The 144,179-nt window shown below is 34.6% G+C and overlaps 7 protein-coding genes and 1 pseudogene across 7 annotated transcripts in view; 6 read left to right on the top strand and 2 right to left on the bottom strand.

Annotated features, from left to right (window-relative positions):
• LOC131852355 (uncharacterized) overlaps nt 1-24,896 on the top strand; it is a 49,199-nt gene extending 24,303 nt beyond the window's left edge. The window contains exons 20-41 of the mRNA XM_059203023.1: nt 1-30; nt 433-568; nt 1,231-1,388; nt 1,959-2,141; nt 2,912-3,069; nt 3,772-3,898; nt 4,836-4,966; nt 5,833-5,979; nt 7,433-7,574; nt 9,108-9,243; nt 10,131-10,330; nt 10,958-11,123; nt 11,930-12,255; nt 12,675-12,801; nt 13,191-13,371; nt 13,964-14,073; nt 17,989-18,120; nt 19,341-19,514; nt 20,932-21,010; nt 22,151-22,278; nt 22,730-24,083; nt 24,892-24,896. The exon at nt 1-30 is cut by the window's left edge and continues 65 nt beyond it. Of these exons, the coding sequence (XP_059059006.1) occupies nt 1-30; nt 433-568; nt 1,231-1,388; nt 1,959-2,141; nt 2,912-3,069; nt 3,772-3,898; nt 4,836-4,966; nt 5,833-5,979; nt 7,433-7,574; nt 9,108-9,243; nt 10,131-10,330; nt 10,958-11,123; nt 11,930-12,255; nt 12,675-12,801; nt 13,191-13,371; nt 13,964-14,073; nt 17,989-18,120; nt 19,341-19,514; nt 20,932-21,010; nt 22,151-22,278; nt 22,730-24,083; nt 24,892-24,896 (4,330 nt within the window). The remainder of the gene's footprint in view (nt 31-432; nt 569-1,230; nt 1,389-1,958; nt 2,142-2,911; nt 3,070-3,771; nt 3,899-4,835; nt 4,967-5,832; nt 5,980-7,432; nt 7,575-9,107; nt 9,244-10,130; nt 10,331-10,957; nt 11,124-11,929; nt 12,256-12,674; nt 12,802-13,190; nt 13,372-13,963; nt 14,074-17,988; nt 18,121-19,340; nt 19,515-20,931; nt 21,011-22,150; nt 22,279-22,729; nt 24,084-24,891) is intronic.
• A 20,752-nt stretch (nt 24,897-45,648) lies between these two features.
• On the top strand, nt 45,649-49,958 carry LOC131852336 (succinate--hydroxymethylglutarate CoA-transferase). The gene is made up of 3 exons (XM_059203002.1): nt 45,649-46,014; nt 47,797-47,974; nt 49,155-49,958. Exons 1-3 carry the CDS (start codon nt 45,702-45,704, stop codon nt 49,933-49,935), a joined length of 1,272 nt encoding a protein of 423 aa, XP_059058985.1. The 5' UTR covers nt 45,649-45,701; the 3' UTR covers nt 49,936-49,958.
• Nucleotides 49,959-56,399: 6,441 nt separating this feature from the next.
• On the bottom strand, nt 56,400-68,176 carry LOC131852354 (uncharacterized). Its single transcript, XM_059203022.1, has 13 exons — nt 67,916-68,176; nt 66,700-66,997; nt 65,703-65,768; nt 65,034-65,144; nt 64,567-64,630; nt 63,595-63,657; nt 62,746-62,812; nt 61,868-61,981; nt 60,269-60,456; nt 59,748-59,939; nt 59,420-59,580; nt 58,626-59,001; nt 56,400-57,763 (listed from the first exon to the last, which is right to left on the bottom strand). Exons 1-13 carry the CDS (start codon nt 68,066-68,068, stop codon nt 57,748-57,750), a joined length of 1,869 nt encoding a protein of 622 aa, XP_059059005.1. The 5' UTR covers nt 68,069-68,176; the 3' UTR covers nt 56,400-57,747.
• A 471-nt stretch (nt 68,177-68,647) lies between these two features.
• LOC131852341 (probable H/ACA ribonucleoprotein complex subunit 1) lies at nt 68,648-69,906 on the top strand. The gene has a single exon (XM_059203006.1). It carries the CDS (start codon nt 68,724-68,726, stop codon nt 69,384-69,386), a length of 663 nt encoding a protein of 220 aa, XP_059058989.1. The 5' UTR covers nt 68,648-68,723; the 3' UTR covers nt 69,387-69,906.
• A 163-nt stretch (nt 69,907-70,069) lies between these two features.
• Nucleotides 70,070-71,533, bottom strand: LOC131852344 (ER membrane protein complex subunit 5-like). Its single transcript, XM_059203011.1, has 3 exons — nt 71,272-71,533; nt 70,934-70,986; nt 70,070-70,425 (listed from the first exon to the last, which is right to left on the bottom strand). The coding sequence occupies exons 1-3, from the start codon at nt 71,348-71,350 to the stop codon at nt 70,204-70,206; spliced, it is 354 nt and encodes a 117-aa protein (XP_059058994.1). The 5' UTR covers nt 71,351-71,533; the 3' UTR covers nt 70,070-70,203.
• Nucleotides 71,534-72,146: 613 nt separating this feature from the next.
• LOC131852333 (sodium/potassium-transporting ATPase subunit beta-2-like) lies at nt 72,147-78,663 on the top strand (annotated as a pseudogene).
• Nucleotides 78,664-84,962: 6,299 nt separating this feature from the next.
• On the top strand, nt 84,963-113,785 carry LOC131852329 (sodium/potassium-transporting ATPase subunit beta-1-like). The gene is made up of 7 exons (XM_059202994.1): nt 84,963-85,174; nt 97,190-97,318; nt 101,897-102,013; nt 106,490-106,590; nt 111,094-111,189; nt 112,291-112,447; nt 113,306-113,785. Exons 1-7 carry the CDS (start codon nt 85,042-85,044, stop codon nt 113,455-113,457), a joined length of 885 nt encoding a protein of 294 aa, XP_059058977.1. The 5' UTR covers nt 84,963-85,041; the 3' UTR covers nt 113,458-113,785.
• Nucleotides 113,786-116,980: 3,195 nt separating this feature from the next.
• On the top strand, nt 116,981-143,460 carry LOC131852327 (sodium/potassium-transporting ATPase subunit beta-2-like). Its single transcript, XM_059202993.1, has 7 exons — nt 116,981-117,138; nt 138,173-138,301; nt 138,705-138,827; nt 140,415-140,593; nt 140,788-140,892; nt 142,060-142,228; nt 143,340-143,460. The coding sequence occupies exons 1-7, from the start codon at nt 117,003-117,005 to the stop codon at nt 143,447-143,449; spliced, it is 951 nt and encodes a 316-aa protein (XP_059058976.1). The 5' UTR covers nt 116,981-117,002; the 3' UTR covers nt 143,450-143,460.
• Nucleotides 143,461-144,179: the final 719 nt, after the last annotated feature.

The raw sequence follows: 144,179 nt of genomic DNA, 5'->3' as shown, positions 1-144,179 counted from the left end.
GGAATGCCTTTTACGTGAGTCAAATTTCGAATCTTATTTTTGAACAATGCTGGAAACACTGATAAAATAAATTATTGGTTTTATATAGGTATGCCCTTGAATGAAATGCCAATGAAAATGGCTCAGAGGTAGTGATGAAAATCTTACTTATAGGCATGTAAGGCGTAGGAATGAAGATAATATTTTAAGGAAGGCGTTACATATGAATGTGAATGTTTATAACGACACAGAAAGGCCGAAAAAGAGATGGGTGGACTGTGTGAAAGATGATATGGTTGGAGAGGGAGTAAATAACGAGATGACTACGAACAGTGATGAATGAAAGAGAAAAACATATTACGACGACCCCAAATAAATGGGATAAGGAAGAAGCAGATGATGACATTTCTAAAACTTATTAAATAATCTGGACTCTAATAGAGTTTGATGAACTCCAGGGTTGCCTGCTTACTACACCATCAGGGCCGTGACTCACGTGCAAGTATTCTCAATATCGAGGAAGGTGCTCTCCCGCGCCATCGAGATTCCGCAGATCAAAGACGCCATCGAGTTCGTCAAATCACAACCGGTACTTTTGAATACTTTTGGATTTCTATTTTCGTCTAGCGCTTTCGTATAGCATGCCGCCTAAATGCAATGGTTGCGGATTTTTAACATTTGTATTTAGATTGTTTGTATCAGTCAGGGTGTTTGTGTGAATTGTCTAGAGATATTATTATTATTTTGTATGAGCCGGTCAATGCAGACTCATACAAAATTATAAATCTAGTCTCAAGCTAAGCAGAGTTTGTGTGTTATGGGTAGAATAGACTACATATTGTTTTTGGTATACTTAATATATATAGAAAACACCCAGACCGATACAAACAATCATACTCATGAATACAAATGTCTGTACCGTTCTAGCAAGCGAACCCGCGACCATCGGAAGTAAAGCGGTGTGCTAAACCGCCAGAACACCGGGTTGTAGCGCTGTGTGTGTTGAGATTATTTATACATAACTTAAGAGCTGCGCTCTTGTCGGTGAAGCTTTTGCCACTTACCGCGATCTTTCATCATGCTCTGTAAATGTTGGTACGACACGACTCCCATTTGCTTGATGTAGCTGTGCCTTGGTCTTCCCCTCCCCCTCTTTCCTTCTATTTTTCCCTCTACAATGATTTTCAAAAAATTATCCTGCCATATCAAGTGATCTAATATATTTCATTAAAAAAATATTGCATTTGCAAGGAATACACTCGCTTGTTGATGGCCCGCGAGTCCTTCCTCTGGTATGAGCCACCCAGCCCGACGCCGAACATTGTACAATTCCCACTGCCCAAGAAATACGAGATGGATAATGAATACCTGCATCCCTTTAAAAGTTTGGGATTCTTGTCAATACTAAGGTCAGATTTTTATAACAGTTTAGGTATTTTAGCTCTTTTAATTTGAACAGTTGCAATTGAATCCGATTATGGTAGATTTTAAGTGGTGAAACGCGTAAAAAGTCGTCTGCGAGAGAAACTATTTTGATGCTGGTGAATGAGCCATTTCACCGTTGAGGGATTATTACTTATGTGGACTAATAACCCTGGACGCCATTTACTTTTAATATTAGGATATATATATATATATGCATATAGCAAGTATTATAAATAAATTACTGGTGAGTTTGTCACGATGGGCCAACTGACCTGACCTCATGCTCATCTTATCGTCCTCGACTGGTGCCCCGCCAGTGTAAACCGTTATCGCAGGAGGGTGCACCGTTGCATTATCATGTATAAAAAAATGTTAGGAAGGATATATATTATAGCAAGTATTATAAATAAATTACTGGTGAGTTTGTCACGATGGGCCAACTGACCTGACCTCATGCTCATCTTATCGTCCTCCACTGGTGCCCCGCCAGTGTAAACCGTTATCGCAGGAGGGTGCACCGTTGCATTATCATGTATAAAAAATCCGTTGTGCAGATACATGTTTCCCCGGTTCTCGATCCGTCCGGACGGCCGGTATTTGGTGAGGTACGAGTGGTTCCGTGCGTGGTGCGCGCTTTGCTCCGCGATGGTGTTCCCCAGCTACTCGTACCTGGTGCTGCAGTGGCCCTCGCTCTACTTCTTCACCTGGCTGCTTGATATCTCCGCTTATTTTGATATGTATGTTTCCTGTTTGATTATAATAACCCCTTTTTCCATCATAAGGAATAATGTACTAATATTAATAATACCTGAACAATTCATACTGCAATCTAGTTCCAAGGAAAATAGAGCTTGTTATGAGTACTATACAATTGATATAAATATATATATATATGTTTTGTTTTATTCCTTGTATATCCGTAATCAGTAGGTGTACTATAATCAGATTAGTTGGTAAATAAGTATGCAAGTCTGCAGTCAGTAGTGAGTGCACGACTTTTTATTTTAATGATGCCTCCGGCGCTATGTTAAGTTTCAGGACCTGGAGTACACTTTATCTAACTCCAGTATTTGTGTCAGGCGTTTTGGGGTGTTATTAACAGGTAACCTGTGGGCTAGATCATTAGGGTGTATACTCAGCTGAGCCTTATATTTAGAGCTTGTGCTAGCAAGCTCCTTACGTAATTTAAGTAAATCCGAGAAATAATGGATCTCCGATTTAGTTATAAACAATGGTGCCATAAAAATGGGTGATCTGGAACCGTTGGAGAATTTCAATGTTGGAGCTACTAGCACTTCCCTAATCCCTATATACATATGTACATATTACAGGTAGAAAACACAGACCGATATAAACAATCATACTCATCAATACAAATATTCGTACCGTACGTGGAATCGAACCCGCGACCATCGGAAGTAAGGCGGTGTGGCAAACCGCTAAACCACCGAGGCTGTCAAATGACGTCTGGATACTTGAGACTCTAAAGTGGTTTAAAATTGACCAGCCTTCAGCGTATGCTGGTTGGTTACTACAACGAGCAGGGTATCCTGGTGTACCATCCTTCAAGCACTGCAGCACACTACTTGAAAGGTGCCTTCATCGTGGATCTCTTCTGCTCGTTACCTTTGGAGTACCTTGAAGTGCCTGGAAGGGAATCATTCCGTAAATATTCCTTTTTTTGTATACTTCGATGGTGGTAATCGAGCATACGGTTCATGTTCATTACGATACTCTAATAAAGGAGCACGAAAGAGGGAACCATCCGAAAACCTTCATGACCTATATTCATTACGCGGTACCTTAGGATGAAGCAGCAGCGCTAATACGAGACCGTCCCTTGGAGAGAATCTTCAGAAGGTGATTCCTTGATTCTAATCTTAATTAATATTATTTTAGTGTAGCTAATTGGAATTATTTATCATAAGTTCTCTATAACAGGTTAGCAGTAGAAAGGATCGGTAGAGAAAAATATTAATAAAAACTTTGGAATTCATCATCATCGCAGCCCGGAGGACGTCCACTGCTGGACATAGGCCTCCCCCAAAGATCTCCACGACGATCCCTCCTGCGCTGTTCGCATCCAATGCCTTCCAGAATTCCTTGAGATTCATAAGCGGCTATAATTTTCTTTATACCACGTAGGTGGCAAACAAGCATACGGCCCATCTGATGGTAAACGGTTACCGTAGCCTATGGACGCCTGAAACATCAGGGGTGTCAAGTGCGCGTTGCCAACCCTTAAGAAACCTTAACATACCCTTTTTAAAAAACCCGATCCTAAATGAATAAATTATTTTTATTTGATTTGATCATTTACCATCGACTGTCAGTTGGCTTACCATTCATTATATAAAATAATGACAGAGGACAAGTACCGCTTGACACAAACACGGCAGTTCCTGATGCTGAACCGCCTCCTGCAGCTGTACCGCCTGCCCGGCGCCATGCTCACGCTCTCCGGGTACATCGAGAGGAGAGACATCCTGCTTGTGTAAGACATTTTGATTAACTGAATCCTGGACAACATTTGTATTCACACACTTAAACTTAAAAATGTAAAGTAATAATAAAATTATTTAAAAGAGTAATACGCAAGTTTCTTGCTCGTTCTTTCTGTAATGAGACAGCTTTCCGAATGAGCGGTAGATTAAAAACTTGTAATGACTATTCAAAAGTGCTTCAATGTAAGTTTATTTGTTTTTTTTTTTATTTATTTTGAAAACCAACAGCGAAATACAAATAATATGTACTTAAAAATAAGGCCAATTAAATGTTTTCTCACAATTATCTATAATATTCAGTATTACAACACTAAAGTATTAACATATTATTGTTCTGTTTATCCACAAGTCCAATTTATACAATACAATGCTTATACCATCTAATTTATGCAAATTTTACTAGTTTCTTACTACGAAGTAACAATTTTGTAGCATTAGATTTAAATGTTACCTTTTTTAAGCTGAATATATCGAATCGAAATTTGAATAAATGATTTTCTATTCTATTCTATTTATTTAAATTTAAAAGTTGTTTCTTGCTCGTTCTTCGATGATACACATTTCTGATTGGGTGGTAGAATAAACAATATGACTAGTGCTTATATTCTTCCTAATAGTAAAGAGAGCTTATATTTATATTATATGAACACATTACACATTTACATTACAGTAATAAAAGGTTACGTAACAATAACAAACTGATTTTACCTAAATATTGTTTAACTAAAGTTAGTTATTCGTTTTATGGTAATCAAAATATGACTATTCAAAAGTGCTTGTAATGAGTTTATTTGAATAAAGATTATTTCTATTCTATTCTATTCATGAAGCAATTTGTAAATATAATAAAATTACCTGCAAATTAATGTACCACAAAGTTAGCAATAAAGATATATTCTATTCTGTTCTAAACATATAATGGTGCAGCATCAAGGCCATCCCTCTGTTCTTGAGCTTGCTGAACGTGCTGACGTGCTGCGTCGTCTTCTACTCCGTGAACATATTCAGCTCTATGGATGATACCCAGTGTCTGATCGTACCGCTCGAGGACAAGGGTGGTTCCTGGATAAACCTGTTCAGCAAGTCATGTGAGTTGAGTCTTGTAAACTAACGACCCTCTTCGGTTTTGCAAGGATGCATTATAGATCTTTGAAATTTTCATTTTGTTCTATAAATAACACACATGTATCATAATTATAAATCTTCCTCTTGAATCACTCTATCTATTGCTAGAAATTGCATTAAAATCCGTTGCGTAGTTTAAAAGATCTAAGCTACCAGACAGTGGAAGCGACTTTATTTTATAATTTGTAAAGAAGATTAATATATATTTATATTATTTTGTTTAATTCTACTTTGGTCTCACAAGCTAATGGTAGCACCATTAGCATGTGAGACCAATGTTAACGGCTCGCCGGAGAGGCTTTCAAGCTAAATCTGAACTATGTTTTGACCAATGAGTGCAGTTTAAGCAGTGATATTACTGGATAAGAGGCATGACATCTCAGTCGTCTCGAATAGCAACGTCTCAGTTGTATCACCGAAGTCACATGATAAAGATTAAGTTGTGAAATTACAGGATAAGTGGCATGACATCTTAGTACTCTCTAATGGCAAAGCATCACTTGTATAACGTGATATCCGTAATGTTCACGTATATACGCAAAAGTTACCACTTACCATCACATGGACCGTAAGTTTGTTTGCCATTCTCCGTCATTAAAACTATTCCGTTTTACTAGTTTGTTTCAACGTGATGGTTGGCAACGCATGAGTTGTATCACCGATGTCACATGATAACGTGACCGTAGTATAATTGTATATATGCGACGGTTACCACTTACTATCAGGTGGACTGTCAGCTTGTTTGCAATTACAATTGTATGGTAAGGCTATACGATATATTTGTTCTATATTTTACTAGTTCGTTTCAACGTGACGGAGACGCCGTGGAATCTCCACCTGGCGTCGTACTTCTGGGTGGTTTTTGAGACCACCACCACTGGGTACAACAGCCTCAACCCGAGCAACTTCCATCTCATGCGGGTTTTGTACATTGGAATGGTCATTGGTTAGTATTGGATGTTTCGAGTCTGGAAGTAGAGGGGATGAGTTTTTAAGGGTAAAAAAGGGTTTATCTCGATTTACGGATAACTATAAGTCCTATAGAAAATTGTAGGTAAGGCTGTCCACCACAACCTTACCTACAACCTTACCTAATTTTCTATTCTTTTATTGTTTTTTTTTATTCCATTAAATATTTACGGTTTATTCCGAAGATATGCCACCCACATCGGTGCAACAATAAATAATATCTAAAGAATGATACATCTGTTTCTTTAATGCCAACTCTGACTATATTGATAATTTTGATGGCCACTTCAGATAATGTTATTGAGAACATTATTTTTTTTCACAGCGCCATCTATACCCATGTTAAGCTAGCTAAAGCTTGTGTTATTGGTACCAGATAACTGATACATATACATAGATTTTTTTTTTCGTAAATACATACCTATTACACATAGAAAACACCCAGACCATCATACTCATGATTACAAATGTTAGTGCCGTGCGAGAAATCGAACCCGCGACCATCGGTCGTAAAGCGGTGTGCTAGACCGCTAGACCACCGAGGTCGTCAAACTATTGCAGAGGCCGATGCCGTATAGAAGGTATCAATTTGCGCCACATAAATACATTTTATAAGTATATTAATTAGAAATAATGTTAACAAAGGAGGACTTATCTCTAAAAGATATCTCTTCCAGTCAACTCATTACTGCGTGGCATAGGAAGTGTTGAGTGGGTCAAATTGTGCAAATAATAATTTAATAAAAATGTCATAAATAATTACAACTAAACATGAAAATATAATGTGGTGTGTGACTAGATGTGGTAGGTAAAAAGATCTACAATTTTTCTATTTACATTTTTTATAAAAGATTAGTAAATACAAAAGATTATTCAATTAAGCAAGTTTTTACTATCATTTTTGTTATATTATCTCCTTCTTCCAATGGGTTTCATGACTTTTACGATTATTATCTTTGGTTTCAATTATCGACTCTATACAAGTATATTATTAAAAAATAATAGCCGATTCTTCAATGATCTATTTTTTTTAATGGCATCCTGTGATTATGTGTAAATACTAGCTTTTGCCCGCGGCTTCTCTCGCGTTAATTTATCCCCTTAGGGGTGAAATTTATCAAAATCCTTTCTTAGGGGATGCCGACGTCATAGTAGATTTTTGCATGCAAAGTCTCAGCCCGATCGGTTTAAAATTGACAAAGTTTCATACAAACTTTCATCCCCTATTTTATCCCCTTGGGAGTAGAATTAATCAAAATCCTTTCTTAGCGGATGCTTTCGTCATAACATCTACCTGCATGCTAAATTTCAGCCCGATCCGTCCAGTGGTTTGGGCTGTGCGTTGATAGATCACTATGTCAGTCACCTTTGAGTTATACATATATATTTAGATTATTAAAGAAAATTGTTTGCATTAATGTAACCTCCAGGTGCAATGATGACGACGTACTTCTCTGTGCGCATCATCAGCATCAGAGGTAACGTGAACACGCTGCTGGCCGGCTTCCAGCACCATATGACGGATATGATCGTGTTTATGCGCCGAGAGAACATACACCCCGCCCTGCAGAAGTATGTTCATATTGTATTATTCATCTACTATATTAATAACAAACTGATTTTACCTAAAAGACGTTTGGCTAAAGTTAGTAATTCGTTTTATGGAAATTGCGTAAGGTTTTACAATAAAATACCAGAGTCTGTTATAAATCTGCCAGAAAAAAGATTTAAATGTCAAATAAAACAGTTCCTTTGCAAAAAAGCTTACTATAAAATTGAAGAATAATGTTAACGATAATAATGTTTTTATAGAAAAACTTTAAATATATAGCACTGACAATATTATCTGATTACATTAATAATGAGTGCGTAGCGACTTCTATGTCTATGACATTATATGTATATCGCATGCCTCTTACTTGTTATACTGTAATTATTTATATAAAAAAACATCTATTAAAAAGAGCAACACATAAGTTACTTGCTCATTCTTCTTGTGATGAATCTGTATTCCGAATGAGTGGTAGAATCAAAATATGACTATTCAAAAGTGCTTGTAATGAGTTTATTTTAATAAAGATTATTTCTATTTCTATTTCTACTTCATTGACAAATATATAAAATTAATAAACACTTTCTTTATAAACAAGCTTATTAAACAATTGAAGCGTGTTTTTGTACAAAAATACTAATTTAAAATTAATAGCACTGACAATATTATCTCATTGCACAAAGATTGAGTGCGTAGCAGTTTCTATGTTGATTATCGCATGCCTTATCCTTGTTAAGTTTGTTATTAAATACACATTGTGTTAATATTTATTTAAAAAAGCAACACGCTTCCTGCTCATTCTTCTTGCGATCAGTCTGTGTTCCGAATGAGTGATAGAATTAAAAATATATGACTTCAAAAATGCTTATACTAAACTTATTTTAAAAAAGATAATTGGTATTTCTATAGTAAAATGTAAATAATAATGATAGTAATATCTCATGACAATATCACAGCGCCATCTAAACCCAAGCTAAGTACAGCTGACTGACTGACTGGGTCGTCTGCTGGTCTGTTATGGACCGCTGGGTGCCTCAAGACTAAGCTCAGTGTCCGAGCATTCTGCTGGGGTGAACCACCCAGCGCCATCGGCCGGAAGCCGGCTACTTTTCAGCAGCCGGCTGTGGGTGTCATGTGGCGGGATTCATCTAAGCAAAACTTGTGTTATGGACCGGGTCGATGTGCTCCCTCTAATATGGTTGAGTGCAATGATGGCTGGCTCATCCATCATACTCGTGAACGGGTGCTGCTTGTAGGGACTGGTCTGTTCAAGTTACGAACAATGATTAGACTTTTTGCTTTTGCAATAGCATATGCTGGTGGTCACTCTATTCTCCCAAATTTGAATTTAAATGAATCTGTATTATGGTTAACATGTACAACATTTATTTGAAAAGAATACGAGCTGAATTTCTTGTCGGTTCTTCTCATCTTGAAATCATTCCGAACTGACGGTAAATTTGATATATTATAAGAGTCTGTAATAGACCTACATGAATAGAGATATTTTTAATTTAAATTTGAATTAACTAACAATTTATGTTTTCTTGTAGAGTAGTTCTGGACTACTATGAATACAATTGGGACAAAACGGGCGGAGTGGATTACAGGAATGTGCTCAAAATGTGCGATCAAATCACACTGCGCACTGACACCATCCTTCATATCTACGGACCAACATTCGCAAAGGTTATCTCTTAATATATAAAATACTCCTAATGCAATCTTTGTAACAAATTTCCGCCGAAATACACCCTTTAAAAAAAATTGGGCCTGGACCACTTTTTTTTAATAGATGATAATGAAATGAGCCCCCGCCTGCGCTAACGGTTTACGCTGGCGGGGCATCAGTGGAGGATGATAGGATGAACATGAGGTCAGTTCAGTTAGCCCATCGTGAGAAATTCACCAGGAATTTATCACGATGGTTTCCAGGGGTACGACGTGGAGGTCAATCTGACATGGTACATTGCTAGCAATGGGTTCAATAATTCACATTACTTACAATCCGATTCCCCCTTTGTCCTGGACCACGTAGCGTTAGGACTACGCTACGTGGTCTTCAGATCTACTGAATATAACTAGATCTAAAAATAGGACTACGGAGTGGACCACTCTTATCATTTAGGATAAGAGTGGTCCAAACCCATTTTTTTTTTAACTAGCTGTGCCTGCCACTCATAGAGGATGAATGAGCAATTTCTATTTCATCCCCTATTTTAGTTTACTCCCTTAAGGGTAAATTTCATACAAACTTTGAATGTCATATTGATAGTCAAAAGCTTAAAAAATAAGTTTCAAACATCTACCTTTAAAAATTATGATACTTCCATACAACGTTTCATCCCCTTTCAACCTCTTACAATCCTGTCTTCGCATTAAAAAGTACCCTATGTCCTTTCTCAGGGTCTAGACTATCTGTATACCAAATTTTATTTTAATCGGAGCAGTAGTTTTCGCTTGAAAGCGAGACAAACAGACAGACAGAGAGATTTACTTTCGCATTTATAATATTAGTAAGGAGTAAGGATTATATTACGGTAAAATTTCGATCATTTGGTACTATAATTGTTCAGTGCCCGTTCCTGGTGAACTGCGACGTGTCGTTACTGAGGAACCTGGGGCGCGCGGTGCGCAGCGTGTACCTGTTGCGGGATATGGTCCTCGTGGAGCCGGACGACGTGGTCTCCGACATGTACTTCGTGGACTACGGCCGCCTGCACGTGCGGGAGACCAGCGCAGTTGGCAGCACGCTCTGCGAGCTCACCAGGGGCAGGTCAGCATTTAATACAGGAAAATAATGGAAAGGTTACATATGAATGTGGATGGTTATAAGGGCAGAGGAAGGCCGAAAAAGAGATGGTTGCACTGTGTGAAAGAAGCTAAGGAAGGGAGTAAATAACGAGATGACTACGAACAGTGATGAAGAGAAAAACATATTACGCCGACCCCAAATGGGATAAGGAAGAAGCAGATGATGACTTTACAAAAACTTATTAAATAATCTGGACTCTAACAGAGTCTCATGAACTCCAGGCTTGCCTGCTTACTACACTATCAGAGCCGTGACTCACGTGCAAGTATTCTCAATATCGAGGAAGTTGCTTTCCCGCGCCATCGAGATTCCGCAGATCAAAGACGATGTCTGTATGCATTTACTGAAAATAAATAAAGAAAGAAAGAAAACATTTATTGATAACAGTTGCATTCGACACTCATCATATGCCGTGGCAACTAATTGTCTCGGCGCTATTCTGTCAGCTATTAGTGACAACACAGATGACTCGGTGTCTCTGTGCCTTTACCCTTCGATAGCCGTAAGGACAAACAGCTACGACATTACTATGTGTACTAGCTACAAGATGAAAGTGTGCTAATATATGTCCACATCTGGTTCGTACAGCGTGGTGGGGAACATTGAGGGTACCTCGAGCGCCCGTAGCCGCGTGTCGGTGGTGGCTGGCTGCCGCACGCACGTGCTGCAGATCAGCGCCGCCGCCTTCAGACACATCGTCGCTGACTTCCCCTCAGTACTGGCCCTCATTGACAACCACAGGGCCAACAATCCGGTCAGCTGTTATTTATACTTCCTCCACATATATGAAAATGAAAAAATGTTTATTTCTTTAAAGAAATAATTCGATTACAATAGCACAGTGTTGATATAATGTGATATATCGTCACGTCTTTGAATAAGATCCGTACAGTCGTAAAATGACAACAAGCACACAATCGCATAATTGCTATCTACACAGACCTACACATACAAACACTCCTAATCAAAAACATGGATTACACACACTTTTCTTAATTTTTCTTGTATACTTAATATTTTGATTTCATTTTCTATATTTAATATTCTGTACAATTCAGTTTTTCTCTACAATTTAATTTTTTTTATTTTATATTTAAAAATATATCATCATCATCTGTTCTTCCTTATCCCATTTATTTGGGGTCGGCGTAATGTTTTTCGCTTCCATTCGTCCCTGTTCGCAGTCATCGCGTTATTAAAAAAATATATATGTATTTTTTTTATTCCATCTATACACAAATACCTGATAATGTGCCTGAAATGTTTATAGTATCACAGATAACATAACGTTACCATTTTTTATACAACGTTTATTCTCTTAAAGCTGATCTGAATTCATACAACCATCCTCCAGTCTTCCCTGATATGAAGCATATTCTTTTACGTGTGAATGCCGATTCACGCCTGAAAGAGCGTAAAGAGTGTAAAGGCAGCTAATAGGAAATATAAACTGACATATATATTTCGTGTCAGGCAAATTTGAACCTTACCTAGAGGGTAGAAATCTTTAGCCCAAGAAGTTCTCGGTATACACACTTTTACACACGTTAACATTTGCAGAACTACATCGCCGGTAGTTCCGACTCCATGCGGAACTTACGAGACCGCAGCGTGAGCTCGCCAACTGTGATACGAAGTCGCAAAGGCCTGATAAAGCACCTTTACTTCAAAGACAAGTCGATCCAAATGTACCTCATAATAGTCTCCATGCTTTGCATCTACATGGATGTATACAACGCGGGGTTCCAAAATAACAGCCTCCTGGTGATTTTGTTGCTATATGCGCTCGACTTGGGGTTCTCTGTGAAGATATTGATGCAGTACTCACTGCCTTATATCGTGGAGTCAGCGCATTTGAGAAAGATACTACTGCCGCTGAGGAATGCGTAAGTTTAATGCAATCTTGGGGTCATCCGGAAATTCTGTCACACTTATTTCATGATATTTTTTGCAAATTATAATATAAAAAATTTGACGTTCATAAGCGGCTAAAATGTCCTACATGAATAATGATTTCTTTATATCTTATATATAAAATTCTCGTGTCACAATTTTCGTTCCCATACTCCTCCGAAACGGCTTGACCGATTCTCATGAAATTTTGTGAGCATATTGAGTAGGTCTGAGAATCGGCCAACATCTACTTTTCATCCCCCTAAATGTTAGGTGTAGTCCAACCCTAATTTTTTTATTTTATTTTAAGGCAAAACAACGTTTGCCGTGATAGCTAGTATCACATAAAACTCTGTTTATAAAATAATACTTTACAATAGTATTATTACCCCGCAACGATACACTATTGCAGATATTTTAGAAGCGAATTCAAATACGACATACTGTCGTGTGTCCCCATCGAGGTGTTTAGCTTGCTTGCGACCAGGCATCGCTGGATGTTGTTCTCTTGGTTGAGACTCAACAGAATGTTCAGGATTGTAAGTACCTTTATTGCTATATAGGTATACTATATTATTATTAAAACTTATGTTAATATCTACATTAATATTTTATATATATGTACCGGAAATTAATGAATTGACAATGTTGTCGCCTTTCGCGACAATTATTTCGACTTCATCCAGACTTGTTTGTCCTTGCCATCGTCGTAGAATGAATAAAAATCTTTTTCAGTTGTTCTAGAAGACAAAAACTTGTTTCCACCGCGCAAGTGTTTAGATTTGTTGCGACTTTAGTCTGAGGACACCGCTAGGGGTTCGAATCTCGGCTCAGGCCGCCGTAATTTCGATCCCCGTTGGAATTAGACATTGGACCGATCGGAGCGGACCAACATGCGTTGCCATTTCAGTACTACCCAATCATGTAGGTAACTGTACACAAGTGCCTGAAGCGTCACCACGAGCGGCTGACCATCAACCTGACGCTGAGCACCGTGTTCTCGGTGCTGATCTGGTTCACACTATTCGTGCACACCACCGCCTGCCTCTGGTACTACATAGGGGTAATGGAAGACGAGATCAAGCCGCGATCCTCTTGGATGTACAACAGTTAAGTATAATGGGCATATTATATAATAGTAACTAACTTTTACCCGCGGTTTCGCTCGCATTTTTTTTAGAAAAGTAAGCTATGTTCATTCTATGCTCCAAGAACATGTGTAGAAATTTTCATGAAATTATTTATTATTCACAACGGTTATTTTAATATTACAAACAGACACTCCAATTTTATTAATATGTATAGATTGTCAAATTTATCAGAATTATTGTTGTTATTTGAAAAAGCCTGTCAGTGGCTTAGTGTTTTTGTGTGTCAGCCTTGGTTTTCTGTTAATCTATACATATATACATAAAAATTAAATGGGAGTGTCTGTTTGTAATATTTAAATAACCGTTGTTTACTAAATGCATATGAATATAAATAAGGTACATACACCAAAATAACATATTCCACAATTTTTGTCTCATCTCTGAAATAGCTGGGCCGATTTTGACGGGACTTTTTTTGGCAGGTAGCTGATGTAATAGGCTACTTTTATTTTAGAAAAATAATGTTAAGTTCCACGCGGACGAAGTCGCTTGTATAGCTAGTAAATAAATAAAATAAATAAAATTAAAAAAAACTTGTAATGTTTGTCAGATGCTGGAGGCAGTTGGTGTCACAATTACTATATCTGCTCGGTGTATTTTGTTCTGACCACATTCACACAAAATGGCGTCGGGGACATTATGCCCAAGAAGCAGTCAGAGGTGAACACTTTATTTATACACAATGGTGGTAAAACATACGGCCCGCCTGATGGTAAACGATTACTGTAGCCTATAACCGCCTAACAGACCAGAAATGTTACGTTCGCGTTGCAAATGTGACTACTTTAATTTATTCCTACACAAATGTGGTACATACGGCCCGCCTGATGTAAACGGTTACCGTAGCCTATAACCACCTGACAGACCAGTAATGTCACGTACGGGTTGCAAATCTGACCACTTTAATTTATTCCTACACGAATGTGGTAAAACATACGGCCCGCCTGTTGGTATACCATAGCCTATAACAAGCTGACAAACCAGAAATTTGAAGTGCATGTTGCAAATCTGACTAGTGTCAAATATTGATATTAATATAAGAAGAGAAAAAGATGATAAGAAAGTGAGTTCATTAGTTTGTTACTCTTTCTTACCTTAGTAACTAATTGTTATGAAATTTTACATACATATAGCAACATATTGTAGCTCTTTGGATGTACAAGGCAAATTTTTATACTAATCTGGTATGGTCACGCGGATAAATTCCCGGGCAAAGATTATATATATATATATATATAATCTTGGCCTCGGTGTTCCAGCGGTTTAGCACACCGCCTTACGTTCGATAGTCGCGGGTTCGATTCCTGGCACGTTGCAAACATTTGTATTCATGAGTATGATTATTTGTATCTGGGTGTTTTCTATGTATTATTATACATACATACATTGTATGTATTTACGAAAAAAAACTATGTATTTGTATCAGTTGTCTAGTACACATAACATAAGCTTGAGATTAGCAGAGAGAGAGATAGAGAGAGAGCAGAGCTTGCTCTGCTTACCGTGGGACTAGATGGCGCTATGTTAACTGTCCAGGTTTATATAGGCTACATTTTGCTCTGATAAAGTCCCATCCTTTTTTTGGACTACTCTAATGCTGTTGGCCGCAGCTGGCCTTTACAGCTTCACCGGACGATAGGGGGCGAGTGCAGATGGCATTCCAAACCAAAGGTAGGACTTATGGAGCGGCTGATGGCCAACTCCCGCCTGATGGATAAAAAAGTTAATATTTACCAGCTGTATTACATAAATATATGCATATATATACACATGTATAAACAGCAGCTGTCACTTGCCCAGTATTTAGGTCAGGAAGCAAAAGATTGATGCAATGTCAGTATAAATTGTATAGAATCAGCGTAATGTAAACACGAGTGATATTATAGTACCCAGCTACGTTGCTAGGGTGACCAACTTCAATGAATTACATTGACCAAATAATGAAAAATATTTCAATAATATAATACAAAAAAGCCAATAGAACTTTCATCATCCTAGCGTCGTAAATGAACGTTGCTAGGGTGACCGACTTCGATGAATTACATTGACCAAATAATGAAAAAATATTCAATAATATAATACAAAAAAGCCAAAAGAGCTTTCTTCATCCTAGCGTCGTAAATGAAAGTTGCTAGGGTGACCGACTTTATTGAATTACATTGACCAAATAATGAAAAAAATATTCAATAATATAATCCAAAAAAGCCAAAAGAACTTTCATCTTCCGTCGTAGCGTCGTAAATGACGATTTTTCATACAAACTTTCATCCCCTATTATTTTACCCCCTTAAGGGTAAAACATTTACAAACTTTGAGTGTCATGTTTATTTATATTTAAAGAACAGCCTAAAAAAGTTTCAAGCTCCTTGCTTAAAAATAACGATACTTCCGTACAAATTTTTATTTCTCCTTTCAACCCATCTGTATACATATAAATAAAATTAAAGTGTCTGTTTGTAACATTGATATAACCGTTTTTTACTACATGCATTTGAATATAAATACGTTATATACACCAAAAAAACACTTTACAATTTTTGTCTGTCTGTTTGTCGGTCTGTTTATACCGGCTAATCTCTGAAATGGCCGGATCGATTTTTGCGGGACTTTTTTTGGCAGGTAGCTGATGTAATAACGAGTAACGTAGACTTCGTCCGCGTGGAATTTAACTTTATATCGACGAAGTCGCGGGAACAACTAGTTATCAATATAAAAAATTTAAGCCAGTACAATATACGTACTACATTTAGTACCTCTATAATATAGTAGTTACTCTATATATATATAGTACTATCAACTAAATAGAGCTTGAGTTATGGATATTACTTATTACAAATTAAACTTAAGGGTCCGCAACGCGCACGTGACGTTCTCGACCAAATACTCCAATAGATTACTGCTATTGAGTAAAAGCAACATATGCATGATGACTAGGGCCCTCACAGGACACTGCAAATTGAACAAGCATATGGCTAAGCTAGGCCTATGCACGACAAGTATCTGCAGATTCTGCCAAACTGAAGAGGAAACGCCGCTTCACATCCTATGTGGTTGTAGCCCACTCATGCATAAACGAAATATCTCCTTTGGAAAGTTTACACTCTTTCCCGAGGAGTTAAAAACGATCGCTCCTAAGAATATCCTTCAATTCTTGTCCCTGACGGGTCTAGGTAGCGAACTCCGAAAAGGGCGAGCACAATAGATCTATGTAGGTCGCAGTGCTACAGGTGCTACACATCTGACAATAGCCCAAACAATCCAATAAAAATAAAAAAAAAAAACGCGCACGTGTACCCTTCGTGTTTCAGGCGTCCATAGGCTACGGTTACTACTACCGTGGTACTTACCATTTACCATCAGATGGGCCGTAAGCTCGTTTACCACCGACGTACTATAAAAAAAATCTCAAGACAATTCACACAGCGCCATCTAGTGGGTCTAGTTAAGCTAGCTTATGTTATGGGTACTACACAACTGATAAAAATAACATAAAAACCACCCCGACCGATACAAACAATCATACTCATGAATACAAATGTTTGTACCGTGCGAGGACTCGAACTTGCGACTATCGGAAGTAAAGCAGTGTGTTAAACCGCTAGATCACTGATAAATCAATTAAAAGTTCAGGACATCCTAATTAAATAGGTAAAGTTGGCAACCCTAGTTGTGAGGGCGTGTCGAAACCTCGTGAACTTCTTGAACGGCTGCCAACCAGCATGCCGCTCGCATCGCGTACTTATTATGATTTTCATAATTTCCGTTGCGCAAACCACTTGAAATTCATTTATAGATCCACTGAAGTCCGGAACATGTCTGATCGTTGATTCTGACCTTGTTGGTGTAATAATAATAACCCTGAGTGGGAAAGAGAAATGTTAGTAATGTGAATTGATCATATTGCTAGCTATGTACTAACTAGGTTAACCTCCACGCGGTTCCCCCTGGAAACCATTGTTAGAAAGAAAGAAATAATCATTATTCAAATAAACTTAATATAAGCACTTTTGAATAGTCAAGTTTTTTTATTCTACCGCTTATTCGGAATGCAGACTCATCACAAGAAGAATAAGCAAGAAACTTGTGTGTTGCTTTTAATAAATATTGATTTATATATATTTAATTAACAACAAGGATTAGGCATGCGATAATCAACATAGAAACCGCTACGCACTTAATCTCTGTTCAATCAGTTAACATTGTCAGTGCTATGAATTTAGTTATAAATTCATGTTTTATAACTAAATTCATAGCACATGTTTCATAGCGATGGGCTAACTGACCTGACCTCATGCTCATCTTATTATCTTCCACTGGTGCCCCGACAGCGTAAACCGTTAGCGCAGGCGGGTGCACCATTCTATTATCATCTATAAGAAGAACCCTTGAGACCTCTTGAGTTTCTTGTCAGTTCTTCTCATCTCGAAATCATTCCGAACTGACGGTAGATTTGACATATCATAAGAGTTTGTAATAAACCTACATGAATTAAGATATTTTGAATTTGAATTTGTCTGAAATAGGTAACACAAAGGTACGCAGACCACTTTTTAATCCTTCCTTGTTCTTCACCAGGTGGTTTTCGTGTCCATTCTTCAGATAATATCAACGATGGTGTACATGGTGTACGTGGGTGAATTCTCCAACATCATTCAGTATCAGTCATTTAGATCTGTCAGTTTCTACTGCAAATATTTAGAGTTGCAGGTACGCTGTCTTAATTTCTTTTGTACTAGCTGTACACGCGACTTCGTCCGCGTGGAATATAATTTTTCTAAAATTTACATTAGCTATTTGCGAAAAAAGTCCTGCCAAAATCGGTCCAGCCATTTCAGAGATTAGCCGGAACAGACAGACAGACAGACAAAAATTGTAAAAAAAATATTTGGTGTATGTACCGTATTTATATTCATATGCGTATAGTAAAACACGATTATTTCAATATTACAAACAGACACTCCAATTTTATTTATATGTATAGATAAACAAAACACATTAATAAATATATGTTTTTATTTTAATGTTATTGAAATTATATATTGAGCTGTTTTGAGGGCATACCCTGGAGTTAGGATGAGAGCAAAGGGAGTTAACATTCGTGGCGAATTCACTAGTAAATAACGAAATAGTTGACGCTGTAGCGGTTCAGTGGTTTAGCAGACCGCCTTAATTCCGATGTTCGCAGGTTCAATTCCTCGCACGGTACAAACATTTGTATTCATCAGTATGATTGTTTGTATCGGTCTGAGTGTTATCTATGTATATCATGTTTAGCACATAGCCATACTTGGTATCCGATGGTCGCGGGTTCGATTCCTCGCACGGTACAAACATTTGTATTCATCAGTATGATTGTTTGTATCGGTCTGGATGTTTTCTATGTATAATACGAATGTATTTAAAAAAAATAAGTGTATATTTGTATCAGTTATGTAGTATCCATAACATAAGCTCTAGGTGGGTGTTTTCTATATATATATTGTTTATGTATGTATGTGTGTAATTACAAAAAAAAATGTATCTAACTATTTACGTCAGTTGTCTAGTACCCAAAACATAAGCTCAACTTCACTTGGAACTAGGTGACACTGCTGTTTTTTTGCTTCTAATGCTATTTGCCGCAGCTGGCCTTTACAGCTTCACCGAATGATAGCGGGCGAGTGCAGATGGCACTCCAAACACGCGGAAGGACTCGAGTGTATATGACATCCCAAACCAAAACAAGGCCTTATGGAGCGGCTGAAGGCCAACTCCCACCTGACGGACACGACTTTAGTCTGAGGGCACCGCTAGGGTTTCGAACCTGCGCACAGGCCGTCGTAATTTCGATCCTCCTTTGAATTCGACGCGGGATCGATCAGTGGGGTCTGGGTGGCACTATGTGAAATGTCCTGAGTTAATATTATTGATATTAAACATCGATTTAGGAGTTTCTGAAAAACAACCGAGTATCCAAAAACCTAGTGACGATTGTGAACAAATATTCTTTGCATTTATGGCGGGAGTCGCGCGGCGAGCAAGTGCCGCACTTCCTGAGTACTGCGCCGTTGTGCATCAAACTGAATGTCATGTCTGCAGCTTATTTAACACATCTGACCAGTGTAAGTAGCACATCATTTTATCATTAGAATAGAATAGAATAGAAAATCATTTATTCAAATAAACTTAATTTAAGCACTTTTGAATAGTCATAACAATTTGTTTTTTATCTACCACTCGTTCGGAAAGCTGTCTCATCACAAGAAGAACTAGCAAGAAACTTGTGTGTTGCTTTAAATAATCCTTGTAAGTTTACATTTACATGTCGAAACGTGTGAATACAAACTACCAATTACCATTATTTACCGTTACATCATCTTATCACTAAAATCATTTTCATCACATTACATATATTGAATCACATTGAATGGAAATCGTTTTTATTTGGGCGAGAAAGGGATCGTTAGTAATGTGGGTCGCTTTTCCCAGCAATGTACCATGTCAGGTAGACCTCCACACGGTTCCCTCTGGAAACCATCGTGGTAAATTGCCATTTGCCAAGATGGTCTAACTGACCTGACTTCATGATCATTTTATCATCATCCACTGATGCCCGGCGGCGTTGACCGTTAGCGCAGACGGGTGCATCATCCATAAAACTCAATAATCAACCGAACTTGATCACCAATAGTCGTAACGCTTCCAGTAAGTGGTCAAATTTCTACACTAAATATTTGTGGTCGTACTCACGCTAATGGTAAAGGGAATTAAACTAAATAATATAAATCCCTTAAGTAAAGTAATAGACTTCTGCAAAACAATACCTAATTGTATAAAATATCATTGTAAAACGCCTCATTTTTCGTGTACAAAAACGGACAAAATGGGCAAGAAACTCTATACATGTACATACATAACAACTCTACGTAATAGTACTACGTAATATTATGTTATCTGTGGTACTACATAGTGAAGTAAAGCTTTAACATATATTAACATTTACTGTTAGACATAGACACCTATGCATTGTAAATAAACTGGCTTTTAAAAAAAAGTAATTCAATTGAGTTTCTTGCCAGTTCTTCTCAATTGGATCTATATACCGAACTGGACGGTAGGGAAAAAAATATAATGTAAAAACTTGACGTTCATAAGCGGCTAAAATGTTCTACATGAATAAATGATTTTTGAATTATTATTACTGTTAGACATAGACACCTATATAAATACCTATGCATTGTAAATAAACTGGCTTTAAAAAAAAAGTAATTCAATTAAGTTTCTTGCCAGTTCTTCTCAATTGGATCTATATACCGAACTGGACAGTAGGTAAAAAAAAATATAATGTAAAAACTTGACGTTCATAAGCGGCTAAAATGTTCTACATGAATAAATTATTTTTGAATTTGATATCTACTTCGGATAAATAGGACTGTGTACTTAACTGAGTAGCAAATTATTGTGTATTAATAAAAAATAAACAAAGCTTTACGGAAAGCTATAACAATCGTAATCACCGGTTGACAATTTTAATTTCAGAATCCCATATTTCAGTATTGTGAACCCGCGTTCCTGAGGCAACTCGTGGGGCATTTACAATTGTATATTTATAATGCAGGTACTCTTACTACATACGTAATTACGTATATTATATATATATTTATATATTTATTAAATCTTTAATCTATACATCTACACATATAAATAAAGTTGCAGTGTCTGTTTGTAATATTGAAATAACTGTTTTTTACTACATACATATGAATATAAATAAAGTATATACACCAAAATAACATTTTTTAAAATTTTTGTCTGTTTGTTATTTCAATATTACAAACAAACACTCCAATTTTATTTCTATGTATAGATAATCATTTATATAGTGCTCTTAGCATCATCACTGATTGGTGATGTAATGAATATTTCTATTAATATAATTCTATTCTACTCTATATTATCATCATTACATAGTATAAAACAAAGTCGCTGTCGCTGTCTCTCTGTCTCTATGTATGCTTAAATCTTTAAAACTACGCAACGGATTTTGAAACGGTTTTTTTTTTTAATAGATGAGATAATTCTATTGTTATATATTATTTTCTTTTTATGTATCTACTTTTAATATTGGTGCAATAAAGAATTATAAATAAAATAAATAAATAATTCAAGAGGAAGGTTTATATGTATAATACATACACATGTACGAAGCCGGGATGGGTAGCTAGTTATATATATAAACCTTTCTCTTGAATCACTCGACCTATAAAAAAACACTTCAAAATCCCTTGCGTAATTTTAAAGATTTAAGCATACATCAGTACGTAGTATAAAACAAAGTCGCTGTCGCTGTCTATAGGGGCTGTTCAAGTATTACGTAAGCAGATTTATCACAATTATTTACCCCTCATCCCCCTTGTCAGCAAAAGTAAGCAAAGCTCTTACCCCTCCCCCCATGCTTACGTAAACATTTCTCAATTAATGTATTGTTTTTTTAACAAAGACAATGTGAGGGTTGCCATTCGTGTAAAAAAGTAAATTACGACCGATGACGTAATCATCATACAGACTCCCCCACCCCCATGTCATCCAAAATAAGCAAAGAAAAGACCCCCGCCCCCCTATAGTGCTTACGTAATACTTGAACGGCCCCATACCTAGACAGATAGAGACAGCGACTTTGTTTTATACTATGTAATGATGATAACTATCCAGCATCGCTTGAAAACCAAACTTCTAAGATTTATTTTTGTATGTTCAGGCATGTATGTAGTGAAGGAGAGCGAGATTACTGACTCCATGTATATAATACATTCGGGCCAGGTTCAGGAAACGGCATCAAACCACAACTCCTCGAAGGTGTTCACCACGGGAGATTACTTTGGAATGGTAAAACAAATGAACTTTTGTCCTGACATCTCTTTCTTATCCCATTTATTTGGGGTCGGCGTAATATATACGTCTATACATATAAATAAAATTGGAGTGGTCTGTTTGTAATATTGAAATAACCGTTTTTTACTACATGCATATGAATATAAATACGGTACATACACCAAAATAACATTTTTTTAAATTTTTGTCTGTCTGTCCGTCTGTCTGTTTGTTCCGGCTAATCTCTGAAATGGCTGGACCGATTTTGATGGACTTTTTTTGGCAGGTAGCTGATGGAACAAGGATTAACGTAGGCTACTTTTATTTTAACTTATATGAACAGATCCTCATGCCGAATTTCATTGAAATTAATTTAGTAATGAAAATATAACAGACAAATATATATTTTCGTATTTATAATATTAGTATGAATTATTATTAATATATTAATATCTTTCGTTCGCAGTATGAAGGTGTAATCCGCAATACACCTTATGCATACACATATCAAACGATCACCAAATCCCGAGTCCTTACGCTTCAATTCACCGACTGGGAGTACCTACTAGAACATTTCCCTATAAGTAAAGGTATCATTTTTAAATGTATGAAGTTTGATGATGATCGTGGACATACACAGGGAGGTATGGAGCCAGATCAGGCAGACAATGCTAAGAATAAAGGACAGCATTTCAAAGAGGACGTTACGTCATCTCGCCAAGATCCTCCTGGACCACCTGGATCAAGTCCATTTCAGCCACGGCTGCCATCTAAAACTGTATCCTCGTTTGCATCACCTGTAGGAATAGGAGAAACAGTTATTGTTTCTTCTGAACAAATTGAAACTCCTACAGACATTGCAGGAGTATCTCAACAAGAAATAGATACAGAAATATCTAAACAAAAAGCATTTTCGTCAGACACTTCCAGAGATAAGTATCCTAACAGAATATTAGATCGTGGACAGTCTCGTACAGATATGGGTTCCGCGGATACAGAAATGCGGACTGAAAGTAAGACATTTAATAATGGTAACGATATGATAAAAAGCACTGAAGAAGTAGGATTTCTGGACAAAGTAAAAAGCGAAATTCATTTAGAGCAGTCTAGAGAACCATCGAGTAAGTCTCTTTATGAAATTAAAAATACATCTGAACCGAGAAGTCCTAGAGATGTAGAAGAGGCATTAAAAAAACCTTCTACCCTCATAGAAAAAGCAAAGAAATTATTTCACAAGAAACAACCGAAATCTGTCAAACCATTCGGCGAAAGCTCTAAAACTAGTGAAAAAGATGTGTTACTGATAGAGGAAGAGGAAGCGACTACATCACTACTCTTAAAGAAATTTTCAGAACCATCTGAAGATGTAAATAGCAAAGAATCAGAAAAAGAAATCGTAATTGCAAAAATAAGCAGGACTAACTCTGAAGAAGTTATGGAAGAAGAAAATGAAGAGCATATGCTTACAATAGATATTGCAAAAACCTCGATAGAGAATTCTAAACGTGTTGTCAAAAGTTCACTACTTGGTAAAGATAGAAAGTCAAAAGAAAGTCTTAATGTAGAAAATATTGTAACAGATGATGATATTCCAGATAGGTCGTCGTTAAATGCGAAAGACGAAGCGACATCTACTTCACGTTTGAATAGACGTTTTATTCGTGTGCGATACGAAGAAGATAAGGTTCAAAATAATTTAGAAAATCGTGAGACTATTCAAAATATAAAAAACCTTAGATCAGTGGACAGTAATGTGCCAATAAAAGCCCAATCCATGGAAGAAAATAGAACTGAATCTAGTTCAGACATTAAAGAATCTAGTACAGATAGATCAGACACTGACAATAAAAATAAACATGATTCGGTATAGATTATTATTTGAAAATATGAAAGGTGACGAAGTCCAAAAGTCATCCTATATTGTAACGCATTTTCAGATAGAAACAGCAGTAGAATAATTTCGTCAATCATGACTATTATAAATCACGTTAGATATCGATGTCTATATGTTTCGCCATCCTTAAACTGCTCATTCACAGATCTAAGGTTATCAACGAGGCATGTATTTATCAATTACTGAAGTCAGTCCATTTGGAACCTGGCCAACGCTACGACTATTTAGGAGTATCGTAAACATCAGTTATTTGTATAGCGGTTAACCACCACATATTGTACATCGTGACGTTATACTGGGTTTGTTTATGTTGATATTTAGTAACGCGTTCTGTTCTATTACATTTTCATAACAGTATATCATTGGAGTGCGTGCCAAAAATTTTTAGTTGAAATAGTCAAGTTATTGACGCTTATTTTTATTGGTTTAAATAGTTTTGTTGTTGCAGACTGTTGCTTCGTTACTATATTTATTTTTACTTCAATGTTTATTTTCGTTTTATTAATATTATAATCGGGTTTATCTTATTACCTGTTTCTTTCATGTATTTGAAGGATTGCGCTTAATAAAAGAGGTGTTACATACAAAACTTTATTATAAAACACTTAATAATTATTAACATCGATAAATATCTAAATCGAGATGGCTTGCACTGCTCAGCAACACATTGCTACAGCTCACCCTCGCTCTTATTCCCCGACTCTAACTGTTGTCTTTCACTTACATTTTTACAGTTTAATTACATTGGAATGCCCAGCACATTTATTAACTTGATGATATTGTTAACTTAGACGTCCACCTTGCGAACCTCAGGTTCTCTATCTGCGGTCTTAAGTTCGTTAAATGCTTGGCTATGCTTGCTATTGCTAAAACTTATTATTAACTTAGTTACTACAATTACGGTTCCTTAAATGTATTTTTGGCATTATAGCGTTCCACCTCCTTCCATTGGTCTCACATCTTCGGGTGTTCACAACGCCCATTATCTGGAACAAATGTTATTAGCGTTATTACCAATTCATTATTTTATTATTACACCTTCCTTTATTTACAATCTAATCTTACGATTACAAATACGTTATTTAAAAGTTGCTGTAAAAGAATTTTATCGGGACATTAAATTAACATAATATCAGATTTTTTTTTATTTAAGCATATTTGAACATTTTTATTCATAAAACTAAGCAGCTAAACGGATCTTAATGCTATTTTATTCCAGACGATTATATTTCAGACGAAGGCGGGGGTAGCTGCCAGTTTTTTATGTAAATATTATTTTCTTATTTTATGTAATCTGAAATAGGCATTTTGGTTCGTTTGGTCACTCAGATTTAATACACAAGACGGGGCGCTCATCAGACTAAAACGAATAACTATAAAAAAAAAGTCAGTCGCAGTCTCTCTTATTAAATTTGGTTTATTATTAACAATATTTCCTATATATTGGTATATTAGTTAAACGTAGTGATCATTTGCTCAATGAGTGAGTGAGTAGTTATATTTTTTTATAACATGTTCCAAATTCAAAATTGATATAACATTATTGATGTCGCCAGCGCTGTAAGCAAATGATTTATTGCCGTTGGTCCGGTCATAGACATCTTCAATTTTATTTTTCTCGACACCGGAATTAGCTTTAGTAATTGATGTGTTTGTGGCCGTCGACAGCGCGCGTGAAAAATATATTTACTCTTAAAATGCTTAGCAACGTTATTTTAAGAAATGAATTGAAAATTCTAGAATAAATACGAGTAGATACTGATGCACCCGCTAACAAAAACGTCAAAATTAAAAATCACTTTAGCTATTAAACTGTTTTGAAATTTGTCTTTGGCGCTATTTTCTTAATTTCATAGAAAGTGTTGAAACACAAAGATGATATATGTTTTAGTTTTAACTATTCAAAAGTGCTTCAATGTAAGTTTATTTGAATAAAAAAAAAAATGAATAACCGTCTTAAAAAACTTTATCACAATACCTATATACTTGAACTTCACTGTCTGAAAAACCATTCCTGATTAAGAATCTAATATCACTTCTGTTATACGATAGTGTGAATAGACGAACAAATATACACCTTTTATAAAATACTAGCTGTTCCCGCGACTTCGTCCGCGTGGAGTTATACTTTATTTTTCTAAAATAAAAGAATGTTTCTAAAATAAAAGTAGCCTAAGTTACTACTTACTACATGAACTACCTGCCAAAAAAAGTCCCGTCAAAATCGGCACAGCCATTTTAGAGATTAGCCGGAACAAACAGACAGATCGACAAAAATAAAAAAAAATGTTATATTGGTATGTACCGTATTTATATTCATATGCATGTAGTAAAAAACGGTTAATTCAATATTACAAATAGACATTCCAATTTTATTTATAAGTGTAGATTTGAAAGATACAAAATTATAGAATGGTGAATGGAGTTCATTATCAGGGCACCAGTGCAGTATAACAGGGTGAGATGAAATATCAGTTTGTCCATGGTAACGAAACACTATAACAGAATAGAACTACTATGGTTTGCAGGCTGCGTGAAGGTCAACCTGACAAGTTGCTTTGCTATGGGACCTCTGCAACCCGGTACTAACCATCTGCTCACCTAAGTTTTTTGTTCTTTGCGATAGCATATGCTGGTGGTCACTCTATTCTCCCAAATTTGAATTTTAATGATTATTAAAAACATGTTCCACTATTATTTAAAAAAAATACGAGCTGAGTTTCTTGTCAGTTCTTCTCATCTCGATATCATTCCGAACTGACGGTAGATTTGACATATCATAAGAGTCTGTAATAGTCAAAATTCTACATGAATAAAGATATTTTGAATTTGAATTTGAATTTATTAATAATGTTAAATGATGGCAAGAATTATGATGTACCCAGAAGAAATCTATTCACCATAGTCTTGAAGAATCCGGGGTTGTCTTTCTCCGGGAACACAAAATCTGGAAGTGTGTCCCAATCTATAATTCACTATTACCTCGCGAAAATGTATTTCCCGCGCCGCACTACCACTTAGCAACGTAAATACATGAAATACCAATTTGTATCCGGTTGTAGCTCTGAAAGCTTTCAATCAATTGCGACGTGCGTACTAATTGAAGATATGCGGGCAGCGCCACCCGCGGCTCCTATGTTTACAATAATATGCTTGTTAGTTGAGAATACCTATTACTGATATGTAACTAACAATAACAAGAACGAGTTATTTTAGGGTAGGAATAAATATTGACCGATTAATTTTGTTTTCCTCTTTTATAGGGCAAGGTACCATAAGACAATGTTTCATATAATTTCCTACGACCTATATTAAAAAATTGTTATATTTATTATCTACTAGCCAACCTACCCGGCTCCGCACGGGTGTACATGTATTATACATATAAACCTTCCTCTTGAATCACTCTATCTATTAAAAAAACCGCTTCAGAATCCGTTGCGTAGACGGAAAGACAGCGATAGCGACTTTGATTTATACTATGTAATGATTTGGATATCCCGAAATTCCTACCGGAGTTTAAATAGATATAGTAATAATCTTCATTCAAATAAAGTTAATACAAAGCATTGTATAGTTATATCTTTTATTCTACCACTCATTCTGAACGCAAATAAGAAGAAAGAGCAAGAAACTTGCGTATTGCTCTTTTACATAAGTGTTATAATTAGAATATAGAACTACTAGAATCTACTGGAATGTAGAATTAGATTTTCGAAAATTTTATGTGAATATAAATTATTTATGCCAATTTGATAATAGACATAAATAAATGAATATTTATTGGAGTGCCAAAATAAATCAGATTTTATAATAAACTGCCAGAATAAATCTTAAGATTAGATGGCGCTGTGTGTGTATAATTGGCTAGGGATATTAATCAATGTAGTTGAACCACAGACAACATAATATTACATCGTTGAACAGACTGAAAGCTATTTTGTGAATCTGTGGCTAAACACACATAACAATGTAATCATAAATGACGAGAAACGCCGTTATATCGTAAACTTCATGCTACTTCAAAACATAAAACATCTGGTAGTTAATCTTTAACAATTAAAATTAAGTAGTTAATCCTTAATTATTGTGTTTAATATTTTAATGAAGATTAACCAGTCTACATAAATTAGCGTATTTACACAGACAGACAAAGAGATATCGTTGGTATTCACAACAAGTTGTCAAATTACTATTGTCACCCCGGCGCTGAGTGACAGTCACACTTGACATGTTTACAATTGGTTGACTGTTTTGATCCGTTTTTTTAAGAATAATACTTGGCAAGTGTACAATTTTAAATACAAAAATATTTTTACAGATACGCCAATACGGGTTTTAAATTCGGAATGCAGGTAGGAGCTCAGCTTATGCAGCTTTGTGGCTAAGATCTATGATGGTCGCAGTGCTACAGGTCCAAGCACCTGACTATAGCCCAAAGCTCCCCTATAAAAAATATGTAGCTTTGAATACCTAAATATATATGTATCTAAAGCTGCATTAGCAGGCTGCTACCAGATTTGGTTGGGCAGGGAGAGGAACACGAGTGGTGAAGGTGTTAACACTAACATACGTTGCCAAAAGGGCCTTAACACCTGTCCCGGGAACTGCTCGGAGTTAGCCTCTCTACTACATGGACTGCTAAGAATGGAATCCATGGAGTGCTAAGAAGTTCATCCCTCTAATTGCTCTTGTAATTTTAATATTGTGGAATTGGTCGTCATTGCTTTCTTGATTTAATTGATTGATTTTAGAAATATGAAAGCGTAGCGGTTTTTGTATTGATTGCCGCATGCATTATGTAAAATGTGAATACTATAACTATCAGATGGCAATTGTAAGTAGCTTTGACGTAGTCTAGTGTTTTGAGTAGTCATGCTCACTAAAATGTCCAGACTTATGGCGGCGTGGTGTGCCGGGTCATTGGGCTCCCTAAAATATGGTCGAGCGCAGTGATGGCTGGCTCATCCGTCATACTCGTGAACGGGTGCTGCTTGTAGGGACTGGTCTGCTCTAATCACTATGACTGATTTCCTCTTATTAATTGTTTAACCAGTGGGTTATATATTCAATATTTTTTTTCTATTTGAGTATTTAATAGAATTAGTGCTAATTGGTGGTTTGTATTCACACACTTAAACTTAAAAATGTAAAGTAATAATAAAATTATTTAAAAGAGCAATACGCAAGTTTCTTGCTCGTTCTTCTTGTGATGAGACAGCTTTCCGAACGAGCGGTAGATTAAAAAATGTAATGACTATTCAAAAGTGCTTCAATGTAAGTTTATTTGAATTAATGATTTTCTATTCTATTCTATTGGGGTAAGGGTTTGTTAGTAATGTGACTTCCACGCGGGTCCTCCTGGAAATCATTGTGATAGATTCCTCATGAATTTGCCTTGTGCTAACTGACCTGACCTCATGTTTATCTTAGCATCCTCTACTGGTGCCCCGTCTGCGTAAACCGTTAGCGCAGGCAAGTACATTTCATTTACGATCCATTAAATGTTTTGAGGAATCTCAGCCGGCAGACATTTAAGACATCGAACTATCGCGGTTGCGATTCGATTAGCTTTAATCAATATCTGCGTTTCATCTAAAAACGTCATATTATCCCGACATAAATTAATTTCAATTATAGAATAACATCCGGCCGTCAATCATATCTCTCACATTAGCTATGACATGCTGCTGTTCATTTGAAATGAAAATAAATCGCTCGTTTATTTAGATAGTTGTTCTAAATAATGTCTGAACGTTTAATCAAAATGTCTGAAGGAAAATAGAAATGTAATTCCACTTGGCGTGTTGTATTAATGAAACTATTGTCATTGTGTTAGAGCAGGGGTGAGCAACCTTTTTCAACGATACAATATAAATTCTAATATATTTTAGCGGGCTGCACATAAGGATATATCTTAAATATATCTTCTGAATATAAAAAATGTTATTAAAAATTAATCTTATTAATATTATAATTGCGAAAGTTTGTGAGCATGGATGTATGTTTGTTACGCACGCAAAAACTTACTTAAAGGATTTCGATGAAACTTTACAGTAATATAGCTTATACATCAGAAGAACATATAGGCTATAAATTTCAAGTAACCACGAGGACAGCTAAAAAATATATAATTAAAAAACGATTTCCTATACAATTTTTTATTACAAACTTTCGTATTACATGTTTGAACAAGACGCGGATAAGTGAGTAACTCGTCACAAAAAATATTTCGGTCTAGTATGTACTACCATTTTATTATAATTCATTTTATATCAACGATGGGTGAAAGTAGAAAAAATAATTAAATTACAGAAAAGCTTAGCGGGCCGCATAAATACTTTAACGGGCCGCAAGAGACCCGCGGGCCGCAAGAGACCCGCGGGCCGCGAGTTGCCCACCCCTGTGTTAGAATGTTAATTTGTCTTTTGGCGACAGACAATTAGTAGTTGGGTTAGGTCATTTCATTAATGAAAAGTAACTGAAAGCTCGCCGCCACAAAACGTTACAAGTTCACACATCTAAATTTAAATTCTGGATTAATCGCCCAGCGGCGTAAAATAGAAATTTATGTAATCGTTATTTAAATAGATTTGTTTACATGTATATTTATATTATTAGATCGTGTTGTAATATTTTAAGAGTTATATCATTGTTTTTAACATTTTTTTCAGATCTGGCATTTGTTTTTATTGTCGGATATTATTGCAAATCTACTTATATACCTGTAGGTAAGTAGAAACGAAATAAATTGAAAATTAAGTATTTAAAAGTATTTGTGTATTAGATTAACCAAAAGCATAATTTTTAATAATATGTGAGCTCATAAAGAAAAAGGAGATATACCTCATATATTCTAAAAATAGAAAATCTACAAAATATACTGAAATTACAAGAAAATAATAACGTTTTAGATGAGGCAATTAAAACTGCATTATACATTTATATCCATGACACTGACATGTTATTTTGCAATAATAATGTTTTCTAGATGCAAATCTACACGTGGGAGTTTACGAGATCGAGTTGGCAAAGCTGGCATTTTATCACCACTCTTTAATTCTAAACAATAAATCACTTTCCTCAAAACACACCCATTTATAATTCAAAACACACGAACACAGCGAAAACAATGCACCTCAGAACATGCCGGAGTACAGCAGCCAGAGACTACCGAGCAGGAGGAGCAGGATCAGATACGTGGCGATGAGGTTGGTGGTCTCGTGGTTGGGCATCTTGAATCTTAGCCGGCTTCACTGGACAAGCGGTTCCAGGGAACTAACTGTGGAGCTGCATGGAACTGTCGCCGGAGCAGTCCCGCCCACGCACCCGGCACGCCTCTCGCGTTCCTCACACGTGGACAGATTTAGAATGTGATGGCAGGACGCGCGATTACTGATCAAACTCCCGATCACTTGGTAACTTACAGTGTCGCAAATGCCGTTAGAGGACCGCCGAGTACAGCAGCCACAGGAAGAACAACAGGATCACGAGGATCATGTAGGTGGCCGCCAAATTCACAGTTTCAGCGTTGATCGGCATGATTGCAACGGAACTGTACGCCGACTGGACCAGTGGAGTTTCTCTGATTTGCTTTCAAGTATCAAGCCGGTATGCTCACGTCAATACACAGGGACCTACTCGGTGAAAAGGATAAATACTACGATTCTAATATAATAAATTATTATAAACTAGCTACCCACCCTAAGGATTATATAGTGTATAATCCTTCCTCTTGAATCACTCTATCTATGTATGGCTAAAAACTGCATTAAAATCCGTTGCGTAGCTTAAAAGATCTAATCGAACAGACAGCTCCAACGATTTCATTTCACACTACGTATATAGCATGACGCAACCATTTTGTAAATATGAAGCCTATGACAATCTGCTGTATCTATTGTTTGTTATTCTTATACATAAAAAACGACTAAAAGGATTCGAATTGAAATTTGCACACAGATAGATCACATGCAAAACTAACACTACGTCATTACTAAATTCTCGCATGGCACCCAATTTAGCTAGTAAGTTAAAGTGACTTTTTATTTTTATATATATATATTTTTTTTTTTAATCTCAGGACAATTCACACAGCGCCATCTAGACTCAAGTTAAGCTAGCTAAAACTTGTGTTATGGGTACTCAATAGCTGGTACAAATACATAGATATTTTTTTCGTAAATGCATACATATTATACATAGAAAACACCCGATACAAACAATCATACTCATGAGTACAAATGTTTGTGCCGTGCGAGGAATCGAACCCGCGACCATCAGATGTAAAGCAGTGTGCTAGACCGCTAGACCATCGAGGTCGTCGAATTCTACTCCTTTCATCGCTCCTTTTTGTTTTCATGTCTTGAGAGATGACTAAATAGAATACAGAAGCAGAAAATCTAAAAGTATAACCTTATACCAAGCCGTATAATGAGTATAGTAATATTCTGTAGTATTATATTATAACCCATAAACTTTATTAATACGGTAATTTCCAAATAATATATTCATGAAATAAAATAAACTGGTGATATATTTATTGAATAAGCAGTTTAAACATTGGCCTCTACGAGATTATGTAGTACACCATAAACCTCTCTGTAATTATACCTTCAAGAAAACATCGTTTAATTGTAATAGTGTTACACGTAGTACTAGTCATAAAAAACTAAACAACATTTTTGTATTTATTAACTATTTTGAGGGTCATCGTGCAGAGTATAACGCGTTGAGGTTTAGACAAAACTTCATAATTATACCAGAGTTATTTGTAAATTGAATAATACTTAAAAAAACACTCATGTAGCGCTAACTACAAATAATTCGTATGATAAATGTAATGAGATCTGTAATTGATGAAACAACACGAAAATCATAAACGTAAAATAATTTATTAGAGACACTTTTATGTAAAAAAACTCATAAAGCCATGGAAACTGTAAACAATACTGTTCTGTTTATTTATAAGAACATATCCTAACATAAAAATAAAAAGAATGAAGGGCAGTATAGCGACAGTATAAATAAACATGCCGAAAAGATTGTGGATATGATATACGACAACTTTTTTTTTATTTAATATTTTACGGCTCTGGATACAAGTCCTTTTTAGCCCAACATAAAATACAAAAGTTAACTTTGGGTTGCCAAGCTTAAATTTAAAAAACCAGGATTGAAAGTTAAAAAAACCAGGACTATTCAGTTTAAAAACAGAAAGCAGTAATAGTGTTGCAATAGTTATATGAACATGTAAAATTCAAGTAATTCAGTTTTTTAATAAAAAGTATTTGATAAAATTATACAGTTACATCAGTAATTAAAAGGCGCGCATATTTTAAAAACCCAGGACGCTGCCAAATAACTATTCAGGACTTCCCAGGCCACTTCAAAGAATAGGACATGTCCTGAGAAAACATAAGGGTTGGCAACACTAAGTTAAAATCATAAACTATAGAAGCTCAGATTTGCTTGATATTCGTCGATAAATTTGTATAAAAATAAAAGTTATTTTGTTGAAAACTACTGAAAAGTGAAGGCAGGTATTGAGATGACGCGTGGGTGGTGAAATATTTGAAATGAAAATAATACGAACATCGTTCATAAATGTCGAGATTTGGTCCATTACGTGGACGGATTGACGGTGTCTACTATATTCATCATTATATTAATACCTGAAGAGAAAAATTCGTATAATTTTTTACGAATTGCGCGGGCGGATGTGTGTGTAACGCACACTTATTGTTTACATAGAGAAGGAGTGTAGTATGCTAATAATCTTTATTTAATTATAGATACTAGCATCCATGTATATGATACACAAATACATAATCTTTGATACTTTATCAATTTTTTTTATAACACAGGGGACAAACGTGCATGCGGCTCAACTGATGGTAAGTGATTACCGCCGCACGAGCACCACTTTATCTATAGAAACTTAGTAATGTTTAATGATATAATTTAAATGAATTATGGTCGAATTTCGACCGTCCGTTTAATTACTTACCGATCTTAAAATGCGGAATACATCAGCCATAGCGCTATGAGCAGCAACAGAAGTATGCAGTAAGTGGCTACGAGATTGGTGCCTTCCGATGTCATTGTGGAGTGTTTTAAAAGTTATTCTGGAGTACTGTGTAGCTGTCGGCGACGCGAGTCAACAGCAACTGACAAAATCCAAGGAACAAAGCTGGATATTATTATTTTCACAAGTTATACCTACACGCCATGTGACGTTTTGCCTAATTCTATTTTTTGCTGTTCCGACGCGTATTGATATATTGCAAGCGGTGCCGGTGTCAACCAAAGGCGACAAATAAACTATTATTTTTATTTTTCCCGCTCCTCTAATTTACAGGCGTGTTTTGCCAACTATACGTAAGTGTTGCGTGGCAAGTGGGCTCGTCTGTCTTTTGTTTTGTGTTTTTCGCGCGTTATTCTTATTACGATGGTTACATGCACATGGTAACAATATAAAAATGTTTTTCTGGAAATATCCAGGAGAATAAAGTGTGGCCCTGAGTGCGTGTCTGGTGCGGCCCACACGACTGGAGAATGATAAGGCGTGTGCTATTTAAGTCGCTGGAGCTTCGCCGTCGTGTAGTTACTATTGTTAAAGCACGCGCAATTTTCACGTGAGATTCCTCAGATCGGCCAATCGATAAACAATATTATAAATCACTTTAGAATTATAAACCTCGCTATTTCATTTCATTACTAAAAATCAATATGTTATACCTAAGCACTTACTGTAGAGATTATTGTAATGGAAAACTCCAAGAGTAAGTGAGATTATTAAAAATTGGTTTTTAATTTATAATTGAAATTCAAGTATTATAGTGTGATTCATGGAATTATATCCCGGGATCTAATGTTTCTCGATACGATCTCGATTAAGTATCTATAATTAAAAATTACAAACATTATGCGGATAGAGGCGTTGTGTACACTTATAGTTTACTAGCTGCCCCACGGAATTTCGTTTGCATCACAATTACTTCACATTTATCATTATATTTCGCATAATTTACATAATAAAAATAAATTAAATTATAGCCTGTGTTATTCTGGTATATAACCTATATAACTGCAAAACTTCATTAAAATCCGTTCGGTAGCTTTTGCGTGAAAGAGTAAAAACATCCATCCATACTCATAAACTTTCGCGTTTATAATAATAAGATATAGAGAACTGTATGCTAATCTTTTTATTTTTATTTTGTTATATACAAAAAACATTAAATCATTATTTGGTAAACCCGCTGAGAACTAGTCTTTTAAAAATAGAACATTAAAGTTATAATTTGAATTAATTATAGTCGACGATTGGGCGACCACTAGTTATAATAATTTAATTAATATCTTTTAACTCTATGTTACCATTGTTTTGGTAAATTTAAAACGTTTTAAAATAAGTTTTATTACACAAAAATTTTCCTTCCACTAAGAATAGTAGCTCTAATATCTAGTATAAAATATCATATTTATTTCCAATCGCAAATAGCCTTATAAAGTATTTAAAAAAAAATATATACAATTTGAAAATAGAACATTGGTATTCTTCTGTACCATTATATGACTTTTTTCATTTCTTCACGAACATTCCATGGCGTCACTATTAAATATATCCAGTGTACAGTTACTATTAACTAGTTTATCCGCGCTACTTCGTCTGCATCACACTTACTTGACGTTTATCATTATATTTGGCCCAATTTACAATTATCTTTTTAAATTATAGCCTATATTATGTTATTTCGATGTATGAGCTACATTATTGTAAAGGTTTATAAAAATCCTTGCAGTAATTGTTGCGTGAAAGAATAACAAACATTCATGCATACATCTATCCATACATACTTTCGCGTTTATAATAATACTAAAATATGATAGCAATATTCCTCCCTCAAACAATAGTTTTAATATAATATTGAATAGGTACCGTATATATATACATATATATATCTGTCATCAAAAAATAAACGAGATTTTTTTACAGTCAGCAAGTGAAGTGTGTAATTGTTGACAGTACGCCGCTCAGCATCGGAGTGACAGTATCAGGTTAAGTCGCAAATAGTACCGTACGAAGGTGGGATCTCAGTGAGCCGTGGCTCAGCCCATTCAGGGGCACTCATTCGAGAAATGCAGTATTAATAGCTATTTACTTTTTACGTAGATACCTTTTTTCCTTGGACAATTAACACAGCGCCTTCTAGTCCCAAGATACGCATAACTTGTATTATGCATACTAGACAACTGATATAAATACCTACGCCAAATCCGCAAGGTACTAAATCCGCCATATTGTTTTATGCATTAAAATTAAATAAATAAATACTTACATATATATATATGTTTGTAAATACACACATATTATACATAGAAAACACCCAGATCGATACAAACAATCATATTTATGAATATATATGTTTATGTCGTGCGAGAAATCGAACCCGCAACCATCTGAAATAAGACAGTGTGCTAGACCACCGAGGTCGTTAAATGTAATATTCGCGTCACATTTATGTATATTCGCGAGCTATCCTGGGTCCACCATATTGATCCACGAACCACCTAGCGTAGAAATTCTATTGGTAATAATTTGGGATTCTAAGAATAATAATATAGATTGTTTATTCTTCGTAATTACGAAGAATAAATAATCTATGCTAGAACTGCTTACTATATAGACATAAATCAAACATTAAGAAAATTCTTAGAATCCCAAATGATTACCAATAGAATTTCTAGAATTGAGGAAATTGAACGTCACATAAATAAATGTTAACTATTTTACGGTCTGGGCGCCGTTAAATTAACATCAAACGTAATTTAACAGCCTCCTCGAAGAATACTTCAAAGTTCTGCCCACATGTTTTTAAAAATACTACTTGTATTGAGGATATTCCTGATGAATTCGTTATCATGGCAATAATAGTGTTCCGTAGTCCGAACTTCCTTAGTCTAAGCAGGTTGTATCACCGGCTTGCTTACTGAACCAAAGGGCTCTTGGTAATGCTGGCCACAAATATGTAATACTAGATGTGCCCGCGACCGCGAAATTATCGATAATTCCATATAAAATTTCATCCCCCCTTTCAACCCCTTACAACCCTTTTTTCGGATTAAAAAGTAGCCTATGTCCTTTCTCAGGTTCTATATGTATACCAACTAATAATAATAAGACTATATGTGTACCAAATTTAATTTAAATCCGTTTCGTAGTTTTGGCGTGAAAGCGAGACTGGCTGACAAAGTTACTTTCACATTTATAATATTAGTAAGGTGTAAGGAAGTAAGGATAAGTAGGATAATGTTATCTGTGCCACAAATAAAAAGGTAGGCAACTTATATTTTGAATATAGAATAAAAAAAACAATTAAAATTAGAACTGGAATAAAAAGGACGCTCCGTATTTTTAACTATGTAAAACAAGAAAATTATTAATTTGTTTGATATAATATAATTGTTTTAATTAAAATATACACTCTAAAGTGCGTTGCGACTAAACAGTACAACACATTGAGACGTTCCTGAGCAAAGGCGACTACGTTTGGTGTTACATTACTTACAATAAAGTACTCTGTGATTACTTTGGGGTATTCGGAGTGTGGAAGACTCTCTCCCCGGGCGAAATCGTATTTCTCCCGCCATTTTCATTATTTATCTTTTCAATAAATACAGTGCATTCTCTACTTTCATTTATTCTTTTTACGGATTCTTAAAGCAACAAATAGTAATTAATGATCCAATTAATTAGTATTCGCAACTGAAAAGTCACGGAGGTGTGTACAAAACATGCCAAAAACAAAGTTAAAATTAGAAGCACGGTCATAGATATAACTGGGATCGTCGCACTTTAGCAATCATTCTATGTACTAATATTATAAACACCAAAGTTTGTAAGTATGGATGGATGGATTTTTGTTAGTCTATCACGCAAAAACTATTAAACTGATTTTGATGAAACTTTACAGTAATATAGCTTATATATCAGAATGATACACTGGCTATATTTTAAAATTATATTATGTAAAATATAATGAGAAATTTTGAATAAGCGTGATGCAGACGAAGTTACGTGTGTCAAGTAGTTATATATAAAAGTACATTATTAGCTTATTTATATTTTGCCACACCGATGTTTTTCTCAAAGCAAAACGCCGAGTCCTGGAAGAATTCCAAAGAATTCAGTTCACATCAAAATAATATTTTGGGCAACGCATAATGTTGAAAAATTGCGGAAATGAAATATAAAAATATAAAAAATTATTTGGTACAGTCGCGTAAAATATTTATTTTAACTTGTCAAACTGATTTGATTTATTATTATAGAGACTACGATATGTTTTAAGCACATCATTCATCAATTCAGCGTGTATCTTCACTGTTGGATATAGGCCTTTCCCAGTGCCTTATTCGATCTTCCACCTTCCGCTCTCTGTCACCTTCTTGATGTCGTAGGTCCATCGTGCAGGAAGATCTTGCCCAACACTCCTTCAATTCATGAAGAATGAGCTAGAATCTTGCGTGTTGCTTTTTTTTATAAAATTCTATTATTAAATTCCAGCAAAACAAAGTGTATAAAATTTACACTTAATATAAGACAGTTATTGCTTAATGATGAAATAGTAAACTTTGTTAATGTAAAGTTGTTTTAGGTATAACAGTGGACTCGAAATTACAATGGGGGTCCCATATTTCAAAAATAGCCAGTAGACTCAGTTCTGCTGCATATGCAATTAGAAGAATTAGGCAATTAGCAGACGTGGCAACGCCGCGACGGTTAAACTTATATATTTTAGTTATTTCCGTAGCATTATGTCTAATTATATGAAATAGTGCTAAATGGTAGTTTTTATTTACACACTTAAACTTAAAAATGTAAAGTAACAATAAAATTATTTAAAAGAGCAACACGCAAGTTTCTTGCTCGTTCTTCTTGTGATGAGACAGCTTTCCGAATGAGCGGGATATAACAAAAAGGTGATGACTATTCAAAAGTGTTTCAATGTAAGTTTATTTAAATAAATGATTTTCTATTCTATATTCTATTCTTACTGCTCTCCTCATGGTAAGCCATTACCGCCGCTCATTAGCACTCGCAACACCAGGGGAATTGCAAGTTGCCGGACTTTTAAGGAGGAATAAGCTCTTTTCTTGATGGTTTCGATATTGTATCGATTCGGAAACATTGTTGGAAGGTGATTCCATAATGTGGTTGTGCGTAAGTTATTCTGTATTACATTCTTAAGTTTTGTGCGAATACAAACAGTAAATAAGAATGTTAACATTAATTAAATAGCTACATATCAAAATTGATCAGTCATATTTATCAATCCCTATACAAGCAGCACCCTTTGATGGTTGAGCCAGCCATCACTACGTTCAATCATATTTTAGGGAGCCCAATGACCCGTCCTACCACGTCACCGTCTGTGAGTTAGTAATAAAGAAGACTAAGTAAGCTAACTCACTGTTTCAAAAATGGTTTAAATCATAACATATAACAATAATACATTACACAATTCTCGCAGCGCCATCTAATCCCAAGTTATAATAATCTCAGGACAATTCACACAGCGCCATCTAGACCCAAGTTAAGCTAGCTAAAGCTTGTGTTATGGGCAATATTTAACTGATACAAATACATAGATATTTTTTTTCGTAAATACATATGTGGCGATTTACGGATAGTGCGCGGCAACACCGTTGCCTAGCGACGTTGTAAAAATAAGAAATAACAAGCTTGTCAGATTGGGACACAATCGCTTCTTTTCTCATACAGAAATATACGTTTTTATATATATAATAAAACCATACAACTATTGTAAATACCACAAGAATATTACATTTATACATAGCCACCACTGGACTCGTTATTTAATCTTCCTCCTCCTGTCGCTGCCAGTACCAGCTGAACATAACATAAATAATAGCGGTAACAATATAGACGCTAAATTGGTGACCCACGACGTTCCACGACATCACAGCAGACACGGTGAAGCGTGAACCTACTCCAGTCCAGGTGCCATCTTTCCTACATTCCTTCTCCTTACCGGCATTCTTACCATACAAGATCTTATCACCATCGACCGTAAACACTATCGTTCATCACACAAGTACTCGCCGTCGTTGTGCCGCCCGCGCCGCCCGCCGCCTGCCGCCCGCCGCCCGCCGCCTATAAAGAAACCACGCGACACGGCCCAGTACTACGTAGTCAGGATACTACGGACTTCGATATTAAGATTTTATTTTACTTTTCTCATTTTGTATTGCCGTCAATTTATTTTACGTGTATTTTTTTTTTTTTTATAATTTTATGTTGAAATTTATTTTTATTGCATGTGTATATTTTTTATTTTCTTATTGTAAATATTAATTTCTTTATATTCGGCATCGCATTGGTCATATATATATAAAATGGCACAATCCGGCACACAAAATTCGTCCTCACCATCTGCCTCGGAAGTGCATAGGGTTTCCGTAAAATTACCTCCTTTCTGGCCTGACCGTCCGGCATTGTGGTTCGCGCAGGTTGAAGCAAATTTTGAACTATCTGGCATCACCGCTGATTCCACTAAATTTAATTATATTATCAGTCATTTGTCACAAAGCCAGGCTGCTGAGGTGGAAGATATAATCATCAAACCACCCGCGGAAGACAAATACATATTTTTAAAAGCTGAATTAATCCGCAGACTATCGGCATCTGAGGAAAAAAGAGTCCGACAGCTCTTAAGTGATGAGGAGCTGGGGGATAGGCGACCCTCACAATTTCTGAGGCACCTCAAGTCTCTCACGGGGGATTCACTTCGTGACGACGAAGGCATACTTCGCCAACTTTGGATGCGTCGCCTGCCCACTCACCTTCAGACCATTTTGGCTGCACAGGATCTTCCATTAGAGAAGGTAGCGGATCTAGCTGATCGCATTATGGAAGTATCTCCTGCAACACCACTTGCTAGTTCCACCTCAGTTGCTGGTATATCATCTCAGCCTGTCACTTCATCTTCAAGCGTCGACCCATTTGCCACTCTTTCTCAGCGCATTGACCAACTCACAGAGCAGGTAGCTTCCTTAACTGCTTATCAGAGACAGGGAAGTCGGTCCAGGTCTCGGACTCCACAATCATGTCAAAGTCGTAGTAGGAGCCCTCAACCTAGGATATGTTGGTACCACCGTATATATAAGGAAAAGGCGTTACATTGTACTACTCCTTGTAACTGGCAACAAGATTTATTTTTAAACATGAACAGGAGTCAGTAAAGGCGACTACCGACTCCTCTCATACCATTTCAAGTCGCCGTTTATTTGTAACAGATTCATACAGTAAGCGACGATTTCTCGTAGATACGGGTTCCGATATCTGCTGCTATCCTAAAAGCGCCCTTCGTTCCCACGCCTATAAATCTGATTTTGTGCTGCAAGCAGCCAATGGCAGTGCTATTACGACGTACGGTACTCTGCGTTTCAATCTCAACCTGGGTCTTCGACGAGTTTTTGCATGGGATTTCATTATAGCTGACGTCAGCGTTCCTATCATCGGTTCCGATTTCCTCGCTCATTACAATCTCTTGCCAGATTGTACCCATAGATGTCTAGTCGATGGAACAACCGGTCTTCGTCATCAGATTCAGTGCGCGTCATCTAATCAGCCCAGCGTCAAGACCATTATTAGTGATTCTAAAGACTCACCCTTTCTAACAATTTTACAGGAATATCCGGAACTCACTCGTCCACCCGGTCTTCCTCGCGATGTTAAACATAATACAGTGCATTTCATTAACACTACTGACGGACCGCCATTATCATGCCGTCCTCGTCGCCTTGCTCCCCAGAAACTTCAGATTGCCCAAAAAGAATTTGCCGACATGGTTGCTGCTGGTACTGCTAGACCATCCAGCAGTGCTTGGTCTTCACCGCTCCATTTAGTTCCTAAAAAGGATGCCACTTGGAGACCTTGTGGTGACTACAGGGCCTTAAATGCGCGCACTATTCCTGATAGATATCCGGTTCGGTACATCGGGGACATTTCACACAATCTGGTAGGAGCCACCATCTTCAGTACAATTGATCTGGTAAAAGCCTACCAGCAAATTCCTGTCAATCCAGCTGATATATGCATGACAGCCATTACCACTCCTTTCGGACTATTCGAATTTCCCTACATGACTTTTGGTCTCAGAAACGCTGGTCAAACATTCCAGCGTTTCATCGATGAGGTCACACGGGGACTTACTTTTTGCTTTCCATACATCGACGATATCCTCATCTACTCGCGCGACGCCGCTCAGCACGCAGAACACCTGCGACTGCTTTTTCAACGCTTAGCTCAATACAGAATCGTCATCAACATTGCCAAATGCAAGTTCGGTGTTCCAGAAATTGCATTCTTGGGCAGTCACATTTCATCAGCAGGTACACAACCACCATCAGATCGTGTCGAAACCATCAGGAATTTTCCCTTACCTGAAACAGCTCATGGGCTACGACGGTTTCTGGGTATGTTAAACTTCTATCGTCGTTTTATACCCAGAGCCGCTGAATTTCAGGCCCCGTTAATTAACATTCTGGCAGATGCCAAAATTAAGGGTTCCAAACCAGTTCCTTGGACTCCCGATCTGGAACAAGCATTTCACAAGTGTCGCGATAGTTTAGCTGACGCTACTATGTTGTGTCACCCAGTGGCAGACGCTCCACTTGCTCTTTTCACCGACGCTTCCACTACACACGTAGGTTCATGTCTACAACAGAAAATTGGAAATTCTTGGCAACCTCTCTCATTTTTTAGCAAGAAGTTGACGCCTAAACAGGCATCGCTTCCTGCTTATTACAGAGAGTTACTCGCCATTTACGAAAGCGTGCAACATTTTCGCCACATTCTTGAAGCACAACATACCACTATTTACACAGATCACAAACCACTCATTTACGCATTTTCTCAAAAACGAGAAAAACTTCCTCCACCTCAATTAAATCAACTGTCATTCATTTCACAGTTCACCACCGACATCGTGTATATTAAGGGCAATGAGAATGTTGTTGCCGACACGATGTCGCGTATTGAGGCCATTCAGCTGGAGGATGATTATCATTCATTAAGTCGCTCTCAACAAACAGACCAAGAGTTGCAAGCATTAATATCCAATAATACTTCATCTTTAAAATTAGAACATGTCACAATTTCCGGAACTGACATCATTGTCATATGCGACACGTCCACTGGCAAACCTCGTCCATACTTACCATCTTCATTTAGACGCAAATACTTCGACAGGTTACATAACATGAGTCATCCAGGTTCTCGAGCCACACTTCGTTTGATATCTGATCGTTACGTTTGGCCCTCGATGAACAAAGACTGTAATTCCTGGACTCGAACTTGTATTCCTTGCCAACGCAGTAAGGTCATCCGGCACATCTCTACACCCGTTGGTCATTTCATTAATCCATCCGGCCGTTTTCAACACATTCATATTGACATCATCGGTCCACTTCCTGTCAACAAAGGCATGCAATACTGCCTGACAGCCGTGGACAGATTTACACGCTGGCCGGAAGTCTGGCCGATGCCAAATATGTCTGCAGAAACAGTTGCAGATACTTTTGTCAGCGGTTGGATATCGCGATTTGGCGTCCCTATTACTGTTACCACGGATCAGGGTCGTCAATTTGAATCCGCTTTATTCCGTCACTTAATGCAGTCCTGTGCAACTCGTCGAATCCGTACAACTAGTTACCATCCCTGCGCAAACGGCATGGTGGAACGCATGCACCGTCAACTCAAAGCAGCTTTAATGTGTCACGGCGATCTATGGATAAACGCGTTACCTTGGGTTCTTTTAGGTATGCGCACAGCAGTTAAAGAGGATCTAAAGACCTCCTCGGCTGAACTTGTATTGGGAGAAACACTTCGCTTGCCGGGTGAATTTGTTACACCATCTGTCACTTCATCAACCATCAAAGATCCTACCGACTTCATCACACAGCTTCGTGCCACCATGAATAATATCATGCCCACGCCAGCGTCACATCATTCCAATCCGCCAACTTTCATTTATAGGGATTGGCCTTCCGCCACTTACGTTTTCCTAAGAGATGACAGCATTCGACGTCCTTTGCAGGCTCCTTATACAGGGCCTCACAAAATTTTATGTAAGCGTGACAAAACCATCACTCTTGACGTCCAGGGTAAAAAAATGGAGGTCAGTCTGGATCGTGTGAAGCCTGCTCATATCATGCACGAGTCCTCACACCCATCCACACTTTCATCTTCCATTCCTTCAACTTCATCTTGTCCGCCAATCACAACTTTTCCTCATTCGCCACCATTATCTTCCTCCCAAATACCCTCGCCTTCCTCGTCACCTCTAATTCCTTCTAATCGACCTGTTTCAGCTGAAAAACCTATAGTTACCAGGTCAGGACGGAGAGTTCGTTTTAGGGACATTTTAGATCTGTAGTTTCTTTATCTTATTTTTTTTTTATTGTTTTCGTTTCTCTTTCACCTTTTTCTCTCCGAGGGGGGGTGGTGTGGCGATTTACGGATAGTGCGCGGCAACACCGTTGCCTAGCGACGTTGTAAAAATAAGAAATAACAAGCTTGTCAGATTGGGACACAATCGCTTCTTTTCTCATACAGAAATATACGTTTTTATATATATAATAAAACCATACAACTATTGTAAATACCACAAGAATATTACATTTATACATAGCCACCACTGGACTCGTTATTTAATCTTCCTCCTCCTGTCGCTGCCAGTACCAGCTGAACATAACATAAATAATAGCGGTAACAATATAGACGCTAAACATACATAATATACATAGAAAACACTCAGACCGTTACAAACAATCATACTCATGTTGTGAATGTTTGCATTGTGCGAGGAATCAAACCCGCGATGGTCCTAAAGAAACCGTTGGTCATGTTCCCTAAAAAAGGATATAACACTAAACTCGCAGTCGCAACACTGCTGTCCAATGTTGTCAATGCCGTAAAACTACTTTATAAAAAAAAACAAAGTTGTCAATTTGACATTTTCTCGCAACTGTCACTGTCATAAAATGTCAAGGGAACGTTCCATTACCTACACTTACCTGTTTATTTTCTTTCTAAATAATCAATTTCGTGACACATCCTATGGAATATTTTTGTTAAAACATAACTAGAAACATAAATTGCGTATATTTCGGTTATTTTGCAAGTGAAACACATTCGTGACTTGTTTTATAATGTTTTATAACCTGTTGTTTTTATATTGTGTTAAATATATATTTCTTGTTTATTTCTTGCATGTTATGTGCTGAAATTTGATTATTAACGTCTAATCACATGGGTGACAATCGTAGAGTGCAACGTAATGAAATGGCTACAACAAGTACTGCAGTAACCACAATCAGTCCGCATTTGCAGGAGGTAAGTCGAGATGTTTTGCCCGTCGATCTTACGTTATCAGTTTTGTTTGTTGAGTTAATATATTTGTGATAACTACACAGTGAATGAGTAAAATGTTTTATTTAACTGTGACTCGCGATGGTAACCGGCAGGAAATTTTTACGGCTTATTTTAAAGCCCCAACCTTTGACGTTGAGGAAGTATTCCACGGAGGTGCCAGGTTTGTTGGCCGGCATCAATGTTTTGGATCTGACGAGGGTGATAGCTGGCCCCGTTTGCACTTTGACCCTGGGTGACCTGGGCGCTAATATTATCAAAGTCGAAAGTCTGGACGGCGATGAAGCAAGGAAATGGGGTCCGCCATTCATAAAAGATAATAAAGATTCGTATTATTTCTTGTCTGTGAATAGAAATAAAAAGAGTGTGTGTGTTGACTTGAAGAGTCGGGAAGGTAAGTCGCTTTTTGATTATTTGTTACATATAATACCGAACTGGTTAGTCAGACCTATTGTCACCAATAGATGTTCACAATCCAATCTGGCAGTGTGCAAACTTACCAATACCTCAATAATACATTTACAAAATTGGGAAGTTATCATGTTTCCATATAGTTCCACAAGTTATATATATATATATATATATATATATAGATATTATACATATTAGACAAACAAACACAATTATTTATATATACACTAGCTGACCAAAAGATTGTTTTGCCATATAAATTAAAATCGCTTTTAAAAATAGATGTATAAAAACTAATAAAAGATTTTTTTTTATACCACATTATAAAAATAAATTGTCCAAAATAAATGTTAGAGGTGGACAACCCTTATCACTTAGGGGTATGAAAAATAGATAGTAGCCGATTCTCAGACCTACTGTATATATATATAAAATTTCATAAAATTTGGTGAAACAATTTTAGAGTATGTATGGTAACTAACATTTTGACACAAGAATGTTATGTGTAAGATTTATAGAAATACTACACACATATACATATATATCTGTGTATAGTATATTATTAGAAGCTATTATTATTTAATGCAATCAGCTAGTATGCTTGGTAAATGTTTACTGTTTTGTCAATAATAAAATCACAATTAACATAGTGCCATCTAGTTCCAGGGTAAGCAAATCTTGTGTTATGGGTACTAGACAAAATACTTAGTTTATTTTGTAAATACATACATAATATACATAGAAAACATACAGACGGATACAAACAATCATACTCATGAATATAAATGTGTTACACCATGCAAGGAATCAAACCCGCGACCATCAGAAGTAAAGCGGTGAATTATTTATATAGTAAAAAGCTATTGATATCTTATCAACAGGTACTATCTGCAAAATTATATTCATAATTGTGATAATGTAGGTGTAACATTAAATATTTATATAATTTACAGATAATTTGAGATGTTATTGTACATGTGATGGAAAATAACAACAAAGATCTTAATTTATATATAAATTCTACAGTATCATCTGTATCTAGGTCACAGATAATATAATTAGAGAAATGTCTGTATACCATTACTTATGGGCTTATTACATTATCATGGACCTACTTATTTATTTTTTATTACAGTCCTAAATATAAAAAGAATATAATATCTCAGGACAATTCACACAGCACTATTCCCAAATTTACAGAGCCTGATTAAAAAAAAAATGTTATGACTATTCAAAAATGCTTAAATTAAGTTTATTTGAATAAAGAATTTTCAATTATATTCTATTCCTGTGTTATGAGTAGTAGACAACTGATACAAATACATGGAATTTTTTTTTGCCAATAAATACATACTTACATAGAAGACATCCAGACTGATACTAACAGGAATCGAAACTGCGGTCATCAGATAGAAAAATGGTATACTATACCACTGAAGCTGTCAATAAGCCCAGGTCAGGTAGCCCATTGTGAGATACTCACCAGGAATTTATCATGATGGTTTTCAGGGGGATCGGGGTCCCAGTTCACATTACTAACAAAAGAGAATCCCTTTCGCCGATTTTGTATTTATAATACACTAGCTATTCGCCCCGGTATCGCGCGGGTGTACATGTATTATATATATAAACCTTCATCTTGAATTACTCTATCTATTAAAAAAAACGCTTCAAACTCCGTTGCGTAATTTTAAAGATTTAAACCTACATAGGGACGGACAGACAGCGACAGCGACTTTGTTTTATACTATGTAATGATTTTCAGGTAAGAACATAATATACGATTTGGCAAAGAAATGTGACGTAGTGGTTGAGAACTATCTGCCCGGGAAGCTGGATCAGCTCGAGGTTGGCTACGAGAAACTGAAGACGATCAATCCTAAGTTGATATATTGTGCTATTACAGGGTTCGGACCTACAGGACCCTACGCTAAAAAACCTGGGTAAATCATTTATATAACTGGGTGTTATTTTGAAGAAGTCCATTTCACTACCTAATAGATTGATAATAGTATTTACATTAATTTTTTTATACACACACCGCACAGACAATCATCAATAATATTGCTCTTTTTATTTTATATTTATTTTAATTATTATTTTCACGTACCCTCAAATGGGTTAAAGCTGAAAATCAGTGTTTTGTTCCTTGAACAATGTTCCACGCTGAGCTTCGACCTTTTTGTATTCAAAATTCAAATTTCAATATATCCATTTTCATGTAGGTCTATTACAGACTCTTATGATATGTCAAATCTACCGTCAGTTCGGAATGATTTCGAGATGAGAAGAACTGACAAGAAACTCAGCTCGTATTTTTTTTTTAATGTTGTACATATTTACAACAATACTATTTCATTTAAATTCAAATTTGGGAGAATAGAGTGACCAGTGTGTATCGCTACAGATCACACATAACACAATTTTATAAATCTTATGTCGTATTATGTATTGTTTATTCTTATGAACATGTTGTGTGTGATTAGTAACAAACAAATAAACGATATATCTATCTATTATTTTGTTTAATTCTACTACCATTTGCATGTGTGAGACCGCAAATATTCAGTGCGGAAACATGAGTACTTAGTTTAAAAATACTTAAATATATAAGTAAGGAAAAAAAATGGTCTGTATTTATATATTGTTATTATCTATATACACTTGTTATATTATTAGTATGATATTATAAACAACGTCTAATATTACCTATTATCCATTTCAAATGAAAATAAAGGAATGAAATCACTATCATATATAATAAACAAATCGGAATAGTAATAAGAATCGGAGCAATATGCAAATGTACCTACATGGTGGTTGTAAACTACTTAAATATAGGCGCTTGACCTTTTTTTTTATTGGATTATTTGGGCTATTGTCAGGTGCTTGAACCTGTAGCACTGCGACCTACATAGATCCATTGTGCTCGCCCTTTTTCAAAGTTCGCTACCTAGACCCGTCAGGGACAAGAATTGAAGGATATTCTTAGGAGCGATGGTTTTTATCTCCTCGGGAAAGAGTGTAAACTTTTCGCGCTTGACCTTAGTAGTTTTAGTATTTTTTTTTATTTTAGCAATTTACTAATTAATTATAATAATTCACATCAATATTTTTTTACAGCTACGATGTTATAGCATCAGCTATGGGCGGCCTTCTAAACGCAACAGGCGAACGGAACGGCAACCCCGTAAAGCCAGGTGTTGCCATAACAGACGTGACCACAGGCCTCCACGCTTTCGGAGCGGTTATGACGGCGCTCTACTACCGCCAAGTTACTGGTAGAGGGCAGAAGATAGACTGCAACCTTCTCTCCACGCAGATATCCAGCATGATCAATATCGCTAATATTTACTTGAATTGCGGCATCGAAAGCGAACGATGGGGTACCGCACATGCGAATCTAGTCCCGTATCAAGCGTTTAAAACAAAAGACGGTGATATGGTATTAGGCACAGGGTCGAACGCCCAATTCGCTGACTTCTGCAAGCGGATCAACAAAGAAGAACTAATACAAGACGCCCGTTTTAAAGATAATTCGGCACGCGTACAGAATCGTGATGCCATTATAAAGATTATAAGTGATGTGATAAAAACAAAGACGAGGAAGGAATGGTCGAAAATATTCAGCGATGCATCGTTCCCGAATGGTCCAGTGAATACGATGAAGGATGTTTTCGAAGATGAGCACGTGAAAGCTATAGGGCTGGTGAAGGAGCTGCCGCATCCTCAAGCAGGGACCGTGAAGGTGGTGGGAGCACCGACAGTTTATAGTGAGGGTGGTAATTACGCGAGAACAGCGCCTCCCACTCTTGGGCAGCATACTAGGGAAATTCTGTCCAATTTCCTAGGTTACAAAGAGAGTGAAGTCGATAATTTGTATACCAAAAACGTTGTAAAATAATCTTTTTTTATGAAACATGCTGTATAATATATAAATACTCTACAATGAATATAGTTGTCAGTAACTACTTGTTTTTATCTTATCAGAAACTGTATTTAATTATTCATTTCAGATAAATTTTATTTAAATAATATTATATGTATTTATTACTTAGTAAAACATGTTTGAAATTAACTATTGCTAAGAGAACGGGATGTATATATATAAGCAACCTAAAATCAGTGTTACATTAACATTGTTCTGTTTTTATTTCTTTTATAAAGCAATATACAAATAGAAATTAAATACAAAACAGTTTATAATATTAGTAAGGATTGGTTAGCAAAGAAAAATGTAACCAGTTATTATTTGGAATAGCATACGAATCCGTGGGCAAAGCTACTGTTTATATTCTGTAGTCATGTTTCCTTATGCTCTTCAAATAAGGATTTCATAATTTTCCTATCCTATAGTGTTTGTTGGTGTATGATAATGGAAGAGTGCACCCGCCTGCCCTAACGGTTTACGCTGGCGGAGCACCAGTGGAGGATGATAAGATGAGCATGAGGTCAGGTTAGTTAGCACATCGTGACAAATTCACCAAGAATTTATCACGATGGTTTCCAGGGGGAACCACGTGTTCGTCGACCTAACATGGTACATTGCTAGCAATGGAAGTTACTAATTCCCATCATGGGGCCGTTCACATTACGTAAGCACTATAGGGGGGCGGGGGGTCTTTTCTTTGCTTATTTTGGATGACATGGGGGTGGGGGAGTCTGTATGATGATTACGTCATCGGTCGTAATTTACTTTTTTACACGAATGGCAACCCTCACATTGTCTTTGCTAAAAAAACAATACATTAATTGAGAGATGTTTACGTAAGCATGGGTGGAGGGGGTAAGAGCTTTGCTTACTTTTGCTGACAACGGGGGATGGGGGGTAAATAATTGTGATAAATCTGCTTACGTAATACTTGAACAGCCCCTATCCTATAGTGTTTATATTTATGAGTTTTGTTATGGATGACAATGGAATGTTGTATCTAGCTTCGCTAACGATTTACGCTGGCACCAGTGGAAGATAAGAAGATGAGCACGATTTTAGTTTATTTGATATTTGATATTTATTTATTCAGTAACAATTTATATTGTGTTTGAATTTATACAATTTTTGCTGTTAAGAAATTCATCAACACTGTAAAATGATTGCTCCAACAGAAAACAACGCAACCTCCTACTAAAAAGCTTCTAATTCTGTATTTTCTTTAAACTATTGGGCAAAGAGTTGTAAAGCCTTACTGCTTGGAAATTATTTAGCTCACCGTGGCAAATTTACCACGATGGGTTCTTGGGGGACCTCGAGAAGGTCAACCTAACAATGTACATTGCTAGTAATGGGATCATTCGTTTACATCACTAACAATCCCCTGCTAAGGAACCCATTGCTAGCAATATATCATGTCAGGTTGACCTCCACGCAGTTCCCTCTAGCAACTATCGTGATAAATTGCCTTTTGCCAAGTTGGGCTAACTGACTTCACCTCATAGTCATCCTATCATCCTCCACTGGTGCCCCGCTAGCGTAAACCTTTAGCGCTGGAGGGTGCCCCATTACCATATCCCTAAATAAAATCAACACGACGTTTGGCGTCAACCAGTGGATATGACGGAGAGCGCCTGACAAGTTCTTCGAGCTTTGCAACTCACTGATTCTTTACTGCTAATGAAATTAAATTATTCACAAAATACTGGTAATTGCACAGAGCAGATCTTATGTAATAATTAACAAGCGTTCACCAATATGTAACCATTCTACATGCCTGTAAATTTTCTTTCATTTATATTGCATTTAAAGCAATAAAATCATTTAAAACCGCATACATTTCTTCTTCATGTTTAGATGTTAATTTAATTAGATTAACTCTTTACTATGTACAGATTTCTTATTTATCTAGTTAAACAAATATATTTACTACTATTAGATTAATAGATATTAGATATATATATTAAACTCTCATAAACTCTTTTAATACGCCTGTATTTATGGTTAGGAGCATGTGGAACCTGAGGCGGTGGTGCGGCTGCAGCCGGCCCGCGCGCCGACCCGCAGGAGCGTGGTATGGGCGGAAGACACGGTCGACAATGAGCACATGAACAAAAAGAAGTCCAAATGTAAGCAAAACTCCTTAAATTATACATTTTTGATATATAAATGCGTCTCCCTATAACCTTAGGCTAACTTACTGCTAAAGATTATATTTTCAAGGCAACCACCTTGAAAATATAATCTTAGCAGTAAGTTCGCCTTATTGTAAATATGTGTTCTGTAATAATTATTGTATGTTACAAATAAAAAAGTGTGGTACGACTATTCTTATTTTTTACCAACTTCAAAAATGTAATTAAATAAAGTAGTTGTTTTATGTAGTAGTTAGTAGAAATTAAATTTCTACAATCAATCTTGTATGTCATAAATAAAGTATATTATAACTATTCTTATTTTTGACCAACCTCAGAAATATGAATATATACAGTAGTTTATTATGTGGTTTGTAGAAATTTACTACTAATTTCTACCATTAAATACAATGTAAGATATATTGCATTTAATGGTAGAAATTAAATTTTGATAATGGCAAACCACCTTAAACGTAATTATAATAAAAATAAAAATAAAGTAAATAGTAAGTACTTCTACTGTATATGTGTCTATAAAGAATAACAATATAACTAAATATAAAATAACAATATATGCGCTACTTCTATTCTAACGGCAAAGTAAAGTCATCTGATATAGTATAGTTGTTTATTTAACAGGTTGTTGTATATACGAGAAGCCCAAAGGATTCGGCGAGTCGGACTCCGAGACGAGCGACGACGAGTGCGAACATTGTTACGGCCACGTGGAGCTACGCAGACAGAACCAAGACTCCACCACCACCACTGACGAGAAGGTGACCTCTTTGTACATACAGTAATCAGGAGATTACTACATATATGTAGGGATATACACACATACATACAGAAATCCGCCATGGAATTAACTGAGGACCTACCGAGGTCGGTCGGTCTAGCAGTTTAGCATACCGCTTTACATCCGATGGTCGCGGGTTCGATTCCTCGCATGGTGCAAAAAATTGTATTCATAAGTATGATTATTTGTACCTGTCTGGGTGTTTTCTATATACATTAAGTAGGTATTTACAAAAAATAAAATATGTATTAATATCAGTTGTCTAGTAACCATAACACAAGCTCTGCTTAGCTTGGGACTAGATGGCGTTGTGTGAATTATCCTGAAATTCATTCAAGTCCTCTCTATCCTAAGGTTGCCTGGAAGATATCGCTTTTCAGCGATGAGGCCGCTTCTTTCATTTTATTTCATAAATAATGTGTTTATAGTTTTCCTAATATTCACATATCTATGCATTAACAGGACTCGGCGTCGCCCGAGCCTTCAGCGACGATCGAATTGCGTGCAGGGAAGCCTCCGGACAAGCAAGCGGCGCCAAGCTAAGTCATACAACTGCGTCCACGAGTATGACGTCAATTCGCGGATAACTGTGTTCACGAGTATGACTAGTAACTTACGTGTAGTCAATTCGTAGATATATACGTTAATATTCATCATTGTTATATAATAGAAGTATCATCTATAGTTTTGTATTACGGTAAAGTTTGTAAGTTTGTATAATTCCTGGATCTCCTGAACCGGTTTTGAAGGTTATTTTATCTTTGTATATCCCATTTTTCGAGGAAGGTTATAAGGCTATATAACATCACGCTACGACTATAAACTGGTGAAATTTCCAGGAGGAACCGCGTGGAGGTTAAACTGACATGGTACTTTTTTTGTTAGCAATAGTTATTAAGCCATTATTAACAATCCATTTACCCTTACTTTGAGTATTCCTTACTTTCTTATAATATGTTGGATAATTCTTCATTACCAGCTGAGCCCAAATCTCCACACCCATAGAACTTTCCGTTCGGTTAAATCATTTCGTACCCTCCGATCGATCCCCCGTATAATTCAAACGGGGATCGAAATTACGACGGCCTGAGCCGAGGTTCGAACTCTTACCGGTGCCCTCAGACTAAAGTTGTATCCGTCAGGCGGGAGTTGGCCTTCAGCTGCTCCATAAGTCCTTTGGTTTGGAGTACCATCTACACTCGCCCCCTATCATCCGATGAAGCTATAAAGGCCAGCTGCGGCCAACAGCATTAGAGTAGTCCGAAAAACAGTAATTTCTTTGAATTGTGAATACAAACAGACAACATTACAAAAATTCTATCAATAATTGTTATTATTCAGAAGTCTACATTACTGTTAAATAAAAGACAGTTTCTGCTTCTAAGTTTTACTTATGAACTGTATGGAACCAACAGGGCGTAATACTACCCTAAATACACCCTAATACACCCGTAATACTACCCTAATATAATAATATTAACCACCCACCCGGCTGTGTAAATGTAAAAAAATGTAAACCTTCCTCTTGAATCACTCTATCTATTAAAAAACAGCTTCAAAATCCGTTGCGTAGTTTTAAAGATTTAAGCATACATAGTGACGGACAGACAGCGACAGTGACTTTGTTTTATACTATGTAATTTTATTAGATTTAGCCACAATATAATAATTACTAACAATCCCTCTTCTGTACATAGTTTCTTTTGATCCTAGTCAATCAGGTTAAGTGGACAAAGACGCGTACAAAAGCTAGTATTGTATAAATGACCAAGTCCATCTTGAGGTCTTGTCCAATACTTGTACCATGAAATTCAGCGAAATCGCGAGTTTAAGTAAATTTTGAATAATGTAGCTATATTTTCGTGTTAATAGATTATAAACCATGATGCCTTTACATAGAGATGATATTAGAGTGCACATACACGGATTGCTTTCTATTTGATTAGTCGGAAACATTATGTATTATTAAAATGTAATTCAAGTATTTTAATTTTAAGACCTCATTCAAATATAATTAGAATATTATTGATAATTAATTAACGACTGTCCCAGCTTCGCACAGACGCATTACAAATAATTGAATTTCTCGGCTCGTTCTACTATAACTCGCATGTATTATACATATAAACATTCCTCTTGAATCGCTCTATCTATTGCTGAAAATTGCATTGAAATCCGTTGAGTAATTCAAAAGATATAAGCGGATAGACAACGGTTGCGACTTTGTTTTATCATCACTACATAGTATAAAGAAAAGTCGCTGTCGATGTCTGTCCGTCCCTATGTATGCTTAAATATTTAAAACTATGCAACGGATTTTGAAGCGGCTTTATTTAATACATAGGTTGATTATAGAGGTAGGTGTATATATATAATACATGTACACCCGGGCGAATAGCCAGTATTATGTAAAGATTGAAACATGTTCGGTTGATATTTCGGTGAGTGTACTTGTTGTTAAAGTAATAATTCCATATGTTCATTTATTTATTAACGTCATAACATTATTATATCTACTTTTATGACCATAAATTCGTATTAGTTGATGTAATTTATTAAACTTAACTATTAATTTAATTTTGTTTTATTTTACTTCATTTATTTTAAATTAACATAAAATTGTATTATTCGATTTCTATATAGAATCTCTAATAAATATATAAAATTGTTTGAAAATGCTATGAAAAAGAACAGCTGACTTCGCTGTATAAGATCAGACATAGGATGATTCCAGGAATAAGGATTCATTTATTCATGTAGATGTGTTATATATTCCTAGTTCCTATCAAATGTCGTACCCTTTGCAAGACGCCAACAATTTTTCATGTGTATAATAAAATTAACAAAAATATATATTTTCATTGTCAAACACACCATATAGTGGTTATTAACACTAGATTATGAAAGATAGAATTATTGATACATCACTTCTATAGGCGTTTCTATATTATCAAATCACACATAAATTACACACACACACACACACACACTCCTATATACATACATTATAGTTATATCATAACAAACTCACTTAAAGTCGGAAGAGGACACTGGTTCTGAAACACAGTATTTTCATCTACAGTCTGATTGAAGTATTTGTATATCTACTAAAGATTATGTTTATGATTATGAAAGATAGCATCTTCCTCACAAAAAAAAAATAGTTTATTTTTGGTTACTTATATCTACAGTCTGATTGAAGTTGTATCTACTGATGTGACTTCGTCCATAGTTTATTTTTAATTAGTGGTTGCATGGAATTTAACTTTATTTTTCTAAAATAAATATAAGTAGCATATACTAACATTTTTTTACAATTTTTGTCTGTCTGTCTGTTCCGGGTAATAAATATGCATATGAATATAAGTAAACATATTTTCATGATTTTTTTACATATTATTTTATTTATTACCAAAATATATATATAAACATTTTTTTAAAAAAACCGATTCAAAATCTGTTGCAATTTTTACGACTTTGTTTTATACTATGTAATGAGGTGATATAAAAAATACACTAAGCCACTGATAGGCTTTCACAAATTAACTGTCATTATCACATATCCTGCAATTTCATGCCCAGAAATTATTAAAATATAAGTGTATTTTTAAACTTTTGTGTTTAATATACATTATTTTTATTGTTAACTGGTTTCCACACTGAATATTTGTGGACTCTCTCATGTTTATGGTAGCGGAATTAAACAAAATAAAGTCCATTAAATAATTTAAAACAATTTATTTCAAACATGAAATAAGTAAGAATCGCTTACTTAATCGAGGCTATTGAAATAATATAAAAAACAATGCATTATACACGTGTACATGATTGAAACATATTCGTTTTCTTTAATTAGTATAAGTTAATTTATTATTAACATTGTAATCAAGTGTTAACCTAAAACTCAGAGGTATATACATACATGCAATAATACATATACTAATTTTTTGTATATAAAATGCAATTTCTACATTTACATTCTGGGAAAACTCCAATTAATTTAAATAAAAAAACTGTCGGGGACGCGAGAGACATTCTGTATAAAAATCCATTATTTATCGAATATACATAAATCATTTTATTACAGCCCTTATTTTTGGACCCTTAACATTGTGTGTTCTTTTTCTTTTTAGGTCATATTTTTTATAAACCTACTGGTTGAAAAAAATCGGCTTAAAAATAGTCGATTTTATTAAAAAATGTATATAAATGGTGTTTTCCATGATTTATTATTTTATCACATAACTAGTTACGAAATCGATATTAATTCTGTTCGTCTGTTCAGAATTTATGCGCCATTATAGGCATTGCGATAAAACTTTGCAAGTCACAAAAGTTTACAGACGTAGTACAATAAAACTACAACAAAATGGCGCGCGTCGTAACGGATTTAAAAAGAATACATCGCATACTTCAAATAAGTTAAAACAAAAACGGCATTCGACTTTATCATTATACCCCTAAAGTCGAATTTCCAAATTTCTTTCAATTCAAGTTTATAATTTTTTTTTCCATAGTCCTCCATCTACTTTTCAATGATGGAACAGGCAAAGATCCTTAGACCGTACAGCCTTTTATACGAATAAATAATTTATTCTATTCTTGTTTCGAGTGCGTTCTCTGTAATTCCATATTGTTTTGTGGCAGTATTCGTCCAGTACTAATTAATACATCGTACAAATTTCACGCGTACATAGAAGGCACGTTTAGTACACTGTACTAATAGTACAGTTCTAGTAAATTCGAACACTATATCCATTCAATATAATAATGGAAAAAGGCGCGTTCAGCTGTGCTTTAGCAAAAACAATATTGCAATCATAATTAATATTAATACTGTAATTAATTTATTGATCATCTCCGCATTTTCCTGAAACAAACAATATCTTATAAATATTATAAATGCGAAAATTTGTGAGTATGGATGAATGTTTGTTACTCTTTCACGCAAAAAACTACTGAACGGATATTGATGAAACTTTACAGTAATATAGCTTATACATCAGAATAACACAGGCTATAAAATGTGAAACCGCGGGCACAAAGAGTACATTATTAAATGCCAGTAATCACAGGTCTACAGGTCCCGGAAATTCGACCATAATTGATTTAGACCATCTGTTAAATCATATTAAATGATTACTTAAATGACAAAAGTACAAGGCAATAGTTGTCTATTCACGGGATTTTTATTTACTGTTAGACATAGACACATATAAGTCTACAATGTAAATAAACTGGCTTTTAAAAAATAAAGAAATTCAGTTGAGTTTCTTGCCAGTTTTTTTCAATTGAATCTGTATACTGAACTGGCCGGTAGGAAAAAAAATATTAATACAAAAAAACCTGAACATCAGGTTTTTTTGTATTAATATTTTTAGTTCAGCCAGTTCAGTATACAATTAGCAAGCTTGATGCTAAAGTGATTTGGTTAAGGTTTTATTATCAAAGTCTAATTTAGAATGCCTATGGCAAAAGTATTGATTATAATTGTTTTTTAATAACTGAGTGATATTATAAAAAAATATTAGTTTTCTACATTCCTTCTTATAATCATTTGTATTCATGAGCAATATTATTTGTATATGTGGATCTTTTCTATGTATATTATGTAAGTATTTCCAAAAAACTTTTTTTTATAGCACAGGGGACAAACGAGCTTGCGTATCACCAAGCCAAGTCATAAACCTTATCCATTAAAAAGAATCACAAAAATTGACAATTAAAATTACCTATTCAACGGCTTCTCCTTGTAAGTGACCGCCTTCCTCGGGCGTCGAGTGCGGCCCTCGGTGTGGTGGTCACTGCCGCTGTCGCTGTCGTGTCCGCCGCTGGTCGTCCGAGTCTGTCCGAGGTCAACGCTGCCCGCTCTACTCTGACCTCGGTCACCGCTGATCGCCCGTCGACCTGGGTCAGTGCCGGTTCTACTATGGCCAGGGTCAGTGCTGCCGGTTCTACTATGGCCGGGGTCAGTGCTGCCGGTTCTACTATGGCCGAGGTCAGTGCTACCGGTTCTACTATGACCGAGCTCGGCACTGACCCGACTGCCAATGCCTATGCTGTCATACCAATTTTCATCATCCATGGTATTTTTTAGGCCAGATTTGTCTATGAAGAATAGTAATTTTCATAATTAATAATACAATTTTTTTACAATATTTATATAATTGTATGTATTACATTTTTTTTTAGATTCTATAGAGTTAGTGGGTTAGTACTTTCGACTTTAAACGTATAACTTTAGAGTTGCTTTTCCGAAGTTTGTAATTTTTAAGTTCGCTAGTATTGTAATTGTGTGATATTAAACTGGACAAAACAAGAAAACAAAAAAAATATATCACAAACACTTTAGATCCAAAAGTATTACAAAAAAGTCAGATTTTACTTTTTCTCTTTGTCGTATAACTAACTGTTAATAACCGCATTTTATCTGTAGCTAACCAAAATGGTTAGCTACAGATAAAATGCGGTTAAATAACGGTAGCTAACTTATTTACAACTATAGACATGACTATCAGTTACATACCTGTTTTGTGATCTTCCATCAGTCCCGCCATGCCGTCATCGTCCCCTAGTGGGTGTTCCTGTTCGTCTGAAGTGGGCAGATGAGACGCGTGCCCACCGCTGGGCTTTCTGCTTACATGGCGCCGATCACCACTCCCACGTTCTCTTTTCACTTTATGCTCTCTGAAAGATTACATACTGATTAGCTAAAATTGAATTAGAAGAGAATAGAAAATTATTTCACTTTTGAATATTCATACATATTTGTTTAATCTATCGCTCGTTCGGAAATCTATCTCATAACAAGACATACATAATTGTGTGATAAAAAAAAAAGAGTATATAATTACAAGACAAGGAGAGCAGCATCGGTGGCTCCGTTGGGGCTGGGGGCGTGCGCGAGGGTCACGGGGGCCCCGACGGGGGTGGCGGGGGTCACAGGGCCCTCGTTGGTGGCGCGCTTGGCCGGCGTGGGTTCCTCCTCCGAGTCTCCGTCCAGCCGCATCTTCGCCACCAACACTTTCAGCACGCGGCCGCTGTTGCTGTATATTGTCATTATTTGAGATGAGGTACGCTCCTCTCGCTTACGGGTGTAAACCCGTGCGAAGCCGGGGCGAGTAGCTAGTAATAAATAAATGTGAACATTTGTGAGTACGGATGGATGAGTTTTACTCTTTCACGCAAAAACTACTCAACGGATTTTGATGAAACTTTACAGTAACATAGCTTATACATCAGAATAGCACAGAGGCTATAATTTAAAAATATATTATCTAAATTGGGCGATATATAATGATAAGTGTCACGTAGAAGTCGCGCGGGCAAGCTAGTACGGTATGTTAGGTAGTTAGAATCAGTAGCATATACGTACGTATGGCGGCGTGAGCGGGCCCTCGGGACGGCCGGCAGCGGGGAGGAGCCGGGCCCCGGCGGCGGGGACGGGGACGGGGACGGCGGCGGCGGCGCGGGGCCCCGCGGGCTGGCGGTGCGCTTGCGGCGACGCACCGTCGGCGAGAAGCACGCCGCCGCCATCGTCGACGCACACAGCGCTGCTTGTTGCTGTACGTTTATTTACACGTAGATAGATAGATAATGTTATTTGCTTAAACGTTTACAGTATATATTTATATATATATAATTGCACTATTTTTGACAATCGTCGCTAATGCATGATTGAACAAGTTTGGACTAGTCTTGTACGTGTCGTTATACGCGCGTAGGGTATTGTTTTGATTATGATTGCTTAGTTGAATTTTACTAATTCCATGTGATAAAGACAGTGGTGTTCATTATTTACTGCCTCTTTTCATTGTGTATTATATCAGTTCAGCGGACAATTCAATAAAAATGTGATATTTTAGACCACCTAATTTATAACGAATCTTTTAGTAGTTGACATACATAATGAAGTAATATTTGTACTCCTATATACATACATATATAACATAGAACCTTATTACTGGACCTGTAATTTGTCGGATTACAAGGTACTCTTTTGTAAAAAAAATCCCCCTCTATGATCGGACAAATTCGATTGTGCGACACTACCCTGCAAAACGATTGTCGGATAACCGCGGGTCCACTGTATATTTATATATATATAATTGCACTAGGAGACGCGCGCAACTTCGTCTGCGTTTAATTTCCCAATATTTTGCGATATTTTTCATTGCAGCTCCGCTTTATTGATAATCTGATGGTAAAGGCCAGCTGCGGCCAACAGCGTTTTTTTTTATAGATGATAATGATATAATGCACCCGCCTGCGCTAACGGTTTACGCTGGCGGGGCACCAGTGGAGGATGATACGATGAGCATGAAGTTAGGTCAATTAGCCCATTGTGACGAATTCACTAGGAATTAACCAACCTAGGAATTAGCGCAGGCGGGTGCACCATTCCATTATCATCCACAAAAAAAAACCATGATGATGTCCTGGGGGACCGCGTGGAGGTCGACCTGACATGATAATTACTACCATTGGGGCTACTGTTCCCTTTACTAATAATCCCTCCCCCCCGGCCAACAGTATTAGAGTAGTCCGAAAAAAAATCTTTAACAGAGGTAGTTAAAGATTTTTTTTCGGTACTGTTTTTTTGGGAGTAGTGTGCAAAATAGACAGTGAAACTACAGGATAAAGCATGATTAATTAATAAACTAATTAATTTTACACTAAAATTAGATATATTTCATATTTCATTATGTACACAAAGATAAATAAACACTAACATATGGGCACAATCAGTTCTTCAGTTTCATTAAAAGACTTATTTATCAGCCATTCAAAAACTAGATTTTTACACTCATGCCTTGATTTAGAAAAATCTGTATCTATAATCTGGTTTTTTATCTCGGTGATTTGACATAACTAATTGCCATTTTGTAATTCTTAAATCTAGGTTTTAGAATTTATCTACAGCGTCCATAATATATTGCATTTGTTTTATAATCATTCAATATATAGTACTGACCTGTTGATCTATCCGTTGACTGCAAGCCGGCGAGTCACTGCGGGCGCCGTCGTCAAACTCCGTCGTGGAATCCGGCTCTAAGTTCGTGCGACTTTTAGATGCTCTCTGCTTAGACTACAACAATGAAATAATAATAATAATGTTAATTTTCTACGATATTTTAGTAATAATAATTATAATAAACTTATATATAAAAGATTTTGGGTACATACATATATGATGTGTTGAAAAACATGGCCCATTAGAGTTAATTAATTAATTAATCTTTAGGTATTAAATTAGCGATTATTTATATAATTATTAATTATTGTATATGTCAAATTGTATTTATTTATTTATATATTTAATCTTTGCATTCCATAATTTTACAGCAAATAGATAGACAGGTACATTTCAAAGTAGTTAATTATGGACCCTATTGGGCACAGCAAGCAGAAGAGAAGAGAGGAGGACAAGTTATTTTTTATATAATATATAATAATAATAATAAAATTAGTAATAATAATTAATAATTTGAAATTGTATATATTTAATTACTAAAATTGTATAATATTAAATACAATATGTCATTTTTATATTCTAAAATTGTAATAATTTTTTTTGTTTTTTTTTTATATATATAATATTGTATATAAATCTAATGGAAAAACAAGTTGAAGACCTGCCTAATAAATGGTAATCATTTATATATGATTCGTTGGTCGTGGGTTCGATTCCTCGATGAGTTTTGTAAGTAATGTTCTGGGTAATTTCTAATCCAATGCTTGTAATATACATACAAGCATTGGACTATAAATATAAATAATATTAGATTTTTTCAAAGAATATGTAATTCGTTGTACCTTCTTTATACCTGGATATTAACATAAATATCATACCTTTGCGAATGATGGGCTATCCAATAACCAACTCGGGCCTTCCAGTGGATTATCAACTCTACTTCTACTGCAACAAAACTTATTATCAATATTTCCTATTATATTTTAAATTATCAGAGTATATCTATGATTTTGATGGCGTCGATGGTCTAGCGGTTAAATACACGCCTTAGTTCCGATGCTCACCGGTTCGATTACTCGCACGGTACAAATATTTGTACATATGAATATGATTGTGAGTATGATTTGCACCGTGCAAGGAATCGAACACGCTACCATCGAAAGTATATCGGTGTGCTAAACCGCAAAACCACCGAAGCCGTCATATAGCCAGTGATAATTGATTATAGACTAGCTGTTCCCGGGACTTCGTCCGCGTGGAATTTAACTTTCTTTTTCAAAATAAAATAAGTCTCCGTTACACCTTATTAAATCAGCTATTTGCCAATAAAAGTCCCGTCAAAATTGGTCAATTTTGAAACAGATAAAAATTATAAAAAATGATATTTTGGTATATATATGTACCGTATTAATATTCATATGTAGTAAATAACGGTTATTTCAATATTACAAACAGACACTCCAATTTTATTTATATGTATAGATTTATACACAATATATATGTTGTACATATAATGTAGCGCATATATATGTAAATTATTATTATTCGTATATAGTATTTGTTTTTTATTTCTCTAGTCTATTCTTGCGCCATCTACCTTTCTGTCTTATCTCCTCTGCCCAAAGGTTGTTTTGAAGAAATTGCTTATGCGATAAGACCTTTTGTACCTTATTATTTCTTGATCTTTGTAATTTACTTCTGGTGCAGTTAAAAATAAAATAAATTACCTCGGTGGGGTTAGTACATCAGTCTCTGGTTCTAAATCTTCTGTTACAGCTTCCAATCTCCTCCTGCGAACACACACACATGTAACTGTTAATCCTTATTCCTTATCCTTACTAATATGTATTATAAATGCGAAATTAACTTTGTCTGTGTATCTCGCTTTCACGCCAAGGCTACTGAACCGATTTAAATGAAATTTAGTATATAAAAAGTTTGGTACGAAAAAGGGTTGTCAGGAGATATGTAAGTTTGTATGGATGTATCGTCATTTTTAAAGCTACAAACTTGAAACTTATTTTTTAGGATGTTGGTTAAATATAAAGAATAAAGAAAATAGGGTTATAAGGGGTTGAAAGCAAGAAATGAAGGGTTGTATGGAAGTATAAAAATGTTGTATTTACTAATTTCCTTACAATTTCTTCACATTTTCTCGACTTTTTAAACCTTCATTGGACTTCTTAAAATATTTCAAAATCAAAATTAGACAAATCGGTCCATCCGTTTTCGAGATTTTGCGAGACTAACAAACAAAAATATATTTCTATATATACACGTGTTGTGCACGATGCACCTCTATGTACATTATTTATGTATTTTGTCTATTAAAGGTAGTGTCCGACCGAAAGTTCGGTTTCGGTTTCGGCTTCATGTAATTCGGTTTATTTACTTAATATAATTAAAAAGAAAAATTGTTAATATGTTTTTTATAGTTATAATATTAAATAAATGATTAAAAAAAATGTACCTACGGCGTTTCCATTTCACGTTTTAATAATATAATGGGTAAATGCACCAAATTTCAGTATTTTAAGTTTTATACTTAATCATGTGAGTTTCGGTTTCGGTTTCGGCAGAAACTGAAATCACGCCCGAATATTCGGTTGAAGTTTCAGTTTCGGCCGGAAAACCAGTTTCGGTCGGATTCTAATTAAAGTATTATTATAGTAAGTATTATTATAGTATATAACACTTACGATACTTCAAAATTGTTTTCTTCTGACATATCCTGAGCGCCCTCTAGAGATCTTTCCATACTATCTGAAAAAAGCATATATAATCTTATATATAAAATTCTCGTGTCACAGTTTTCGTTCCCATACTCCTCCGAAACGGCTTGACCGATTCTCATGAAATTTTGTGAGCGTATTGAGTAGGTCTGAGAATCGGCCAACATCTATTTTTCATCCCCCTAAATGTTAGGGGTAGTCCAACCCTAATTTTTTTTTTTAATTTTTAGACAAATTTTTGTTTCTATTTTTTTATGATACAACATACAAAAATACATACAATCCTAAATTTTCACCCTTCTATCATCAACCCCTATTTTTTTATAGCGTTATTAATTTATATGGCAAAACAACGTTTACCGGGACAGCTAGTATATATATACATATAAATAAAATACACATACATATAATATTATTAAGACAGAAATACTTACCATCTAGAGCTAAATCCTGTATACTGTCTTCTGCTACGTTCACATCATTCTCAGTGTCCATATTACTGCCTGGTAGATCTGCATCTATTCTTGTCAGAGGTATATATACATCTGAAATATTAAATTCAGTACATTACAGCACCATATATTTCTGATTCTCCTACCTTCTTTGTTATGTTTTTTGTATGTTTATATATTATATATTTGTTATATATATAGCACTAACTACCTGCCCGCCCTGGCTTCGCGTGGGTGTACATGTATTATGCATATATACCACCCTCTCTCTCTTCTTGTAACATATTTAGGAGCCTAAATACTCTCTTGTCACACATTGTGGGCATGTGACATAGATAGGGTAGGCCTCTATTTTTTCTTTTTTTGGAGAACACTATTAGTGTTGCACCCTCCTTCGCTAACGGTTTACACTGGCGGGGCACCAGTGGAGGATGATAGAATGAACATGAAGTCAGATCAGTTAGCTCAACGTGACACATTCGCCGAGAATTTATCAGGATGGTTTCCAGGGGGAACCGCGTGGAGGTCAACCTGACATAGTGCAATATGAGCAATGGGTTCGTTAGACCATATTACTAACAATCCCCTTCCCTTCTCCATGACCTCGCTTATTTATTATTATTATTAATATTTCAAACTTCACTAACTCACCTTGCAGCATGTGTAACGGAACAGCTCTCTCTGTCACATTCCGATTTCTGTTAGGGCTTCTAGATACTGAAAATAAACATAGACATACAGAAATAGTGGTAATCTATATAAAACAAAGGCAAGTTAGTTAGATTATTTCGACAGTGTCTGTGATCACATCACCTTACTTTTGATAGTCACGGTTTGTTTCTGGGAATGGTACAAACATTTATATTCATGAGTATGATTTTGTGTGTTTTTTATCTAAATTATGTAATTATATACTCTGAACATAGTATATAATTACATAATTTAGATAAAAAAAATGAGTCTATATATTTTTATCAGTGGTCTAGTACCCACAACACAAGTTCTGCTTAGCTTTGCACTAAATGGTGCAGTGTGAATTGTCCCGTGTTCTTATATTACATTATATATTACTTTAAAAGGAGGTAGACTTCGTAAAAACTTTGTGTTTGTACTATTTGAGGAATTGAACCTGCAACCATATAAGAAGTAAAGTCATATGCTAAACTGCTAGACCACTGAGGCTGTGAAGGTAATGGTTACTTATCAGTCAGCTATTAGCTATGTTAACATTACAATTACTTAAAAAAACTATTTAATGCGAAAATGTAGATTAAAACTTACATAAATTAATGTTTAAGACAGTCCTACTAGTTTGTTTGTCAATTTAATTAAATAAAAAACTATTTATATAGCAGAATATAGACTAAAATTTACATAAACTAGTGTTTAATATATAAAAAAAAAATTAAACTACTTAACAAATAATAATAGTAAAAAAATGTATATATTAATAATAAATTTATAGTATATTATAATAATATGAATAAACATGAGAACAAAAAAAATAATAATGTATAATAGTACAGAAATAAAGGCTTCTTTATCTTTATCTTTAGTGTTTAAAACAGTCCTACTAGCTTGTTTGTCAATTTAATTATAAAAATCTATTTATATACCAGAATATAGATTAAAATATAAAAAAACTTACATAAGCTAGTATTTAATACAGTCCTACTCAATGACACTACAGGTTGTATCGACTGGCCACCCATCAGCAAAGGTGGCACTCTGTGAACTCTTTCATTGCTGGGAGTGACGCTGATGGTACTCCACCGTGGCATCAAGTTTTCTATCTCTTGTCGGTCATGCATGTATGCCTTTGTCAGCTCTATGGACCTGGCTACAGCAGTTGATGCTTGTACAAGATGCGAGAGAGCTTCTTGACTGGCGGATTGCAATGCTGCATCTAACTTACGGGCCTCTGCTGCCCCACCACTTCTAATATGCTGCAATATATATTCAGAATTTTAATTAATTTAATGCCATTAATTTTTTTTTTTAAAAATGCTTACTTATATGATACTTTTTTAAGAAAGATGTTACATATGATTGTGGATGATTATAAGGGTAGAGGAAGGCCAGATATGTGATGGATGTGTAAAATATGATATAGCATTCTTGCTATATCATATTTTACAATCCATCTGAAATCTACTCCCTTTCTGGGAGTAGATAACCAGATGACCCAACAAGGATGAATGGAAGAGAGAGAAACATCTCTCTACATACAGTATGAGACATGATGGCCGGCTTTTCTGCAATATTCTCAGCAGTTGTCTGCAACTTTTCTTTGAGTGCTGAGGTGGTCAACAGTTTGTTGCAGTTAAATGTTAAGAAATTGTAGAATGTTATTGAACACATATTTTCTTTAGATCATTTATATTTCACAGGGCAGAGGAAGGCCGAAAAAGACATGGATGGACTGTGTGAAAGATGATATGGTAAGAAAGAAAGTAAATAACGCGATGACTGAGAACAGGGATGAATGGAAGTGAAAAACATATTACGACGACCCCAAATAAATGGGATAAGGAAGAAGCACATGATGATGATTTATATTTCACATACTATATAGCTCTGCATTTATATATGTGTATATTATTAGAACACTATGACTGGGAATCACACACTCTGTGATGAAATTTAACACATCTACAATTACAATTAAAACTACAGTACAGTTATACATTTATAAGTGCCAATAAAGACTTGCATTGTGGAAGTACTCTGCTTTATGATAGGTACATTTACGCGATAATTATATAATGTTTTTGAAAACTGTGGCCACTCACTGTACTTACTGCTATTATTTTTTAACACAGGGCCTATTGGTAACATAATAATGACATGCTCAATGCACTTACGCTTAATTTCAGTCTCAGTTCGTTAATTTCTTTCATTAACTCCAGTTTCTCGTCCTCTTTGGCGGCCGCTGCCATTTTCCAATACTGTACTTTTTGGACCAGCTCATTGTTTTTCTCTTTGAGATCACGATTTTCATCTTCCAACGTTGCCATTACCAGACAAATTGATAAACTAAACACACGTCTGGACACGACGAGATAATAACGTTAAGAAATTGCTTAACTGCATAGAAAGAATACACAAAAAATATTTTCACTGACACTCTCTATATACATAAACTGTACATTATAAACACAATTATAAGTAAATATTAAATTATCATTACAAATATGCAACTATTAGATGCAATAAATTACATTTCATGATATTACATTCCACACAAGAAATTAATTTTATTTCAATACAACAAATAAATAACAGGGTTTCATTTGAATTTACGAAATACGAACCACAAAATTGATTTGTTTCACTGATTGACATACTGACTCACTATTTGTCAGTTCTGTCATTTTTAGTCAGCTTTAAAAAAAATATGAAAAGTTTTATTGCGATATTATAAGGTATCAGTTAATTAAAATTAGTTTTAAAGATATATAACATATACAACAATAAGACAGATTTTATGTATTCATTAATAAGGTCAATTAAGAAACATTTAGAATTACCACGAGTTGATTTAGCACTTGTTAGGATTGATTAGCGATTATTAGTGCAATATGGCAACACTGATAATCGCTACATACCCGGAAAGCGTGTTGTTTAAAATATTTTAGGTTATTTTAGTGTTTTGGACTTTTATATGTAAAAATGTCTTTTCGTGGTCGTGGAGGTGGTGGCGGACGTGGCGGCTTTGGCGGCCGAGGTGGTGGCGGCGGCAGGGGTCGCGGCGGTTTTGGTGGCGGTGGTGGCCGAGGACGAGGTGGCGGCGGCGGCGGCGGTGGCTTCAGACAGCAGGACTACGGCCCTCCAGAATCAGTTATCCCTTTGGGACATTACGGCTGGATCGTTCAAGACGACCTTGTGTGTAAAGTGGACATAGAAGACGTTCCTTACTTCAACGCACCCATATATCTTGAAAATAAAGAGCAGATAGGCAAGATCGACGAGATATTTGGCAATCTGCGAGATTACTACGTGTCTGTGAAGCTCGGAGAGAATATTAAGGCTAAGAGTTTTAAAGAGGGCCAGCAATTTTTCATTGATCCTGCCAAGTTGTTACCTTTGAAGAGGTTTCTGCCACAGCCGCCTGGCGCTAAGCGTGGTGGCGGAGGCCGAGGACGTGGTGGACCACGTGGGGGTCGTGGTGGTGGATTTGGGAGAGGAGGTGGCGGTGGCCGCGGCGGCGGGGGTGGATTCAACAGAGGCGGGGGTGGCCGAGGAGGTGGATTTAACCGCGGGGGTGGCGGTTTCGGACGAGGCGGTGGAGGTGGGAGGGGAGGCGGCCATAGAGGAGGCCGTGGGGGATGGTAGCGTTATCAACTATATATTAGTATATGAAAGTATTGACCGAGTGTTCATAATGTGTACATTGTTGACATGTGTTTGTGGATGGCCCTCGCCATTCAAAGATTTGCTAAAATATCCAATATTTGTGGATCTGATTATGATAATTTGCTAATTAATAGTAACTAAAATTATATGAATAATTTTATCTATATATATTATAATTATTAATTTAATTATAATATACCGACCCATAAGAAATTGTCAAACTTTACTGAGCAAACTCAGTCTCTCTCAAACCATGATGTTTGCAAAATCACCAATCAAAATTAATGGCAGCCACCAGAAGTCAAAATAAAGAAGATAATTTACATAAGATGAAATAATAGCTACAGACACAAATAGAGATATGTCAGAATAAATTAAACTTTATTGTTAAATGAATACAATTTCTTTTATAACAATATCGAACTGTGATATTTTCAATGTAATGTTTGTATGGCGAGGGCCAACCTAATAATGTTATAAATAAAACTGTATTTTTAATCTTATCACATTTTATTTTATACAATTTACCCTTTAGAAAAATTACTGCTGTACCCAACATCAAATAGAAAAAGGAATTCCAATGTCAATTTAACTACTGGCATCTAATTGTGTTATTGTAAATTATCATAAAGTTGACTGAATTTGAAATATATTAAAATGTTTTTTTACATAACTTTAATAATATAAACATTACAACCAGTAGTAATACTAGTATATATATTAAAAATAATCAATTAATCCCTTCATACTGAACTACAATCTTACAACATAACATCAAAATAAATATATTTATACACTATTCTATATTCTCTAACTCTGCTTTACTAGAACTGGGTACATAGTCATAAGCTAGAGCTCTCCCTCTGTGGTTGAACATGTAGAAAGATGGTAGATTCCTTTGGTTCTCCCACCGTAATGTATTCAATTCTGCAGCAGCTGGTATCTCGCGTAATTTGCCAGCTATATTCAGCACACCCCACATGACAGCAAATAAACTTGCTATGGCTTGGATGACAATCTACAAAATAGACAATATTTGTAATAATATAAATAAGAAAATAATGTAGAGGATGGCTTTACCATCATTATAGAAATAGTAATTCCTCTTTATTCAAATAAACTCATTACAAGCACTTTTGAATAGTCATATAGTGGTTCTATATATTATATTATTTAATCTTACACTAGACTATTTCCTAGAAATATTGATTAGTTTAATAGAAACTTATTGCTAGGGTTACAAGTGTATTTATTACCATCATATTGTTTTTTTAGGTTAAAAATCATGACCTATATTGCTTTATATTTAGTAGCTCTTTTTATTGTGAAAACAAAACAATTGAATAAATTTTCACATATATATTTTTGTTTGTAACCAATTATACATGTATAATTTTTTTTTTAATTTGGTAAGTTTGTAGACTGAGAAACAATGATCTAACATGCTTTAGAAGAAAAATATTAATATATAGATTACTGAAACTAGGTTTGATACATTATATAAAAAAAATAAAAATTATTCTTACATCTAAGGGCAATGTTGTGAATTCTTGTGAAGTAATCCGAAGGTATGAGCGATCTGTAAAAAATAAATATTTATTTAATGAGGGCTTGTTGTCTGTAATCTAAAGAATGCATGGCACTGAGAAATTAAAACAGTATATTTTAAGTGTTGGTAACTTATGAGAAATGAACAGAATTTACAGTGGAGCTTCATATAACATTGATTGTAATGTATATGCGAAAAAATCTAAAGTAATCTACCCAAAGAGAGTGAGGTGCATGGGAAATACGCCCAAAATGCTATAGGGTACAGAACATTTTATGGCAAATTTTATTGCCTATAATATTTTAGTACACTTACGTTGTGCTGCTGAAAATGCCGAGTGAAATAAAGAAATAAATCCAACAATAACAATAATTTTATTTAGTGACGATGCCATTTTATAATAGCAATCAAACAACCACAAAGCAGAGAAGAGAACGCATAAATCAAGATTCAACTTAGATGAGGCTTGAAAATATTTTTTTGTAAAATACGGACTTGATTCTTAAGAATTTCTAGTATTTATTAAATAATTGCAATTGATTCTCCAATTAGTCCGACATGAACTGACATGTTGTTTTTTTTAGTTCTGTTTATCATTTGCAAAGGCAAAATCAATTACAATCATACAGCTATTCTGACATGATAAGAAACATGAAGGTATGAAACTACAGTGTTCTTATTTCTTCAAAAAAGAACAACAAAGTCATTCACTTTGTGAAAAATACAGCGATTACGTTCTCATCAATTGAAACATCTATACACATTCTTTATATTTACTATAAAAAAATTATAAAATTGTGTACAATTAAGAAACAGTTACCAATGAATTTAGTAGTTAAAATGTAAAATGTCTGAAATCTCACACGTCCTAAGCCACACATTATATTTTTTCACCTCAGGTGGATATAGAATTGTAAAGAGTTGTTAGCAATGCCAACGGTTAAAAGATCTATATATATTTAGTAATATTCAGTTCCATTCAGTTTAAAATGAAAAGTTTTTAAAATAAAATTGAAAAGCCATTATAAGGACTATTTACTAAACCTGGGTTTGTGGATTCTGTCAACAAGTTGTTTGAAATGACTTGCTTCTAATTCTCTATTTTACTGCCTTGATTGACATAAATGATAACCAATCAGTTTATTTGAATTTGATTTGATATTGAATGAATGACATTGTCGAATGAAAGTTTGTATTTATTAAAATTGGTTATTTTGTTACTCTGACTTTTTACCGGTAATAATTATTTATATTATTTTTTTAACGTTAAAAATAGTGCATTAGAATAAAATAATGTATCGAAATCCTGGTTTGCAAGAATTTCAAGTGGAAACAAAGCCGTATAAGAATAAGAATGATTGGAAAAGGAAATTCGTTGATCACTGTTATAACGAAAATACGGGAGAATTTCTTGGACGAACACTAAAAAGATGGGGTGAGTTAACTGCTTTGCCCTATTTTTTTTAAATACTTAATATTAATTGTCGTTTTTTGTAGTCCATTTATTATAAATTTGCCAGAACATCCAGAAAAACGCCCAGCGTTCAGGGGCGTGGCTTATATAAATTTTATTTATGAATGGCTTGAATAAGAATACAATACTATTTAGATATATAGTTTAATAAAAAAAATTAATTAACTGTTAAGTTCGAATAAGCTGCAGTAATAGTTAATTTTTTTTTTAGTTACATTTCACGTTATTTTATTGAATTTATATTTTTTTTATGTAACTGGAAACTCGTTGCCAGCCCAACTTTTCGTTAGTTGCAATTGCTTATTTTAACATAAAATACATGGTTCTTATAAAGATATACATGAATAGCACACGGTTGTCATCATATAATGTTTGTTGTACCTCCATGTGTTGCCACTCTGAAGACTAACAAGTCATGTCTCACATATCTTTTAATTGCACTGCTATACCTACAAATTAAAACAGCTTAGAAAGCTGCTTGTTTGCTGAAATATGTAGAATGAAGACACATTACTCTTCTGTAATTTTACTGCTAGATCTCACCTTTAAGTTGAAACATGGCTTACAAAGCTGCTTGTCTGCTTTGTAAGCCATGAAATAAGTAGAATGAAGAGAGATGTTTTTTTATTATAATCATATTGTGAGACAACACCTATACTAACTGGAGTCTGATATGATGCAGATGAAGAATAGTGGATTTAGTTGGAATTAACTGCAATGGCTTCTAGGGGAACCGTATGGTCCGTGAGGTCAACCTGGCAGGGCAACTCTTATATGACCACTGTTGGCCTATGAGCATGATATGTGGCACTTAAGTATGAGTATGATGGCACAGTGCCTGCAATACTGTCTGTGGGAATTGACCAATAGCTTATCCCAGTTAATGAGACTGGCTCCCAACGAGGTACATTTCTAGCAATGTGGGATAATTGCCCCTATAACTAACAATGCTTTTCTCCTATATGAAGATAGGTATAGGCCATTTTGTCTACTTCTGTTAGGTTTCTTCATTAATGATATGATGATTCTTGTTGCAGGACAACTCCTCTTATTCTATGTTATATTCTACACATGCCTCATAGCATTCTCTGCAATATGTTACGTAACATTCCATCAACACTTCATCAATCCTCGTGTACCCAGACTGCAGCAGGAGTATAGCGTTATTGGCACCAGCCCAGGGTTGGGGTTCAGACCGTTACCACCAGATGTACGGAGCACACTGATCTGGTACAAGGGTACAGGGTATGACAGTTACAAGTATTGGGAGGACCAACTCATTGACTTTCTATCAGGTAATGTAGTACAGAATTTAAATTATTAATTATTTATAATTTATATTATAGAAATTTAGTTCCGAATTAAATATATACATAGATATCATATTTTTTTTATTATATTATTATAAATACAAAAGTTTGTGAGTATGGATGGATGTTTGTTACTCTTTCAAGCACAATCTACTGAATGGATTTTGATATTTATCATCAGAATAACTTTACATGTATTTGAAACTGCGAGCATAGCAAGTTTTTTGAGGCATATAGGCCTTTGCATGTTTTAGTATGCCTTGCAGACCTGACTAATGCAGGTGATATGTGTAAATTTAAAATATTATTTTATGCATAAAATTGAGTTTACAAAAATCTATAAGAATTTAAATTCTATGTGTTCATTTTTTTTTATAGGGTTGTGTGGGCTATTGCCAGATGGTTGTAGCACCTGTAGCACTGCGACCTACATAGATCTATTGTGCTCACCCTTTTTCAGAGTTCGCTACCTAGACCCGTCAGGGACAAGAATTGAAGGATATTCTTAGGAGCGATGGTTTTTATCTCCTCGGGAAAGAGTGTAAACTTTCCAAAGGAGATATTTCGTTTATACATGAGTGGGCTACAACCACAGATGTGAAGTTCCTCTTCAGTTTGGCAGAATCTGCAGATGATTGACATAATGATGAAAATGTTTTTTCCAGTGTACAAAAAGAAGGGTCAGACAGCTGGTGCAGGTCAGAACATCTTTGATTGTGACTTTGACAAGTTGCCACCGACTGGTAAGGTGTGTGTGACCTGGATGTGCGCGCTTGGGAACCTTGCATACAAGAGAACCATTTCTCCTACCACAAGTCATCTCCATGTGTCTTCCTCAAACTGAACAAGTAAGCCATAAAATCACTAGCTGTGCCCGTGACTATGTCCGCGTGGTATTGTGAGCTAGCTTCTAAATGACGAATTTCCATAAAAACTTGCATCTCCTATTTTTAACCCCCTTAAATATAAACTTTGAATATCATATTTATTGATATCTATTCAAGAGCTTAAAAATATGTTTCGAGCTTACAGGTTTAAAAATGACAATACTTCCATTCAATCTTTAATCTAGTCTCTCACCCCCTGACAATCCTTTTTTCGCATTAAAAAGTATCCTATGACCTTTCTTAGGGTCTGGACTATCTGTGTGCCAAATTTAATTTAAATCGCTTGTGTAGTTTTGGCGTGAAAGCGATTATTAATTAGTACTAGACAACTAATTTACTTAAGGGGTCTTCCTATGTGATGGGTTGAAAAAATCGATTTTTTTTTTCATAAATTGCTCCCTTAATATGTCTAGAATACGGTAGTAAAGCGATTTTAGAAAATTCGAAGTCGTTTTAAAGATACAGCAGGTAAAAGAAAGAGCGGTTCGGAGCGGTGAGTTGGCAGTTAGAGACCGGGCCTATTGTGTACCGTCGGCTTTATACCTAGCCTCCCTTTTATTAATATATTTGTTTATACAAGTTTAGACACGTTTCTACAGACTTAAACAGAAAAGGAGCAGGTAAACTTACTGATAAAGTTATCCAAGAAATTACAAAATTCTACGGATTAGCAATTCGACGCCATCCAGATTCGCTTGAAGATATGAGAAAGGAAGTTTGGGCAACGTACTATCACAAATGTTCTTCTGATGAAAACCCTCAGCATCAATTTTGTCCAGAAGGCGAAGACAGTTGGTGTAAATGGCGTAAGGCTGAAGCTAATAATGAACTGGACCAATTTCATCACGATAAACCACCTCTAATTCCGCAAGTCCAAGAAGCTATCAAACCGGTTTTCGAAGATTTATCGAAAGACGAATTATTAATTCGTTGTTTAGGAGCAGAGACACAAAACAATAACGAATCTTTGAATTCTTTGATTTGGACTTTCGCTCCTAAACATCTTCATTCTGGTCCCAAAGTTGTTGAAATTGCTAGCTACTTAGCAGTTATTATCTTTAATGAAGGTTTTCAAGGTATTTTAAAAGTTATGTCGATTATGGGATGCCCTGTTGGTCGTGAAGCCCAAGCGTATGTTGAGAAACGGGATGAAAAGCGAATCTTACGCTCTGAGCGGCGCGTAAGTGATGTCGTTAAACAAGCCAGGATTGACTCAAGAGCTGAACAATCTGCTTTAAAAGAGTTTCACGAGGAAGAGGAAGGAATACTCTATGGACCAGGCATCGCCGATTGAGAGTAAGTTGATATTTTAATAGTTTTTAACGGACTTGAAACTTTAAACGCGTTTTTCTCAAAACTGTGTTTTTCAAACTTTCCTCCATTGTATCTCAGAAACGGCTGGACCGAATTACTTGAAATTTACAGGGCACACTCAATATATGTAAACGCATGGAATGAACTATTATCAATCGAAAATTTTCAAAACTTCGATTTTTTTATAGCAAAAAACAAAAAAAAAAAAACGCCTAATTTGCAACTTTTATTTCAAATGTCTATCAAAAATCCAATTTTTTTTATATTCATTTGATTATAGGTCATTCCGTGCTTTTAAGCCTACAAATTAAAACGCCGTTTTTTTTTTTTTTTCAGATAAGCCGATCAGCCGGAATCGTGGAGGAAGTGGGAGCTCTTTTTTTCGAGGCGGGGGTGTTCAGAGCGCTGTAACTCTAGTTTGACTGAATATTTTTAGCTGAAATTTTATATTTATACTGTCCAAATATGTGTTAATAAATGATAAAAAACTTGAAGCTCTAAATATTTACTGGTCGTAGAAAAAAAATCCTAAAATATCCCTAAAAAACAGGCCGTCACATAGGAAGACCCCCTTAAATATTTCTTACCACAATACAAATCTAAAGAACAAACAAATAATTATATTTATGTATATAAATATTTGGACCGAGCGAGGTATCGACCGCCGAGCAACCTATCGATGCAGCCATGTGTGTATTTTAAATACATATATGTATTTTATTACAGAATATACGGCTGGCGACCAGAATACTACAATGACACGGCCAGCTTACCAGCGGAGATGCCGCGCGACCTACAGACACACATTAACACTATATCCAACCCTCTGCATAGGAATTATGTATGTTGTTTACAATATTAATAGTATTTATATATGGATACAGCATGACTTGGTAAGGTTATAAAGCATTTTAATACTAAGTAAGTTCAGTACTGCAACACCATCTAAATATATATAACTCAAAGGTGACTGACATAGTGATCTATCAACGCACAGCCCAAACCACTGGACGGTCGGGCTGAAATTTGGCATGCAGGTAGATGTTGTGACGTAGGCATCCACTATGAAAGGATTTTGATTAATTCTGCCCGCAAGGGGATAAAATAGGGGCTGAAAGTTTGTATGAAACTTTGTCAATTTTAAACCGATCGGCCTGAGACTTTGTATGCATAAAACTACTATGACGTAGGCATCGTCTAAGAAAGGATTTTGATAAATTCCACAAACTTAGTTCCTCTATAAAAATATAAGTGTGCAAAATATAAATATGTGGGTTTTGAAAAAGAATGTTTTAATTTCAGGTGTGGGTGTCGTGTTACGGTGAGACCCCAGCCGACAAAGAGAATATAGGACCGATAAAGTACCTGCCCAGTCCCGGGTTCCCGGGCTACTTCTACCCGTATCAGAACGCCGAGGGTTACTTGAGTCCGTTGGTCGCGATCCATCTAGAGAAGCCAATGAGTGAGTAAAATAAGGACCTAGGTTGTGGGTTTGATTCTTATATAGGTGTGAGGGATATTTAGTAATGGGGATTCGTTATCCACTATCATATTGCAAATGTGACAAGTTTATCGACTTTCACACGGTCCACACGTATATCCTTACTTACTTTTTTTAAAAATGTATTTTAAATAATAAGTCCTGGTTTAAATGGTAAATTTAAATGGTAAACAGTAAACGTCAAATATATTCATGACAGAGCACTATCACATTATCATGTGGCACCCGCGATGCTATTTTGTTTTGCTATTCGGAAGGAATAAGCTTTTTCTTATTGATGATAATGAAATGGTGTCCCGGACTGCGCTAACGCTGGCGGGGCACCAGTGGTTGATGGTTCAATGGATGATAGGTTGAGCTTGAGGTCGGGTCAGTTTTCCCATCCTAATTAAATAACCAGGAATTAACCACAATGGTTTTCAGGGGAAACCTGAAGTGGAGTTCTACCTAACATGGTGCATAGAAATAGAAATAGAAATAATCTTTATTCAAATAAACTCATTACAAGCACTTTTGAATAGTCATATTTTGATTCTACCACTCATTCGGAATGCAGATTCATCACAAGAAGAATGAGCAAGAAACTTGTGTGTTGCTCTTTTTAATAGATGTTTTTTGCATAGTTAGTAATAGGGACACTAGACCCTATTATTAACAATTCTTTTCCCCCCTAAGGACTAAGTTGTCATACCTCCTATCAGGTAATTGATACTCTGCCTACTCTCACCCTACAACCGAAATATTGTGTAAAGCAGGCTGCTAGGCAGCTGAAATAGGTGAGACTGATGTACCCATTTATTAGGGACTTTTTACAGTCCAAATTAAATCAAAAAAACATTTATTAATGAAGGGAATTTTAGCCGCTTACCGTCCAGTTCACTATACATTTTGTATTTAGAACAACTGGCAAATATCTCAAGTGAATTTATTTTTTTTAGAAGCCAGTTTATTTAGACACCTGTGTAAGTATACAATGGTACACTTGCATAGGTGTCTATGTCTAACAATAAATGATACAATACAGTATGGTTGTCATTTAAGTAAAAAGGTCTATCTCTATGATCATCAAATAATATTGCATTTTACTTTTCAGCTGGTATAGTAATAAATATAGAGTGCCGCGCGTGGGCGAGAAACATCAAGTACGACAGGCGGGAACGACTCGGAGTCGTCCATTTTGAAATTATGATTGAATAATCATGAAAATGTACACACAAACATAAATACATACTACGACACACAAACATAAATACTACGATATTTTCATAAAAATGTTAAATGAATGGTGAACCTCTTTTTAGTTAATTTAATCATTTCTTATTCTATGTGTAGTAGCAGAAGTACATTGTTCTTTACTTTCAAGTTAATTTTGTAATGTGTGAGAAAGTGACAAAATATTGACATGTCCAAATAAGTTTGTAGGAGGTTTTTGTGTTTGTGAATAGGGAGTTTGTATTAGACAAAGCATTTTTAGATGTAAGGTGAGTAGATCTGAGTATCTTCAGGGTTACATTCGTCTTTACCCGGGGGTAGGGTGCATGATGCTAGAGGGCGTAAAAATCCCGCCGTAAAAACTGTCTCCATTTTTCATAGTGAACAATCTTAAATATTGCATTTAGTATGCATTTTCTTAATTTTTTGATGAAATTATTCACAATTAGCAGTTGACACTTTTCAATCACTTAATTTTGATCAAATTGTTCACAATTAGTAGTTGACACTTTTGAATCACTTAATTTTGATCAAATTAATCACAATTAACAGTTGACACTTTTCAATCACTAATTTTGATCAAATTGTTCACAATTAGCACTTGATTAATTTTAACTAAAATGTTCAAAAAGGTGATGAGCGAAGACTTAAAATATTATGTGAGATGATGTTAGCTAAATCAAAGTTGTTTATTGATATAAATAATTTTTAGTTCCAGTAAAATTTTAAATTAAAGATAATGTGACTAGTTTGGGCGCAATATACTATCTATTTATAGACTATTTGGTAACAGTAAGTAGAAAATATTCGTATATGGCAAGTTTTTAAGTGCATAGTGCCACATGATCTGTCACTGCCTACGTCCTATCCTCTCTCGGGTACAGACCTGATTGAAAAATACTTATAATTATAGTAATATGAATTTCAGTCATTACTTTACTGTAAATGTGAATTAAAAATGTATTTCAACACACTTGCTCATAAAGTGGATCTAATTTCAACGGTTTATTATATATACAGCAGCTCATAAAACACGCGTGCGTTATAAAGATAAATAGTGCAGTTATATTCCATAACAGCATTAATTGCTATTGTTTTCAAATTTCGAAGTGACCGCCGCACGTTGTTACGATGACTGTTATAACACACTCGGCTCTATTACGCCTCGCGTGTTATAACCATCATAACGCTCATGCATCGTAAAGTACTATTATATAATTTTAGCCACCGCTATAAAATAAGTTATATAATACGGCCTGTGCCTTGTAAAGTGTGTACTTATAAAAAAATATACTTTACTGTACATGTTAATTAAAAGTGTATTTCAACACACTTTCTCGTAAATTGGATTCAATTTCGACGGTTTTTAATATATACAGCAGCTAATGAAACAAGCGTGCGTTATAAACGCAAATAGTGAAGTTATATTCCATAACAGAATTATTTGCTATTATTTTCAAATTTCGAAGTGACCACCCCGCGTCACTAGCCTGTAGAGAGCGCGTCATTTTAAAAAAAGTAAAACGGCGGGAAAGCAAAATGGGCAACAGTTTTATGGTTGAGTATATTTCAAAAGAAGTGTGTTGGATAACGTCGTACGATATACGTGCGTGTTTAACACACTCGCCTCTATTACACCTTACGCGTGTTATAACCATCATAACGCACATATATCGTAATGTACTATTATATCATTTTAGCCACCGCTATAAAATAAGTTATATAATGCGGTCTGTGTCTTGTAAAGTGTGTACTTATAAAAAAAATAAGACATGATTTTCAGCATTTGACCGTTGATCTTGCATTTTATACTGGCAACATAGAATAGTTATATTATTAGTTTAGGGAACACTGTAAGACATTTTGAATCTCAATAATCAACATATATAGTTGATTTTGCACTGAGCAATAAGTACCTAGATAAAAGACTATGTAAGTATGTCATCCGAGCCATAGATTTAAGAGTTTGATACTTATTTTTTTTATATATTTTTTTTATATTGTGTTCAGTATTGGTTTATATTTCATTTCGGTATCTACACAAAATATTGGCATGATATAGAGAACTTTATTGAAGACGCTCTCTATAGTTTGTTAGTTACATATTTTACTGGAATTTGTATTTATCTGTATGAGTACTGTATGACTGATAAAAAATCTCAAAAAATTATATATTTTTTTTTAAATCGGTTAAATTAGCTAATATTTAAATCTACCTTTATCTAACTATTAATATATATATATATATATAACTTAATTTGACAGTTGCAGTTACAAACTGACTTGTATGTTTCACAACTTGAAATGTGAAATTCTTTATGTATAATTATAAAACTGTTAATTTCAAACAAAACAATGGCAACTATGTTACATAATTAGCAGTCTGATCCTTCACAAGTAATATATATCTTCATAATTATAAGTAATTATATAAAAAATTATATTACATTTTCCGTCCATACATAGGCATATGATGTTCTTGTTATATGCTATAATTAACCTCAGTATGATGTAATAAGACTGATTTACCTATATTACCTATTCTAAGACTAATTGTTTTTATATATTTTTTTTAATTTTATTTTTATATATTACATTATCATATCAATTTATAAATGACTATAGTATGAATATATAATAACATAATTATAAAGTCGAACTAGAAATTATGGTTTAAATATTTTAGATTATGTCGCTATGGTCTTACTTAAATATGCATACTGTGTTCATTTATTTATTCACTTAATACAATATAAATTTACAACTAATTGCGATTTGTTTGTATCATAAAACTATTATACTTAACTATATACACTACTTCACTATATAAAGACAGGTACATTCTTATTTAATTTATTATAGAAGGCAAGGCTTCTGAACGTCAACATTTTGGACCACCCCAAAATAAGTTTAAGATATGCAATCGAACAGTGTACGGTTAATAAATAGTAAAGGATTATTTTTTCAATACGAGATTAAGATGTATGATCTTTGTCTCTTCACTTGGGTATAAAATAAAAAAATATTAGAATTTGACAGCACTTGACTCGTTTTTGTTTATCGATAGAACTGTATTTTTTTATTATATTATGTATTCCTTATCTATGACTTTTTAATAATAAAAAAAAACATGTATCTCGGTAGTCCGTCCAATGGTAATTTGTGTTCCATATTTAAATTTAAAATACTTTTAATGTAAGTAGTTATAATTGGCGCTAATTGTAATGTGTCATTGAAAGAAATGCGCAACGCGCGTCATTGTGCCTTTTATGATTTTTTAAAAAAAAAAATTAATTATAAAATTGTAATTTGTTTTCTTTTTAAAGTAGGTGAGTAATTATAAATGGCGCTAATTGTAAGGTGTCATTGAAAGAAATGCGCAACGCGCGTCATTGTGCCTTTTATGTGTTTTTAATACAATAAATTAATTATAAAATTATAATTTCATTTTTTTAATGTGGGTAAGTAATTATAAATGGCGCTAATTGTAATGTGTCATTGAAAGAAATGCGCAACACACCTCATTTAGGCTTTTATTTGTTTTTAATACAATAAATTAATTATAAAATTATAATTTATTTTTTTTAATGTGGGTAAGTAATTATAAATGGCGCTAATTGTAATGTGTCATTGAAAGAAACTCGCAACACACGTCATTGTGCCTTTTATGTGTTTTTAATTCAATAAATTCATTATAAAATTGTAATTTCTTTTTTTTACTGTGGGTAAGTAATTATAAATGGCGCTAATTGTAATGTGTCATTGAAAGAAATGCGCAACGCGCGTCATTGTGCCTTTTATGTGTTTTTAATACAATAAATTCATTATAAAATTATAATTTCATTTTTTTAATGTGGGTAAGTAATTATAAATGGCGCTAATTGTAATGTGTCATTGAAAGAAATGCGCAACGCACATCATTGTGCCTTTTATGTGTTTTTAATGCAATAAATTCATTATAAAATTATAATTTCTGTTTTTTAATGTGGGTAAGTAATTATAAATGGCGCTAACTGTATTGTCATTAAAAGAAACGAGCAATGCGCGTCATTGTGACCTTTATGTGTTTTTAATACAATAAATTCATTATAATATTGTATTTTTTTTTAATTTTATCTAGAGCAAGTAAATAACATGCAGGTTACCGCCGCATAGTATGAAACTACACGTTAAGGTTTTGTTGGCATGTGCCTCTTTTAAAAGTGTTACTCGATTTTTTTTTATAGTGTCATATGCATTGGTAATCTGTTTCATATATTTTAGAAGTTATGAAGGATGCTTTGTAAATTGATGGTTGAGATATGGCAGTGAAGTTACAGAATACGCAGGTGGAACACTTGAGCTCCTAAATGGGTAACAACGATACATGATAAAGTTATGTACACGGTGCTGTTTATATTTATAGGCGGCTTGTTTGTCATTGCAGTTACAAAGAAAAATATTATTTGTGTAAAACAGTCCAAGCTCTTTTTTAGTTATATACTTTAATTTAATTAATTATTATCTGTTATTATACCAATGCTTAATTCTGGTTAAATTCTAATGACAATGTAATTTTACTTACATAGTTGTCCTAATTTATACGTAATTTTCTCTATTTATGTAGGTATATATATATTTTCCTACACCGAAGGTCATATTGTATCTACGGTTCTTTCCCAATACATTTTTTTTGTAAATTCTATTAGCATTTCTGGGTGTTAATAATATAAACAATTATACTCATGAAAAATGTTTATACTGTGCGTGGAATCGAACCCACGAAACTTAGAATTAAAGCGGTGTGCTGAACCGCTAGACCACAGCCGTCTAAAATATTTAGGTACAATCGAAAGGCTCGTCTCGTCTCCGTTACAAGAGGGTCCTGGGACACTACAATGTAGGTACACGGCGCGGCGCGGGCGACAAGGTTTGGGTTTGTTCCAAATAGTAGGTATATTACTAGCTAGCCGCCCCGGCTTCGCACGGGTGTACATGTATTATATATATTAACCTTCCTCTAAAATCACTCTATCTATTAAAAAAGCTTCAAATTCCGTTACGTAGTTTTATAGATTTAAGCATACATAGGGACGTACAGACAGCGACAGCGACTTTATTTTATACTAGCTGTTCCCTCGACTACGTCCGCGTGGAATTTAACCTTATTTTTCTAAAATAAAAGTAACCTAAGTTACTCATTACATCAGCTACCTGCCAAAAAGTCCCGTCAAAATCGGTCCAGCCATTTCAGAGATTAGCCAGAACAAACAGACAGACAGACAAAAATAGTAAAAAAAATGTTATTTTGGTGTATGTATCGTATTTATATTCATATGCGTGTAGTAAAAAACGGTTATTTAAATATTACAAACAGAGTGTCTGTTTGTAATATACAAATAACCGTTTTTTTTAATACTGATATAATTTTATTTATATTTATAGATTACATAATGATGGTAATGATGATTGGAATTGGGTGAGCCCGCCCCTTTATTTATATATTTTTTATTTATTTATATACTCCATTGCATAAGATATAGAAAAACATCAATTAATATAAAAATTATATGTATACAATAACAGGTAAAAAGGCGGTCTTATCGCTAAGCAATCTCTTACAGACAGAAGAGATTGATTGAAAAATATATAAATAAAGGGGCGGGCTCACCCAATTCCAATCATCATTACTATCATTACGTAGTCTATACGTATAAATAAAATTGGAGTGTCTGTTTGTAAAATTGAAATAACCGTTGTTTACTATATGCATATGAATATAAATATCGTATATACACCAAAAATATATTTTTTTGCAATTTTTGTCCGTCGGTCTGTTTGTTCCGGCTAATCTCTGAAATGGCTGGACCGATTTTAACGAGACTTTTTTTGGCAGGTAGCTGATGTAATAAGGAGGAACTTAGGCTGCTTTTATTATGAAAAATTATTTTATTTTAGAAAAATAAAATAAAATTCCACGCGGATGAAGTCGCTGGTATATAGTATAAAACAAAATCGCTCTCGCTGTCTGTCCGTCCCTATGTAAGCCAGTCTTTAAAACTACGCAACGGATTTTGAAGCGGTTTTTTTTAATAGATAGTGTGATTCAAGGGAAAGTTTTATATACATGTATAATACATGTACACCCGTGCGAAGCCGGGGCGAGTAACTAGTATTATATATTTAAAAAGAATCAAGATAAGTAGAACACACCTTTTGCTAACTAACACTATGAGTTGTGTACTCCAAATACACCCCACAATTTTAATCTCCACAGATCCGAGTCACAGATGCGTACGCGCATTCATTCAGTCAGTAATTCAAGAATAACTCGCGAATGCGGACGCATATGCGCACGTCACGTCATTAATAGGTCGTGAAGTTTATTATTACAGTGAAAACTATAAAATGGCCAATTCGAACACAGAGACGGAATGGATCCGCACACCTCCACCGTCTGGACCCCTGTGGCAGAGAATCGCCAAAGTGGTGTACAACCCGACCGATGGGAGTTTTTTCGGCAGAACATCTAAAAGATGGGGTAAGTTCTTATTCAACAAGATTCATCATGCAAAGATGGCTTCATGAAATACAGCCACTGTTACTAGGTCATATATTAATTTTCTATCTAATAATTAATTTCTAAAACATATCTATCATTTTTTAATCTAAATCTTTAAAAACATACAGGAAAATATTTTTTATTCTTTATAAGTTTATAATTAGGATAAATTACGAAATTATCTATAAACCACGCGTATATTTATGTTTTCATTACTCTTTGAACAGTGTTTATAAATAATTAACGTTTATAATTAATAAAAAAAATGTATTAATGCTAAAAAAATCTGTATGAAATCTATATAATAGTGAATCATATAAATTAGGAAATAAATAACTAAATTATAGCAATAATTTGTAGAAATCATAACTGTCTTACATTTACATTGGTTACAAACACACGTGTGTAATTTTAACTTATTTTTAGATATTAAACAGTAATTTTTATTATAGCTGTGTTATATTATAATGTTATAATATTTAAACGAATTGAGGGTATCGACAAATCTATTAATTGGAATATCTAATTATTAGATACATGTTTAGTTATGTAACCGCTAGCTAAGAGCTAAGAGTCCGTACTTTGTTCGTTCGAATATGATGGACATATTAAATTCGGTTTTACTATTTCATGTATGTATTTCTACTCTAAATATATGTCAAAATCGTTGTTTTCGTCTATCTGTTTCACTATTTACCTCCTCTAAACCACGCATCAGTTCACGGCTTTCTCTGACATTTAGAGAATTTCTTCAGGCAGATTCATATGCTTGCTACCTGTGCGTGTGCTTTCAACCGCATGAAATTTATAGCCTATATACTATTCCGATGTATAAGCTATTTAACTGTAAAGTTTAATTAAAATCCGTTCAGTAGTTTTTGCGTGAGAGTAACAAACATCCATCTATATATACATCCAGATTCAACAACTTTCTAATTTATATTAGTATGATAGATCTCTGTTATATTACCTACACTGTGCACGAGTACGTCGGGAAATAAAAAAAACTGTCTGATATATACAAACAGTCATAGTTATGAATATCCACTCAAGGGCGAGGTGATGGTGAGTTTATAAAACCGAAAGTGTATATTTGTTATGCTTTCACGCTTCAACCAATCTATATATTTAGCTTATACGTAATATTTGGGATCGTCAAGGACATACGTTTTTATCTTGTTTAACCGTAGTCATAAGGGGGTTTTATTTTTTTGATGGATGATAATGGAATGGCGACCCCGCCTGAGATAACAGTATACGCAGGCGGGGCACCAGTGGATGGTAAAGATGAACATGAGGTCAGCTCAGTTAATCCATCCATAAGTGAGTAGCGGTTTCTATGTTGATAGTCGCATGCCTAATCCTTGTTAATATAAATATAATTAAAACAATATTCATTTAAAAGAGCAACAAACAAGTTTCTTGCTCATTCTTCTTGTGATGAATCTGCATTCCGAATGAGTGGTAGAATCAAAAAAACTTGACTATTCAAAAGTGCTTATATTAGGTTTATTTGATTAAAGATTATTTCTATTTCATCGTGGCAAATTTACCAGCAATTTATCACCAAGGGAACAGCGTGGAGGTCAACCTGTCGTAAGGACGTTAGTCCCTGCTACTTAGTTTACTGTACTGACGAATCCGGTTAACATCCCTGTCCATCGTATGATCCTCCACTGGTGCTCCACCAGCGGAAACTGTTAGAAACTTGTGAACCGTTCCATTATCATAAAAAAAATCACAGTGTTGTGTTCACAGTTTTCGTGTTTGCACTTAAAAAAACATACTTTAAATTTTCACCCTTCTATCACCAACCCCTATTTTCAATAGTGAATTTAATTTATATAGCAAAACAATGTTTGCCGGGACAACTAGTAATATAGAAATAAATTACATATAAAAGAAATCTATACATCTATACATATAAATAAAATTGGAGTGTCTGTTTGTAATATTGAAATAACCGTTTTTTACTACATGCATATGAATATAAATACGGTACATACATCAAAATAACATTTTTTACAATTTTTGTCTATCTGTTTGTTCCGGCTAATCTCTGAAATGGCTGGACCGATTTTGACGGGACTTTTTTTGGCAGGTAGGTCATGTAATAAAGAGTAACTTAGGCTATTTTATTTTAGAAATATAAAGTTAAATTCCACGCGGACGAAATCGCGGGTACAGCTAGTATACAATAGAAATATATACCTACATAGCAACTATGCAATTAAGAATGAGATAATTTTAGTAAGAAAGTACAGCAGAAAGAACATATACTGAGAGAGATAGTCCTATTTCATAGAGTTATTAAAAATGGCTAGTGTTAGTGTAACATAAAACTAAATTTTCCAACGGGTAATAAGGAATTCCGTTAATAATATCTGTTAAATGCGAATATGAACATAGAGCCGTGTACTGCATACTGATGTTTCGTATACAATACGTAATAAATAATACACATGTACTTATTGTGTACTAGCTGTACTCGCGACTTCGTCCGCGTGGAATTTAACTTAATTTTTCTAAAATAAAAGTAGCGTAAGTTAATCCTTATTAGATCAGGTACCTGCCAAAAAAAGTCCCGTCAAAATCGCCATTTTTTTGAGATTAGCCAGAACAAACAGACAGACAGACAAAAATTGTAAATAATGTTATTTTGGTGTATGTGCCGTATTTACATTCATATGCATATAGTAAAGAAACGGTTATTACAATATTACAAACGGACATTTTAATTTTATTTATATGTATAGATGTTTGTTTTATTGTTGCTATCATACAAACTGGTATGAAAATTATTTTTACTTAGACTCAGTATCATATTGCAATTGTCATATCTATACATATAAATAAAATTGGAGTGTCTGTTTGTAATATTGAAATAACCGTTTTTTACTCATGCATATGAATATAAATACGGTACATACACCAAAATAACATTTTTTACAATTTTTGTGTGTCTGTTTGTTCCGGCTAATCTCGGAAATGGCTGGACCGATATTGACGGGACTTTTTTGGGCAGGTAGGTCATGTAATAAGGATAACTTAGGCTATTTTCATTTTAGAAAAATAAAGTTAAATACCACGCGGACGAAGTCGCGGCTACGACTAGTATACAATAAATTTATATATAATAAATTAACAAAACACACATGTACTCTATTTAAAGAAAGCGGCAATTTCGTAGATGACTCATTCCATATATACATTAGCCAAAAGCGTCCGAGTGTCTGTCAGTTTGTTAGGACTAAATCAAGATCGCTGGAAGGCATTGGATACGAGCAGCGCAGGACCGATCGTCGTGGAGATCTTTGGGGGAGGCCGATGTCCAGCAGTGGACGTCTTCCGGGCTGCGATGATGATGATGAAATTTAAATGTCTGTTACCAAAAGCCTGCTGTAGTGACTGCTTAGGTTATACAGTCTGCTGAAAATTCTTTTACACTATAATAAGTCCTTACAATCAATTTTTTATTTATTATATATTTATTAATGTAGATATTTTCATATGCATGTATTAAAATACGGTTATTTCAATATTACAAACAGACACTCCAATTTTATTTATATGTATAGATGTATATGCAATTACAAAAAAATAATTATATGACTATTCAAAAGCGCTTATATTAAGTTTATTTGCCGTCGGTGGTCTAGCGGTTTAGCACTCCGCTTTACTTCCGATGGTCGCGGGTTCGATTCCTTGCATGGCACAAACATTTATATTTATGAGTTAGATAGTTTGTATCAGTCTGGGTGTTTTCTATATATAGTATGTTTGTATTTACTAAATATTTATATGAGTTATCTAGTACCCATAACAGAAACTCTGCTTACCTTGGGACTATAATTATTAAGTTTTTTTTAATAAATACTATTTCTATTTCTCATTAAAAATAGAATAAACTTAGGTTTATGTATGATACGTATCATACATAAACGTATCATACATTATTTATAATAGAATGAACCTAGGTTCATTCTATTATAAATAATAATATAGTGATGAAAGGAATATAAAAACACAATCATCTCGCGTACGTATACCTGTGTCACAGTATATATATTGTTTAAATAAACAAATCTCTCAGCTGGTGTTATTGTACCTATTTTTATGATAAACGATAACACTGTGACATTGTTCAGCGAACTGCTGAGTCGATACTGTCTACTAATTTTATTTACCTACTGCTTTTCTACTGTTATTATAAAAGCTGTGATAAAAGTGTCAAAATTCTGTTAATCATCTACACATATAAATAAAATTGGAGTGTCTGTTTGTAATATTGAAATAACCGTTTTTTACTACATGTATATGAATATAAATACGGTACATACACCGAAACTTCTTGTCTTATGACAAGAAGGATTTAGCACAATCACTTACTATATTTAAAAATTCACTAAAATCTCATTATCTCTCTCCCTCTGTAACTGAACTATAACTAAATTTTCCTTTTGTTCTCATCTCATATGTAGTATATGTATGTATATAATATGTAATAGTGTGTAAGTTTATTTATTTATACTTATAAAATGTATGTGTATATATACAGTGGGTTGCCAAATTAATCGGGACAGTCACATTTTTTATAATTTTTGTTCTTCAAGTGGTCTTGACTACGTTTTTAAGTGGTAAAAGTTTTTTGCTGATATGTTTTTATGTTCACCTTGTCTCTATAACTCAAATTCAAAGTGAATTTCAAGTGCTGAGAGATTTGTTTATTTTGGAAATATATTTTAATGACGGGAGAGACACGTGAAACACGTAAATTATTCTTTTAAACAGTTATTTAGTGGTTTTGTGAAATAATCAATACCTGCAAGTAAGTAATATTTTACTATAATTAAAATTAAAGTATTTTGGAGCGGATTTTAGAACAATTTTAATTTATTTTTATATTTTCAGCTTTGGCTATGGGTCGAGGGGTAGATTTGACTCCGAGAAAAAAATCCAAGGTTAAAACCCTTCTCCTACACACAAATCACTCTCAGAGGATGATAGCACAACTGGCCGGGATATCGAAATCTGCCGTCAATAAAATAAAAATAAATTTAGATCAAAATCAGCCACTTTCGCCCAAAAGAAAAGGCAAATGTGGCAGAAAACGTATCACAACAACACGTTCCGATAGGAAAATTCGAGATATCTGCTTGCAAAACAGAAAGAAAAGTGCTGGATTTTTAACTCAGATAGTACAGGAATCTGGAATACGTGTTTCAAAAAGAACTGTACAGCGAAGGTTGGCAGAGGAAGGCCTGACAGGTCATCGTCCAGTTAAGAAACCCCGATTAACAGAGGCGATGAAAAAGAAAAGGCTTGCTTGGGCTCGTGAGCACCGCCTGAAAACTGTTGAAGACTGGAATAAGGTCAGTTCTATGGTTAATTTTATTTGTGTTACATAAAATCATATTTACAAAAATTATAAATAGTTTCTATATTTTTTTAGGTATGTTTCTCAGACGAGTCAACTTTTGAAATTCTGGCCAAAAAAAGTAACTTCGTAAGGCAGCGCCCAGGCGAGAAATTTCATCCTGATTGCATAGTGGAACGAATTAAACACCCTGTAAAAATAATGGTATGGTCTGTCATCAGCGCAAAAGGAGTTGGGCGCCTCTATATCGTCCAGGGAACCATGAGACAGGACCAATACAAGCAAGTATTAGAAACTCGCCTGTTGCCGCAACTTCAGGAATGGTTCCCGAATGGGGAGGAATTCGTGTTTATGCACGATTCAGCTCCATGTCATAAAGCGAGGAGTGTAACCAAATTTTTGGAAGACCACAACATTCCAGTTTTACCTTGGCCTGGCAATTCTCCTGATATGAATCCCATAGAAAACTTGTGGGAAATTACCAAGGCGGAAATTGCTAAGGAAATCATAACTACCAAAGTAAAACTAATTGAAAAATTAATAAATGTATGGTTTCACAATCCCAAAATAAAAGAAAGTGCTAAACAGTGTATTGAAAGTATGCCGAGGCGGATTCAAGCACTGATAGAAGCAAAAGGAAATGTGACAAAATACTAATAATTTCCCATCATCATTTTTATTATACTTGTTTATATTTTCTAGTTGTTCAAATATTAAATTATTATAGTCTAAATTCATTATAAGATATGTGTCTGATATTATTAAATATAATTATAGCCTAAAGTGACGTTTTTAATTAATTATAGACCAATGTTTTACAAAAAACGAATATTTCGTGACTGTCCCTATTAATTTGGCAACCCACTGTATGTGTATTATAAATATGTTCTCTACTGTGTGCCTTCTACCTTCTCCATGTGAATAGTATCTGTCAATACCAGGTTGTCTGTAAGAAATTACTGTTAGTGATAAGACCGCCTTTTGTATAACTTTTTATCATTTTTTTTATTGTTCTATGTTTGTCTGTGCTCAATAAAGAATTATTATTCTTATTATTGATGAGATGAGATATGTGAGTCAAGAGTGACGGACATAGGCCGAAGGATTGCGAAACTGAAGTGGCAATGGGCAGGGCACATAGCGAGTAGGACAGAAGTCCTGGACTGGCAACCGCGGACCGGAAGACGCAGCGTGGGAAGGCGTCCAGCAAGGACCGCCGATCTGGTCAAGATCGCTGGAAGGCGATGGATGCGAGCGCCGGACCGATCGTCGTGGAGATCTTTGGGGGATGCCTTTGTTCAGCAGTGGACGATGTTGTGGATGATGATGATGAGACAGTTTTCCTAATGAGCGGTAGTTTAAAAGAAGGAACTACGACTATTGAAAAGTGCTTAAATAAAGTTTATTTCAATAAATGATTGTCTATTTTAAACAACGAAGTTTATCGAACATATTTGGCGTCATGGTCATGTATTTTACATATAGACCCCAAAATCCGTGAGTTAAAACCTGGCATCACATCAAAAAACTTTGTGTGTCCATTTATTTCTGAACTCTTCGATGGATAACGTCAATCACAAACCAATACAGCCCGGCCTGGCGGCGGCAGTCTCGTAATGTAGGAATATGCTAATGTATGTTTTCAAATAAACTCAATGTAAGCACTTTTGAATAGTCATATAATTTTATTTCTGTTCTACCGCTCAATAACGGCCTCGGTGGTATAGACGTTTAGTACACCGCCTTACTTCCAATGGTCGCGGGTTCGATTCCTCGCACGGCACAAACATTTGTATTTTTGAGTATGATCGTTCGTATCGTTCTGGGGGTTTTCTGTATATGTATAATATGTATGTATTTACGAAAAAATATATATCTATGTATTTGTGTGAGTTATCTAGTACCTATAACACAAGCTTAACTTGGGTCTAGAATAGTCTAGACGGCGCTGTGTGAATTAAAAAAAAATTGTATGTACCTGTTTTTATATCATTAAGTAATAGTTAAGACTTCATTACATAGTATAAAACAAAGTCGCTGTCGCTGTCTGTCCGTCCCTATGTATGCTAAAATCTTTAAAACTACGCAACGGATTTTCAGGCGTTTTTTTTTAATAGATAGAGTGATTCAAGAGGAAGGTTTATATATATATATATATATATATATATATATATATATATATATATATAAAGCATGTACACCCGTGCGAAGCCAGGGCGAGTAGCTAGTTAAAGATATATACTTCTTGGCACTTTGGCTGTGAGTTTATATTGTATTAATGAAGTAAATAAATACGAAAGCAAACTCGTCACTGGAATGCAACTACCGAAATTAGCCTAAGTTACTCTGGAATAATGCAACTTTAGTTAAAGTCATTTGGTTATTTATGCACGTTGGATGCGTCTACCGGAATTAGCTTACTCTGGAATAATGCATCTTTTAAACAATGAATTAATATTACCGGTAAAAAGAATCCATTTATCATACCTCCTCAGTTTCAAGACACTCTCCTTGATGTGAAGCCAAATCTCGAGGTCCTTGGCGTTGATATATCCAGTGACGTTCAGTATTGCGGTCATTTGGAGGACAAGGCTAAAATAGCCTCAAAAAAGCTTGGTTCACGGCGGCCCATCGCTTGCAATTATACAAGACACAGATCCGGCCGCACATGGAATACTGTTCTCATCTGTGGGCGGGAGCACCATAATACCAGCCTACTAAACTACTTCCATTTGACCGCATTCAGAACCGAGCAGCCAGAATCATTGGTAATCAACGTCTATGCGACAGACTGAAATATTATCCATCTTCCTCTTTCTAAAGATATTGTCATACAAGCTGTGATTTTTTAATGTTTCTTTATTTAACAAACTAGTTTTAATATTAATACTCATGATTTGTAAAGCAAATGGTTCGCCCTTGAGAACACAAAGAACTACGACAGTAGTACAGGGGAATGGGTGAACGGAATGGAGTCTTTTGTGATGAGATTCAATGCTCATTCAGTGTCCTGAAAAGAATTAATACTCGGCATGTTCCGGTCCAAAGGATTTGGAATAATGAACAAAGCCGGTCGTTTAAGTATACTAGGGGGTTTATTGAGTTACTTTGTGTAACCGTATGTATCTTTAGGTATATGTGATGGATTGGATAAATCAATGATCTTGTGGATAAAGGTATAATAGGTTTTGGGGCAGCAGGTATATAGGATGAGTGGATTTATAGATGAATGACACATTCTATTCGATCTACTAATTATATATATTCTATTATATAAAGAAATAAAATATTTTAGAAATTAAAATATTTTTAATAAATTCAGAAAGACAGATATAATGTCACTTTTACAATAATCTGAGGAACGAACTATCAAAATTTTATATTCACTAGCTGTCCCGGCAAACGTTGTTTTGCCTTAAAATAAAAAAAAATTAAGGGTGGACTACCCCTAACATTTAGGGGGATGAAAAATAGATTTTGGCCGATTCTCAGACCTACTCAATACGCTCACAAAATTTCATGAGAATCGATCAAGCCGTTTCGGAGGAGTATGGGAACGAAAACTGTGACACGAGAATTTTATATATAAGATTACTTTTCAAATATAAAAAGTGAAACTAAAGAGGTTTCACAACAGTATAATTGATCTTGTTACACTAAAGTCGATATTCGCAACTCGTTTTTTAGTAAATTGCTACACATGTTTTATGTTAAATTGGGCGATATATGTCAAGTGACGCAGACGAAGTTGCGTGGGTCACCTAGTATATTAATGTTTTCGTTCGCCTTTTTCGCTTGGCAACATTGTTAGTACCGAATTGATCATTTCATGCTACATTGGTCACATTCAATTCGCTCTGGGTACGTATTGTAGATGATTTTAGTACGTACAGCAATATCATAAGAAGCTGGTTAAGATTCAAGATTCAAGATTCTTTATTTGTTAAACATGCGTGATTACATAAGTAGATGATATACATATAGAAGGAATTTGTCCGGCATGTTTAGCCTGGATGGCATACAATATATTTAAATGCTACAATAAAATATTAAATTTAAATGTTAAAAAATAATAAAAAAGAATGATGTCATAATGATACAAAAACTACAACTTAAGTATATGCACAATAATATAAAACTAATAAAACATTTCGTCAAATTTAACATCTAAAAAGTTCGATATACTATAATAACATTTGTCAATCAACAACCTCTTTAATTTATATTTAAATACATTATTGGGAAGGCTCTTCAAGTATTTAGGTAACTTATTATATATTTTAGGTCCCATACATAATATACTGTCATGCATAAGCTTTGTCGTAGATTTTTTAATACATAATTTATCAATGTCACGTCGATTGCGATTTACAATTTCAGAAAGTCGTGGAAATAAGTGCTTTTTAATTCACTATATCAGGCAGAGTACTGATTAGATCTTCAAAATCTATGGAATAATGTACTTGACATCATCATCATCCGTCATACTCGTGAACGAGTGCTGTTTGTAGGGATTTACTCTTATTTAGTTACTCAACCAGTTGGTTGTATATTTAGTATTTTTCTATTTGAGTATTTAATTGAATTAGTGCTAATTGGTAGTAGGCACCATTTAGATCCAAATTAAGCTAGCTGAAGCTTGTGTTATGGGTACTAGAAATCTGATATATATTTTTCGTAAATACATGCATATTATACATATGTATATGTACATAGGAAACACCCAGACCGATACAAACAATCATACGTTTGTACCATACGAGGAACCGAACCCGCGACCATTGGAAGTAAGGCGGTATGCTAAACCGCTAGACCACCGTGACAAAATGTTTGTAATTAACTGATGATGTCCCGTTTAGATGCGAAACACGTGTTGCAATATGTGTATACATAGATATCCATATGTATCGATATCTATTCCGGAATTTGACCTTAATATACAATATACATATTCCATTGAAATAATGGTCGTAACGCTTCCAGTAGCGGTGGTTCAGTTTTCGCACTGAATATTATACTTGTGCACGACGACCTTCTTAGACTTTTATTGTATTTTTTATATATATCTAAAATACATTTTCTATTATTTAAATTATTAACCGGGTCTTAACACGAATAATTTTATGGCAAATAAAGGTATTTACCTCTAGTGGACTCCTCATTTCTCATTTACCGTGGATACCATCGTGATAAAGTCCAGGTGAATTTGTCACGATGGGCTAACTGACCTGCCCTCATGCTCCTCTTATCATCCTCCACTGGTGCCCCGCCAGCGTAAACCGTTAGCGCAGGCGGGTGCACCATTCCATTGTCAACCATAAAAAAAATCCCCTTCCACTCACTGAATATTTGTGGTCTCACACATGGTAATAGGATCGAAATTAAACAAACTATGTAATTGTTTAGTAAGACATACAATTTCCGTACTGTGGGCACAAAATAAAGAAGGCAAGACTTCCATCCGAAAACTATGCGTGAAACATTTTATTTTGAGAGAGGTTAATACACTTTATACTTTTGTAAATTATTTTTATCTGACACAGATTTAGCTGTGACCGTCGCTTCACTTCAGTTTATGTTAGCTGCGATCGTACTGTACACACATACATACATAATAACATTAACATTACGTATCTACTTTATCACTAACTAGCAGTTCCCGCGACTTCGTCCGCCTGGAATTTAACTTTATTTTTCTAAAATAATAGTAGCCTAAGTTACTTCTTATTACATCAGCTGCCTAAAAAAAGTCCCGTCAAAATCGGTCTAGCCATTGCAGAGATTATCCGTACATACACCAAAATAACATTTTCTACAATTTTTGTCTATCTGTCTGTCTGTTTGTTCCGGCTAATCACTGAAATGGCTGGACCGATTTTGACGGGACTCTTTTTGGCAAGTAGCTGATGTAATAAGGAGTAACTTAGGTTACTTTTATTTTATAAAAAGTCGCTAATTAACTTTTTTGTTAATTTCCACGCCGAGGAAGTCGCAGGTACAGCTTGTATTATAAATATGATAGTGTGTCTGGCTGTCTGTTTGCAGATATTGTACATGGTTTTTTTTAAATATATTTATTACTACCTACCTACCTACCTATCTTTATTAAATACATTTATTTTTATACAATGACTCGCTAAACTGAACAGTTTGTTGGCAAGATATAATAAATATAAGATATAATTTTATGGATGACTAACTGTTGCCCGCGACTTCGCCTGCGTGGAATTTACTCCCTAACTCCTAACACTCCTAAGTTACTCCTTATTAAATCACCTACCTGCCAACAACAGACAGAGAGACTGTTATTTTGGTGTATGTACCGTATTTATATTCATATGCATGTAGTAAGAGACGGTTATTTAAATATTACAAATAGACACTCCAATTTTATTCATATGTATAATACATGTACACCCGTGCGAATGTACACCGAGTTGCTAGTTATTTATATAAAAAAACATCTATTCAAAAGACCAAAATACAAGTTTCTTGCTCATTCTTCTTGTGACGAGTCTGCGTTCCGAATGAGTGGTAGTATAAAAAATATGACTTCAAAAGTGCTTGTATTGAGTTTATTTGAATAACTATTATTTCTATTTTTTTTTAATGTGCAGGTATCGTGATAACTTTCTACCTGGTGTTCTACGCTGTGCTGGCTGCAATGTTCGCTCTGTGCATGGGCGGGCTGTTCCTCAGTCTGGACTTCAGCAGGCCCTCATACACTCTGCACAGTTCACTCATAGGTAAACACTAGAATTTCCAGCCGAGGTTTAACCAAACTGTCAACACTAGGCTTCCAAATAGGGTTGCCAGTCGTCTTTAGTATATATGAACAGCCTATACCACCCTATCATGTAATCATATGACAGTCGTAATACCACTCAAGTGTTACCATTTCGGACGACTAAGTTGTAATGCCTCCATCCTATAATTTCACTGCTTTATCTCACCTTTCAATTGAAACACATGTTACAAAACAAATTGCTTGACGTTTGAAATAAGTTAATAAAAAATAGAAACTTATCAAATCCGGGACAATTCTAGGACAGTGTTTGGTTGGCCGTAGTAAAAATAATCTTGTTTTTTTATTCCGAAAAGTGTTGCGGGATAATTATACGATGTTGTTGGTAGAGACGATGTATATTACAGATGATAATAGTCTGACAATATGTACATAGAAATAATGATCTTATATACTAAATGACAATAGGAAAATGTAAGGTGGGGCGACACAGTTTAGACACGGCAGTGCTTATCAGATGACAATATTGAATTTGTCTTACTAGCCATATTTCATTGCAATCATTATTTTGATGTATCTAGGTAACTGTGTCCCATAATAATCGAAAAGGAAAATGCCATTTATTCTCAAATACATACTTTTATCATATAGGTATCTACGTATTAACGCCAGTTATAATTTTAAGATGCAATTTAGTACAGGCCGCGTCGTTCGTTGTTAGTATATTTTGTTACAAAACTAGTAGGTTTTCAGAATTTGGGACAACAAGGTCTAATTACTGGACATGGGACAAGACGCAAAATTTCGGGACAATCCCGGATTACCCGACCATCTGGTCACCCTACTTCCAAGCTATATCCGAACTCTATTTAATGCCTGTTGCCTAGTTCAGAGGCGAAACGTGTGGCAATACGAGTGTAGATTCAATAACGGTCGGAATTTGATCACCAATAGAGAAGGTCGTAACGCTTCAGGCGGTGGTTAGACTTCCGCCCTAAATATTTATGATCTCACACATTCTAATTGTAGGGGAATTAAATAAAATAATGTAATAATATACTAGTTGTCCCGGCAAACGTTGTTTTGCCATATAAATTAAAATCGCTATTAAAAAATAGGGGTTGATACTAGAAGGGTGAAAATATAGGGTTGTATGTATTTATCAATCCTTACTAATATTATAAATGCGAAAGTAACTCTGTCTGTCTGTCTGTCTGTCTGTCTGTCTGTCTCGCTTTCACGCCAAAACTACTGAACCGATTTAAATGAAATTTAGTACGCAGATAGTCTAGACGCCGAGGATGGACATAGGCTACTTTTTAATGCGAAAAAAGGGTTGTAAGGGGTTCAAAATGGAAATACAAGGTTATCTTTATGCGGTTGAATCCTTATTCGTCATATTTTCATTTCACTAGCTAACAACCAATCAACACATCGCGTGTGTTTGCGCCATGTATGTGTTGATTGGTTGTTAGCTAGTGAAATGAAAAGATGACGAATAAGGTATCCATCACAGAGAACAAAACCACAGATAACATAATGTAAAACGAAAGATCTTGCCGGAAACATGACGTTGACGTTTAGTGAAAATATTGTTTTTGACACTTTTTTATGATAAAATCGTATATCGTGTGTATGTGTTTTTTCTTTAAACCTGAAATTGGCCGATTGCGAGACAAATTTGGCGATTTTTTTTATCAATTTGTTTTACGGCTCTGGATACAAGCCCAGTTTAGCCCAACTTAAAGTTTTACAATATAAATTACAAAAATTAAAGTCAATATCCAATGTTAAATAATAATAAATGTCAAATGTTGTTTCCCTGTTCTGAACAACTTAAAAAAAAACTATTAAGTTTTCTTTTTAAGTTGTTCAGTACAATCACAATTTCTTCAAATTTTATTATTTACATTTTTTAAAGAATGTTGTGGTGTGGCACTATCCGAAATTAAATTATTTACCCATTTTTGTAGGTTATACAGAAATAATGTGTGGGTGTTTATTTAAAAAGCATTAACACAAAATTAATAAAGTATAGGTATTAATAAATATATGGTTGTTGTATCAAAATAGAATTTTCTTATTTTTCACTAAAATAAAAACTAACTGTCTTTTTTATAAAATAAATGACCTTTTCATTATGCCATATATTATGGAACTATTTCAATTATTTAGCTGATTGTAAGAAACAAAATGTTGGTTTGTAGATTAATACTGTAAAATTATTATTTGTACGGAAACGATAAAAATATATTTTTGTGCTGCGACAAAAACTAATATTATAAATGTGAAAGTAACTCTGTCTGTCTGTCTCGCTTTCACGCCAAAACTACTAAACCGATTTGAATGAAATTTGGTATACAGATAGTCTAGACCCTGAGAACGGACATAGGCTACTTTTTAATGCGAAAAAAGGGTTGTAAGGGGTTAAAAGGGGGATGAAAGATTGTATGGAAGAATCGTCATTTTTGAAGCTAGAAGCTTGAAACTTATTTTTGAGACTGTTGATTAAATATAAATAAAAATGACATTCAATGTTTGTAAAAAATTACTCTTCAGGGGGTAAAATAAAATAGGGGATGCAAGTTTTTATGTAAATTCGTCATTTTTGAAGCTAGAAGCTTAAACTTATTGTTGAGACTGTTGATTAAATATAAATACATATGACATTCATTGTTTGTAAAAAAATTACCCTTAAGGGGGTAAAATAAAATAGGGGATGCAAGTTTTTATGTAAACACGTCATTTTTGAAGCTAGAAGCTTGAATCTTATTGTTGAGACTGTTGATTAAATATAAATACATTGACATTCATTGTTTGTAAAAAAAATACCCTTAAGGGGGTAAAATAAAATAGGGGATGCAAGTTTTTATGTAAAATCGTCATTTTAGAAGCTAGAAGCTTAAAACTTATTTTTGAGGCTGTTGATTAAATATAAATACATATGACATTCATTGTTTGTAAAAAAATTACCCTCAAAGGGGTAAAATAAAATAGGGGATGCAAGTTTTTATGTAAACACGTCATTTTTGAAGCTAGAAACTTGAATCTTATTGTTGAGACTGTTGATTAAATATAAATACTTATGACATTCATTGTTTGTAAAAACAAATACCCTTAAGGGGTTAAAATAAAATAGGAGATGCAAGTTTTTATGTAAAATCGTCATTTTTGAATCTAGAAGCTTGAAACTTATTTTTGAGGCTGTTGATTAAATATAAATAAATATGACATTCATTGTTTGTAAAAAAATTACCCTTAAGGGGGTAAAATAAAGTAGGGGATGATAGTTATTATGTAAATTCGTAATTTTTGAAACTAGAACGATGAAACTATTTTCATTGGTTCTTTTGGGGTAGATTTTTAAAAACCCCACTAATGTTATAACTGTGAAAGTAACTCTGTTTGTCTTTCTGTCAGTCTTACGCTCCAAAACAAAATAAAAATTTAAATGAAATTTTGTACACAGTTAGTTTACACCCGGACAAAGAATATAGGGTACTTTTGAATGTGAAAAAAGGATTGTAAGGGGGTTGCAATGGTAGGCTGTATGGAAGAATCGTCATTTTTTAAAACTAGAAGTTTGAGACTCATTTTTAGGCTGTTGTTTAAATATCAATAAATATGATATTCAATTTTTTTAAAATGTTTCCTCTTAGGGGGAGGGGGGGCAGTAAAATAAAATAGAGAATGAAAGTTATTGTGGAAATTTGCTGTTTGTGTGGTTGTGGAAGCTAGAACGATTAAACTTTTTTCTTTGTCTTTTTAGGGTTAGTTTATTAAATACCTTACTGATATTATAAATGTGAAAGTAACTTTATCTGTTTGTCTCGCTTACACGCCAAAAATACTGAACCGATTTAAATTGAAATTTGAAACAGACATAGATAGACTAGATCCTGAGAAAGGACATAGGTTACTTTTTAATGTGAAAAAGGGTTGCAAGAGGATTAAAAGGGTAGATCCAAGGTTATATAGATGTATCGTCATATTTAAAGCTAGAAGTTTGAAATTTATTTTTTAGCCTATTGATTAAATATTTATTTTTACTTTTTATCATTTTTGAAGCTAAAACGATGAAACTTATTTATTTGACTTATATTGTGTTAATTGAGTTAAATATTTTTTCATTATTTACGCGGACGAAGTCGCGGGTACAGCTAGTCCTAAATAATAATAATAAAATATGTCGAAAAAATAAATAAAATATATTTAGGGGTTTCGTACCCCACGAGAATTTTATATATAACACTAGCTGTCCCGGCAAACGTTGTTTTGCCATATAAATTAATAACGCTATAAAAAATAGGGGTTGATGATAGAAGGGTGAAAATGTAGGATTGTATGTATATTTGTATGTTCTATCATAAAAAAATAGAAATTAAAAATTTTGTCTAAAAAATAAAAAACTAAATTGTACACAATGTGCAAATCAAATTTGTAATCGGTTCAGTAGTTTAGGAGTCCATCGCGGACAAACAACGTGAAATGTAATTTTTATATATAAAGATATACAAATCTATGTTTATAAAAAATCAATATCTTTGTTTTCATCTGATTAAGTTTCTAATAATTTCAGGGGCTAATCCGGGATTAACGTACCGACCTCGTGGTCAGGAAGGCACCGTGGTGGAGTACAGTGTTGAGGCAAACTCCTCTGACGTGTATACAAGTCAGCTCGATGAGATCTTAGAGGGTACGTATATTTATGTTTTTTTATGGATGATAATGATGCACCCTCCTGCGCTATTGATGTACGCTGGCAGGGCGCCAGTCGAGAATACTACGATGAGCATGAGGTCAGGTGAGTGAATCACCTGATGAAGAATAATAAGGAAGTAAAAAAAGTCGTAGCTATTTTAGACGCCTCAGAGGTTTTTCTTATGGATGACAATAGAATGGTGCACCCGCCTGCGCTAACGGTTTCAGCTGGCGGTACACCAGTGGAGGATGATAAGATGAGCATGAGGTCAGGTCAGTTAGCCCATCGTGACAAATTCACCAAGAATTTATCACGATGGTTTCAGGGGGAACTGCGTAGAGGTCAACCTGACATGGTACATTGCTAGCAATAAGATTATCAGTCTACACTACTAACTAACTACCTTTCTCCTCCGTATAATATATAATGTTGATTAATATCAGTCCGCCCCGGCTTCGTACGGGCCCAATATTTAACATTTAAACTGGTCGACACGTAACGTATGTATTTGGGTAATGAATGATTAATATAATGTTTATAATAGAAATAGAAATAATCTTTATTCAAAAGTGCTTATATTTTTTGAATAGTCAAGTTTTTTTATTCTACCGCTTATTCGGAATGCAGATTCATCACAAGAAGAATAAGCAAGGAACTTGTGTGTTGATCTTTTAAATAAATATTCATTTACTTATATTTAATTAACAACAAGGATTAGGCATGCGACAATCAACATAGAAACCGCTACGCACTTAATCTCTGTTCAATCAGATAACACAACACTGTCAGCGCTATGAATTTTAAGTTAGATACTTTCTACAAAAACATTATTATCATTTATAAATTCTTTAATTTTATAATAAGCTTTTTTACAAAGAAAATATTTTATGACACATTTGAATCTTTTTTCTGGCAAATTGACTACAGACTCTGGGAGTTTGTTGTAAAACTGTAAAAATGTATTTAACATTAGTTTAGAAGATATTCGATTACTATAAAAATAATTATTTATTTATATATGTATTCTTTTACACACAAAAATATATTTATAGCGGACTTAATGCTTGATGGCATTCTCTACCAGTCAACCGTCGCGTTGATCAGAGATAAATAAGATTGTTGTGAATTAACCAGGGGCGGATCTTGAATTTGTGGGGACCCTGGACTAAATTTACTGAGAGGCCTATCTAATTATATTAGTCAACTAAAAAAATACAGCGACCTAAAACCAGAAATTCCCCGTTCCCTTCGATAAACTCTACAATCTCGTGGCCAACCTTATGATAGGTTTTTTAACATTCTAGATATTTTGTATATTGTAAATATCGTTTCAGTGGGGACTAGGGGCCCTTTGTATCCTCGCGGCCCTTGGCTGCAACCCAAAAAGCCCTTAGGTAGATCCGCCCCTAGAATTAACCTTAAAAGATAGACATGTATTATCGCGGACTTATGAATATTTTTTGTCATTTCTCATTGCTGCTCCGCTTCTATTGATCGTACCGTGATATATAGCGTATGGGACTCGGGGATAATATACTCTCTCCGATCGATCCCCCGTCCAATTCAAACGGGGATCGATATTACGACGGCCTGAGCCGAGGTTCGAACCCGTAGCGGTGCCATCAGACTAAAGTCGTATCCGTCAGGCAGGAGTTGGCCTTCAGGCGCTCCATTAGTCCTTCCTTTGGTTTGGAGTGCCATCTGCACTCGCCCCCTATCGTCCGGTGAAGCTGTAAAGGCCAGCTGCGGCCAACAGCAATAGAGTAGTCTGAAACAAGGAAAAAAAGGGGATAATATACCTTTCTAACAGTGAAATAAATTTTCAAATCTATATAAATACTAGCTACTCACCCGGCTTCGGCCGGGGGTACATGTATTATATATATACCCCTGAAACCACTCTATCTATAAAAAAAAAAAAACCGCTTCAATATCCGTTGTGTAGTTTTAAAGATTTAACCGTACATAGGGACAGACAGCGACAGCGACTTTGTTTTATACTATGTAATGATGATAATAATGATAATGAATCATCATCATGGAAGATAAGTGATTTTTTTTTAATTTATTTATGAGTATTACATATATATAATTTATTTTTACAATTATCGCCAAACAGCTTTACAGCATGTTGGATAAGGACACTCATTTTTACTTATACTAGGTACTTAATTTACAATTTAACTAAATTTACAATATAGAACTTATACTAATGCATTTTATCGTGTAACCATCTTTAGAGTTAAGTAATGTGTAATCAATCAAATAAAACTTGATGTACATATCTGTATCATGAGATACATTTGTAACAGGGGTTTCAAGTTAATAATTTTCTTTCAATCATCCAGATTGGTCATTATTTGCAATTAATTGCGAAATTTGGGGGTTTTACAACGTAAATAGTAGAAATTCGGTAAAAAATAAAATCGTACGTCACGTACGCTAAGCATGGTCAAATACGGTTCTAAGTGGTTCATATTAACAAGCTGTTAAAGTTGCACCCATCTTCCAAACATCCTGTATAACTCAACTTAATAATTGTATTATATCAAATCTTAATAAGAAATCAATATGTTTACTTCTGACACACTACACCTATTGATTTCGAAGCTCGCCTTATATGCTTTGGCAACCCTGATTCGTAGGGTTGCCAACAATACGAGAAGTCTCGTATATTACGATACGAGATTTTTGGTGTTATAAAAACATTTTCGTCCTCACACACGAGTGTAGGAGATTTTAACTTATTTATTTATCCATCGTGATAAATTCCTGGTTAATTTGCCACGATGAGCTAACTGACCTGACCTCATGTTCATCTTATCATCCTCCACTGGTGCCCCGCCAGCGTATACCGTTAGCACAGGCGGGTGCACCATTCCATTATTATCCTTTTAAAAAGCAGTTTTTTTTTTCAAAATTATAGTATTATCTGCCGCTTCTTTTGTGGCGACATCCTTTTGGCCTATTTTTTTTTATCCTGTGTCTGTGTTCCATTTTTTTTAAAGGAGATTATGAGTCAATATTTCACTAATAAAAATAATAATCCAAGACAATTCACACAGCGCCATCTAGTCCCAAGTTAAGCAGAGCATGTGTTATGGGTACTAGATAACTGATATTTTTTTGTAGATGCATAGATATTTTTTTGTAAATTCATGCATAATATACATAGAAAACACCAAAACCAACAATCATAGTCATGAATACAAATGTTTGTACCGTGCGAGGAATCGAAACCGCGATCATCGGAAGCAAAGCGGTCTGCTAAATCGCTAGAACACCAAGGCTGTCAGTAACTTTTTTAATTTTTTTTTAATAATGCTTTATTCATGACCATGGATACAAGTCCTTCAGTCGAATACATTTTTATATAATGAATTGAATACAAAACATAAAAATTAAAACATAAGAAATAAACTATTATTGTCAGTAACTAATGTTATAATGTTGGCACCCCTGTAATTAACAATAAATATTCATTGAAAAAGGAGGTTAGAGAGTCTATACACGAAATGTTTAACTAATATTTAAATGTTGGTAACCCTGCACGCTATGCTACCGTATACTCTGAGATATCAAGTTACATATACTGAGAAGCAATTGTTTAATACTTTAAGATCACAGGCAGACTCTAATGTTGTCGAATTTCCATGAAATATATATATGTATGTGCTAAGTACTGATCAACTCATTTTATTACGCTTTAGAATTTGACACTGCCCTTATAAGAATGAAACTGAAATGGACTCTATGTAACAAATTGTACTGTTGAAATTTTATTCTAAACTAACAGTTACCCGCGACATGTTTTGCGTAGAATTTTATTTTTTAATATATCTTAATCATTCATTATACAGTTCAATCAATCATTATATAGTATAAAATAAAGTCGCTGTCGCTGTCTGTCCCTATGTATGCTTAAATCTTTGAAACTACGCAACGGATTTTGAAGCGGTTTTTTTAAATAAATAAAGTGATTCTAAAGAATGGTTTATATGTATATATAATACATGTACACCCGTGCGAAGCCGGGGCGAGTAGCTAGTAATATTATAAACGCGAAAGCTTGTGAGTATGAATGCATGTTTGTTACTCTTTCACGCAAAAACTAATGAACTGGATGGATTTTGATAAAACTTTACAGTAATGTAGCTTATTTATCAGAATAAAATTTAGGCTATAAATATTATGTAAATTGGACGAAATATTACGGGTCAGATAGCATATATATAAAATTCCTACATATACATAATACATACTTGCTGTCAAATGGCGACAACGTACTTGCAATTCCCCTGATGTTGCGGGTGCTCATGGGCGGCGGTAATCACTTACCATTAGGTGAGCCGCATGCTCGTTTGTCCTCTGTGTTATAAAAAAAATGGACCGTCAGCTTGTTTTCCATTTACAAAAAAAAGATGGCGTCATATTAGTTGTCCATGGTTATATACGAACTTCCGGTTTCAGCGTACGCGCATGAGGTATGGAGGGGAGGAATCACAGAATGTACCAGTGAAGATAACTTCGGATTTCCATTCTCGCCGTGCATTTTTATCAAACTAAACAAGGTAAAGTTACTTTGACAATAGCTGCCTTTACACGTGCGAATCGGCTTTCACATAGGAAACTGCGTGTAAATGTAGACAAAGGGAATGACAATTCACGCGCTGCCTGTGAACTTTTACTTACTACTTTACTTTTAACTTACTTATTACTTTACTTTTACGCCTGTATTCCCGCGTACTTTACTCGTGCGTGCTTTAATGCCTTTTTCAAATAATTAATTATTATTGCTAAACGGTGGACATCCGTCTGAGTAAAAACATAATTATAGAGTTTAATAAATCTCAAAAGTAGAAATATATTATTTGATTTATATGATCAAAAAAAATACCGTTTCGATAGTACATTCGTAAATTATGTAAAAAGATACTCAAAAACTTTTAAAAAGGTATGTAATGTAGCAAAGTCTAATTATCTAAATAAAAAAATTAAAGAATCCAAGGATAAGATTAGGACAGTGTGGAATATTATTAATAAAGAAACTGGCAAAGTTAAAAGTCCATATAATGATTTTACGTTAAATTATAATGATAAACTAGTAACGTCCACAAAAGAAATAGTCAATATTTTTGAAAAATTTTTCGCTAGTATTCCAACTGATATTACGTCCTCTTTGGACTCTTCTCCAAGTACAGCTAAATCATTCCTTATTGACAATGTTGCTTCGTGTCCGGTTACATTTAAATTTACATTTATTGACATTGCTACAATTACGAAAACATTTAAACAATTAAATTTAAAAAATACTGAAGACCATTGGGGCATGTCTGTTAAAGTTATTAACACCGCTATAGATGTTATTGCTCCATATTTAGTAACTATCTTCAATAAATGTATTTTTGACGGTGTTTTTCCCAATTTAATGAAACATAGTAAAATAACTCCACTTTTTAAGTTAGGGGATAAAACTGAAGTAGGTAATTATAGGCCCATTTCTATCTTACCAGTACTAAGTAAAGTGTTTGAAAAAATTATGCTCAATCAGATGCTTCACCACTTTAAAATAAATAGACTGCTTCACAGTCGGCAATTTGGTTTCACGGCCGGTAAATCAACTACTGACGCTGGTGTAGCTTTAATGAAACACATTTTTGACTGTTGGGAGAGGTCACAGGATGCTATCGGTGTATTCTGTGACCTCTCAAAAGCATTTGATTGCGTTGATCATGAAACACTCTTACTCAAATTAGAATATTACGGTATTAGATATGAAGCACTATGCATGATGAAATCCTATCTAAATAATAGAATGCAAGTTGTTGAAATAAATGGTGTAAAGTCTGAGGGAACTAGTATTAAAATGGGTGTTCCTCAGGGCTCTATTCTAGGTCCTTTCTTATTTTTAGTTTACATAAACGATCTTCCTTATATGGTAGAAAAGATAGCTGACATAGTTCTGTTTGCTGATGATACTTCATTAGTATTCAAAGTCAATCGACATATTGATGATATGGACGAAGTAAACGGTTCTCTCTCTTATGTTTTAAAATGGTTTACGGCAAATAATATGCTACTAAATGCAAATAAAACTAAATGTATCAAATTTACTCTCCCCAATGTAAGGCCGGTAGATTCAAAAATCGTATTGGACAATAAATCTATTAATTTTGTTGACGATACTGTATTTCTAGGTATCACATTAGATTCCAAGTTGCAATGGGGTGCTCATATTACTAAATTGGCGAGTCGACTTAGTTCTGCCGCTTATGCGGTAAGAAGAATTAGACAATTAACAGACGTGGCAACGGCTAAACTTGTCTATTTTAGCTATTTCCATAGCATTATGTCGTATGGTATTTTGTTATGGGGCAAAGCAGCTGATATAAATACAATATTTACTTTACAAAAGAGGGCCATTCGCTCCATTTATGGTATGGGTTCCAGGGAGTCATTGCGAGAGTGTTTTAAGGAATCAAATATCCTCACCGTTGCTTCTCAATACATTTATGAAAATATCATCTATGCCAGAAGGAATATAGACAGTTTCAAAAGAGTTAGTGATTGCACTAATAAAAGCTTACGTAACAATAACAAACTGATTTTACCTAAATGTCGTTTGGCTAAAGTTAGTAATTCGTTTTATGGCAATTGCGTAAGGTTTTACAATAAAATACCAGAGTCTGTTATAAATCTGCCAGAAAAAAGATTTAAATGTCAAATAAAACAGTTCCTTTGCAAAAAAGCTTACTATAAAATTGAAGAATTCGTTAACGATAATAATGTTTTTATAGAAAAACTTTAAATCTATAGCACTGACAATATTATCTGATTACATTAATAATGAGTGCGTAGCGACTTCTATGTTGATTATCGCATGCCTCTTACTTGTTATACTGTAATTATTTATATAAAAAAAAAAACATCTATTAAAAAGAGCAACACACAAGTTTCTTGCTCATTCTTCTTGTGATGAATCTGCATTCCGAATGAGTGGTAGAATCAAAATATGACTATTCAAAAGTGCTTGTAATGAGTTTATTTGAATAAAGATTATTTCTATTTCTATTTCTATTTCTATTTCTTAAACTTGTCTCTGGAATATGAAACCTGTGAAATAAAAAAAAATTGTGATAGGACATGAAAAGTAAAAACATAATTCTAGAGTTTTCAATAAATATTAAACATGTCTCTGGATTATGTATATGTGAAATAAAAAAAAATTGTGATAGGACATGAAAAGTAAAAACATAATAATAGAGTTTTCAATAAATATTAAACATGTCTCTGGATTATGAAATATGTGAAATAAAAAAAATTGTGATAGGACATGAAAAGTAAAACATAATTCTAGAGTTTTTAATAAATCTTAAACTTGTCTCTGGAATATAAAACCTGTGAAATAAAAAAAATTGTGATAGGACATGAAAAGTAAAACATAATTCTAGAGTTTTCAATAAATCTTAAACTTGTCTCTGGAGTATGAACTCTGTGAAATGAAAAAAAAAACATAGTGATATGACATGAAAAGTAAAACATAATTCTAGAATTTTTAATAAATCTTAAACTTGTATCTGGAGTATGAAATCTGTGAAATAAAAAAAAATGTGATATAACATGAAAAGTAAAAACATAATTCTAGAGTTTTCAATAAATCTTAAACTTGTATCTGGAGTATGAAATCTGTGAAATAAAAAAAATGGTCATATAACATGAAACATACGTTAAGTACAATCCCTCACATTTGCGCGCGCTGTCATTCCCGCGCTAAATCGCGCACGCTGCTGAAAGAACGTGTCATCTAAATGCTAATTAAGAGCTTAAACATTTTATAAATATTTTTTTCCATATAAACTATAAAAGGTTCTCTTATTCTGATGTTTAAGCTATATTAATGTAAAGTCTCATCAAAATCCGTTCACTAGTTTTTGCGTGAAAGAGTAACAAACATCTATATAGTATATACACAAACTTTCGAGTTTAAAATATTAGTAAAATTTATTAACATTTTTGTGATCGTATCTTTAATTTCTTTCGTTTATTCCTTTTAACTCATATTATTATTTTCTTATCTTATTCCTTTAAATTAATTGTTGTCCTATCTTTTTATACAGTGGAACTATTACAATCTAAATTGATTGTTTATAAAAGTTACACTGTTTTGCACTATTGTTTCTCATTTAATTCCAATCCAACTGCGTCATAACTAACATGTTACGTGATCGTTATTTGTCGCCAACACGACGCAACGTCGGTCGCACGTGCCGGTTGCACCCCTGCATTCAGCTAAAAATAACAGAATAACCCTAATAAATTTGTCATTACAATATACACAAAGCAGTACCACGCTGCTGGGTTCGGAACGTTTCTTATGTAAGATGGAATGATAAACAAATTGACAGCATGTTTAATGGTAAGTGAAAACTGTTGGCTATGTATATCAACAGCACTACCGACATTATTGTTATGTTACACCAGTGCTGCTCATGTGTTGCTATTCTAGAGGAAAAAAATGTCATACCTCCCTACCGTATACCCAAAATATGTCGTAGAAAATGCGTTACTCTTTTCTAGAAGAGTTGCGTAATTTACGGGTGGCTCCTATGGCACAATCAGATGGATAGTCAGATTCTTTCGCATTCAAGTTACGTACATAATCATATTACAGCGTTGAAACTTTATGTCTTGTTTTAATGTCATTGTACTATGTACTATATATGTATATCACACTTTTTCAAGCCTCTTTCTGTTTAATGTGTAATGTGAATGGATGGACTCTATATGGTAGCACCAAAAGATAGACAGTTAGTTTGTTTGTCATTCCTATCTTACTGACATATAAACGCGAAAATTTGTGAGTTTCGATGGATGAATGTATGGATATTTCTTCTCTTTCACGCAAAAACTACTGAACGGATTTTTATGAACCTGCAGTAATATAGTTTATACATCAGAATGACACATATGCTACAAATTTCCCGCGGTCGAAACAGGGTACAGTTTTACATATATAATAATTTTGCAGTGTTGAATCTTTACAATTCAATGTTAATTTACACACTTTTTGGCAGATATTCGATTGGGTGCCGGAATACTATGATGATGTCAACAACCTCCCTGCTGACATGCCCGATGCGCTCCAGGACTACATCAAAACTACCGACAAGGTTTGATTGATTTTGTTGAATTATATTTTTTTGTTTTACTACGATGGCGACGGCCCATACAATAGTAAATAAATATCACTTGTTAGCATCGGTTAAGCTAAAACGCTTTTGAGATTAGCATGTATAAGTGTACTAACAAATATACAGAACTAGCGACCTGTCCCGGCTTCCCCTACAGAATGTCCTTATAAACAACATTTACAGCTTTTTTGTCATTAGATGTGTCAAACACGACCTCGGTGGTCTAGCGGTCAAGCACACCGCTTTACGACCGATGGTCGCGGGTTCGATTCTTCGCACGGCACAAACATTTGTATCCATGAGTATGATTGTTTGTATCGATCTGGGTGTTTTCTATGTATAATATGTATGTATTTACAAAAAAAAAATATCTATGTATATGTATCAGTTATCTAGTACCCATAACACAAGCTCTAGCTAGCTTAACTTGAGTCTAGATGGCGCTGTGTGAATTATCCTGAGATTATTATTATTATTATAAACATATTTTGTTTAGCGCTGTCGCACCGCTCTGTCCTTGCATTTTAAATCTGTAATATCTTCGGAAATATTAGTTTAAATTACATACTGCAAATTGATCTATATTAAATTGACAATGTATTTAAAGTACTTAATAATTTAATTGTTTTATACTATGTAGTGATTAGCATACTCAAGTGCACTAATAAATATACAGATTTTTATATATCTCTACAAAAATAAGTACAACGGTTAGAAATGTTTTTTGTTAATATACGAAAGTAACACAGATCGTGTACAATATATGGCTATATTTTAGTAGTTATATATTTTCCTAATAGACTACAAAAGGTACCCTAGTTTCACCTATTTTAGTCGCCGACCTGATCCGCTAAACCTTGTAAGCTGTGTTTCGGATGTAGGATGCAGTTTTGGCAGTGATATTGCAGGAGGCATGACATCTTACTCCTCTGGAATCATACGATATTCTAGGTTCCTGATATCGCGAGTGTCACAACAATCCGTAGTGGTGGTCATCTCTCATATATGCGACGGTTACCGTTTACCATCAAATGTTCTCTCAGCTTTTTTGCCATTCAAAATATTAATAATCTGTGACAGCTCAAGCAAGTGTGGGTGTCTTGCGCTGAAGAAGGGAGCAATACAAATTCTTCTAGAATTCAGTACCCGTGGGGCATGGCGCTATTGGGCAGGTACCCATTTCAGAACGTGGGGGACCATCCGAGTCCGATACTGGCTGTCACATTCACGCCACCAGGTAAGTTTTGAATAGATAGATATATAATATACGACGGCCTCGGTGGTCTAGCGATTTAGCACACCGCCTTCTTCCGATGGTCGCGGGTTCGATTCCTTGCACGGCACAAACATTTGTATTCATGAGTATGATTGTTTGTATCGGTCTGGGTGTTTTCTATGTGTAATATATATTAATAACATTAATTATTTTAATTACATTGTTATTTAAATAATGTAATTAAAATATTGTAATGGGGAAAACTGTGTTGTTACAGCCTATACTGTAAATATGTACTATAAATGACGTATTGGAGTAACTTGAAACAGTCATGATCGCTATAAAGTTGAAACTTGTGATGGCGTGGTGGGCCAAGTCAATGTGCTCCCTCTAATATGGTTGAGTTCAATGATGGCTGACTTATTCGTCATACACGTGAAAGGGTGCTGCTTGTGGGGACTGATCTGTTGGGGTTACGAACACTGATTAGTTTATTTGCTTTTGCAAAAGCATATGCTGGTGGTCACTCTATTTTCCCAAATTTGAAAAAAGAAAAAATGAATCAGTATTATTTTAAATACATACAACATTTATGTGAAAAAGAATATAAGCTGAGATTCTTGTCAGTTCTTCTTATCTCGATATCATTCCGAACATTATGATTATGATATGTCAAATCTACTGTAGATTTGACATATCATAAGAGTCTGTAATAGACCTACAGGAATAAAGATATTTATTTTGACCTGATCTCATGCTCATCTTATCATGCCCCACTAGTGCCCCGCCGGTGAACCAGTACATTGTCATCCATTTAAAAATATTCATCTTTACAATTCTAAGACGATAAATCACATAATTCAATTATAATTGTTTCAGTGAACACTCCATTTACAGTTCGATGTAGGGCGTGGGCCAAAAATATAGTGTACAACAAAAGTATAAAAGAAGCCTCCGGGTACACTCGCATCCAATTACACATACACGATACAAATCCCGCCACGGAGAATCCAGAAGAAAATACCACCTAATGTACCTGTAATTCCTAATTAGTAAATTTTAGTAGTAACTGAAATCTGTACATATATATAAAAATGTAAATGATCGCCGTGTGTACATGAAAGGTATACGAGAAAAAATATTATTAGCTGCCTTTACACGATACATTCATTCATGCGCGCTCACTAGCGCGTGAAATTTAGCGCGTGAATTCCAGCGCGCGCAAACGTGAGTGATTGTATTTTACTATTTTCTGTGTTCACTAATTAGCGCCTAATAGCGTGTATGTTTCATGTTATTTCATTTTCTTTTAAAAAAATATTTTATACTAGCTGTACCGCGGTTTTACCTACATGAAATTTATAGCCTATATATAGTTATTCTGATGTATAAGATATATTACTGTGAAGTTTTATCAGAATCCGTTAAGTAGTTTTTGCGTGAAAGAGTACCAAACTTTCACGTTTATAATGTTAGTAAGATTCCACAGATTTTATTTCCCACAGACAATTAAAGATATATAAATAAAAAAAATTTTGCCTTTGGTCAATAGTTAGATATCCGCCATTTTGCAAACACATTTAATTCTTTAAAAAAGGCAGACAATAAATCTACAATTATGCCTTTGGTCAATAGTTAGATATCCGCCATTTTGCAAACACATTTAATTATTTAAAAAAGGCAGACAATAAATCTACAATTATGCCTTTGGTCAATAGTTAGATATCCGCCATTTTGCAATGACATTTAATTATTTAAAAAAGGCGCTAAACATTCACGATTGTTGTACGCGGGAATGCGCTAACTGTTTGCGCACGTGGTTTTTCCCGTTTTCTTTGTCTATATGTATATGCACATTATTTCCTGTGTGAAAGCCTATTCACGTAAGGACCGTGCGTATAAAGGCAGTTATTGGGTGAGTACATCCACGTATTATTAATAATAATTTTATTGTGGATATAATATTTATTTCTTTCAACGTATCGACTAGGTTACACTAGCCGTGGTCATATAATGGGAAACGATATTTGTTATTGTTGTCTGTTTGATATATTAATGTCTGTTAGTCGGTGCGTTTGTGTGCACTAAACTCGGAAACGGCTTATCCGTTTCTGGTGTGATTACCACGTAGTGTATTGTGGTGAACTTCACTTAAAATGTAATGTTTAAAATAGAAATAATCTTTATTCAAATAAAATAATTACAAGCACTGTTGAATAGACATATTTTTGATTCTACCACTCATTCGGAACGCAGATTCATCACGAGAAGAATGAGCAAGAAACTTGTGAATAGATATTATTTAAAAGAATTAATTACATAATAACAAGTAAGAGGCATGCGATAATCAACATAGAAACCGCTACGCACTATTAGTGCAATCAGATAATGTTGTCAGCGCTGTAAATTTTAAGTATTTTCCACAAATACAATTATGTACTTATTTTATCCCAATTCGTTCATAAACAGAAAAGTTATACAGCTCTGAAATTTGCGTTAAAAATAATGAAATATTATTCAATAAATGATGTTTCAAAAACTTTCCGTATTTGTGATGTAAATAATGAAGGATAAAATGATGATTATAATAATGATGAATGATATAATGAAGCATTACTGATTTACGTCACATGAATTTTATGAAGTTTCGGACATCTCATCTTGGTCACAGTTGGTCACATTGTGAGACTCCTTCCTATTTTGACGTCACACGTCTTGAAATAGTCCGTATTAGTAGAAATGGTGTGAACAACGCTTTTTAGTTTAGTATTACCTTTTATAATTAACCCAGTACAGTACAATTGGAGTAAACTTGCGACGTATGCATTTATAAATTATATTGTCCGTATTATTTGATAATGTGTTTTATTTCTATATGTCATAGAGGTTATATTAGTTGTAAACAATTGTCGTAAAAAACAATATTGTACAAAATTGTTTATAAGAGATTATTAAGACCGCTGATATACAGTTGGCTTCGGTTGTCATGATCCGCCCTCCGCGGTGCTGCATCAATTGGAGTGTATCACAACTTTAGTACTATTCGTTCAACCGAACGACCGACCGGCTGTATGTTAGCAGCTTTATAGTGATAAGATCACCTTTTGAAAATGCACTGTTTATCATATTCTGTGTTTGTATTTATTTTAATGTGCGTAATAAAGAGTTATTATTGTTTGTTTGTGTATATTTTCCTGCAGCATTTTACATAGTAGTTTAAAATCTTGGTGAGATATGGTAGTTCAATTACGGGGTAATCAAGAATAGCATATGTGGACAATCAGGGCTTCACATGACTATGTATTGTCTGATGATGTTCATATAGGCGAGTTTCCCACCAGTTCGACAACATCTCGACTGCTTTAAAACTAATATAAACTCTAAAAGAAGCTGATGGAGGCAGAATTTGGTGAACAAGGAGTATCAAAATTAAAATATCTTCTCGTTATTTAATACCTTTCTTACCTTATATCATCTTTCACGCAGTCCATCCATCTCTTTTTCGGTGTTCCTCTGCTCTTATAACCATCTACGTTCATATGAAACACCTTCCTCAAAATATTATCTTTATTCCTACCTACTAATGCTTCACGAGGTCGTAATAAACACTTCTAAAGGTAATTGTCAAGCTAGGGCAGGGCGTAGGGCGGCACGCATGCCGGTTGTCACCAGATTTGGGCGGCGTAAGATACGACCCAGATTAAATATTTAGATGTGCCAGGGTGTTATATCTGAGTTTAACGCCTACGGATGTCTCGTAGAAAGCGTATGTAACAGTCTATCTGTGCACATAGTCAAGTTATTTACTTTTACTTATATCATTATTATCTTTATATCAAAAGTCGCAAGTTCGAATCTGGGCGACAATAAAAAAACTTGTGTGTTAATTTGTAGTTCTGACTATGGTGATGAGAAGACGGCATGGCGATGACAAACCAAATTATTTGAAGAGACTGCGATGACTATTCATGATGATTTGTTTCAGACGTGATAAACAATCACGTCTGATACAAATATACTCACATATAAAGTGTATACAAGGTTACTGTGTGACGACGGTGTGTCAATCAGTTGCCAATGTCTTAGACTAACCTGTCAGATATTATCGCCGGGTTATAATTATTATTAATATACGTTACATTAATAATAATTCTTAATACCTCTGTATAACTCACACATCGACATTTAGTTCCAAGCCAAGTAAAGTTATGGATACTAGATAATTGATGGAATAATTAAAAATATTTTTTATATAAAAACATCAGACCAATACAAACCTCGCTAGAAATCGAATTCGTGACATCTAAGGTAAAACGATATGCTAAGTCGCTAAACCACCAAGCAGTCAATTATTATGAAGCAGTTACATACTTCTTATGGAAACCTATGCTAATTTTCACAAGCAAAGAGGACTTTTCCGCTTCTTACTCACTTCGCTATTGCAACTGTCAAATTATATAGTCTCTCAGAGACACAACGGATGTAGGCAAGATATGTTTACAATCTTGAAATGTACTGTAGTAATCATTGCAAGGCTGTAGTAGACCAGTCAGTTTGCGGCGGTGGATCTGTCACGATGGGCGCGGATAAGCCAAACGGCGTGGCAAACTACTGCCGGCGCCCTCCACAGAGACCCTTCCTTCAGCAAATACAATACGCGATATGGAATCCAGAGGAGAGAACATTCCTGGGCCGCACAGGGAAAAGATGGGGTATGATATTTTATATATACAATATTTTGTAAAGATAACTTTTATATCTTAAAAAAATCGTATCTTAGTACATAATTTCATGATGTTATTTTCTTTTAACAAAAAATATATGGAAGAAATCCTAAATTTGAGATAAGTCTGCCATTGTAGAACTTATTCCTTAAGATCTTTGTTTCCTTTGTTTTACTGTACAATAAAGTTGTTACAAACAAAAAAGAACCAAAATATTTCATAATAAAAAAATAGGTAAAATTCCATTACAGTTTTTTCGATTGTCTAATATTTTTATTTGATGCATTTTTTTTATTTAATTAGGAAATTATTTTTTTCAATTCAAATATTGTTACGCGTGTTTATACGTAATAAAAAAAAATATTTTTTTTCTTCAAATTATACAATATACATTCTGATAACAACCACGTGTATGAGTATGCTATAATTATATATTAGTCTCAGGTATAATATGTCTGAGGGATATTGCTGTAAAATGTGTTAATATTTTATTAACAACTAACTGATCCGCACAACTTTGTCTGCATCGCATACATTTATATTTCACCCAATTTACATAATACAGTCTTACATTATAGCCTACGTATTATTCTGATGTATAAGCTATATTACTGTAAAGTTTCATCAAAATCCGCTCAGTAGTTTTTGAGTGACAGAGGAACAAACATCCACCCATCCATCCATACTCACAAACTTTCGTGTTTATAATATTAATAATAGGATACGAATAGTAAAATCGTTGACTTTATTTTAGTAACATAGCTTATACATTAAAATAACATATAGGCTACTTTCATGGGGGGGGGGGAAACCGCAGGCACAGATTATATGCAATATTTTTTATACATAACATTCTTGTGATAATAACTGCTTGTGTTAAGTTTATGCTGGCGGGGCACCAGTGGAGGATAATAAGACGACTATGATGCTAGATCAGTTAACTCATCGTGGCAAATTCATCAGGAATTTATCACGATGGTTTCCAGGGAAACCTCATTGAGGTCAACCTGACATTATTAGCTATACTAGATCAGTTATTTTTATGTATGATAATGGAATTGTGCACCCGCCTGAGCAAACGGTTTATGGCGGGGCACCAGTGGATGATGATAAGATGAGTATGAGTTCAGGTCAGTTAGCCCATCGTGACAAATTCATCAGGAATGTATTACGATGGTTTCCAGGGGGCATCGCGTGGAGGTCAACCTGACATTGTTAGCTATGTTAGGTCAGTTTTTTTATGGGTGCCTGCGCTAAGGGTTTACGCTGGCGGGGCACCAGTGGAGGATATAAGATGAACATGAGGTCAGATCAGTTAGCCCATCGTGACAAATTCATGAAGTTCACTATGAATTTATCATGATGGTTTCCAGGGGGCATCGCGTGGAGGTCAACCTGACATTGTTAGCTATGTTAGGTCAGTTTTTTTATGTGTGCCTGCGCTAACGATTTACGCTGGCGGGGCACCAGTGGAGGATGATAAGATGAACATGAGGTCAGGTCAGTTAGCCCATCGTGACAAATTCACCAGGAATTTATTACGATGGTTTCCAGGGGGAACCGCGTGGAGGTCAACCTGATATGGTACATTGCTAGTAATGGGGTCATGAGTCCACATTACTAACAATCCCCTTCCCCCCATCAGTTAGCTCATCGTGACAAATTCACCTGAAATTTATCACGATGGTTTCCAGGGGAAACCGTATTGAGGGCAACCTGAATAAGCGGTAGATTAAAAAAAATGTTGACTATTCAAAAGTGCTTAAATTATGTTTATTTGAATAAATGATTTTCTATTCTATTCTATTCTATTGCTAGCTATTGGGTCAACAATATCCGTCCCCATAAATACCACAAAACCTATTAACTTGTTATTGGGGTGGTAATAAATAGTAACAGAGAAGTTTAATTAAAAAACTATGACCTGAAGGTCGATTATTATGGAAAATTCCGTTTGCAGAGGGTGGTAACGATATAGTAGCTATGACGGGCACTCCTACAAGATAGCTATAGCACTAGTAAAGAGGCATGAGTAATTTGTTCAACGATCCAATGCAGGATTGATTACGTCTTTTTTCCTATAGTCCTTACTATTATTATAAATGTGTATGTAGGTATGTTTCTTACACTTTCACGCAAAAACTACTGAAGCGATCATCATGAGATTTTGTATAAATGTTCTTGGAGGTGTTAGAATGAACATAGGATTTTATTTAAAACAAAAATTTAATGGATTCAATGCGAGCGAAGTCGCGGGTAAAAGGTAGTCTTTATATAAAAATGGTATCATCCATAAACATATATAATCACCTACCACTAACATTAAAAGAGGAGAAAAATAATAAAAAAATATAGATCTCAAGAGATATCTAAAATCTGAATTCTACAATTTTATTAATTACGGCCTCGGTGATCTGGCTGTTTAGCACTTTATCAACCTTACTTCCGAATGGTCGTGGGTTCGATTCCTCGCTCACTATTCCACACGGACGAAGTTGCGGGCACAGCTAGTTTTAATATATTTCCACTGTTGATAGAGGTACATATTTGTTATGTTTAATTTTTATAGTTACTATCATATAATGATGAAAACCAGAAACTTTTTAATAAACAGTTTATATTATACTATAACCGTACTATTACTAACTGCAACTACGTATTATAAACCTTAACTTGCTGTTATGAAATATCCTTTAGATCAGTGGTTCCCAAACTTTTTTGTGTTGTAGACTCTTTGCCATATTTTTCGGTTTTGGGTACATCCCCCATTCTTATTTGGTATAGATTTTTTGTAAATTTCTAACTGTAGTAAAGTTTAGTGTCAAAAACATAAAGTAAACAACAAGATGACCGCTGTTATAGACCCCTGGGAGTCGATACAGAACACTTTGGAATCATTGCTTTAGATAGTGTTAAATAAAAAAACTGTTTCTGCTTCTACTTATGAATGAAAGGAACTAACATAGTGTAACACCCTGTATAATAATATTTATATTAAGAACTGTATGGAACCAACACAGCGTAGGAATACGCTGTACTAATATTGATAAATTTAGCCACAATATAACAGATGGGAGGTAAGAATGTTAGTAAATTGGACTAATAAACCCTTTCAGATCAAAACAAATCAAAAATCATTTATTCATGTAGGATATGTTAGCCGCTTATAAACGTCAAGTTTTTTGTATCAAGTGTTATATATCATCCAGGTTGAGTATACAGATTCAATTGAGAGCTGGCAAGAAACTCAACTGAAATTCATTTTATTTTAAAAGCCAGTTTATTTATGTTGTGTACTTATATACGTAGATATCTATGTCTAACATTAAATGAAAATCCAGTGCGTGAACAACTATTGCCATGCACGCTCGTCATTCAAGTAATCGTTTAGTGAGTAATATTGTAGTAGTGGGGATTATTAGCAATGGGAACTAGTAACTCCCATTGCTAACAATGTACCATGTTAGGTCGACCTCCACCCTGGTACTGTATGGTCAGCCCCAGATAAACTCTCCACGATGTGCTGAATTCATCTGGGACTGACTATAATATGACGTCATGGTCATCTTATCATCCTCCACTATTATTAACGCAGGGGATCCAACATTCCATTGTTTTTTTCCATTAAAATATATTATAAACACTATCAGATCCGGCCACGCGTTGCTGTGGTTAAGATTCTTGAATAAAATATTATTACGATTATAAATTGAGATGTAACCTATACTATATGTACAAAATAAAATGTATATAATTATTTGTATCAGTTTTGTAGTGTTAAAACAAGCTTCGCTTAACTTGGTACTAGATGGCGCTGTGGGAATTGTCCTGAGATATTATTATTATATTATCCATCCATCCATATTATCAAATTACCGCGTTTATAATATTACTAAGATTCTTATACTATATATTATATATAATAATTTATATACACTAGCAGACCCTATACTATCCAGTTAGGTGGATCCAATTTCGAGAAAGAGGTCAATCGTCGAATCCAACTCGGATGGGCAGCGTTCGGGAAGCTCCGATATATCTTTTCGTCCAAATTACCGCAGTGTCTCAAGACGAAGGTTTACGACCAATGTGTGTTGCCAGTGTTGACTTACGGCACAGAGACGTGGTCGCTAACTATGGGCCAAGAACAAAATCAGAGTCACTCAGAAGGCAATGGAGAGGGCTATGCTCGGAGTTACTCTGCGTGATCGAATCAGAAATGAGGAGATCCGCAGAAGAACCAGAGTGACCGACATAGCCCGAAGAATTGCGACTCTGCTGAAGTGGCAATGGGCAGGGCACATAGCTCGTAGGACAGATGGCCGTTGGGGCAGTAAAGTCCTCGAGTGGCGACCACGGACCGGAAGACGCAGCGTGGGAAGGCCTCCAGCAAGGTGGACCGACGATCTGGTCAAGATCGCTGGAAGGCATTGGATACGAGCAGCGCAGGACCGACTGTCATGGAGATCTATGGGGGAGGCCTATGTCCAGCAGTGGACGTCTTCCGGGCTGCGATGATGATGATGATGACTAGCAGACCCGACCACGCGTTGTTGTGGTTAAGGTTCTTGAATAAAATAATGTTGCGACTATAAATTGAGATGAAGCTATCCTATCTTTCAAGTTGGATCAAATTGTACGCAATGTGCAAATCAAATTTGCAATCGGTTCAGTTGTTTAGGAGTCCATCGCGGCCAAAATATGTGACACGTAATTTTTATATATAAAGACATTGTTTTATTTATACCTGCATATTATTAAACTTATTATATGTTAGGTATATCTAAATAGTAATTATGTAATTTCAATATATTATAAATAAATAAATTAATATTATAATTATCATTTTCCTTAATTTATTTAATTGTTACATTTTCTGTTTATAAAATATAAATATAATACCTAATATTATAGGCAATTATTAAACTTTCATAAACATAATTGTGTTCTAAATATACATTAAAATCGTAGGTAAGGAAGTAAAAACAGTGGAAGGAAAGAAAAAAGAGGAGTTATGAGGTCGGGAATAATTCCTAACTTCAAAAACCATGTTCCTATTTTGCATTTTTCGCTTGAACACCTCTAATTTTCCACGGATTTTTACATACTTTTCATACACATATAGAACTCATTGAGACGCTTCTTTTGACAAATTAGTGCCATTCGCAGGTATTCCTATTCTTCGGAATTATTAAGTTTTCCTAACTTTTGATGCGTCTAGGTTATCGTTAAAATATTGCCAATATATCATTTAAAAACATATATAACAGCGCAGTGTGCTCACCCCTACGATCGATCCCCCGTCCAATTCAAACGGGGATCGAAATTACAACGGCCTGAGCCGAGATTCGAAGTCCTCAGACTAAAATTTGTTAGAACGAGGTTTACAATCGATGTCTAGACTGGCTGGTATGGCAGATGAAGTATGTTTGAATATTTGTAAAGAGAGTGTGTTTTGTCTGTCTGTCGTCGTATTGATGTATCCGTATAACTTATCTATATTATTGTATTAAATGTGTTTTTATTATTTTATCTTGATTAGAAATATATTTTGTTTATCTTATTCTACGTTCTTTATTATATTATATATTACTCTGTTAACGTGAGAAGTTCAAAGGTAATTTCCTTGACAGAATCGTATGCATCAGGCGGGAGTTGGCCTACAGCCACTCCATAAGTCCTTCCTTTGGTTTGGAGTGCTATCTGCACTCGCTCTCTTTGGTTCGGTGTAGCTGTAAATGTCCGGAATCCTGTAACGTTTGCCATTCTAGTTAAATAAAAAAATGTATCGAAGTATGTACGTATAAAATGTTTCAATTTCAAAGCGTTCGAGATGTAAAGGAAACCGTAAAAAGTGGCATTGATGTAATAAATCTAATAATGTACTTTATGAACGAAGCTAGTTGATTGGTACCAGTGTTGCCAGATAACCGTCTCGATTCTTCCTCAAAATTTTATTCAATATCTCCCTAAACTGCAATTTATTATAATAATAAACCTTGGACAATACAGACAGCGCCATCTAGTCCAAGCCTAAGTAGAGCTTGTATTATGGGTACTAAACAATTGATACTAATAATTATATACATTTTCTTGTAAATACAAACATAATTTACATAGAAAACAACCACATCAATACAAACAATTATGTACATAAATACAAATGTATGTACCGTGCGACGCATTGAACCCGCAATCATGGAAAGTAAGGCGGTATGCTAAACCTTTAGACCAGCGAGGTTGTGCTCACTTCAACCAACTTCGTCTGTTGAAACGTTCTACTGGTATAAGCATGGTTCTCGTATTTTAGTTTGTTTTTAACTCGCAGGCAAAACTGCTATTTGCGTCTACATGTATGTGAGTATACATATATGTATATGGGTACACATATATGTGAAAATAAAATAATATACATATGTAAAAAAGCCTATTATAGGATAGATGAATTTATAGATGATAGCAATATATAGCAAGTATAAGTTTATTTGCGGACAACGTTATAATCAATTTTTCATCATATCATATATCAAGAAAGCATTCTTGATATATGATAGCGTAGCGGCTTTTGTATTGATTGCCGCATGCATCCTCATGTAAAGTGCGAATACTGTAACTACCATATAGTAATTTTTGTTGCTGTGACGTGGTCGAGTGGAATGAGTAGTCATGCTCACTAAAATGTCCAGACATGTGGCGGCGTGGTGGGCCGGGTCATTGGGCTCCCTAAAATATGGTCGAGCGCAGTGATGGCTGGCTCATCCGTCATACTCGTGAACGAGTGCTGCTTGTAGGGACTGGTCTGCTCTTATCACTACGACTGATTTAATCTTATTGTGTTTTTATATTTGAGCCTAAATAAATTAGTGCTGGTTGGTAGTTTGTATTCACACGTTTCGACTTGTAAAATGTGAACTTACAAGGATTGTTTAAAAGAGCAACACACAAGTTTCTTGCTTATTCTTCTTGTGATGAGACAGCTTTTCGAATAAGCGGTAGATTTAAAAAAAAAATTGACTACTCAATAGTGCTTAAATTAAGTTTATTTGAATAAATGATTTTCTATTCTATTCTATTCTATTCTGTTCTATTCTGTTCTATTCTTTTCTGTTCTATTTTGTTCTGTTCTGTTCTGTTCTGTTCTGTTCTGTTCTATAATATTATAATCTATTCTATTCTATCCTATCCTATCCTATCCTATCCTATCCTATCCTATCCTATCCTATCCTATCCTATCCTATCCTATCCTATCCTATCCTATCCTATCCTATCCTATCCTATCCTATCCTATATATGGATTCGTCATTATCATTTAGAATTTCTTCCTTGGAAACAAAATCTGTTAAAGTATACGCAATTCTTAACAGGCTTATATTATAAATTGACTCATGGATCATGGCTGCCCGTATTTGTTTGTTTAGTATTTTTTTATCGTTTCACAATTATCTTATCTGGTAATATTAAACTTTATTCACCTACATATGAGGAATATTTTTAACATTAAACAATTTATAACTATTTCTTTTGAGTCTAAAGTACGCCTCTCAAACATTAATTTTCTTCCAACAGTTGTTTCTCCCAAATTTCCACAAAATCTCCTAAATCTGGCAACATCGGTATCTACATTCGTATAGCCTAAACTCTCATACTGACGTGCCATATATTATTCACTTCTCCCCAAACATTAAATTCCATCCAAAAACAGCTGTTTCTCCCAAATCTCCACAAAATCCCCTCAATCTGGCAACACTGGTTGCTACGCTCGTACAGCCTAAACCCGCACCCACCTAGTTGGCAGTGAATCACCGTTTATTTTAAACGTACGCCAATCATAACTTACCGAGAAAACTCGGTAAATCTGACCGAGACGTATGAAAAGTGGGATTCTAAATATATCAAGTGGGACGTCATGATATCGAGCTGTAAAATGTATTGGTAAACGTACTTGCACTAGCTATAAATCGCCACTTTGGCAGCATCCATTTATTGAAAAAGTTTATTCAATGAAAATTTATTTCTAAACGTTTATCTAAAGTTAGATTAACTCCTACCAAATTTGGTTGGGCAGGGTGCGAAACACGATGGTGAGGGTGAGTGTCGATGTACGGCAGAAAGGAGCTTCTTAATCCTATGCTACGTTTACATTCAGTTGCTTCCCCTGCTACTGGCGCTGCCGGATAATTGCCAGGCGACAACTGAGCGAGAGGGCGCACGAAAAACCGACAATCGAGGGAGCGCCGGCCAGCGCGAGTGGCAGCGTCAATGGCATGGGAATGTTTCCACTCTGGCGCTACTCACTTCCCTGCTCACTTGGGCTGAGTGTAAATTAGGCACTACACTCGTTTCACAGGTCTCGGGAACTGCTCGGAGTTTTCCTCTCTGCCACACGATAGACCCGGCACCCGCACGGTAAATCCATGGATTGCTAAGAACTTCGTCTCTATCTCTACTCTAAGTAAAGAGTTTAAAAAACTATATAACTACACTCCGTACCAGGAAATCAAAATCACTACATAGTATAAAACAAAGTCGCTGTTGCTGTCTGTCCGTCTCTATGTATGCTTAAATCTTTAAACCTACGCAACGGATTTTGAAGCGGTTTTTTTAATAGATAGAGTGATTAAAGAGGAAGGTTTATATTTACAACTAGCTATTCCTGCGACTTCGTCCGCGTGGAATTTTACTTTATTCTTCTAAAATAAAAGTAGCCTAAGTTACTCCTTATTACATCAGCTACCTGCCAAAAAAGTCCTGTCAAAATCGGTTCAGCCATTTCAGAGATTAGCCGGAACAAACAGACAGACAGACAAAATTTGTAAAAATGCAATTTTGGTGTATGTACCGTATTTATATTCATATGAATGGAGTAAAAAACTGTTATTTCAATATTACAAACAGACACTCCAATTTTATTTATATGTGTAGAATTATACATACATGTACAGCAGAGCGAAGCCGGGGTAGGTAGCTAGTAACTAATAATTCTACTTATATATAAATAATATATAACATAAAGAAAACGTGCTTTTTAAATAGTTAAATTTCGGTTGCAAAAATAATTGCATTAACTTGAGCAGACTCGTCCTCACAATTTTTCCCGTTCACTAGTATGATAACCGAGCTGTCCATCATAGTGTTCAACTATATCTTAATACATATTTAATGTAGTTATACATATTTATATAAACATCTATTCAAAAGAGCAACACACAAGTTCCTTGTTCATTCTTCTTGTGATGAATCAGCGTTCCGAATGAGTGGTAGAATCAAAATATGACTATTCAAAAGTGCTTGTAATGAGTTTATTTGAATAATGAATATTTCTGTTTTTATTTGATTCTGATTGAATTGATTATTTAATAGATATAGAATTATATATATATATATATATACTATTATATTTTCTCCGTACAAACAAAGATATCGGATATACAAATGAAATAGTAAGTAAATTAAGCATACGTCTCACAACGTTGGGTGTGACCGGTGTACCGCCCTACTACTGTTCAATTACTTAAGAACATACTATGGAAAAATTCCTGTAGAGAAAATGACATGATACGTAATGAATACTTTCAACTAATATGTTTTTATTAAGGCATTTTTTTATAGCATAGAAGACAAAAGAGCGTGCGGGTCACTTGATGGTAAGTGATTACCGCCGCCCATGAGCACCTGTAACATTAGGGGAATTGCAAGTGCTTTGCCGGCCTTTTAAGAGGGAAGCTCTGTTCTTGATGGTTTCAATATTGTATCGGTTCGGAAATACCATTGTTGGAAACGACTTCGTTCAAAATTTACCTCGCTAAAATTACATTCTATTGTTCTCGATGACGAGTACTGTAATTTTTGAGTGCCCCGGCGCTCTACCACCTTACCTTCCAAAGGTCGCAGGGTCGATTCCTCGCACGGTACAAACATTTGTATTCATGAGTATGATTGGTTGTATCGGTCTGCGTGTTTTCTATGTATATTAAGTATGTATTTACAAAAGTCTATGTATTTATCAGCTTTATAGTACCTAGTGCTGCTTATCTTGGGACTAGATGGCGCTGTCCTGAGATTTTTTTATTCTGTCCTAAATTTCCCTCCAAAAACAGAACAGCTATCACTCATTTATTTAGAAATATTATTCTATACAATATATTAGAAATATTACATCCCGTACGTCATGCTATAAAGTTTACTGGAGCCATAAATAGAAGTCCAGCCTCGGCAACAGTTTACATGACTCTAGGTTTATATGTCTGTATGTACTTATAGATATGTGGATTATATAAGGCCAGGGTTATCGTTTTGGTGAGCATTTAACGGCATTTTCGACCTAGAACGATATACTTGCAAACAGCTATACGTTTTCAATTAATTGAATAAGAAAACGATTGTATTTTTTGTTTATATTTAGAGTATATGAGTTATTTTTAACTTTTTCGGGAACTATACAGTAGTTTTAACATTTCTTATTGTAATTCATAGAGGTTACTCCCGTACATGCTAAAGATGTTTGCTGCTTCAACTGAATTTTAAATTCACTGTAGCTTTTTAGTGGTGCGTTTTTATTATCTATGTCTGTATAATTTTGTTAGGCAAAGATATTATGACATATTCCATACTGCCTAGTTCTAGAAGACCAGTAGTTTTTTCTTTAATTTAAACTTTCATATTAAGTACATTATGATTTTAAATATTTATTTAGGTACTGTAATGATTATTGTATTTTGTATTTCGTTTCTAAACTACTTAGATACTTTATGTTAGCGCTGATGGATACATACATCTTTCCATTATCATCAATTAAAAATATCATGTTTGTTTAACATTAAAATGCTACTGGATTTGAATCTTACGGGCTTCGTTCTCAAAGGGGCACTACCAATTCTTAAAACCTACTGTTTGTTTGTTTATTGGTTCTGCCATTAATCGATTTGGCGCTAGAAATAGCTGGAATATGGTTGGTATAGGAAAACTGTATGTTTACCCTGTAACGCGCGTCACTGGCTGTGGATTTAATGACGTGGGTTCAGAATAAGGTTCGCTATATTTGGTAAAAGAAAACATTGTTTCCCAGGTAGACTTTGAACAGGGACAGTAATAGTGTTGCTAGACGTCTCGTATTTCCCGTGAGGTCCTGTATTTTAGGCTCAGTTTAAAATGTCCCGGCGGGACCGACTCTGTCCCGTATACGAATCGTGCTCCGTTTTTTATTATTAAATCGATAGGATCTATGTTAGACATAATAAATAAATATTCACGCACTCAACGTTCGTACTTCTAATTTAATAAAAAGCGAGTTGATGACGGTTTTTAATTATGATTATAATTGTATTGACTTTTATAAGAAAGCCTTGTGTAAGAAAGCCTATTACAGGATAGACGAATTCATAGAAGACAACATATCAAGTAAATAATTAGTTTATTAGCATACAACGTTATAATTTGTTTATCTCATTGCTTTCTTGATTCAATTATTTTAGAAATATGAAAGCGTAGCGGGTTTGTATTAATTGCCGCATGCATTCTTATGTGAAATGTGAATACTATAAACATCAGATGGCAATTGTGAGTAGCTATGACGTGGTCTGGTGTTTTGAGTAGTCATGCTCACTAAAATGTCCAGACTTGTGGCGGCGTGGTGGGCCGGGTCATTGGGCTCCCTAAAATATGGTCGAGCGCAGTGATGGCTGGCTCATCCGTCATACTCGTGAACGGGTGCTGCTTGTAGGGACTGGTCTGCTCTAATCACTATGACTGATTTCCTCTTATTAATTGTTTAACCAGTTGGTTATGTATTCAATATTTTTTTCTTTTTGAGTATTTAATTGAATTAGTGCTAATCGGTGGTTTGTATTCACACACTTAAACTTAAATTGTAAGTAAGAATAAATTATTTAAAAGAGCAACACACAAGTTTCTTGCTTGTTCTTCTTGTGATGAGACAGCATTCCGAATGAGCGGTAGATTAAAAAAAAAAAATGTTATGACTATTCAAAAGTGCTTCAATGTAAGTTTATTTGAATAAATGATTTTCTATTCTATTCTATTCTATTCTATTCTTATAAATATGTTAAAACTGACTTGCTCCTCAGAAAAATAGGTATATAAATAAAACAAAGAATGACACTATATAATTTTGTTTTTTATATGTCGCGGGTAAAATATTAAATTCCCGTATTTTTTGCCTATTTAAGCGTTTGCCCCTTATGGGCTGAAAAAAATCTGGCAACTCTAGACAATAAACTGCATATGTAAGAACTAAAAAATACCACCTTCCTAACACTTCCCCGCTCTACCCCTCCGGCCAAAATTTTGCAATATAATAATAATAATCTCAGGACAATTCACACAGCGCCATCTATACCCAAGTTAAGCTAGCTAAAGCTTGTGTTATGCGCACTAGATAACTGATACAAATATATAGATATATATATTTGTAAATACACACATATACATAGAAAACATCCAGACTCATGAACACAAATGTTTATGCCGAGGAATCGAACCTGCGACCAACGGTCGTAAAGCGGTCAGCTATACCGCTAGACCACTGAGGTCGTCAAAATAGTTATACAATATTGTTTTTACAATAAACAAACGAATATACAAGTCGTTATATTCCATTTAACACCCATACTATAACAGATTATAGCATGCGTGTTAAACAGACGGATAGTAATACAATTATTACTAGCTACTTGCCCCGGCTTCGCCCGGGTGTACATGTATTATACATATAAATCTTCCTCTAGATTCACTCTATGTATAAAAAAAAACGCTTCAAAATCCGTTGTGTAGTTTTAAAGATTTCAGCATACATAGGGACGGACAGACAGCGACAGACTTTGTTTATACTACGTAACTAACTACCCACCCCGGCTTCACACAGGTGTGCATATATTATACATATAAACCTTCCTCTTGAATCACTCTATATATTAAAATAAACCACTACAAAATCTGTTGCGTAGTTTTAAAGATTTAAGCATACATAGGGACGGACAGACAGCGACAGCGACTTTGTTTTATACTACGTAATGATGTTATCTATGGTAATATTGAGAAGACATGTTAGTATTACCAGTGGGGATCAATGGCATAGTAGCCATTTTTAGTTCGAAAAACGGATTTAGATGGCGTCATTGGTATCGAATGGAATTCAACATTGTTTTGTAATCGTTTAAAACCCAAAACTATGTTTTTAAAAAGCTTTAATCTATTTTTAAAAAGTCATATATAGATGTTAAAATGAAATAATGCGTTTTGAAAAGTAATTTTCATATATTTACTCATTTTGTTGTTGCCCTGTATTTGTTTACAATTTAATCATTGCTAATTGGGGCTTATTGTTTCCAAAATACTTTCATAGATGGCGCTGTTTTCATTTGTATCACCGTATTTTAAATGTTTATTTTATATTTTCAAATAATAAGTACTTACTATATTATTATGATAAGTTAAACATAAAAAAAGTTTAAGTAAATATAAAACAGCTAAACAAGAAAACCATATTATTCCAGTAATACTTATTTAGAAAGTGTTGCCATATTAAAAATAAATGCATAGATTTATCGATTTTTTCGAATAATCGATAACAAGATATTACAACGTATTATTCGATGGTGCTTTTATTAGTCTTTGCAAACAGTAAAATTTCATCATTTTGTATTATACTCTTATTTGGAACGAATTGCAATGCATAATTTTTACTCGACGACGGCAAAATAGAGAGATTTTGACAGGTATGCAAGTACTATATATTTATCTGTTCGCTCATAACTTCGAAACTTGAAGAGGGAAATATTAATTAGATTGATCTGATACAAGTGTACTCTATTATATCAACCTCCACGCGGTCACCCTGGTAATTATAGCAATTAATGACATTAGTGACATAGTTCTTCTATTAAAAAAAATAAATACCTACTTATTGTAATTTAATGAATGAGAATTGAATGTGGTATAGAGTATATAAGGTCAGCTATACCTTTATGAAACCTCAATAAACAAGTGTTATATGGTATCTAAATTACTGACATTGGTAGCTAAATGTGAGGATCCTCGAATTTTTAAAAATACTCATAAGAAACTTTACAAATACTCGAATTTTGCTTTTGTAGAAGGATATTTTCAACCTTACTAAATTGTACAAGGTTTTGAAACGATAATCATTCATAATACTATGATATATTACTGATCCTAGTACCTACTATTCATGATAATTAGTTTTTTAATATCTCCATTCGAGGGTAGGTTATTCATAATTTATATTATTAGATTTCATCACAAATAAAAATATCGATTTAAAATCGTAGGTTGGTCCATATTTTTTTATTATATCGAAATGACAACGAGTACTGGCAACATAAATGAAATGTTAAAAACATAAAATATAGGAATAAAAGAATAGGATAAACGACTTTAAGTCAAATGCTTAAAACATATTTTCACTAGCATTGGATTTTTTCTCTTTTTTCATCATTTAAGTTAAGTAGGTACTTCAACTTTTGAATTGTTCCTGTTCAGAGTTCATTGAACTTCTTATTTTTTGTTTTTGTCAAACTCAATAATTTAAATGTGTCTAAGGACTACTACAAATATTTAGTAAACTATCGTGTCTTTGAGGATTATCTCATACCAGGTATAACTATAAGTTGTTAAAAACTTGCATATGTATGCGTGTGTATCTTTCATATTAAAATATAATAAACATAGGTACTTGGTGACCGCTTTAATGTGGTATTATTATGTTTTTATTATTGTTATGAATGTAACTTCAAAAAACTAACACTGATTTTATAATTTTTGATTGATTGAGAAAATACTGAAAATTATTAATCAAAATAAAGTACTAAACAGTAGTATTATTTTTATATTTTATTAGAACTGAATGAATATGATGTATGAATAATAGTTTATTGTGCTAATAAGGTTACAGTATAGTTACTTTCATGTAAATTCATTCATGTAAGTTCATGAAAATGTAACATGGTATATGATATTGTTTTCAGATTTTCCTGACATCAACAACTTAATACTGAACTAAGTTTAAACAAATAAGAGATGATATTCTAAATCTCCTAGTCATTCAGATGAAGATAAATAACATTTTTACTGTAAAGAACAGGAGTTCAAAAGAATAAGAAATATATATATATATGTATATATATATATATATTGTGGTATAGTGATGCAAATCAGCACGTTCAGTAAAAGATTGTGCGAGTGTACGTTTTGTATAACGACACGTAGGTCACGCAGTACCTCATATATATAGTTTATGTAATTAGTGTAAGCTAGAGTATTCAAGATGTAACAGTTAAATATACAAGTTACACCCTACTGTGTGTGTTTACTCTCACCACCGCTCCTGTCATCACATGGCGACCGTGACAAAGAAGCTGCATAAATGGATCAAGATCAGACTATACTCTGAAGATCTTCGGGCAGCAAAGAGGTATAAATTATTTATCCTCAATACGGTGGAAATTAATGTTCCTAGGCCATCGGTGTCCAATATCCTCAAATTGAGGTTCACCGCATACCTGTGCCTAAAATTGATTGAAGGATCCATAGATGGAAGTATAAAGATAGAATAAAAGGGTGCTAGCGGTCTACAAATGTTGTAGTGATTATTGTGCCATGATTAGTGTCATTTCTGAAGGCATTTTTATACGTATTTGGTGCAGTGAAAATATAATTTAGGGACATATTAAGTGGTATATAATATTTTATTGTGTATTTAAATTTAAGTCACTTATTTTGAACAGGAAGTAGGCAAACTGTGACAGGCCACTTACACAATTTTTGAAAGAATTTTATATTAGTCTGTATATTTTAAAAATGGCCGCATTTGATTTAAAAACAGCTTTATTGCTATTACCTATAGTGAATCGGGATGAGAACATTATAAAAAGCCTTTTAGACGGCATTGAATTTTACAAAACCATCCTCAGGCCTGATGACCACCCCTTACTAATAAATTTTATATTAAAGACGAGACTTTCTAGTTGTGCCAAATTAAAATTAAAATCAAACTACGATAATATTAATAATTTAACAGAGGATATAAGAAAAATTTTATTACCAAGTAAATCGTATACATTCATTTTAACACAACTACAAATGTAGGCAGGGTAATAGAACAATTTTAGAGTTTGGGGATGAAATTGAAAGGTTGTTTGTTGAATTAACAATTGCCCAAGCGGGGGGTTTGAACACCGCGTATGATATCTTATTGCCCATAAATGAGAATATTGCAATTAGGCAATTTGCATACGGGCTAAACGATAGTAGGTTGACAATGTACATAATATGTCGAAAAATATCAAATTTACAAGAAGCTGTCAGATCAGCAATAGAAGAGGAGGAATTTATTCCTAAGAACTTCCAAACGTGTTTAATAAATAAAATAAATTATGACGCACGAGAATTTGATCGCAGAACAAATCAATGTCAAGTGAAGCGTAATAATACTAAGGCGCGTAGTCAGCAAAATACAAAAATGCATAGTAAAGAAGGTCGCGCAGTTTGTTATAGTAAGCATATGAATTACGTCAAAGCGTCAGCTGATAGTAGGAATAGCGATAGAAAGACATCGTTAGATTTTGTTCATGAAAATAAGAATACCGAAATTTTAGCTTTTAACACAAATAATGTAGTTAAATTTAATTGTTTTAATAATGATATATTTTTGATAGCAGACTCAGGAGCGTCAATGTCAGTTTTAAAGTATGATTAGTTAAAAAATTTGCCTTTAAATAAGATCCACAAAAATAACGCTATAATAAAGGGCGTTTGTGGTAATCTTGAATCTTTTATTTCAGAAACTGCAAAATAGACAAAAGTTTTATGTATTTAAAGAAATACAGTGCAGTTCCCATGGTATATTAGGAGAAGATTTTTTGATACAATTTAAAGGTATCATAAATTTTGAATTGGGCTGTTTAAGTGTAAAGCCCCACGGATCACTTGATAGGGTTCGTATACCTTTTCAAAAAAGAGAAAATGGTATAAAATATGTTACTTTTCCTAATAAAAGGAAAACTGACTATATGGAGAGAAATGTAAATTGTTTGAAAAATAGAACAGCGGACGAATTATCGAAAATAACTGTAACGTCCGATGAGTTAAAAAAATTAAACTCATGCTGTTCAGGCGTTATTACGCAAGGTCCAATTAAGAAAATTAATAAATGTTCTCAAGTGAAAGTGAAATCTAGTCCATCAAAGATGGCAGGAATTACTAGAAAATCACAGTTTCGTGTGAAATTAAATATTTGTAATAAGGAGACATTAGGAAAAGTGTTAGGTATGCATAATATGCATGATAATGCGTGCAATGTAGTTCTATCTGGATCTATAATATATTTAAATCAAACGTCTCTATTAACAAAGGTGGGCGTAGATGAATCATTAAGAGAACTTGTAGAGATATGCAAGGATCATAATATTATGGAAGTTATAATTATTAAAAATATGTACAATAAGTCTCAAGTTAATAAGTTCTGTCGGTATATACAGAAGTATGATGAGTTTTTACGATTATGTAGGTATACTGTAAAATGTATAGATAAGTATAATAAGTCAATAAGTACAGATAATGAAGTGAGCATTGTCACATTGGCCAATAATGTGAAGCATAAAATTTCTTAATATTGTTATAGAGTAAAGGCCTAATTTTAATTTTTGGTTACTACTTGTTTAGTATAAAACAAGATCTGATCTTTGGTGATGACAAATATGTATTAACAAAACAATGTAATTATAAAAGTTTGTATTTTTTTTTGTACTCAGGTATGATATACCTTGAGAAATTGTTGAGTTAAATTAATCCTTAGTGCTGTTTTTTTTTGTCTTTTTGTATGTTTAAATAATAAAATTGTCCTTGTAATGTTAAACTTTCAGAGGGAGGGGACACCCTCACCATAGACACCCTACTTTTCAGGGGAGGTGTGGTATAGTGATGCAAATCAGCACGTTCAGTAAAAGATTGTGCGAGTGTACGTTTTGTATAACGACACGTAGGTCACGCAGTACCTCATATATATAGTTTATGTAATTAGTGTAAGCTAGAGTATTCAAGATGTAACAGTTAAATATACAAGTTACACCCTACTGTGTGTGTTTACTCTCACCACCGCTCCTGTCATCACAATATATATATGAACATTTTACTGTATAAAATAATAATGCAAGTAAAAATAAGAGAAAAAAGCAGAAGAAAAATCTGTAAATTATTAATCACAATGCAATTAATAATATAATTAAATAAGTAAGAAAGCAACGGACTAGTGATGAGAAGAAATTCCAAGTAATTATGTGTAACCGACTGCAAATAAGTTTATGATTTAAGCTCATGATTATTATTATATTGCTTCATCAACAAATCCAGGAATATTTTGTGTACCAGGAATTAATTATGAAATGATTTTGATGAAATATTATGTCTTGATATTGATTTATTTGGAATATAATATAAAAATAACAGAAGTGTTTGAAGTTTTAGTGGTATAACAGACAAGCAGTGAAAGAAATATTATTGTAAATTATTAACAATTGTTTATTCTGTGATTAATAAATTATTTAAAAGTGTTTTATTACCTGAAATAAAAATTATGATCTTCAAGTGTTGTGTTCATGCAATGTTAGTTTCACCTCATTCGATTTAAAATGTCAGGAATTATTTACTACATAATGATTTTGTATTAGATGGTAATCATATATATTTTTTAATGCAATGTGTATAATAATTCCCATTTACATCAAAAAACTTTGTGTAAATCTATATTTCTCTGTCTATAGACTTTGGTTGTGGAGTACTAATAAGAAACAAAATCTAGAGACTGTAGTATATCACAGCATCCCAGAACCTTGTATTTAAGTCATATAAGGACTTAGTACCTACCTAATACTTGATACTTTTTTTATCAATTAATTAATTTGATCTCAATCATCATGATGAACAATGATGATAATGTTGAGAATACTGCCAATGATGAATTTTATGGTGGTCATAAATATAAATACCACCGTCACTATCGTCAACAGTCATTATTGATCTCATCATCATCACCGTTACCTTCTACCTTCATCCATATTGTCAAAAGTTACTACCTACTATTATTAACTGAAATGGTAAATAAGCTGACGATCCATCCAACCACGACGCTATCCGACGTACATAATATTACGTATATATTATTAAACAGCATTACGTCATCATGTCGTGCCCGCTATATCCCGCATACGTTATCATTCCGGAGAACATAGATGTTATGTCCAAATATCCTGTAATTTCGCAGCTTAATTTCAACTGAATAACAACTTACATAAATACCAAAAAACTAGCAGTAAAGGCGTAGTTTGTAGATATCGAAGGTTCTACAAATAGGTATAACATCAAAATAAGTACCTACATGTCATTAGCACCGATGTAGTATCCCTGAAAGAACCTACATATAACAGATTGATGGTTTGAAGATATTATTTTCAGTTTTACAAATTGCCAGTTTACCGTAATTAACTACATATTGAGAAATAATTATATACTGAAAATTATATGAGGTACCCATATGCACATTAATTGATTATAGCTAAAATCTATCACTATCACATAACAATTTAAATAAAAAAAACCGTATTAAAATCGGGCTATTCGTTAAGGAGCTATTGCTCCTTAACCGATAGCCCGATTTTAGTGCAGACGCGTTACGACATATCTTCGTCGGGAGAAAATAAAGTAGGCATGTAAAAAAGTAACTGTAACATAGTACATAGATACATAGGTACATTAGCCGTGTCTGTAGACTGTCAGCGAACAATATTATACCTACATTGAATTTTCGATTGTACCCAATCAGGAGTTCGATACAGTTATATATCTATTATGTACGTATCTTTGCAAAACAGATGTCATGTAGACCGAATTCTCTGCCATCTATTTTCATGCTTTATTACTAATCACCCACTAGTAATCCGAACTGCTTCAGATATAGCGACATCTAGCGCCTACGGCGGCGAAATAAAATAGCCCGAAGAATAGCCCGAGTTAGGAAGGAACCATTTTCTTGTATGGGATGGGGTATCTGTATGTAATATTATATTATCTGTGATATTACTATCGTTATTTGTTTATGACACTATAGCAACAGGTACGCAGGGTAAATAAGTAAATAAACAATGAACTAGGTACGTCAGTCGGTTTCATAATAGTTTTATATAATAAAATCGGTCTAGCGGTCACACATCTTTACGTCCGATGGTCGCGGGTTCGATTCCTCGCACGGTACAAACATTTGTATTCATGAATATGATTGTTTGTATCAGTCTGGGTGTTTTCAATACGTATAACATGTATGTATTTACGAAAAAAAATCTATGTATTTGTATCAGTTATCTAGTACCCATAACACAAGCTTTAGCTAGCTCAACTTGGGTCTAGATGGCGCTGTGTGAATTGTCTTGAGATTATTATTATTATTATATCATTCGGAGATAATATAACAGCGAAAACTTTTGGAAGAAAGAAGAAATTCGGATCAGCAGATCGGATATTACTCCAAACGAACATACAACCTTTTCCTCTTTATATTATAATATTGGTATAGATAGATGGAAGATACGAACTAAATTAATTAGAATCACGTGGGCTATCAGTTTGTTTGACATATCTATACATCTATACAAATAAATAAAATTGGAGTGTCTGTTTGTAATATTGAAATAACCGTTTTTTCCGACATGCATATGAATATAAATACGGTACATCAAAATAACATTTTTTACAATTTTTGTCTGTCTATCTGTTTGTTCTAGCTAATCTCTGAAATGGCTGGACCGATTTTGACGGGACTTTTATTGGCAGGTAGCTGATGTAATAAAGAGTAACTTAGGCTACTTTTATTTTAGAAAAATTCTATTAATTTAGAAATATAAAGGTAAATTCAATGCGGCCGAAGTTGCGAGTACAGCTAGTTAATTATATAAAAAAAATATTCATAACTGATATTTTGAAATATATTCTTTTCCAGGAGTCATCGGGCTGATCTATCTGGTGATGTACATCTGCATCATTATTTTCTTCTCCATCTGCATGTGTGGTCTCCTGGCCACCATGGATGAACGGATTCCGTACTTCACGCTAGCTGACTCTATTATAGGTGAGCACAGTAGTATTTATTTGTGTTCTACCAGTTACCCTCGACTTTTATTGCTTATTAAGATAAATTATAATATATAGTGATAAAATTTGTTATCACGTCAAATTCCATTAAAGTAATTTAAATATTTTGTTGGGAAAAGGCGAAAAGGCACATTTCTGTTTGTTTGTCTGGCAACAAGGAAGTGCAAGCATTATCGGAAGTAAAACAGTATAATAACACAACAACAAATAACAACTATAACGAACGACTGAAGAAGAACAGGAGAAGAACTAGAAGAAGAAGAAGAACAGGAAGATGGAGAATAAGAGAAAGAACAGGAAGACATTAGTGTAAATACAAACTGCCAAATAACAATCTTGTCAAAAGTAGAATAACTTAAACGTAATAGTAAACGTTTCAGGTGACAATCCTGGCATGGGACACAGACCGTTGGTGTTCGAGGAGGGCGCTCTGATCTGGTATAAAGCAGACAACGCCACGCAAGTCAAGAAATATGTGGACAATATCAACGCTTTTCTAGCACGTGAGTAATTAAATTTTTTGATAGTTTATCAGACCTAGAGTAGGAAGTAATAGTGTTTAATTTTAGCACAAGTTTGCGATCCATACAGTTGCGTTTATCAAGTATCGTTTAGAAAAGTCAATTTTTTTTAACAGCCCATCTGATGGTAAACGGTTACCGTAGCCTATAGATAGATGCCTGAAATACCAGGGCTGTCACATACGCGTTGCCGAATTTTAAGAAACCTTAATATACCCTTCTTGAAAAACCCCATGCTGTAGTCTCTCGAGAAAACCTCGGCAGGTAGTTCATTCCACAATCTAAGTGTACGCGGGAGGAAGCTCCTCTGAAACCGCACTGTCCGAGACAACTTAGATTCCAGCTTGTGGGGATGAATTCCCTGTCGATAGCGAGCGGTGCGATGGTAAAAGGTAGCCGTAGGCATCATGTCAAACAATTCATCAGAACACAGTCCGTTGTATATTCGGTAGAACACACAAAGCGATGCGAAGTCTCGCATCAAGGTAAGTGGTTCGATACCGTTAAAGAGATTGGGATCATCGACAAGTCTCATAGCACTTCTCTGAACCGAGTCAAAAGGACCGAGCTGGTATCCAGGTGCTCCTGCCCAAAGATGAGAGCAGTACTCCATGTGCGGCCGAACTTGCGACTTGTCAATAGGTCTTTTATGGGAATAAGTATAAAATTTTACAATAAGATACCAAAGGATATATTGGAATTACCCTTAAATAAATTCAAAACTAACCGATTCACTAAAGATTATTTGAATGACGAGCGTGCATGGCAATAGTTTTCATGTTCGGGATTTTCATTTAATGTTAGACATAGACACCTATATAAATACCTATGCATTGTAAATAAACTGGCTTTAAAAAAAGTTATTTAATTGAGTTTCTTGCCAGTTCTTCTCAATTGGATCTATATACCGAACTGGACGGTAGGGAAAAATAATTATAATGTAAAAACTTGACGTTCATAAGCGGCTAAAATGTCCTACATGAATAAATGATTTTGAATTTGAATTTGAATTTAACATAGATTTAAGAAATAACAGTGTTCATTTTCTATCAATTACAAGTTTTTTCAATCAGTTACGTGAGGACATTGATGGATTTGTAGTATTGCAAACCCCATAACATCCGATGGTCACAAATTCGATTCCTCGCATGACAGAAACATTTGCATTTAGGAGTATGATTGTATCGGTCTGGGTGTTTTCTATATATAGTTATACTAGCTGTGCTCGCGGTTGAACCCGCTTTAAATTTCAATATATAAGTTTCAATAAAAAAATGTAACCTGTGTGTTATTCTGCTCCATATGTTATGTTACTATAGTTTCATCATTATCCGTTCAGTAGTTTTTGCGTGCAAGAGTAACTAACATTTTTAACAAATATTTACAAACTTTCGCATTTATAATATGTGATAATATTAATAAAATTAAGATTATGAATGTATTTACAGAAAAAAATGTTTTTATATCAGTTGTCTAGTACTTTAACATTAGGTGACATTATGTGAATTTTCCAGGGGTACTATTATTATTATAGTAAGTTTTATTAAATGAAGATTTATTGACTTTCAGCTTATGAGAACAAGTCTCTGTTAATCAATGGGGGTGTGAACCAGCGCGAGTGTGGTGAGGTGAAGCCCCCAAGGAAAGAAGTGTGCGCGTTCAACACCTCGCTGTTGGGGCCCTGCTCCAAGGAGAACAATTATGGATACTCCACCAAGACGCCGTGTATCATCATCAAGTTGAATAGGGTACTTACCATTTTTTTATATGGCAATAGTTGTTCATGCACGGGATTTTCATTTATTGTTAGATATAGACACTTATATATGCATTGTATATAAACTGTCTTTTAGAAAAAAAAAGTAATTCAATTGAGTTTCTAGCTAGTTATTCTCAATTGACCACTGAGGCTATCCATAGATGTATATGTTATGTTCATCAGTTATTCGACTGGAACCCGGACTACTACGATGACCCTGGGGACCTGCCTCCTAACATACCTCCAGATATCACGGCGTACATCAACTCTACCACCACAGTACAGCAAGTGAGTGATCAGATGCACAAGCTACAAATATTCATTATTATGTATTAGTTGACCCAACAAGCACTTAGTCTGCGAGCCAGAGTTTAATTTCGTCAGTCATTTCAAATTCAATTTAATTACAAACTTTTTTATAATATTAGACCTCAAGGGAAAGGGAATTGTTAGTAATGTACTAATAACACCATTGCTAGCAGTGTATCTTATATGGTTCACTCCATGTGGTTCTCCCTGGTGTTAGAATTCACATCTTTATTGTAGAAAAAATTCGATATTTTAAAAATATATTAAAAGAAGGTAGTTTGTTTTTAGTACTAATGAAGTACCCAATGTAAGGATTATTACGAATACTGTAAATAGCGCCATCTAGTATTTATAGACCAACCTACTACACTGACTTTGGTCTATAAAAACAGAGGTTGGTAGTTGAATAATCCTCTTTCGTTGCGTGAGCCGCGGCATTCAGTCGACGAGCGCAGAGCGTGCCAGTTGTGTTTTGGATATTAAAGTGAATTGTATTAGCAATGGGTTTATCCAAGTCTTAGTTGGGCCTGGGGAAAGCTGCAAGTAGTGAAGGTGAGTGTTAATGCATTCTAAAAGGGCCTTTTAAACCTACACCCGTGTCACAAGTCACGGGCGCTACTTGGGGTTTCCCTTGCTGTAGCCGGCTTCAAAGCCTAAGTCGTCATTATAATTAGTGCTTCTTACACTGAAAAACGTCGTAATAAATTCACAGTGAATTTACCACGATGGGCCTATTGACCCGACCTCATGTCCATCTTATTATCCTCCACTGGTGCCCCGAAATTCTTTTAACTGGTGATTTAGTTTGTCCAGTATTCACTAGATGCCGTGGTAGAAAGATATGAAATGGCGCTAATAAATAATTCTTCCTTCAGCTGAAATGAACTTTAAAGTTGTAGTATATAAGATTTATTTTTGTAAAAGACATTTGAATTTAAAATGTTCACGAAATAAAAGAAAAAAAAAATGTTAAATATGATTGTTCTCCTCCTTGGCCCACACTCGCAATAGCAGCAGACTTTTTCTCTAGATTTCATAATACAAAGATCTCAACCATTTTAGAAATTTTCGGGCGAGAGGCAATCATTGACGAATTAGGCTCTGGCTTGCGGACTATTTCTAAGAATAACAATCTTTTGTTTTCAGCGTCGTAAAGTGTGGGTGTCGTGTATGGGCGAGCGTCCAGCTGACATTGACGCTTTGGGTCCTTTGAAGTACTGGCCGTACCCTGGCCTGCCAGAGACATTCTTCCCATACGACAACACGCCAGGTTACCTCAGTCCCCTGGTGGCAGTGCAGCTTCTCAAACCAACTTGTATGTTTTTAATTGTCTTAAATTCATTGATTAAACTGTGACTTCGGAGAACAACAGTTCAACGTAGTTATTGAGTTACTATAAGACACAGTTCCCTGAATAAGCCATGTATGAACATATAAGATTAAAATTTTACATTTAATTTTGGAAATTTTTACATCTTAATATATCTGCATTATATCTTATATGCTACTTAGAATGTCTCATTCAAACCTCAGAACATTAGTACAGTAATACCACAGATAACATAATATTACATATAATACTATCTTATCTGTGGTACAATAGAGTACACCTATATTCATCTATGAATTAAATTAATTAGTTAACAAATAGTTTTTTTATTACCAGTATGCTATGATTTCGTATCAAATTCATTGCAAGTAAATTGCACATCCTTACTAATGTTATAAATGTGAAAGTATAGATGTTTGTTACGCTTCCACGCAAAAACTACTGAACCAATCATTATGAAATTTTTACACATAGTCTTGGTATTAGAATGAAGATAGAATTTTATTTGAAAAAAGAAATATAATTTATAAAAAAACAAAAAATCTACATATTGCTACTTCACCGCCATCTAGCAGCCAGTAATGGAGTTATAAATCAATTATAAATCAGCGCCATCTCGCAGCCAGTAATGAAGTTATAAATCAGCGCCATCTAGAAGCCAGTAATGAAGTTATTTAATAGATTCAATGCGAGTGAAGCCGCGGGTAAAAGGTAGTAATGTAAACGGAGGAATCAAACCCGGATCAGAAGACGGTATACAAACCGCTAGAACACAAGACATTAACATTAATTAGGTCCCCTCTGATCGATCCCAATTTAATTAGGGGTAGAAATTACGACGGCCTAAGCCGAGGTTAGAACTCCTAGCGGTGCTCTTAGACTAAAGTCGTATCCGTTTGCCTTCAACCGCTCCATAAGTCCTTCCTTTGGTTTGGAGTGCCATCTGCACTCGCCCCTATCGTCCGGTGAAGCTGTAATGGCCAGCTGCGGCCAACAGCATTAGAGTAGTCCGAAAATAAAATGTTACAGTACTGTTTGTATGTGTTTATATGTAATTTTATAACTTCACCATTTTTATATTTTTTTTTATTTGCAGTACACCAGATTATAAACATTCGATGCCGCGCCTGGGCCCGCAACGTTAAATACACGGAGAGTTTGAAGGAGAGGCTGGGCTCCACACATCTCGAGATTATGATCGACTGATGGGACCAAAAGATGACACATATCTTATTAGTTTAAAATTTCTATGTGATTATTAGTCAAAAATTTTCATAGGTTATTAATTATACACTAAAGATCTTGCCCAGTGGCGTGCCTTGGGAGAGGCGTACGTCCAGCAGTAGAATAGAATAGAATAGAAATCATTTATTCAAATAAACTTAATTTAAGCAGTTTTGAATAGTCAACATTTTTTTAAATCTACCGCTTATTCGAAAAACTGTCTCATCACAAGAAGAATAAGCAAGAAACTTGTGTGTTGCTCTTTTAAACAATCCTTGTAAGTTCACATTTTACAAGTCGAAACGTGTGAATACGAACTACCGACCAGCACTAATTTATTTAGGCTCAAATATGTGATGATATTTTATTGAGTATTTAAAATATTTTTTATACACTAACTAAAAAGTTTCTTTCTAAATGAAATGAAATTTTATTGCATGAAATGTGGTACGTTGAGTATTTTTTTGGATTAATTTTTGTTCCACACATTTAATTATTTCTGACATATAACAGATAATATAAAAATCTTCGGTAAAATACCTGATCTTTTTAATAAATTTAATAGCTATTAGTTTTTTTTTTTTAATTAGATATTGGTGTATAAAATTGTGGACGTAGGAAACGCAATATGATTTCATTTACAAATTTAATAATTTTCCCAAATGATATCACGTTGTATCGAAGTTACATATTTTTTTTATTTCTCTAAGCA

This window comes from Achroia grisella, unplaced genomic scaffold, assembly GCF_030625045.1.
Source record: "Achroia grisella isolate CSIRO2021 unplaced genomic scaffold, CSIRO_AGI_Agris_v1 utg842, whole genome shotgun sequence".
NCBI lineage: Eukaryota > Metazoa > Arthropoda > Insecta > Lepidoptera > Pyralidae > Achroia > Achroia grisella.
Note: the sequence above shows the minus strand (reverse complement) of the source record. Positions and strands in the feature narration are given on the sequence as shown.

What these genes read in the sequence shown, in the direction of transcription:
- LOC131852336 (XM_059203002.1), top strand. Translation starts at nt 45,702, where the DNA reads ATGGTAACCGGCAGGAAATTTTTACGGCTTATTTTAAAGCCCCAACCT. An exon ending in TGACTTGAAGAGTCGGGAAG is followed by an intron (nt 46,015 to 47,796) that starts GTAAGTCGCTTT and finishes AATGATTTTCAG; the next exon opens with GTAAGAACATAATATACGAT. An exon ending in CCCTACGCTAAAAAACCTGG is followed by an intron (nt 47,975 to 49,154) that starts GTAAATCATTTA and finishes ATTTTTTTACAG; the next exon opens with CTACGATGTTATAGCATCAG.
- LOC131852354 (XM_059203022.1), bottom strand. Translation starts at nt 68,068, where the DNA reads ATGGCAACGTTGGAAGATGAAAATCGTGATCTCAAAGAGAAAAACAAT. An exon ending in TGTATTAAATACTAGCTTAT is followed by an intron (nt 65,769 to 66,699) that starts GTAAGTTTTTTT and finishes GTTTATTTTCAG; the next exon opens with TATCTAGAAGCCCTAACAGA. An exon ending in ATAGCCCATCATTCGCAAAG is followed by an intron (nt 61,982 to 62,745) that starts GTATGATATTTA and finishes TCATTGTTGTAG; the next exon opens with TCTAAGCAGAGAGCATCTAA.
- LOC131852341 (XM_059203006.1), top strand. Translation starts at nt 68,724, where the DNA reads ATGTCTTTTCGTGGTCGTGGAGGTGGTGGCGGACGTGGCGGCTTTGGC.
- LOC131852344 (XM_059203011.1), bottom strand. Translation starts at nt 71,350, where the DNA reads ATGGCATCGTCACTAAATAAAATTATTGTTATTGTTGGATTTATTTCT. An exon ending in GGCATTTTCAGCAGCACAAC is followed by an intron (nt 70,987 to 71,271) that starts GTAAGTGTACTA and finishes TATTTTTTACAG; the next exon opens with ATCGCTCATACCTTCGGATT. An exon ending in TCACAACATTGCCCTTAGAT is followed by an intron (nt 70,426 to 70,933) that starts GTAAGAATAATT and finishes TCTATTTTGTAG; the next exon opens with ATTGTCATCCAAGCCATAGC.
- LOC131852329 (XM_059202994.1), top strand. Translation starts at nt 85,042, where the DNA reads ATGGCCAATTCGAACACAGAGACGGAATGGATCCGCACACCTCCACCG. An exon ending in CAGAACATCTAAAAGATGGG is followed by an intron (nt 85,175 to 97,189) that starts GTAAGTTCTTAT and finishes TTTAATGTGCAG; the next exon opens with GTATCGTGATAACTTTCTAC. An exon ending in TCTGCACAGTTCACTCATAG is followed by an intron (nt 97,319 to 101,896) that starts GTAAACACTAGA and finishes TAATAATTTCAG; the next exon opens with GGGCTAATCCGGGATTAACG.
- LOC131852327 (XM_059202993.1), top strand. Translation starts at nt 117,003, where the DNA reads ATGGGCGCGGATAAGCCAAACGGCGTGGCAAACTACTGCCGGCGCCCT. An exon ending in GCTAGCTGACTCTATTATAG is followed by an intron (nt 138,302 to 138,704) that starts GTGAGCACAGTA and finishes TAAACGTTTCAG; the next exon opens with GTGACAATCCTGGCATGGGA. An exon ending in GCAGCTTCTCAAACCAACTT is followed by an intron (nt 142,229 to 143,339) that starts GTATGTTTTTAA and finishes TTTTATTTGCAG; the next exon opens with TACACCAGATTATAAACATT.